The sequence below is a fragment of the Schistocerca piceifrons genome, chromosome 5 (assembly GCF_021461385.2).
Source record: "Schistocerca piceifrons isolate TAMUIC-IGC-003096 chromosome 5, iqSchPice1.1, whole genome shotgun sequence".
NCBI lineage: Eukaryota > Metazoa > Arthropoda > Insecta > Orthoptera > Acrididae > Schistocerca > Schistocerca piceifrons.
The window spans coordinates 446,399,126-446,543,304 of NC_060142.1; the positions used below are offsets into that span (position 1 = coordinate 446,399,126).

Sequence of the window (144,179 nt, forward strand, 5' to 3'; positions counted from 1 at the left end):
CTGCGCCGAGTGTGGGAGAAACCTGATTATCGGCTTGATGTCTGCCGAATCACTAAAGGGGCACATATCGAACATTTGTGAATGCCTAAAAAAACTTTTTGAGTTTTTGTATGTGTGTGCAAAGCATTGTGAAAATATCTCAAATAATAAATTTATTGTAGATCTATGAAATCGCTTCAATCATTTTTAATAACCCTGTATATATGAAGATGGTATCTGTTCTTTCGGACATGTCCGAAAGAACAGATACCATCTTCATATATATAGTTAAGGTTCACCAGCCATTTGACCATCTTCTTCTGTTTGGATGCACAAACAGTGCCCGAACTCTTACAGGAATCGACAAAAAGCCGCGAGTAATGAGTATGATGGGCAGGGGCACTACGAATATAGTGCGGGACAATAAGTTGGGAATGTGGGTCTCACTGGAGGCGTGCCATAGATAAGTCCCTGCAGTCACACTATCCTCTGTGTCCTCGGTGGCTCAAATGGATAGAGCGTCTGCCATGCAAGCAGGAGATCCCAGGTTCGGGTCCCGGTCGGTGTACACATTTTCAACTGTGCCCGTTGACTTACATCAACGCCTGTATGCAGCTAGGGGTATTCATTTCATTGTAACAACTGACATTGTTCTAGCAAACGAAAATCGATAGATACGATGATCATCATGGAGCCTCTCCTTAACGGGTGCACGTTTGCTAAGTAGTCCGTCCTGCCAAAGCCGGCGCCAAACCGTATCCACCGACCTGGGAAACACAGTAGGATGTTTCAACTGCACTGCGCTTAAGAAAGCAGTTTGCCGCAACTTGTTTGACAAGTTCATTATTCTGAACAGGTGTTCTTACGCGTCAAAGCCCTGTTCCCACACGCCTACTGGATTCTTCAGTATCTTGATAACGTTTTATCTAGTGTTGTGTAGCCATACCGTGCCCATGCTTCCGATGGCGTCGAATTCCCTTCCTCCATAAGAGCAATGGTAAGGTCACGATACTCTGTTGACGATGAGCCATAGCGCACGAATAATGTGACTCGACGGAAAGCGATGTGATACAGGTAGCTGACCTTGCTCATGTACGGATACTGCTATTGTAAGATGAATGGTGCGCTTGCAGACGTACTGTGCGATATCAATGAAACTGGGTGTCAGGTAGAGGTAATAAATTTAGGCTTAGGACTCCGTGAAGCTCTTTCTACACCAGGAGTGACTCTCGCTGATTTATAGCCAAAATTATGTCGCACCTTTTATGGAAGATTAGCTGCACACCATCGAATGTGTTTCATGTAATACAGTGGAGGACTTCATAGAGAACAAATTTTTCAACCCGAAGAATGTGGCCTGTAATGTTCGAATACAGTATGAGTAGTGTCCTACTTGACACAATCACGTCGTTTAAATTTGTGGACGTGACGTTGCAAAGCGATATGAGGAGGGACGAGGATGTGGGAATTATGGTAGGGGAAGCATATGGTCGACTTTGGTTTCCTAGGAGCATCTTAGGAAAGAATGGTTCACTTGTAAAGCAGACCGCATATAGGAAGCTGTTGCGACCTATTCTTGAATACTGCTCGAGTGTTTGGGGCACCCGTACCAGGTCGGATTAAAGGAAGACGTCGAAGCACTTCAGAGGCGGGCAGCCAGAGATGTTCGAACAACACGTAAGTGTTACGGATATGCTACGGGAACTCCAATGGGAATGCCTGGAGAGAAGGCGACGTTCTTTTCGAGAAACACTATTGAGAAAATTTAGAAAACCGGCATTTGAAGTTGACTGCCGAACGATTCTCCTGCCGCCATTGTATAATGCGCGTAATGACCACGAAAAAAGCATACGAGAAATAAGGGCTCGTACGAAAGCTAATTGAAGGTAACTTTTCCTTCACTCTATTTGCAAGTGGAACAGGAGAAAGATACTCGCGTGGATTCGAACATGAGACACGTTACATAAAAAGGCAGCATGTTGTTTCTTCAGTTACAGTGGATGTTTACATACTTAGAACTATACAGTTAACATGCACATTATCTATGGATAAGAACTGCATATTCAGTTTGCAAAAAAGGTATTGTGCCTTCTGGGAACAGGTCTGGAATACTGATAAGATCAGTTCGCTGTAATTTTTGAAGTAATATTTCCTCTTCAGCAAGTTCTCAAGGTAAATAGAAAATTACGCCATGTTGCAATGCATTCACGTCAGTGCTGCACCGGCCTTTAATCTGGCTGCTGTTTCCGCCGGCAAATTTGTTTTCTGCATAGTGATACACGGTAGTGTGGAATGCAGTGGAGGAGCTACCCTCGCAACGACAGCAGCCAAGTCAGAGCAGTTTTCTGTCTTCTTCATCAGTAGACCTATCCAAACTGCTGTGCATCACTATTAACGTACAACTAATACTGCTGTAGGCAACCCCGAGGCAGAATCGTGTATCGCAGAAAACATGCTTGAGGGCAAAGAGTAAAGCGGTCATAACTGTTGATAACAACAAATGCAGTGAGTCTATAGAACAATTTTGTTTATACACAATACACACAATGCATACCCACATTCGCATTCATCCACATCCACATATGAGGTGCGACAATAAAGTAATGAGACTGATTTTCTTTGCAAGATGTGGCAACCCTGCAGGCTTGCGTAGGCACGATGTCTTTGACCTTGGTGTATAAGCTGCTTCTAGTCCAAGCGGCACATCGATGCAACTGCTCAGTCCTGAGTTGTTCTGTAATACGTTAACACGTGTTTGTCCGTCTCTCGTCACGGAAATGGAACCGCATAATATTGCGCAAAGGTATGCCATTTCTTTTTGCGTTAAATTGGGTGAAAACGCTACGATAACTTAAGGTAAGCTTCAGAAGGCTTTTGGAGAGGAGGTCATGTCAAGAGCTCAAGTTTTTTGTTGGCAAAAAATGTTTAGTGAAGGCAGAACGAATATTGAAGATGAAGACCGCAGTGGACGACCATCAACCTCACGGGCAGATGTCAACTTGGCCAGGGTGCGTGAACTCGTACGATCTAATCGAAGATTATCGGTGAAAAGAATGAACATCAATCGAGAAACGGTTCGTCTAATAATAACTGAAGATCTTGGTATGAGAAAGATTTGTGCGAAAATGGTCCCCAAAAATCTCACACTACAACAGCGAGAAACACGGAAAAATGTGGCAGCCGATCTGTTAGAGAAAACGGAAATCAATCCAGAACTGTTGAGCCGTGTTATCACTGGTGATGAAAGTTGGTTTTTTCAGTACAATCCAGATACAATACGCCAAATTTCGCAATGGTGCTCAAAGGGATCATCCAGACCAAAAAAAGCTCGCATGTCAAAGTCAAAAGTGAAATGCATGCTTTTGTGCTTCTTTGATTCCAAAGCAATTGTTCATAAAGAGTGGGTGCCTCCTGGACAAACAGTTAACCTATATTACTGTAATGAAATTTGAGAAAGACTTCGGAAAAGAGTTCTTCGTGTCCGTGCCAACACTGCTGATAATAGGATTCTGCATCACGATAATGCGCCATCCTATACTGCTCTGTCAGTACAGCAATTTTTAACCTCAAAACAAATGTCAGTACTACCACATCCATCTTATTCACCAGATATCGCTCTGTGCGACGTTTTTCTATTTCCAAGGTCAAAACGGCGGTCAAGGAACACCATTTTCTAACAACGCAAGATGTCCAAAAAGCTGTGACGAGGGTCTTTGAGGCTATTACAGAAGATGAGTTCCAGAAATGTTACTATCAACGACAGAAGCGCTGGAAAAATTTTTGTGCAATCAGAAGGGAACTACTTTGAAGGAGACGACACTAATCTTGACTAAAACGGTAAGCAACATTTTTTTCACATCAGTCTCATTACTTTATTGTCGCACGTCGTATAGGCACAGGCCACTGTATGGGGCGTGCCGGAGGGTATTTTGTACCACTGCTTGTCACTTCCTTTCCTGTTCCACTCACAAACAGACCGAGGGTAAAACGACTGCCAATTCGCCACCGTACGAGACCTAACTTCCTTTATCTTTGTGGGCCTTACGCGAAATCCACGTTGGCGTCAGTAGTATCGTTGTGCACACTCAGCTTCAAATGCAGGTTCTCTAAACTCTCGCAGTAGATTTCCGCGAAAGGAACGTCGTCTTCCCTCCAGGGCTCCCCATTTGAGTTCGCGAAGCACCTGGGTAATGCTTGTACGTTGATCCAACCTAACAGTAACATACCTAGCGCTCCGCCTCTCAGTTGATTCGATGTATTCCTTTAATTCGATCTGGTGGAGAACCCAAACCTCGAGCAGTTCTCAAAAATGTGTCGCATCAGTGTTCTATACACTGTCGCCTTCACAGATAATCACACTTTCCTACAATTCCACCAGTAAACTGAAGTCAATCATTCGCTTTCCTTCTGTTTTCTTTACGCGCTCGTTTCATTTCATATCGCTTTGCAACGTAATGCCTAGATATTTAACCGACTGGACTGTATCAAACACTGCCATACTAACGTTGTATTCGAAAATTGCGGATTTTCCCTAGTCATCTACATTAAGATACATCTTTCCACATTTATAGGAAGCCACCATTCATCATACCAGCTAGAAATTTTGTCATCACTCAGCGACGACACCTTCCCGTGCACCACAGCATCATCGGCAAACAGTCGCATATTGCTATTCACCCTGTCGGCCAGATCATTTATGTGTACCAAAAATAACAGCGGTCCCATCATACTTCCCTTGGCCACTTCTGACGACACCCTTATCTCTAATGAACATGCGGCTTCGAGGACAACGTACTTGGCTCTATTACTTAAGAAGTCTTGAAGCCATTCATATATGTGGAAACCTACTCCATATTATAGTACCCTCGTTAACAATCTGCAGTGGGGCACCGTGTCAAAGGCTTTCCGTAAATATAGGAATATGGAATCTGACTGTGCCGTTCATCCATGGTTGGCAGGATATCATTAGAGAGAAGGGCAATCTGAGTTTCTCACGAGCGATGCTTTCTAAATCCATGGTGATTTGCGGACAGAAGCCCTTCCATCACAAGGAAATTTATTGTGTTCGATTTGAGAGTATTTTCAAGAAGTCTGCAACACACTGACGTTTATGATAGCCGTAATTATGCGGGTCCGTTCTTCTGCCATTCTTAAATACAGGAGTTATATGAGCGAAAAGTTGCTTGGAACTTTGCGCTGATCAGAGATTCGCGATAAATGCAGACAACGTAAGGGACCAATGCAGTAGGATATTCCCTGTAAAACCGAATTGGGATTCCATTAGGACATGGCGACTTATTTGTTTTCAACTCTTACAGTTGCTTCTCTACATCAGGGATGCCTATTATTGCGTCCTCCATGCGGGAGTGTGTATGACGCTCAACGACGGTGTGTTTGCACGATCCTTCTGCGTGAATGATTTCTAAAATGCAAGGTTTAAAACTTCAGCTTTCCTTTTACTGTCCCTTAACGCCACACCAGACTCGTCAATGAGTTAAAAATTTTTTGATAACATTTCCGGAGAACAGCGATCCTGAAAGGTACATAAAATTAGTGAAAATCTTTATTGATTTCTAATTTCTGTTACCAGCCACTTTATTGTTTTGGTTTTAATCTAACATAATACAACGCGTTTCGAACATGTTCTGTTCATCTTCAGACCTCTATACATACATACATATGTTACATTTTTCTGTATGTATCTATGTATAAACGCCTGAAGATGAACAGTCCATGTTCGAAATGCTTTGTATTATGTTAGATTAAACATAAAATGAAAAAGTGACTGTAGGAGAAATTAGAAATCAATCATTATCCCACACAGTCACGGTTCACAAACATAGCCATTAAGGCCGAAAATAATAATAATAATAGTGAAAATCATTCTAGATTGCAACGGTTATTTCATTTAAAATGACCGGTTTCCGCCTAGTCTTAGGCCATCTTCAGAGTAGCACCATCAGCTGAATTTGACGCTGTCGAGAACAGACAGCAGACCTCAGTCGGTGAAACTTTTACAAGCAGTGTCAGCGAGCGACAGAGGTCTACAGACTGTTCTGGACATCGGTAACTTCAGTTGACGGTGCTATTCTGAAGATGTCCCAAGACTAGGCCGAAACGGGTTATTTTAAATAAAACAACCATTAAGATCTAGGCTGTTTTTCACTAATTTCGACGATGAGTGACTGGATAGAAACCTTCGACCCGATTTGGGATTTTTCGTAGGACCAGAAACATTCTCGGGTTCTCAGGAAGATCTTTTGCTAAAGTTCCGGGTGATCAAACAGTCAGTATAAATTTGAAAACTTAATTAACCACGGAATAATGTAGATTGAGAGGTAAAAATTGACACACATGCTTCGAATGACATGGGGTTTTATTAGAACAAAAAAAAAAAACAAAGTTCACAAAATGTCCGACAGATGGCGTTGGACAGCAAAACGTCAGTGACTGCGAGTGACAATCGTGTATAAAAGGAGCTGTAATGAGGGAGAGAATCAGATGCGCCAGCAGTCGCAGCATGTTGACGTTGCCTGAAAAGGCGCTTTAAGTGAAGCTATATTATCAGAATGGGGAATGTGCTAGTTCAGCGTTACGATACTATCGCCATAGGAAGGGGATTCGAACGGGTAAAGGTCCGTTGACAAATGCAGCTATGGCGAGAATGATTTCGAAGTTCGAAGCCACGGGCTGTTTAGACGATAGACCCCGTAGTGGGCGACCGAGCACAAGGCGTAATGCTGCTGAGACAGTTCAGGAAGAAATGGAGACTAGCGGGTTCGTCTATGCACGGGGAAGTCAGCGATCGTGCAGTTGCACGTCGCACCGGCGTTCCATACACTACTGTTTGGTGGCACTTAGGCATACCCTCCGATGCTACCCGTACAATATCCATCGGCATCATGAACTGTTACCTGGCGATTTAGTGAAGCGGAGGGCATTTGCCGTGTGGGCGTTTCAAAAGATGGCGGAAGATGAGGATTGGTTGAGTAACGTGCTGCGGACCGACGAAGCTCATTTCACGCTCCGAGGGTCTGTCAACGCCCACAACATAAGAATTTGAGCTATCGAAAATCCTAGAACTGTCGTGAAAACTCCATTGCACGACGAGAAAGTCACGGTATGGGTTGGATTTACCACATCTACCGTTATCGGGCCTTTTTTCTTCGAGGAAACGCGTGATTCTGGTTTTGTAACTGCTACCGTGACGGGTGAGAGGTACGCCGATATGTTACAGAATCTCATCATCCCCAGCCTTGCTGATAAAGAACTGCTGGAACGGACGATGTTTATGCAGGATGGCGCTTCACCCCATATTGCTAGACGCGTGAAAGATCTCTTGCGCGCGTCGTTTGGTGATGATCGTGTGCTCTGCCTCCACTTTAGTCATGCTTGGCCTCCCAGGTCCCCAGACCTCAGTCCGTGCGATTATTGGCTTTGTGGTTACCTGAAGTCGCTAGTGTATCGTGATCGACTGACATCTCTAGGAATGCTGAAAGACAACATCCGACGCCCATGCCTCACCATAACTCCGAACATGCTTTACAGTGCTGTTCACAACATTATTCTTCGACTACAGCAATTGTTAAGGAATGATGGTGGATATATTGAGCATTTCCTGTAAAGAACATCATCTTTGCTTTGTCTTACTTTGTTATGCTAATTATTGCTATTCTGATCAGATGAAGCGCCATCTGTCGGACATTTTTTGAACTTTTGTATTTTTTTGGTTCTAATAAAACCCCACGTCATTCCAAGCATGTGTGTCAATCTGTACCTCTCTATCTACATTATTCCGTAATTTATTCAGTTTTCAAATTTATACTGACTTTTTGATCACTCGGTATGACGTCGGTAGTAATTGCATGCTTCGTGCATCGAAATTTCACCGTTGACGTCTGCACTGTTGTGTAGACATTTTTCTGACAGAAAGATACACGATGCCAAGAAATTAAACGAAATGCAATTATTGTCCAAGGAACGATCCCTGATATCAAAAACTCAGAAAATGTCGCTGAAAAACCTCTGAAATTTTGCCGGTGTTTGATTCCACCATGTATAATCTTGTTGAACGGATGTAGGAGATGCTGAACTGGAACGTCCCCAGTATCGACTGTCGCCGAATTTGGCTCTGAGCCGTAATTCCTGCACTACAACGCAACTTCTAATAGTGTGGGAAAACTCTGGGCGGCAATGAATCTTATGAGTCGAGTAGTGCGGGCGTGTAGAAGGCAACATGTGAAGGCAGCCTCTCAGGCTGCTGAGAACGTGAGCGCTCCCGGTGCTGTCATTTGCTCAGCTGGTGATTCAGAGAGTTACGTCAGTACGCGAGCGAGAGGCATCGGTACTTATCTCCGTGCTACAGCCGGCCGATGTATTTGCGCGCTGCCGAGTACCCAATGGCACTGGGAGCGAAAGGTGCTCATGACGCGCTTCCGCGTATCGCTACGTATCATCTATGAAAATACCGCCTACTGCAATATTTGCAACACGGTTATACATACAAGGAAATGGAACGTGTCACTTCATGAACACCTGCAGCGAATGCCGCATATCTGATACTCCAGCGTTTCCATACCTGCGAAATCATTAAAATTTCATCCTCCTTAGTTTGCTTTCAGTACAGAAAATAGCCGTTCCTATAGATGAAGACAGAAATTAAAGTTTTAGGAAGAATAACTCCGAAATGTACGAAAAAGTTGTACTATGTTTCCTAATACGCCTTCATTAACGCCAAAAGTGAGACGCCTTACTGCTTCACAAGCAATAAGAAGCTAAAGCCATTCAGGACCGAGCCCAATACCGTATATGTTCAAATGGTTAAAATGGCTCTGAGCATTATGGGACTTAACTTCTGAGGTCATCAGTCTCCTAGAACTTAGAACTACTTAAACCTAACTAACCTAAGGGCATCACACACATCCATGGCCGAGGCAGGATTCGAACCTGCGACCGTAGCAGCAGCGCGGTTTTGGAATGAAGCGCCTAGAACCACTCGGCCACAAAGGACGACCCTTCTCCAAGACATCGCAACGCCTTACACAAGTATGCGCAGCTAAGAGGAGCTCATAAAACTTCACCGGAGTGTTCTTTCTCATCCATTCTACAGCCCGGTTTTCGCACCTTCCAACTTCCATGTGTCTGGCACTCCGCGAGAAGCAGTACTTGGATGATTCATTCTACATTCTTCATTTATACTCCACAAGCCACCCAGCGGTGTGTGGCGGAGGGCACTTTACATGCCACTGTCATTACCTCCCTTTCCTGTTTCAGTCGCGTATGGTTCGCGGGAAGAACGACTGCCGGAAAGCCTCCGTGCGCGCTCGAATCTCTCTAATTTTACATTCGTGATGTCCTCGGGAGGTATAAGTAGGGGGGAAGCAATATATTCGATATCTCATCCAGAAACGCATCCTCTCGAAACCTGAACAGCAAGCTACACCGCGATTCAGAGCGCCTCTCTAGAAGAGTCTGCCACTTGAGTTTGCTAAACATCTCCGTAACGCTATCACGCTTACCAAATAACCCTGTGACGGAACGCGCCACTCTTATTTGGATCTTTCTATCTCTTCTGTCAACCCGACCTGGTACGGATCCCACACTGATGAGCAATACTCAAGTATAGGTCGAACGAGTGTTTTGTAAGCCGCCTCCTTTGTTGATGGACTACATTTTCTACGGACTCTCCCAATGAATCTCAACCTGGCTCCCGCCTTTACCAACAATTAATTTTATATGATCATTCCACTTCAAATCGTTCCGCACGCATACTCCCAGATTTTTTTTTCAGAAGTAACTGCTACCAGTGTTTGTTCCGCTATCATATAATCATACAATAAAGGATCCTTCTTTCTATGTATGATGATGAGGAGGTTACTGATGCAGCTCCGGCGTCGACCAGTACAGTGCTACCATACGGGTCACAATGGCTAGCCCAGTAAGGTGCGGAAGGACGTCGCAGTGAACTTAGATTTTGTTGAAAAATAGGGTTTTGTAGCCAAAAGAGTGGAGAATAATATGGGTGCGGGGGAATGACAGCGGTTTATGACTTGCTCTCTTCCGTACACTGTAGCGGGCCTTGAGGAGTGCAAGTGTAGATAAAGTGTCCCTCCTCCCAGAAGATTTCATCAAGCAGTAATGCGCCGGAGCAGTGACCACTGTGGCGGAAGGCTCCAACGGGGCGGCTCTCAGCGCAAGGAGATACCCGTGGGCTGTAGCCGTTACAGCGGGCGCTCTTCCGCTTTACTGCAGACGGCTGCAACAGCGGCACCAGCAGCCGAAACCAGGCAGCCCGGCCCGCTCTGGCGCCTAATCTCCCTCACGGAGGACAATGGTCGCCGGCTCCGTGCTACAGTATTTCATTTACATTCGCCCCATTGTGTTCCCTGATTAAAGTATACATATTCACAGCGCTGCTAAGTCCGAGATAGCACTCGTAATTAAGTGTAATTTCTAGACGCTAGGCACTCACTGCTTGGGATTCCTGCTTGTTTTTCTTCTGCCACCACCCTCTTCGCGTTTGCCTCTCTGTGTTGATTTTGTTTGCCCGCTCCCTTTTTTTCTTATTTATCGTATTTTTCTCCGTCGCACACTCTCACTAGTCTTGTGACTTCTACGACTGAAACACCTGTCGAGCGCCTCTCCCGACCAGAGTGCGACTCACACACAGACAGTGGCCGACATCATGAACATAAACAGTACTGATAGAGAATATCAAGTGTATCTGGAACTGTTAAACCGCATCTGCTGACGGTATTCTTTTTGCAATGTTGATGGATTGTACACTGATGTCGGATGCTTCATACTGCCTTTTGTTTTTACTTAATCATACTTACCAGTGTTGGATTCACACTTCATCGATTCTGAATTCAGATATCTTCCTGCAGGGGCCATGGTAAGAAACAATACAGATCCGCAAACTGGTCTTGACTAAAAATTCCAGCTTATATAGTCTTGTAGACTTAGAGAGAAAAATTTTGACAATGTTGACTGGAATACTCTCTTTCAAATTCTGAAGGTGGCAGGGGTAAAATACAGGGAGCGAAAGGCTATTTACAATTTGTACAGAAACCAGATGGAAGTTATAAGAGTCGAGGGACATGAAAGGGAAGCAGTGGTTGGGAAGGGAGTGAGACAGGGTTGTAGCCTTTCCCCGATGCTATTCAATCTGTATATTGAGCAAGCAGTAAAGGACACAAAAGAAAGGTTTGGAGTAGGTATGAAAATCCATGGAGAAGAAATAAAAACTTTGAGGTTCGCCGATGACATTGTAATTCTGTCAGAAACAGCAAAGGACTTGGAAGAGCAGTTGAATGGAATGGACAGTGTCTTGAAAGGAGGTTATAAGATGAACATCAACAAAAGCAAAACGAGGATAATGGAATGTAGTTGAATTAAGCTGGGTGATGCTGAGGGAATTAGATTAGGAAATGAGATACTTAAAGTAGTAAAGGAGTTTTGCTATTTGGGGAGCAAAATAACTGATGATGGTCGAAGTAGAGAGGATATGAAATGTAGACTGGCAATGGCAAGGAAAGCGTTTCTGAAGAAGAGAAATTTGTTAACATCGAGTATTGATTTAAGTGTTAGGAAGTCGTTTCTGAAAGTATTTGTATGGAGTGTAGCCATGTATGGAAGTGAAACGTAGACGATAAATAGTTTAAACAAGAAGAGAATAGAAGCTTTCGAAATGTGGTGCTACAGAAGAGTGCTGAAGATTAGATGGGTAGATCACATAACTAATGACGAGGTATTGAATAGAATTGGGGAGAAGAGGAGTTTGTGGCACAACTTGACTAGAAGAAGGGATCGGTTGGTAGGACATGTTCTGAGGCATCAAGGGATCATCAATTTAGTACTGGAAGGCAGCGTGGAGGGTAAAAATCGTAGAGGGAGACCAAGAGATGAATACACTAAGCAGATTCAGAAGGATGTATGCTGCAGTAGGTACTGGGAGATGAAGAAGCTTGCACAGGTTAGAGTAGCATGGAGAGCTGCATCAAACCAGTCTCAGGACTGAAGACCACAACAACAACAACACACTCAGACTGACACATACAAATGTAAAAGAAATGTCTTGCCGTACAAGTAGTAAAAAATATCAACAGACTGAAGTCACTTAAACTCAGTGAAACTGACTTACTGGGCAGCTTTGATGTCATCTCACTTTTCACTAAGGTACCTCTTATGGGTTCTTTGTCGCTCATCAGCAATATGTTCATGGCCGACATAACAGCACTTTTCCATCATGTCCTTTCCTCAAGCTACTTTTTATTTAACAACGAATATTTTGAGCAGGCTGACGGTGTTGCCATGGGCAGTCCTCTCTCGCCTTTGGTAGCAAACTTTTTTTGTGGAAGACTTTGAGGAAAGGGCACTAGACTCGGTAGAACTTAAACCGAAATTTTTCTGCCGATATGTAGATGACACTTGAAAGTCGCGAGCTCTGTATCTTCTTATCTCGTGTTTTCTACTGAAAATCTCGTGCTTGTACTCTTGTTAACTTTACTATTACAGAGATCGCCTAAACTTTATTTTTTTTACTGGTCCCGTGCGCAACAAATAACTTACTTGGTCTTTCTGCTGCCACTGCTTGATCTGCTGCATTCCATTGTTTAACAAAAACATTAAAAACCTATTATTCATGCTGAGTGCAATGCATGTTCTGTATGGCGGCTCCTGCTGTTGCTGCTGCTGCTGCTTACTACAACTACATATAAATCAAGAGAAAGGGTTTGGTCAAATCTAAACTCCATAAATGATAAGCCAAACACGTAATTCTTTTTTTTTCAAAACTATATTCTGAAAGCGATTCTTTCTCATTCAATTAAAAAAAAGCTAGAAGCTCTTTGAACAATCGCTTCGTATGTAAATCTGCCTCCAGTGGCATTAAAGCAGTATTAGAAATTAATCAAACTCTTGAGACAGACTGAAATACTTCTCAATTAAATACATAGTGAAACAATTCCCTGACAATTACAAAAGAAATCAATGAAAAAAATAAATACTTAATCTAACAATGGTTTCCCTTAAGAATTCAACTCCTATCATTATCAAAATTACCGTCTGCTGTTACGCACATACACAAACCCTTTTCTTTAAATTAATAAGCGCGCTGCAAATTATAAAAAAATATCAACTAAATACCAAATCCTGTGTCGCTTCTGGCGAACACGGCAGTACGGCAGCTCGGCAACGACCCCTCGCCCAACACACGTGCGCACCATAGCAGGCGGGCTCCTACTCTGGCTTCCAAACTGCCACTAATTAATCCGTGCGCTGCGAGGCGCGACAACAATATCTTAGATTCCAAAGCTTGTGTATGCGCGCTGTAGCCAACCTTTACATCCTAAGAGAGTATTGCCAACTCTCACACTTTTGTAGTGTGGCCCCATGTGAAGAAGAATTGTCACGGTTCTTACAACATCTGAATGCAATCCACAAGAACATCCACTTTACGTTGGAAATAGGGAAGGATAGTTGCTTGCCGATTTGGATGTGTTGGTTAACAAGAGAGTGGATGGGTCATTAGGGCAATCTGTCTACCGTAAGCCAACACATACGGACCTTTACTTGCGAGCGTCGAGTTGTCATCATCCTGCACAAACTACCGGCATCCTTAGAACGTTGGTGCACCTGGCTCATGTTGTTTCTGATGGAGACAGCCTTACAAAGCAGCTGGAACATTTAGAGTCGGTGTTTTGAGGTAATGGTTACTCTCCACATGAGATTAGAACAGCGCTAAGAAGGAAGAAACGTGACCACCCACAAAATCAAGAAGATAAGGAGCTATTCAGGTCCAGGGCGTTCCTTCCATAGGTCGGCAACCTTTCATCTAAAATAGGCAGGATTCTAAGGAAACATCAAGTTAAAATAATCTTCTGGCCACCGGCCAAGAGTAGTGCCCTTCTCGGTTCAGTAAAGGACGATTTGGGTCTGCGGAAGGCCGGGATCTATAAAATTCCTTGCCAGTGTGGCAAAGCTGACATCGGTCAGACAACACGCACAGTACACGACAGGTGCGTTGAACACGAATCCTACACTCGCCTTTCGCAGCCCAGTAAGTCGGCCGTAGCTGAGCATTGTATTACCACAGGGCACGCCATGGATTTTTCTGCCACGAAAATCTTGGCCCCAGCGAAAACCTTCTGGGATTCAGCAATTAAAGAATCTGTGGAGATACGCCTGGCGCAAAATCTTATAAACCGTGATGACGGTTTTCAACTGGACAAAGCTTGGGACCCGGTGATCTCTCTAATTTCCTCTGAGAGAAGACCATTTATTCATAATGAGACGTCTAGCGACATCTGACGTCTGTTTTTAGCGACGCGGGCGCGCACTCCGACAGAGGGCGGACATGTAGTTTTCACCTTACGCATGGACCTGTGCGCTACAGATAGAACAGTAGCTCCAGAGGGCGCGGATTTCGATAGAGGACGCTCCTGTCACGGAGGCCAATGCGCATGCGTTTTCGCGCCAATTTTTTGCTTTAAAGTTAACTCCGGGAACTTGCAGTCTCCAGTGACGGACAGTCACCTGGAGATGGCTGGACGATTGCCAGCCGAAATATCGTGGCAAGAAGTCAACATGATCCGGGTGCAGTCCCGAAATCTCATCGAACAGTAAAAAATCAATTGAGAAAAAGCTTAGGGTACTGCTTGTATGGTGCTAAAAACGTAACCTCTGCAACAGCTAGTGGAGAATTGCTTGAAGCTTTTTTAAATATAGATTCAGAGAAAAACTGAACGTGTGGACAAATTAAATTCGAGGCTATGTTACAGAGGGCGAATCAGAAAAGACAAGTACTGGAAGCAATTAATAAGAGGAACAAGGATAGGACTCTGGGTCAGAAGAGGCAGCATAATAAAGGGTGCTCTAGAAGGGCTGGTGACTGGTAAGAGGACCAGAGGAAGAGGAAAATCCGAGCTAATTGACGACATCAAGAAAAATACGCCATGTGCAATTATGAAAATGTTGGCAGCAAACCAGGAATACTTACAACGATGGATCTTGCGAGAATACTGTAGTCACTTCCACATTTAGAATAGTACAGAGATTATTTCGGATCAGGGCTGAAATTATTCAAACCAACTGTTGGTATACCACGCCTTTCCTTAACAATGGCGGCGCGTGGTTGCTGAATATTGTCGGGTGTGCGCATGCAAAGAAACCATCCTGGCATTCATCTTAAGACGTTTTGGGAAATCATGGAAAACCTAAATCTTGATGGTCAGTAGGGGATTTCATCCACTGTCTTTCCGAATGCGAGTCCAGTGTCTTGGGCTGTGCCACTCGTATCGGTCTTATAGAACTACAGATTGGGCCATGTAAAAGAAACAAGCACTTACAATGGGGTTGAGCTACCTCTGCCACCAGCTTCATCAGATCGGTCTATGACATTATAGGTCCACTGTCGAGAAATATGCATAAGCCCTTGAATAAACGTGGTCGCTTAAAATGGTTCGTAGGTGTCACTACTTGATTCGTTTTCAGTTTGACCACAGAGCCCACTGAAAGGCATTATATAGCACAAGTCGTATCACAATCCCCGTTGTGTTCCACAGTTGGAAGACGATTACGCAAAAGTACTTCCCTTATGTCCTTCATAGATGACGATGTTTTAGCTGATGATCAGTTTGGCTTTAGGAAATGTAAATACACCAGAGCTGCAATTCTGACTTCGCGATTAATAATGGAAGCACGATTGAGTAAAAATCAAGATACGTTCATACGATTTGTCGACCTGGAAAAAGCATTTGAGAGTGCCAAATGGTGCTAGGTACTTGAAATTCCGAGAAAAACCGGGGTACACTACAAGGAAACACGGGTAATATACAATATGTACAGAACCAAGAGCGAACAATAAAACTGGAAGACCAATATTGAAGTGCTCGGATTAAAGTCTAATACAGAGATGTAGACTTTCGTCGCTTCTGTTCAGTCTATACGTCGAAGAAGCAACGACGGAAACAAAAGAAGAATAGGATTAAAATTCAGGATGAAAGCTTATCAATGATAAGATTAGCTGATGACATTGCTACTCTCAGTGAAAGTGAAGAAGAATTACAGAATGTGTTTAATGTAATGTACAACATAAGGAGTACAGGATATGAATTGAGAGTAAATCGAAGAAAGACGAAAGTAATGAGAAATAGCAGAAATGAGAACAGCAAGAAACCTGACATCAGAGTTGGGGATCACGGGGTAGACGAAATTAAGGAATTCTGCTGCCTGCCACATGATGGACGGAGCAAGGAGGACAAAAAGCAGACTAGCACTGAAAAAAGGACATTCCTGACATAGACACGTCTATTAGTGTGAAACACAAGCCTTAATTTGACGAAGAAATTTCTACCAAGATACGTTTGGAACACAGCATCTTACGATAGTGATAAATGGACTGTGGGAAAACCGGAACGAAGAGAATCGAAAGAACAGAAGAATGTTGAAAATTAGGTGGACTGATAAGATAAGGAATGAGGAGCTACCCCGCAGAACGGCGAGGAAAGGAATACATGGAAAACACTGACTAGAAGAAGGGAGAGGATGATAGACATCAGGGAGTAACTTCCATGGTATTAGAGGGCCCTGTAGAAGGTAAAAACTGTAGAGGAAGACGGAGATTGTAATACATCCAGCAAGTAATTGAGGACGTAGGTTGCAAGTGCTACTCTGAGATGAAGTGGATGGCACAGGAGAGCCCCCCAAGGAGAAGATTGTTCCCACTGCAATTATTTTGTTTCTGCAGTACTCGTCGCACCGTTTAGTAGACAGCGTTTTCTCTAGACGTATATGAAACCCAGCAAAGGGCAGTTAGGTTTTATCACGCATTCGCTTGTTACAGAGATACACTACTGGCCATTAAAATTTCTACACCAAGAAGAAATGCACATGATAAACGGGTATTCATTGGACAAATATATTATACTAGAACTGACATGTGATTACATTTTCACGCAATTTGGGAGCATAGATCCTGAGAAATCAGTACCCAGAACAACCACCTCGTGCCGTAATAACGGTCTTGATACGCCTGGGCATTGAGTCAAACAGATCTTGGATGGCATGTACAGGTACAGCAGCCCATGCAGCTTCAACACGATACCACAGTTCATCAGGAGCAGTGACTGGCGTATTGTGATGAGCCAGTTGCTCGGCCACCATTGACCAGAAGTTTTCAATTGCTGAGAGATCTGGAGAATGTGCTGACCAGGGCAGCAGTCGAACATTTTCTGTATCCAGAAAGGCCCGTAGAGGACCTGCAATATGCGGTCGTGCATTATCCTCCTGAAATGTAGGGTTTCGCAGGGATCGAATGAAGCGTAGAGCCACGGGGCGTAGCACATCTGAAATGTTACGTCCACTGTTAAGTGCCGTCAATGCGAACAAGAGGTGACCGAGACGTGAAACGAATGGCACCCCATACCATCACGCCGGGTGATACGCCTGTCTGGCGATGACGAATACACGCCTCCAATGTGTGTTCACCACGATGTCGACAAACACTGATGCGACCATCATGATGCTGTAAACAGAACCTGGATTCAGCCGAAAAAAATGACGTTTTGCCATTCGTGCACCCAGGTTCGTCGTTGAGTACACCATCGCAGGCGCTCCTGTCTGTGATGCAGCGTCAAGGGTAACCGCAGCCATGGTCTCCGAGCTGATAGTCCATGCTGCTGCAAACGTCGTCGAAATGTTCGTGCAGATGGTTGTTGTCTTGCAAACGTCCCCATCTGTTGACTCAGGGATCGAGACGTGGCTGCACGATCCGTTTCAGCCATGCGGATAAGATGCCTGTCATCTTGTCTGCTAGTGATACGAGGCCGTTGGGACCCATCACGGCGTTCCGTATTACCCTCCTGAACCCACCGATTCCATATTCTGCTAACAGTCATTGGATCTGGACCAACACGAGCAGTAATGTCGCGATACGATGAACCGCAATCGCGGTAGGCTACAATCCGACCTTTATCAAAGTCGGAAACGTGATGGTACGCATTTCTCCTCCTTACACGAGGCATCACAACAACGTTTCACCAGGCAACGCCGGTCAACTGCTGTTTGTTTATTAAAAATCGGTTGGAAACTTTCCTCATGTCAGCACGTTGTAGGTGTCGCCACCGGCACCAACCTTGTGTGAATTCTCTGAAAAGCTAACCATTTGCATATCACAGCATCTTCTTCCTGTTGGTTAAATTTCGCGTCTGTGGCACGTCATCTTCCTGGTCAGTAATGTAGCTCTCTTTAATGCCCTCACGTCTGTATCAGTATGTTTAGCTTTTTCATAACAGTATATCTTTCATTTCATGCTTCATCTTTACAGAGGTCTGTTACTGTTTTACACTACTGATGATACATCGCTAGAAATACTACCAACGTAAAATACCTAGGCATAACGTTCGGTGGGACTGAAGTGGAAAGACAACATGAAGCTAACTGTAGGAAAAGGAGATTCCAGGCTGAGATTCATTGGAAGGAGCTTAAGAAAATAAAATTTTTCCACGAAAGATGTGGCTTACAAAACAGTTTTAGCACAGATAACTAATCAGCCTGGGACCGTTACCACGTTGGATGAACAGAAGTGGCAGGAAGATCCAAAGATGAGCTGTGCAATTCGGCTCGTTTTCGTTTAGTAAGCACGAGAGCGTTACGACATGCTCAACAAATTCCAGTGGTAGTCGTTACACAAGAGGCGTTGTGCATCACGGAGAAATTTTCCGATGAACTTCCGAGATATTACGTTCCGGGAAGAGTCGGATAACATATAATTTACGCCCACATGTCTGCCGTGAGATGACCACGCCGCGTAAATACTAAGAGTTACCAACAGTGTTCTTCCCACACACCGTTTGCGAATGGAAAAGAGAAGAGTGCAAATGATAGTTGTATCGGAAGTACCCACTGCCACACACGGTAAAATATCTGCTGGGGTACAGATGCAGACGTAGACTTAATTTTTAAAAGTCTTCCACAACATAACATTTCAAATGCGCCAGTTTCATCAGTTCTTGATTTCCGATTATCTTTGTTTCTCTTTCATACAGTGCTATGCTCCAGACGTACAATTTCAGGAACTTCACTTTGTGCCAATCTAATCATCTGTAATCCTGTTTATTTTTACTTTCTATCCAGGAGAAATCACTCACTTTTTCTGCTACTGTTACTACTTATCTTGTTAAAATTTGCGCACGAAGGTTCTAAAAACTACTGACAGCGCTTATTGCTCAAATTGCGCTCAATACGCCGGAGGCCAAAAGTGCAATTTCCTTCCAGTGCCGCTCCAGACCGTCACAATCGGCATAATCCTGCATCCTCTATGCTGCTAAACAATGCAGGCTGCTACACCACGACCACAACGGTAGCATTAATACTCAAGTGGAGCAGGAAGTGAGGCTTCTCGAAAAGCCTATATTTTTCCACACAGCAAGCGAGCGAAGGCATATACTTGGCTGGAGCGCGTCTTAGGCGATTTTTATATTACGGCCAACAGAAGCTGATACAGTGACGTCACTGTACGTCGCCGCCAGTCCCGCTAGCCCGCAGCGAACAGAATCAAACCATCTACACGGGCAGGTGCGCACCCTGTGAACTTAGCAAAAGTACAGTCCATTACAGCCCGTGATGCATATACACAAGGGAAGTCCAGGGACTGGACTGAAAACAGGAAAAAAGTGCTTTATCAGACAACGAATTCCAGGGGAGTCTACAGGAGTGAACTGTGTTGGACTGACACCCATCGCTATTTTTGCCTGTAGGTGGGCAGCATGATAAAGAGGAACCACACAAATTTTACAACTAGAGGGACTCTGAATTTACGAATGTCTAAAAAATAGCCCAAATGCCTCTGAGCACTATGAGACTTAACATCTGAGGTCATCAGTCTCCTAGAACTTAGAACTACTTAAACCTAACTAACTTAAGGACATCACACACATCCATGCCCGAGGCAGGATTCGAACCTGCGACCGTAGCAGTCGCAAGGTTCCAGACTGTAGCGCCTAGAACCGCTCGGCCACTTCAGCCGGCGCAAATGTCTAGACTAAGCATTACTCAAAAATGAAGGGGTTTTGAAGGAACATATTTACCAAGTGTGTGCTCTTTTTGTAAGCGAATACGAGGACGTCATACAACAGAAATGAGAGTTGCTAATAAATAATTCTACCGTCCAGAAAAAGAATCTGGTCTAGCCAGTCAAATGTGTAGATATGCCTAGCGAAAAATTTGCGGAGCATTAGAGAAGAGTCATACTCCTATTATGAGCCAATCTGCTGCTATTCCTGGTGCAAAGGCATTTCTGCTATGGGATCGCTTTTGACTTTTGTCATAAACGTGACCAATACTGATCAGAGTCATTTAGACACAGCAGTCGACCCTCCCCACCCCTACACTCACAAAGACATAGCCACTACCAAAGAGCTGCTGCCCATAACTCAGTTCACGTGACACACCGCCTGATAATGAAACGCACGAATACACCCAAGTGAAGGTCTACATCTACATCTATATGTCTAGTCCCAAAGCCACCATAGGGTATATGGCGCAAGATACCTTGCACCAATATTAGTAGTTCCCTTTCCTGTTCCACTCGCAAATGGAGCGAGGGAAAAACGACTGCCTGTATGCATTGGCAAAAGCCCTAATTTCTCTTTTCTTCGCTGTCTTTACGTAACATGTACGTTGACAGTAGAATTGTGCTGTCTGCCATCACTCCTTTTGTTTCAAAGAACTAACCAACATCCAGGAACGAGAACCTGAGATAATTATTAATAACGTGTATGCATTATTGTTCACTTACTAATGTCGCTGTGTGATACAAAAATTTTAACTGATTCAGAGTAAGTTTTATAAATGGTAATTACAATCACTTGCCACAGGAGATGGTAACACGGCTTTATGACACTATTCCCAACCGAACCGCTGCATTCTTACAGGCTAGACGGGGAGGAGAGGGGGGGGGGGGGTGTTCAACGCTATACTGATATTTGGGTTCCTACTGCCAAGTTATTTGTAATTTTGAGACCTTAGTGTACTTGGTTAAACAGCATTACATGCCCCCTCAACCAGTGAAGTTTCATTTAGCTTCCCCCTCTCCTTTTGCATGGTCCGCTTTTTTGTCAGGCATTGATATACTGTGGAGAGGATGAATATTTGGAATGGATATTTTGAGGAACTTTTAAATGTTGAAGATGGGTAAGTACAGAAAGGGAGGAACAACATAAATATCAGAACGTAGAGCCCTTAGTTGCACCGCCGACATTGAAATGGACTGTAGATGCAATCGAAATATTAAAAAACAACAAAGCTCCTAGGAGAGATGGATGATGACTATGATGTTTGGTTTGTGGTGCGTTCAACTGCGCGGTTATTAGCGCCCGTACAAATTCCCAACCTTTGCTCAGCCCAGTCTCGCCACTTTCATGAATGATGATGAAATGATGAGGACAACACAAACACCCAGTCATCTCGAGACAGGTGAAAATCCCTGACCCCGAGGAGAGATGGAATAACAGCTGAAGTACTCAAGAATGGAGGAGGTACAATTGCGAAACAAGTACACAAACTCGTGAACACTAACTGGAATGAAGGAAGAATGCCATCTGAAAGGAAAACAGCGGTCACAGTACCAATTCATAAAAAGGGCGATAAACAAGAATGCAGAAATTATGGAGGCATCTCATTGATTAGCTCAGTCTACAAACTGTTCTCCAAGACTGGAACGATATTTAAAGGAAACTGAAAATGAGAATCAAGCGGGATTTATGAAGAATCGATCCACTACTGATCAGACATTTGTACCGAAAGAAGCCGTATCAATATACTGAGAATGCAACAAAACAAAGGCAATACCGTCTGTTGATTTTAAGAAAGGCTACGATAGCAAAAAACAGAGAAAAGTTGTGTCAGAAAATGAACAAGTTTGGAATACCAAAGAATATTACAAATGTTGTAAAAGGTACACTGCAAGGCTCAAATGGGATAGTGAAAATGGATGGAGAATATTTCAGAGCTGTTGACTTAAAAACAGGAGCCAGGCAAGGAGATGAAATATCACCACTCTTGATCATTGTAATAATACTGGAAGCACTGAATGTAGCACGCAAAGCAAAAGCAGAAGAGGCGATTAGCGCAGGAATAAAAATGACTAAATGGCGCGAAAACAAAATTCATGAGGACAGAAAGAAATTACAAGACCAAAAGGCTGGAAGCCATACAGATTGATGACCATGTGTTTGAAGAAGCAGAAGCGTTTAAATATCTGGGAATTAGAGTAAATAACAGAAATTATGAGAAACAAGAAATAGAAGCGAGTATAAAAGCGACATCCAGATTATCATATTCACTCATCAAACTATTGTCATCCAAAATTTTGTCAAGAGAACCAAGTAAGGATATGTAAAACTATAATAAGACCAGTACTACTACGTGGGTCAGAAATACGGGGAACAGATAAGAACACAGAGAGAAAAATAAAGGTTTTAAAGATAAAGCTTTTCTAAAATAAAATACTACGGTAGATACTTGGACCTATTTATGATGGAGGAGAATGGCGAAGAGGAAAAAAGGGGGAGTTCAGATAGGTTATAATGAACAAGATATTTCTGCTGAAGCCAAGACAAGAAGGCTGAGAGTGTCGGGGACGTCTATGACAGAGAGAGGAGGGATCAGGACTGAGAGAAGTGTTGGAGAAGAAACCTGAAGGGCGAAGACCTTTAGGCAGACCGAAAATAAGATGGAGAGACCAGGTGGCCAAGGACCTGTAGATAAAGAAGATGCCAAGGACAGAACGCTGTGGAGGAGGCTGCTTTCTGCTTCTTTTTTTTTTTTTTAGTGATCAGTCTTCTGAGCGGTTTGATGCGGCCCACCACGAATTCCTCTCGTGTACAGTTGCAACCTATTTCCTCAGCTCATCCTAGAACCATGGAAAGTATTCTATGATGGCTTAACAGATGTCCTACCAACCTGTACCTTCGTCTTGTCATTATTTTCCATACATTCCTTTACTCGCCGATTCTCCAGAGAAACTTCTCATTCCTTATCTCTTCAGGCCACCTATTATTTCAACATTCTTCTGTAGTACCATATCTCATATGCTTCGAATCTTTTTGTTCTGTCTTTTCCACAGTCCATGTTTCACTGTCACACAATGCTGTGCTCCAAACGTACATTCTCAGAAATTTCTATCTCGAAGTAAGACCTATGTTTGATGCTAGAATATTGCTCTTGGCCAGGAATGCACCTTTTTACCAGTGCTAGTCTGCTTTTTATGTCCTCCTTGCTCCGTCCATCATGGGGTATCTTGCTGCTGACGTAGCAAGATTCCTTAGTCTACCTCCGTGATCCCCAATCCTGATGTTAAGATTCTCGCCGTTATTGCTTCTGCTACTTCTCATTACTTTCGCCTTTCTTCGATTTACTCTGTGTCCATATTTTGTACTCATTAGACCGTTCATTCCATTCAGCAGATCCTGTAATTCTTCTTCACTTTCCTTGGGGATGGCAATGTCGTCAGCGACGCGTATCATTGATATTCTTTCACCCTGAGTTTTAATTCCACTATTGAACCATTCAAAGAGCAAGCGTAAGTGTATATACAATGAAGAGCAAAAGAAACTGGTACACCTGCCGAATATCGTCTTAGGGTCCCCGCAAGCACGCACAAGTCCGCAACGCGACGTGGATTCAGATAATGTCTGAAATAGTGCTGGAGGGAACTGACACTATGAATCTTGCAGGGTTGTCCATAAATCCGTAAGAGCACGAGGGGTGGAGATCTCTTCTGAACAGCATGTTGCAAGGCATCCCAATAATGTTCATGTCTGGGAGTTTGGTGGCCAGCGGTAGTGTTTAACCTCAGAAGAGTGTTCCTGGCGCAACTGTGTAGCAATTCTGGGCGTGTGGAGTGTCGCATTGTCCTGCCGGAAATGCCCAAGTCTGTCGGAATGCACAATGGACACGAATGAATGCAGGTGATCAGACAGGAAGCTTACGTAAGTGTCACTTGCCACCAGACTCGTATCTAGACGTATCAGGGGTCCAATATCATTCCAACTACAAACGCCTCACACAATTAGAGAGCCTCCACTAGCTGCTGACATGGATTCATGTGGTTGCCTCCGTACCCGTACACGTCCATCCGCTCGATACAATTTGAAACGAGACTCGTCCGACGAGGCAACATGTTTCCAGTCATCACCAGTCCATTGTCGGTGTTGACGGGCCTAGGCGAGGCGTAAAGCTTAGTGCCGTGCAGCCTTCAGCTCCGAAAGCCCGTATCGATGACGTTTCATTGAATGGTTCGTACGCTGTCACTTGTTGATGGCCCAGCATTGAGACCTGCAGCAATTTGCGGAAGGATTGCACTTCTGTCACGTAGAACGATACTCTTCAGTCGTCGTTGGCCCCGTTCTTGCAGGATCTTTTTCCGGCCGCAGCGATGTCGCAGATTTGATATTCTACAGGATTCATGATTTTCACGGTTCACTCGTGTAATGGTCGTACGGCAAAATCACCACAGCATCGCCACCTCGGAGATGCTGTGTCCCATCGCGTTTGCGCCGACTGTAATACCACGTTCAAACTCACTTAAATCTGGATAAATCGCCATTGTAGCAGCAGTAACCGATCTAACAACTGCACCAGACACTCGTTGTGTTATACAGGGTGGTCCATTGATCGTGACCGGGCAAAATATCTCACGAAATAAGCACCAAACGAAAAAACTACAAAGAACGGAACTTGTCTAGCTTGAAAGGGGAAATCAGATGGCTATATGGTTGGCCCGCTAGATGGCACTGCCATAGGTCAAACGGATATCAACTGCGTTTTTTTAAATAGGAACTCCCATTTTTTATTACATATTCTTGTAGTACGTAAAGAAATATGAATGTTTTAGTTGGACCACTTTTTGGCTTTGTGGTAGATGGCGCTGTAATAGTCACAAACATATGGCTCACAATTTTAGACGAACAGTTGGTAACAAGTAGCTTTTTAAATTAAAATACAGAACGTAGGTACGTTTGAACATTTTATTTCGGTTGTTCCAATATGATACATGTACCTTTGTTAACTTATCATTTCTTAGAACGCATGCTGTTACATCGTGATTACCTGTAAATACCACATTAAGCCGACCGGAGTGGCCAAGCGGTTCTAGGCGCTACAGTCTGGAACCGCGCGACCGCTGCGGGCGCAGCTTCGAATCCTGTCTCGGGCATGGATGTGTGTGATGTCCTTAGGTTAGTTAGGTATAAGTAGTTCTCAGTTCTCAGTTCTAGGGGACTGATGACCTCAGAAGTTAAGTTCCATAATGCTCAGAGCCATTTGCACCATTGGAACCACATTAACGCAATAAATGCTCAAAATGATGTCCGTCAACCTCAATGCATTTGGCAATACGTGTAACGACATTCCTCTCAACAGCAAGTAGTTCGCCTTCCGTAATGTTCGCACATTCATTGACAATGCGCTGACGCATGTTGTCGGGCGTTGTCGGTGGATCACGATAGCAAATATCCTTCAGCTTTCCCCACAGAAAGAAATCTGGGGATGTCATCCGGTGAACGTGCGGGCCATGGTATGGTGGTTCGACGACCAATCCACCCGTCATGGAATATCCTATTCAATACCGCTTCAACCGCACGCGAGCTATGTGCCGGACATCCATCATGTTGGAAGTACATTGCCGTTCTGTCATGCAGTGATACATCTTGTAGTAACATCGGTAGAACATTACGTTGGAAATCAGCATAGACTGCACCATTTAGATTGCCATCGATAAAATGGGGTCCAATTATCCTTCCTCCCGTAATGCCGCACTACACATTAACCCGCCAAGGTCTCTGATGTTCCACTTGTCGCAGCCATCGTGGATTTTCCGTTGCCCAATAGTGCCTATTATGCCGGTTTACGTTACCGCTGTTGATGAATGACGCTTGGTCGCTAAACAGCACGCGTGCAAAAGATGTGTCATCATTCCATAATTTCTCTTATGCCCAGTGGCAGAACTGTACACGACGTTCAAAGTCGTCGCCATGCAATTCCTGGTGCATAGGAATATGGTACGGGTGCAATCGATGTTGATGTAGCATTCTCAACTGCGACGTTTTTGAGGTTCCCGATTCTCGCGCAGTTTGTCTGCTACTGATGTGCGGATTAGCCGCGACAGCAGCTAAAACACCTACTTGGGCATCATCATTTGTTGTAGGTCATGGCTGACGTTTCACATGTGGCTGAACGCTTCCTGTTTCCTTAAATAACGTAACTATCCGGCGAACGGTCAGAACACTTGGATGATGTCGTCCAGGATACCGAGCAGCATACATAGCACACGCCCGTTGGGCATTTTGATCACAATAGCCATACAGCAACACGATATCGACATTTCCGCAATTGGTAAACGGTCCATTTTAACACGAGTAATGTACCACTCTCTTTCAAATTCTGAAGGTGGCAGGGTTAAATACAGGGAGCGAAAGGCTATTTACAATTTGTACAGAAAGCAGATGACAATTATAAAAGTCGAGGGGTATGAAAGGGAAGCAGTGGTTGGGAAGGGAGTGAGACAGGGTTGTAGCCTCTCCCCGATGTTATTCAATCTGTATATTGAGCAAGCGATAAAGGAAACAAAATAAAAGTTCGGAGTAGGTATTAAAATCCATGGAGAAGAAATAAAAACTTTGAGGTTCGCCGATGACATTGTAATTCTGTCAGAGACAGCAAAGGATTTGGAAGAGCAGTTGAACGGAATGGACAGTGTCTTGAAAGGAGGGTATAAGATGAACATCAACAAAAGCAAAACGAGGATAAAGGAATGTATTACATTAGGAAATGAGACACTTAAAGTAGTAAAGGAGTTTTGCTATTTGGGGAGCAAAATAACTGATGATGGTCGAAGTAAAGAGGATATAAAATGTAGACTGGCAATGGCGAGGAAATCGTTTCTGAAGAAGACAAATTTGTTACATCAAGTATAGATTTAAATGTCAGGAAGTCGTTTCTGAAAGTATTTGTATGGAGTGCAGCCATGTATGGAAGTGAAACGTGGACAATAAATAGTTTAGACAAGAAGAGAATAGAAGCTTTCGAAATGTGGTGCTACAGAAGAATGCTGAAGATTAGATGGGTAGATCACATAAATAATGACGAAGTATTGAATAGAATTGGGGAGAAGAGGAGCTCGTGGCACAGCTTGACTAGAAGAAGGGATCGGTTGGTAGGACAATTTTGAGGCCTCAAGGGATCACCAATTTAGTATTGGAGGGCAGCGTGGAGGGTAAAAATCGCAGAGGGAGACCAAGAGATGAATACACTAAGCAGATTCAGAAGGATGTAGGCTGCAGTAGGTACTGGGAGATGAAGAAGCTTGCACAGGATAGAGTAGCATGGAGAGCTGCATCAAACCAGTCTCAGGACTGAAGACCACAACAACAACAACATGTATCACGAAGCAAATACCGTCCACTCTGGCGGACTGTTACGGTATACCACGTACTTATAAGTTGGTGACTATTACAGCGCCATCTATCACAAAGCGATGAAAGTGGTCCAACTAAAACGTTCATATTTCTTTACGTACTACACGAATACGTAATATAAATGGGGATTCCTATTTTAAAAAAACGTAGTTGATATCCGTTTGACCTATGGGGTCGCCATCTAGTGGGCCAACTATAGCGCCATCTGGTTTCCCCCTTCAAGCTAGACGAGTTTCGTTGTTTGTAGTTTTTTCGTTTGATGCTTATTTCGTGAGATATTTATCCCGGTCACTATCAATGGACCACCCTGTATAGACTTGCCAAACGCAGTTCCGAATTCTGCCTGTTTACGTATCTCTGTATTTTAATACGCATCCCTGTAGTAGTTTCTTTGGCGCTTCAGTGTGTGTACTGTGCGGATGAAGGTCTGCCACGTGAGGGTTCTCGGCTGCTGGCGAGCACTCGGCCAGTTTCGCGGAATGGCCCCCCTTCTGGCTGACGCGCACACCGCGCTCCGGTGTGTGCGCAGTTGGGCGTGTAAACCTGGCGTCGTCAGTTGCGGCGCGAGCCGCCTTGTCACGTCAGGGGGAAACACGCCGTCTTAGGGGCCCAGTGCGTTCCCGGACCCGGTTCCCAGCACTCGGTCACAGTTCGTTCCCCGCGGTACGCCGGAAAAGAAACACTGTGCGCTAGAACAGCTGATGAGTCGTTGCTTTCGCCGAACGCGCACCTGTGCCCTGTGTTGGAACTGGTTAATTAATTACGAACATGTTTGCACGTCCTTCAGTGTTGTTTCAGTTGCTACACTCCTGGAAATTGAAATAAGAACACCGTGAATTCATTGTCCCAGGAAGGGGAAACTTTATTGACACATTCCTGGGGTCAGATACATCACATGATCGCACTGACAGAACCACAGGCACATAGACACAGGCAACAGAGCATGCACAATGTCGGCACTAGTACAGTGTATATCCACCTTTCGCAGCAATGCAGGCTGCTATTCTCCCATGGAGACGATCGTACAGATGCTGGATGTAGTCCTGTGGAACGGCTTGCCATGCCATTTCCACCTGGCGCCTCAGTTTGACCAGCGTTCGTGCTGGACGTGCAGACCGCGTGAGACGACGCTTCATCCAGTCCCAAACATGCTCAATGGGGGACAGATCCGGAGATCTTGCTGGCCAGGGTAGTTGACTTACACCTTCTAGAGCACGTTGTGTGGCACGGGATACATGCGGACGTGCATTGTCCTGTTGGAACAGCAAGTTCACTTGCCGGTCTAGGAATGGTAGAACGATGGGTTCGATGACGGTTTGGATGTACCGTGCACTATTCAGTGTCCCCTCGACGATCACCAGTGGTGTACGGCCAGTGTAGGAGATCGCTCCCCACACCATGATGCCGGGTGTTGGCCCTGTGTGCCTCGGTCGTATGCAGTCCTGATTGTGGCGCTCACCTGCACGGCGCCAAACACGCATACGACCATCATTGGCACCAAGGCAGAAGCGACTCTCATCGCTGAAGACGACACGTCTCCATTCGTCCCTCCATTCACGCCTGTCGCGACACCACTGGAGGCGGGCTGCACGATGTTGGGGCGTGAGCGGAAGACGGCCTAACGGTGTGCGGGACCGTAGCCCAGCTTAATGGAGACGGTTGCGAATGGTCCTCGCCGATACCCCAGGAGCAACAGTGTCCCTAATTTGCTGGGAAGTGGCGGTGCGGTCCCCTACGGCACTGTGTAAGATCCTACGGTCTTGGCGTGCATCCGTGCGTCGCTGCGGTCCGGTCCCAGGTCGACGGGCACGTGCACCTTCCGCCGACCACTGGCGACAACATCGATGTACTGTGGAGACCTCACGCCCCACGTGTTGAGCAATTCGGCGGTACGTCCACCCGGCCTCCCGCATGCCCACTATACGCCCTCGCTCAAAGTCCGTCAACTGCACATACGGTTCACGTCCACGCTGTCGCGGCATGCTACCAGTGTTAAAGACTGCGATGGAGCTCCGTATGCCACGGCAAACTGGCTGACACTGACGGCGGCGGTGCACAAATGCTGCGCAGCTAGCGCCATTCGACGGCCAACACCGCGGTTCCTGGTGTGTCCGCTGTGCCGTGCGTGTGATCATTGCTTGTACAGCCCTCTCGCAGTGTCCGGAGCAAGTATGGTGGGTCTGACACACCGGTGTCAATGTGTTCTTTTTTCCATTTCCAGGAGTGTACTTCAGCAGCCCAGAATGTTCCTCGACATCTGCATGAGGTGCGGGCTATTTTTATGCATTACGTTTCAGTTTTATTCCACATAATCTGTCTTCGTGGCTAAGCGGTTGGAGACTCTAGCAGATCACCGACGTTAAGCGCTGTCGGGCCTGTCTAGCACTTGGATGGGTGACCGCCCAGGTCTGCCGAGCACTTTTGGCAAGTGGGGTGCCAGCAGAGGATAGGTGAGGTGCTACTCGGTTGAGAAGCAGCATTTCCGGTCACGAAGACCGACGATGACCGGAAGAGCGGTGTGCTGACAACATGCCACTCCGTAGCCACATTCGATGACGCCAGTGGCCTGAGGATGACACGGCGGTCGGTTGGTACTGTTGGCGCTTCAAACCCTGTTCGGACGTAATCTTGGTCCAGACCACTCTGTAAAACACCAACTCGTGATTTAAGTTAGGAGGACAACTCTCAGGGAGTTTTCCGGTCAATACAGGGGTGAGGCAAGGAGATGGTCGTGTGTGCTGTAAAAATGTTGTAATGAGACACATGAACTGACTGACGTAATACGAAGTAAAGGAAATCACCAGTTTGTAAAGGAGCCTTATGGCAAGTTTTAAGTACATACGTTAATTGAAATAAGATGAAAAAAAAATCCAAATGCGTGCGAGTAGGACTCACGCACCGAGGGTGCATTACAAACTTATGTTTATAGATAGTTCATTCATCCTCGGAATTGAGAATTTCGACGAGTTTTGCCTGTTATCGATATCGATAGTGGCAAGATACATTACATTGACATAAAGCTTGAATTTTTTACACCGCCAAGGGACCGTGGACTTCACTAAGTGACGTAAATTTCAACTTGGTACGTCTGCCCTTCCCTGAAAAAATGAGTCTTAAGAGAAGGACAGGCAGACAGTCGGACAGAATGATAAAAGAATATAAATAGTGTGGCTTTTTCCTTTACTTGTACTGTAAAACCTTGCTACTTGCCAAATTTCGTGATTCCACACCAACGGGAATTACCCTACAGGTTGTGACGTCAGCGAGTATAAAAAAATGGTTCAAATGGCTCTGAGCGCTATGGGACTCAACTGCTGTGGTCATCAGTCCCCTAGAACTTAGAACTACTTAAACCTAACTAACCTAAGGACATCACAAACATCCATGCCCGAGGCAGGATTCGAACCTGCGACCGTAGCAGTCGCACGGTTCCGGACTGCGCGCCTAGAACCGCGAGACCACCGCGGCCGGCTCAGCGAGTATAAAAATATACGACTTAAATGGCTGTATCTTTAGATTACATTGATGTAGAAATGTTTCACACCAGAAAGGGACCGTAGACTTTAGTATGTGTCATAAATATCAGCTTCATAGTGTACCCGTTCCTGAGAAAAAGGAAGTCTTAACAGACGGATAACCGAGTGAGGTGGCGCAGTGGTTGGCACAATGGACTCGCATTCGGGAGGACGACGGTTCAAACCCGTCTCCAGCCGTCCTGATTTAGGTTTCACGTGATTTTCCTAAGTTGTTCCAGGCAAATGCTGGGATGGTTCCTTTGAAAGGGCACGGCCGATTTCCTTCCCCATTCCTAGCTTGTGTTCCGTCTCTATTGATCTCTTTGTCGACGGGACGTTAAACACCACTCTCCTCCTTCTCCAGACAGTCGGATATCAAATGATAGAAAAAAATATTTTTTTCGTGTGATTTTATTACAGATGCAAAGTTTTCGTTGTTTTTCCTTTACTCGTACTTTGAAATCTTGCGTCTTGCCAAATTTGACGATTCTAGATGAAAGCGAAGTACTCTATAGGATTTGGTGAGAGATTTTTGGACAGCATGGTTGTGGAGAGAAGCAGCGATTAGAATGATTAATCAATAATTCAAGAACAGTCTTACTCACATTTATTATTATTATTATTCCGCCAACCGGTTTCAACCCAACGTAGGGGTCATCTTATGGGCGTTTACACCATTGGTCGACATAGTTCCCTGCCGTTATGTAGACAGGAGTAACACCACGAGTAGTCGACCAATGGTTTAAACGCCCAGAAGATGGCCCCTACGCCGGGTTGAAACCGGTTGGCGCTATAATAATAATAATAAATGCGATTAAGACTGTTCTTGAATTATTTATTATTTGGTGAGAGAGTCTGCGTGTATCAAAGTATGTGATATACCTGCAAATGGCCGTACCTTTTGACTGCATCGACTTGGAAGCTTTAAGTTTTTATACCGCCGAGGGGCCATAGATTTGCTATGTAACATACGTTTCAATTTGATACGTCCACCCGCTCCTGAGAAAAAGGGGTTGTCGTCGGATAGGCAGACAGACAGGCGGACAATAAAGTGATAATATTAGCCTTCCGTTTGTACCGACTGAGATACGGAACCGTAAAAAGTAGGATGCTGAAGCGCAGCTTTAACCAAAACTGTTATTTGCTTTTAAAAAAAACTGCGAGGGTGGCACAATAACATCAATAACCAATAGTTATGAATTTGCTTAATACTGTTCTTAAACAGTGTTAATGGACAGGTTACATACACTTTTGCAATGGTACAACCTGCAAAGATATCTTGGTAGTTTGTAAAAATTAAACGGATCTCTATATTAACATCATTGCTGCTCAAAGAGAGCAGATTGGCAGCTTATTGCAAAATAATACAGACTGTTTACTTCGTACAATGAAGAAAGCTAGAACGAGCTGTTGGCTGCAGAAGAGACGCTGCTTGTTGGCAGCCGGAGTATTCTTTGACGTGGACGACGAAGGCATCATCTGAGGCACACGTGTCACGCCGCACCTATTCAAAGCGCTTATCTGCGCTAACACACCGAGCCGACGCCGTAGTACGTCCTTCACGGCGAACAGCTGGTCGAAGCGGATCAAGCAGCGCAACTCCCTGCTGTCGCACAGCTGTTACGTTTAATGCAGCGATACGTGGTAACGTAACCTAACCTAACTATACGGTTACTGACTACGGTATTGCAGATCTGCAGTGGCATCTCCGCCTGTGCAATACAGGCCATATTCCCTCTACAGTCAATAGCGTACACACAATCTTGTGGCGTCTTATTTTATATAACAACTGAGAAATGAATCCTGAGCGCTGAAGTTCAATAAAGTTCAAATTTGTCTCAGGTGAACCACCGGTATGTTGTTGTTGTTGTTGTTGTTGTGATCTTCAGTCCAGAAACTGGTTTGATGCAACTCTCCATGCAACTCTATTCTGTGCAAGCTTCTTCATCTCCAAATAACTATTGCACCCTACATCCTTCTGAATCTGCTCAGTGTATTCATCTCTTGGTCTCCCTCACCGATTTTTACCCTCACGCTGCCCTACAATACTAAATTGGTGATCCCTTGCTGTCTCAGAATATGTCCTACCAACCGATCTCTTCTTCTGGTCGTGCCACAAATTCCTCTTTTCCCCAATTCTATTCAGTACTTCCTCATTAGTTACGTGATCCACCCACCTAATTTTGAGCATTCTTCCGTAGCACCATATTTCGAAACCGTCTATTCTCTTTTTGTCTAAACTATTTATCATCCATGTTTCATATCCATACATGGCTACTCACTATACAAATACTTTTAGAAAAGACTTCCTGACACTTAAATGTATACTCGATGTTAACAAATTTCTCTTCTTCAGAAACGCTTTTCTTGTCATTGCCAGTCTACATTTTATATCCTCTCTACTTCGACAATCTTCAGTTATTTTGCTCCCCAAATAGCAAAACTCATCTACTACTTGTCTCATTTCCTAATCTAATTCCCTCAGCATCACCTGACTTAATTAGACTACATTTCATTATCGTTTTGCTTTTGCTGATATTCATCTTATATCCTCCTTTCAAGGCACTGTCCATTCCATTCAGCTGCTCTTCCAAGTCCTTCGCTCTCTGTGACAGAATTACTATGTCATCAGCAAACCGCAAAGTTTTTATTTCTTCTCCATGGGTTTTAATTCCTACTCCAAATTTTTCTTTTATTTACTTTACTGCTTGCTCAGTATACAGATTGAATAACATCGGGGATAGGCTACAACCCTGTCTCACTCCCTTCCCAACCACTGCTTCCCTTTAATGCACCTCGACTCTTATAACTGCCTTCTGGTTTCAGTACAAATTGAAAAACGAAAATATAAAATTTCGGTTGATTTTTATTTTAGTAAAGGAACTTTTTTAATTCCGTAATCTATAAATTCTTTCACTTTCCACCGGAAAAAGTGGGCCAGTAATACAAAAAAAATCATCGTATTTTATATTGATGCACGTAACATAAAACACTATTTAACTTCGCGAGTGAATTAAAACCACTGGAAAACTGAAACAAAATACCAGACCCAAATAAAGTTGATAATAAATTTAACTTCCGTTTCAAAAAAATGGTTCAAATGGCTGTGAGCACTACGCGACTTGACTTCTGAGGTCATCAGTCGCCTAGAACTTAGAACTAATTAAACCTAACTAACCTAAGGACATCACACACATCCATGCCCGAGGCAAGATTCGAACCTGCGAACGTAGCGGTCGCTCGGTTCCAGAACCGCAAGGCCACTCCGGCCGGCTAACTTCCGTTTCACAGAGGTAGCAGAAACTGTTATAAGAACGTATCATCAACTACTAGGAAAGGATAACTTGCTAACATATTAAATTAAGAGCACCTTTTGTATCCAGCAGCTCAGAAAGAAATATCAAATGTGGTTGGAGGATTAACACAGATTTTTCTTCTGATATTGAGAACGTCCCTGGTTGTATTTTAAAGAAATGTGCAGCAGTAATAGCAAAGCCCTTTGCAGGCATGTGTCATTTCTCACTGGCCACTGGTGTCTTTCCTGAAAAATTAAAAGCAGCAAAAGTGAGGTTACTGTTTATGGACGAGGAACAGAGGTACAAAATGCAGAAATATCTTCTGCTGTGTGGCTTCTATGAAATACTAAAAACAAGGTTTTGTAAAGGACTGGTTCATTTTTATAGAAGAAAATAGCTTTTTCTCAAACTAGCAGCATGGTTTCCGGAAACGTATTTCTCCACAGAAACTGCCATCGGTGTTTTTATAAGTGAACTCCTGATCTCAACAGATCTTAAATAGCAAATAGCCACTATATTTTTACATCACACAAAGGCTTTGGACAGCTACTCTCAAAACAGGAACATTTGGGCTAAGGGGACTAGAGCATTATTGGATAACATCAACGTGCAAAACAGACAACAAAGTCTTCCATGTTCTACATCCTGCAGTGTCTCCCCACTATGGATCTTTCCTTTTTATGTTTTATGTAGTGTTGGCAGAAGAGCCAACACTGTTTTTCTAGAGGAGGCCGAAATGCACGCGTTTAATTACACACTGACTGGCGTTAGGTCTGGAACAGGTCAGAGAAATAAGACTAGCAAAACAGGAGGTAACTGGTAGAATACTTAACTTCAATCCACAATTGTAGAACATCTCTCGTTACGGTACATGCTTCATAATATTAATTATCAATTGAATACGGCGCCTTGCTAGGTCGTAGCAAATGTAGCTGAAGGCTATGCCAACCATCGTCTCGGCAAATGAGAGCTTATCTGTCAGTGAACCTTTCCTTGCGAAGTCGGCTGCACAACTGGGGTGAGTGTTAGGACGTTTCTCTAGAATTGCCGTGTGGTGGCGCTCGGTCTGCTATCACTGACAGTGGCGACACGCGGGTCCGGCGTATACTAACGGACCGCGGCCGATTTAAAGGCTACCACCTAGCAAGTGTGGTGTCTGGCGGTGACACCACATTTTATTTATTTAGTCATCGGCCTTCTGACTGATTTGATCAGGGCCGCCACGACTTCTTCTTCTGTGACAATTATTTGTTGGATGTATTCTAATCTCTACATTTTTTGACCCTATACAGGTCCCTCCGCACAGTAGAAGTTAATCCATGATGTCTTTAATACACGTCTTGTCATTCTGCTCCTTCTTCTTGTCAGTGTTTTCTATATATTCCTTTCCTCGCCGATTCTGTGGAGAAGCTCCTCACACCTTACCTTATCAGTCCACCTAATTTTCGACATTCTTCTGCAGCACCACATCGCAAGTGCTCCAATTTTCTTTTGTCCCCGTTTTTCCATATACTATCAAGAGTGCTCTGCACCAAATGTACATCTCAGAAATTTCTTCCTCAAATTAAGTCCTATGTTTAATATTAGCAATCTTCTCTTTCCCAGGGCTGCCCTTTTTGCCAGTGTTAATACGCTTTTTATGTCCTCCTTGCTCCGTTCATAATGGGTTATTCCGCTGCCTAAGTAGCAGAATTCCTTGAATTCGTCTACTTCGTGATCCCATTTCCGATGTTAATCTTCTCGCTGTTCTCATTTCTGCTGCTTCTCGTTACTCTTTTTGATTTACTCTCAGTCCATATTCCGTACTCATTAGACTGTTCATTCCATTCAACAGATCCTGTCATTCTACTTCACTTTCAGTCAGGATAACAATGTCATCAGCAAACCTTATCATTGATGTCCTTTCACCCTGAATGTAAGTCCCGCTCTTGAATCGTTCTTTTATTTTTGTCATTGCTTCTTCGATGTACAGGGTGAATAGCAGACGTGAAAGACTACATCCCTGTGTTACACCCTTTTTAATCCGAGCACTTCGTTCTTAGTCTTCCACTCTTATTGTTAACTCTTGGGTCTTGTACATGTTGTATATTACCTGACTTTCTCTATAAGTTAATCCTATTTCTCTCAGCATTTCGACATCTTGCTCTATTTGACATTATTGAAAGTTTTTTCCAGGTCGACAAATCCTATGAACGTATCTTCAGTCTTGCTTCCATTACCAGTGTCACGTCAAAATTGCCTCCCTGGTACCCTTATCTCTTCTAAAGTCAAGCTGATCTTCAATTTTCTTTTCCATTCTTCTGTGTAATATTCTTGTCAGCAACGTGGATGCATGAGCTGCTAAGCTGATTGTGCCATAGCTCTAGTCGGCTCTTGCTATCTTCGGAATTGTGTGGATGATGTTTTTCCCTATGTCTGATGGTCCATCACCAGTCTCATACATTCTACATATCAACATGAGTAGTCTATAGATCTACTGCAAGGAAAAGTACATCTAATCCAATCTTAGATGTGAAGAGCACTCACCAGTGCCTTGTAAAATGAAATGTGCTGAAGTAGTAACGTATTTCCTGCTTAGGTATGCCTTATGTGAAATTTTTTCCCAATTATCTGGAATACCTTCTACATCCACATCTACATCCATACTCCGCAAGCCACCTGACGGTGTGTGGCGGAGAGTACTTTGAGTACCTCTGTCGGTTCTCCCTTCTATTCCAGTCTCGTATTGTTCGTGGAAAGAAAGATTGTCGGTATGCCTCTGTGTGGGCTCTAATCTCTATGATTTTATCCTCATGGTCTCTTCGCGAGATATACGTGGGAGGGAGTAATATACTGCTTGACTCCTCGGTGAAGGTATGTTCTCGAAACTTCAACAAAAGCCCATACAGAGCTACTGAGCGTCTCTCCTGCAGAGTCTTCCACTGGAGTTTATCTATCACCTCCGTAACGCTTTCGCGATTACTAAATGATCCTGTAACGAAGCGCTCTGCTCTCCGTTGGATCTTCTCTATCTCTTCTATCAACGCTATCTGGTACGAATACCACACTGGTGAGCAATATTCAAGCAGTGGGCGAAGCTTTATACAAATTAGAACAATTTTTGATACTGAAATCAGTGATGGCGTGTATTCACACGTTTGCAACTATTTCGCAAATGGCTCGTTTGTGGCCCAACATTGACTGAAATGTTTTACTTCTACCATCGCCTTCTTTCACCAGTGTGTTTTCGGTACCAATTACCATACACCGTGTACGCACATTTTGCCCTCTGAGCTTGGCGCCCCAAGCGACCGCTTGTCTCGGTGGGGCATTAAACCGGCTCTGGTAATGTGTGAGGTGAGCAGCTCCTGAGAACAAATGCGAGCCCAGACTGAGTCAGGGGAAGGAAAGAGCTTAATCAGCCGCGATAAGCTGGCCTCGCTCTGCGAGAAGCAGGACACTGCGGCACGTGATGCAGACCGCGGAAGGAGGATGTGTGAGCTGTCACCGGGGCACACGCAGACAAGGAGAACAACCTGGCGTTGTGGACGGGGGGAAGGCGGCAATATTGAGTTAGGCCGGTATTACACAATCAAATTTCTTTGTCCAGTACCTTTGTCAAAGAAATTTTATGGTGTAATAGGGAACTTTGTCAAATTTCGTCAAATATTTGATCAAATCTAGGGCCTCACTGTAGATTTGATCAAAGAAGTCGCTTGTCTTCTGTTCACAGCAATGTGACATGTTACCACGTGGAGCGCTAGCATCGCTGCAGTGTTCTGTCATCTGTAGTGTTTTTATAAACATTGCCAGTAAATACAATTGCTGTGTACCGAAAACTACACAATTAACAGAGATGTATGAAGTTAATGAGGCGCTTTTCAACGTGAGGCACCCTGAATACAAAAATAGATTAAGAAGATTGGTGACCTGACCTGACCTAACCTAACTTAACCTAACTCTCTCCTGTAGCAAGGAATCACAGTTTTACAGTGAGCCTTTCTTCTGCAGATATAGCAGTTCTTAAGAGATTATTGTGCTTTTTGATACGGTGATACACTTCACTGAACGCATGCAGAAACGTATGCTCATCCATTCTTAAGTATCGATGTACGACTTGACGTCCTCCACTATAAGCTCACGTAACAAGTTTTGTTGAATGCTTTTATCGTATCGTCGTAAAACCCACGGCTTCAACCAGGTACGTTTCCTTTTTTTCCCACGCTTCTCTTCCGCATGTGCGCACAGTGCAATTGTGGTACATGCAACTGCTGCGGTTAACAACAAGTTGTTGTTGTCAGCCATCTTGATCTTTGACGAAAAATATGATGACGGTGTGTAATACTCTTTTTTAAAGTCACGTCAAAGATCTTGTCAAAGATATTTGACGAATATTTTATCACATCTTTGATCAAATGTTTGACAAAGAAATTTGATATTGTAATACCGGCCCTACCTCAGTTTTGCACCCTCTGGACAAAAACGAACTTTTTGTATATACCTTCCTTTGTATTTCTATATCTTGTGATGAACCTTTCATCCGTACTGTCTCCTACACTCAGTATCGGTGATAATCTGTTTGGTATATTCTTGAATTGAAGAGTTTCTAGCAAACGTAACACAGCGTGTATTTCTCATTGGAGAGATGTCTTCAGACGCAAAAGTAACTTCAGGCGTACTCCGACAGAGTTCTGTAATCCATTACTTCTCACAGTATACACTTCCTACCTACCACTTGTGCCTTGTCCCGCAGTTAAGCACGGTCGGCCATGGGTAATCGGATTTGGCATGCTAATTTTAAGGGGTGGCCACATGCCCTTCCTGCCGCCACCCCGAGCCCCCTGGGGCGGAATTAGTGTACCCCAAATGTCTGCATCTAGTGTAATCCAGGGAATAGGGCGAATGTGTTCAGATGTCTGCGAGCCGTTTAACTGTGGCGGAACGTGGGGACCGGCCCAGTATTCACATAGTGGGATGTGGAAAACCGCCTAAATACCACATCCAGGCTGGCTGGCACACCGGCCCCCGTCGGTAATACGCAGGGCGGATTCGAACCGCGGCCGGCACGCCTACCCGAGTCCGGGAAGAAGCGCATTAGCGCTCTCGGCTACCCTGGCGGGTTTCTCACAGTGTGCACTGAGGTGACGAAAGTCGTGGGATAGCGATATGCGCATATGCAGATTGCGTTAGCATCGCGTGCAGAAGGTATAAAGGGGCAGCGCACTGGCGAAGCTCTCATTTGTACTCAGGTGATTCATGTGAAAAGATTTCTGACGTTATTATGGCCGCACGATGGGAATTAATAGACTCTGAAGGCGAAATAGTAGTTGGCGGTAGACGCATGGGACATTCTATTTCGAAAATGGTTGGGGAATTCAGTATTCCAAGATCCACAGTGTCAAGAGTGTGCCATGAATGCCAGGTTTCGTGCGTTACCTCTCACCACGGACAACGCAGTGACCAAAGGCCATCACTTAACGACCGAGAGCAGCGGCGTTTGCGTCGAGTTGTCAGGGCTATGGGAGAAGTAACTGTAGTGTCGGTAGCTGGACCGACACCGTGGAGTAGATTGCTGAAAATGAACTATAGACTAACGCTGTGGCCGATAGTGCACGCACGGCATAAAGCATTCGGGCGTGAAGTCTGGAACATAAAAACTTATGAATGAATAAGAAGAAAAGTATGTAGATGCTTTTTACTTAACTTTTTAATAATTCCTTGGAATACATCTCTCTTGAATACTCGTAAGCTATAGGCACTGATACAAATGGCTCCTTGCTAGTTCGTTGCCATTAACTTAGCTGATGGCTATTCTGTCTCTCGGCTAATGAGAGAGAAAGGCTTCGTACAACTGGGCGATAGCTAGGTTCGCGTACAACTGGGCGGTAGCTTGGTTCTCGTACAACTGGGGTCGAGTCCACTCTCGTATCACCAGACCTGCCTTGGTGGTGGCGCTAGGTCTGCGATCACAGTGGCGACACGCGGGTCCGACATGTACTACATGGACCGCGGCCGATTTAAACTACCACCTAGCAAGTGTGGTGTCTGGCGGTGACACCACAGTAACAATGCGTGAAATAACCGCAGAAATCAATGTGGATTGTACGATGAACGTATCCGTTACACAGTGCAGCGAAATTTGGCGTTAAATGAGCTATGGCAACAGACGACAGTCGCGAGTTCTTTTGCTAACAGCACGACATCGACTCTCCCGGGTTCGTGACCATATTGGTTGGACCCTAGGCTACTGGAAAACCGTGGCCTGGTCAGATGAGCCCTGATTTCAGTTGGTAATAGCTGATGGTAGGGTTCAATTGTAGCGGAAACCCCAAGAAACCGTAGACCCAAGTTGTCAACAATTCACTGTGTAAGCTGCTGGCGGCTCCATAATGGTGCGGGTAGTATTTACATAGAATGGACTTGGTCCTCCGGTCCAACTGAACCGATTGTCGACAAGAAGTCGATATCTTCGGCTACATGGAGACCATTTGCAGCCATTCATGGACTTCATTTTTATGGATAACAATGCGCCATGTCAGTGGGTCACAATTGTTCGCGATTGGTTGGAAGAACATTTTGGGCAATTCGAGCGAATGAGATGGCCATCCACATGGTCCGATATGAATCCCATCGAACATTTATGAGACATAATACAGAGGTTAATTCGCGTACAAAATCCTGCACCTGCAACTCTTTCGCAATTATGAACTGCTGTAGAGGCAGCTTGGTTCAATATTTCTGCAGGGGACTTCCAACGACTTGAGTCCATGCCACGTCGAGGTGCTGCATTGCGACAGGCAAAAAGAGGTCCGACGCAATGTTAGGAGCTATCCCATGACTTTTGTCACCTCAGTGTTTGTTTACGACGTAGCAGGCCACATAGGAAGTTCAATGAGGCTTTTTGCACATGTTGCTGTTGTATACAGAGAAGCTGCAACGCTAGAAGATAGTAGCGAAATGCAGGAAGACGCGCAGTGTATTGATGCTTGGTGCAGTAAGCGCTAGTTGACCCCCAACACAAACAACTGTAACGTACTGCGCATACATAGATAGAAGGATACATTGTTTGATTACACGACTGCAGAGCGATCGCTGGAAACTGTTACTTTCTTAATATATCTGGGAGTATGCGTATGGAGTGATTTAAAGGGGAACGGCCAAAGAAAACTAACCGCAGGAAAGGCAGATGCCAGACTGTCATTCACTGGAAGAATCCTCAGGAAATGTAATGCACCTGCAAAGGAGACAGCTTACAAAAGAGTCGTTCGACCAGTCGTTCGTCAGTATGGGATCCGTACCAGATAGCATGGACGCAGGAACTAGAAAAGATCCAAAGAAGAGCATCGTGTTTCGTTACAGATTCCTCTCCAGGCGTATACTGTTGGTGAATAGCTCTCGTGTTTCCAGCGGGGTTGCAGCATAATACTGCAGGTACTTTAACACTGCCACCTGGCTGGAAACCGGGAGTTATTCACCAGAATATATTCTTTCTTCTACGTGTATATTGCGAATAGACGATGAAGTTAGACAGATTTGAATCCACATGTAGGCTTACCGGCATTCGTACTCCCCGCGAACCATTCGCAGCTAGAACGGGAAACGGGGTTTAAATGGTTCGAATGGCTCTGAGCACTATGGAACTTAACATCTAAGGTCATCAGTCCCCTAGACTTAGAACTACTTAAACCTAACTAACCTAAGGACATCACACACACCCATGCCCGAGACAGGATTCGAACGTGTGACCGTAGCAGCAGCGCGGTTCTGGACTGACGTGCCTAGAACCGCTCGGCCACAACGGCCGGCGGGAAAGGGGGAAAGTGGCGGTGGTACACAACGTAATCTACACCACACATCATAAGTATGCTTGCAGAGTGTAGATATAGATGTATTCTAGTGCTTCTATGATTTCACTTCCTGCGCCGCACTTGCCTGTACCAGGTATTTGCTGGATACCCAGCAAAAGCCTCCAAATTTTCGCTTCTCTACGTTTCGTTTGTAGTAGCTGTTGTACTCTACACAAATACTGTCAGGAGTTCTTTCTACAAATATCTACAATTATTACATGGCGATAAAGCTTTTTCACCGGGCAAAGTTCTCTCTGCCACAGAAATAAAAAGGGATGGTGAAGAAAGACACTGTTAAGAATGTTGTAAGTCAGGGTTGCGATTTATCACCACCGTCAAAGATGCAATGAAGGAAGTGAGACGAAATTTTTGAAGACGAATAAAAGAATAAGGAAACAGACTGCAATGTTAAAGTACGCGGACGATTTAGCTCTTCTGGAAGACTTGGAAGACCTGTCGAAAGGAATGGACAGCATACTTATCATAGGATATATGTAGATTTAGAAGAAAATGGCTTAAGCATTAACAAAGCAAAGACAAATGCGATGAAGAGTAGCAGGAAGGAGAGTAACGACTTGAGACCTTCACAGTAATGGAAATAGTGGGAGAATTCTCCTGTCTCGGAAGCAAGAGTATGAAATGGTTCAAATGGCTCTGAGCACTATGGTACTTAACATCTGAGGTCATCAGTCCCCTAGAACTTAGAACTACTTAAACCTGACTAACCTAAGGACATCACACACATCCATGCCCGAGGCAGGATATGAACCTGCGACCGTAGCTGTCCCGCGGTTCCAGACTGAAGCGCCTAGAACCGCTCGGCCACAACGGCCGGCGCAAGAGTACGCAGGATGACAGAAGCAAGATAGGCTGACACAGACGAAGAAGGCTTACCTCAGTGAAAGAGCTGGTATAACAGTGTGCACTACACTCTTTGACATTCTGATGATAGCGGGGATAAAACACAAAGACACTTGTACAGAAACCACACTGCTGTTATAAGAGTCGAAGCACATGAAAGGGAAGCCATACTCGTAGTTGAGAAGGTAGTGAGACAGGTTTATAGGCTACCACTGATGTTATTCAGTCTGTACATTGAGAAAGCTGTTGAGGAAACCAGGGAGAAATTTGGAAAGGGAATTGAAGTTTAGGAAGAAGAAATGAAAACTTCACGATTTACTGATGTAATTCTGTCAAAGATGGCTAAGAATTTGGAAGAGCAGTTGAACGGAATGGATAGGGTCTTGAAGGAGATTATAAGATGAACATCAATAAAAGTGAGACAAGGGCAATGGAACGTAGTCAAATTAAATCAGGAAATCCTGAGGGAATTGGTTTAGGAAATGAGACACTAATAGTAGTAGATGAGTTTTGTGATTTGGGCAGCAAAATAACTGATGATGACCCAAATAGGGAAGATATAAAATGCAGACTTCCGACAACAAAAAAAGAATTTCTGGAACACAGGTATTTGCAGAAGTGCATAACACTGTTCGACCAACAATCATCACCCCACTTCACTATAAATACCGTGCATAACACGCGCGTTTGCTATAGACAGCCAGACATCTCGACAGCTACATATCTAACGCTCACATGCAAAACGTAGGCTGACGCGACTCGCAACGTTAGATTGATGAAGACGCAGTCAACAACGCTGCCGTGAAACGAAACAGCTCATTTACGTACGTATTACTTAATGTTTAATACAATTAAGTTTCAGAAAATAATGTTGAGTATTATCCGTACGTGGTTCACTAACTGGAGGATACGGGGTGATTGACGATTATAGGCAGAAACGAAAGGGGCGAGTAGAGGACCATGAAACAACAATTACTTCTAACAAACATAGGTGTGGAAACTAGTGGTTTCCCGATACGACGTTCCTGCCCCGTGTTGCCACCTAACGTCATATGAGGATATACACTCCTGGAAATGGAAAAAAGAACACATTGACACCGGTGTGTCAGACCCACCATACTTGCTCCGGACACTGCGAGAGGGCTGTACAAGCAATGATCACACGCACGGCACAGCGACACACCAGGAACCGCGGTGTTGGCCGTCGAATGGCGCTAGCTGCGCAGCATTTGTGCACCGCCGCCGTCAGTGTCAGCCAGTTTGCCGTGGCATACGGAGCTCCATCGCAGTCTTTAACACTGGTAGCATGCCGCGACAGCGTGGACGTGAACCGTATGTGCAGTTGACGGACTTTGAGCGAGGGCGTATAGTGGGCATGCGGGAGGCCGGGTGGACGTACCGCCGAATTGCTCAACACGTGGGGCGTGAGGTCTCCACAGTACATCGATGTTGTCGCCAGTGGTCGGCGGAAGGTGCACGTGCTCGTCGACCTGGGACCGGACCGCAGCGACGCACGGATGCACGCCAAGACCGTAAGATCCTACGCAGTGCCGTAGGGGACCGCACCGCCACTTCCCAGCAAATTAGGGACACTGTTGCTCCTGGGGTATCGGCGAGGACCATTCGCAACCGTCTCCATGAAGCTGGGCTACGGTCCCGCACACCGTTAGGCCGTCTTCCGCTCACGCCCCAACATCGTGCAGCCCGCCTCCAGTGGTGTCGCGACAGGCGTGAATGGAGGGACGAATGGAGACGTGTCGTCTTCAGCGATGAGAGTCGCTTCTGCCTTGGTGCCAGTGATGGTCGTATGCGTGTTTGGCGCCGTGCAGGTGAGCGCCACAATCAGGACTGCATACGACCGAGGCACACAGGGCCAACACCCGGCATCATGGTGTGGGGAGCGATCTCCTACACTGGCCGTACACCACTGGTGATCGTCGAGGGGACACTGAATAGTGCACGGTACATCCAAACCGTCATCGAACCCATCGTCCTACCATTCCTAGACCGACAAGGGAACTTGCTGTTCCAACAGGACAATGCACGTCCGCATGTATCCCGTGCCACCCAACGTACTCTAGAAGGTGTAAGTCAACTACCCTGGCCAGCAAGATCTCCGGATCTGTCCACCATTGAGCATGTTTGGGACTGGATGAAGCGTCGTCTCACGCGGTCTGCACGTCCAGCACGAACGCTGGTCCAACTGAGGCGCCAGGTGGAAATGGCATGGCAAGCCGTTCCACAGGACTACATCCAGCATCTGTACGATCGTCTCCATGGGAGAATAGCAGCCTGCATTGCTGCGAAAGGTGGAGATACACTGTACTAGTGCCGACATTGTGCATGCTCTGTTGCCTGTGTCTATGTGCCTGTGGTTCTGTCAGTGTGATCATGTGATGTATCTGACCCCAGGAATGTGTCAATAAAGTTTCCCCTTCCTGGGACAATGAATTCACGGTGTTCTTATTTGAATTTCCAGGAGTGTATGTAGCGCTGTCCAACATGATCGTATTGGTGGTCCAGGTGTTACGTTTTGGGGAGGCATAATGTTGCCTGGGCGTACTACCCCGAAATCTCGGAACACGATACACACACCACTTAATGTTATTGTGACACTATACTTTTTCCCCATGATCGTCTTTTCAGAGGTGCACTCCGCTCTGACTTCATTTTTATGGGTGACAATACGCGATATCGTCCAACAGAGCAGGTGGGGTGTCTCAGTTCTCTCTGCTTAAACCCACGGAGCACGTGGGAGATGCGTGGGGAGGCAGGTTGCAGCAGAACCACATGCACCAACACGATTCAGTATTTGTCAGCCGCGTTGGTCGCTGAATGAACGCCCTGCAACGAAAACCGCTTACCTACCTTACGGCCAGCATGTGAGTACGCTGAAGAACCTGCGTTGCCATCCATAGTGATGGCCAGCATGTGAGTATGTTGCAGAACGTGCGTTGGCATCCGTAGTGATCACACAACCTATTAAGAACCATGTCTCGCCTTTTATAATATCCAGGAGATCATCATGAATCGCAGTGACTTCCGTGCAACTATTGTCTTTGAGTAAAAGTCTCATTTCTGTTCGTCTCACTGCGTATTTCTTTCACTTGCCTTCCGCACTACATTGAAGCAGTTTATTCCATGTATGGTCCAAGTTTCACCGAGCTATGTTATCTGGCAGTGATACATCATGCCAAAGTTACTTACGTCCATACGTTTTGAACAGAAGCCTATTGGATAACTTCAAACGCATCTAATCATTCCTCATACTTCACCACCCCATTTCCTTCCCTACTGGTTCTTCTGGACGATTTTATACTCTTCCTCACTAGTAAATTGTGATCCGAGTCCATGTCTGCCCCTTGTACTTCTTACAATCCAATATCTGATTTTGGAATCTATGTTTGAGTATGATGTAATCCAAGTGGAATCTTCCCGTCTCCGGGTCTATGCCAGGTATACATTCTTCGCTTGTGATTTTTGTACAGTGTATTCTCTTTACTTGCTTAAGGGGACCTGGAACGTCCTATACTTCCAATGTTAAATGTAAAGAACATTTTCTTATGAACTATTAACACCAGAAAGTTGAAACTTTTACAGTATAATATTACGTATATTTAATACCATGTACCATATGGATTTTAATTTATTGGTGTTTTTTGGGAAGATATTAATTATTTCGTTACTGAAAGAATTGACACATTTTTTGCCATAGTATCTTTGAAATAGAATCTGTTATCAATTATGTATCACAAAAAGGCTATGATACAAGGTGTATATTGGTACTATTTGCATTCCTTGAAAATTTTAAGTATTTATCTCTAATAGTTTAGCAGAAAATGTTCCTTGTATGGCAAAAAAGTGAACTTGTAGAAAACGAGTTTCAAAGTTTCACTAACACTTTAGTGGAGTCCAGCACCATAAGAGTGGTTTTCACTGTCACTAGACATCTCCCCATCTACCCTTCTTTTCACACCTTTCATTCTTTGTCTGGCTTGCCTCTCACACTCCTTTTCTTTCCTTTCAGCATCCCGTTTCCTCTCATTGTCTATCGACATCATTGCACTCACAATGTACTTTCCGGGCATCACATCGAACTTCTGCAGCACATTGCGCTTTACAATGTTACCTTTGTTGTACGTAGCAATAGCATCATATACTCCAAAATGAAGAATATGAATTTCCACAACCACATTTTTTTGGATTCTGGTCCAAATTACATTATTCACACTTTTATTTTGATTTGTTGTACGTCCATGGAGACATTTCTTGAAAAGTTCAGTTGCAGAAGGATCTCTGAAAATTGGTTTTATAGCCTGCATGACAGTTTCTGGTAGACTGTAATGATGCTTGTATACACGTTCAGATCCCTGATATTTGTTGTACTTGCACCAGGAATTGGGTCCCTGTGGGCATTGTCCATGTAGTGGTTCCTCGTCAGTCGATAAGGTGTGGTAGTAAAGTCCCATTACAGCCTTTTCCATTGCATCAACACTGTGAGTATTTTGTCTTATTGCCAGTCCATAGTCTCTCTACAATCTGTTGATTACCTCGTCTGTCAATCTTTTAGCTCCACCCAAAGGTTTTCCATCACTGAGTACTTGGCCTTTCATTGTGGTCTTCAGTCGATGTAGCCTTGTTCCCATACATTTCTGAACGTGGCTTATGCACTTCTGTTTAGTTATGGTAACCTCATTTCCATAAGGTATCAGCTCAGATACAGCAGCAAAAGACTTCGAATCACCATCACCCAGGAACTGTAGGTATCTGACCTTGTACCACAGAAGAGAGCGACTGAAAATGTCTTTTACACCGGAAACTTCCATGGCCCCACTAGACCCACTGTAATTCCTTCGACAGTTTTCTGCATGCTCATCCTTCACTCTTTTAGGACACCTGCAGTGCTTGGATTTAATTACAACATCTATAACTTTTGTAGTATCAGCACTTACCCCATTATGTGAAGTGTGCCCGCGCTTCTGCCACGTAGCATCTAGCGCTACAGTAAGGTCCCGAGGATTCTGAACATTTGCAATTTCTTCATTCACCGCCACAGCCTCCTCCACTGCTTCTTTCATGGATTCTTGGGCAATATCTTCAACACAGGATCCAACAACCGACTTATATTTTGAGAATTTCGTTGGTGGTGGTGGTAGATTCATTACACCACAAAACATTTGACCAGCAGAGTATCCCTTACCGATTGACCTTAGAGCATAAACACATCTAATATTTACACCATAGTACTTGCTTTTCTCACTATCAGTTTCACCTTGGCCTATTTCGACATATTCTGAGTTCCAAAATGAAACACTGTAATGACAACTAGTACAATGGAGACAGATTTCTGCTGCAAGTCCTGTGTGTCGCTTGACATTTACTGACATACTCAATTTGCAACATTCCTTACACAGTACTGAACTATCAATCACCTTTGAGAGCAATGAAATGTTAATTATTTCGTTCACATTATCCTCACTACACTTCTCCAATAAACTGTAGTATTTTTCAGTTGATCCATGCAACTTCTTGCTTGTGCTAGAGACAGGAGTAGATTTCATTCCATGAATAACCTCACTATTTTCAGAATCATTTCCCAAGGTCGGAGAAATTGTCACAGTTCCACTAGTGTACCTCGGAGGAGGCTTCTTCCTCTTGTAAACTCTGTTGCTAAATCGAGGCATATTTGATAAGTTCCAGTTACGCAATAGAAATACAACACAAATCGTGCAATAACCACCAAATGCTCTATGCAAACAACAGTATCCAAAGACTACAATACGGAGACAAAACAATTGCCTATCAAATCGTGTTGCCAACATAATATAAAGTCTCTGGAAGACCGGAAGTTTTGAAAAACGATGTTTTCAATGAACATGTATCCATGGAAATGCCCTCTACAGCACATTATTGAAAATAATATTTTCAATACTTGGAGTTGAGCTACAGGTAAGATTAATATGTCATTTTAAAGAGGAAGATCTGTAGTATTTTATTTCACAGTAAACTGAAAACCCAAAATTTCATAATTTTTAGGTTCCAGGTTCCCTTAAATGTACCTATGTCTACATAGATATTCCGCAAGCCACCCTGCGGTGCGTGGCGGAGAGCACCCTGTACCTCTACTTTCTTTCCTGTCCCACTCGCAATTAGAATGAGGCAAATAAGACTGTCTATCTACCTCCATACGAGCCTTATTTCTCGTGGCTTATCTTCGTGGTCCTTACGCGCAATTTACGTGAGCGGCAGCAGAATCATTCGGCAGTCAGCTTCAGATGCCGATTCTCTAAGTATTCTAATACTGCAGAAGTCAGTCTTTCACCTGTCTCATTCCTACTTACAAGAACATGTTCCACCATAACTCTGTCTTCAGTTCCCTCTCCTACTACAGCGTTCCAGTCGCCCATGATAATGAGATTATATTCAGACGTACTGAATCTTGGTTTGTATACCTGAACTAATGTGTTGGCGTTGATTTGCTGTCGTTTGTGATGGGAACGGTTGGCAGTAAGTCACTCTCTACCCTACCTTCCTATTCATAATAAATCTCACTCCGGTTATACCATTTTCTGCCACTGCTGATATTATTCTATGTTTATCTGACCAGAAATCCTTATGTTCTTTCCTTTTCAACTTACTGACTAGACTGAGCCTTTCCGTAATCCTTTTATGATTTTTCAGCTTCCCTTCCGCGATCAAATTTCTGCCATTCCATGCTCGGACTCGTGATATGTTACTGTTTCGTTCGTTATTGTGACGGGTGCCCCCTGCCCTTTTGGGAGTCGACTCCTGGAGATCAGAATAGGGAAACTGTACGAAATCTTTTGCCACTAGAGAGATAGGCCGTCATTCCTGACGTGTGTGTTTGAACCTGGGTGTCAGGACGTATTTGATTGCTACTCGAAGACGCTATCTCTGGATGACGGTTCTGGAATGCAGTCAGTAAATCACTGACGACGTTGGTTGTGTGAGCTGAGATGAAGAGGTTGGCATAGGAATTCGTGGTGCGCCGCTTCAAGTCAGTCAGAAGGCTGATCACCAAATGAAAAAAATAAATAAATAAATAAATAACGGGGCATACAGCGGCTCGCGGCAAGTAACTGGCAAATTCAGTAGCAAGTAGACGTGCACAGTACCTAGTCGGTACATTGTAACTTCGTCCTACATGCGGTAACCTTGCTGCTGAGACACAGTACCATGCGTCATTGGGATGTGGTGTAGCTAGAAGTGAGTGACGTCAAGCTGCAGTTGCTAAAGTCCGCACCTATTGGTTCTTCCTTCAGCGAGAGGACCAAACAGTGGGCATCTGTGCTTGCAACGAACGACTGTACATTACCAACTAGCGCCTTTCGTTTTTTATCAATTCTTCTTTCTTATTTTACTATACTTACCCGTTTATTCGAAGCGAATGCGTTCGTAACCCCAGTTTTCATCCCCCTCTGTTTTCTTTGTCCTGTGACATGACTTAACTCCCAAACTACTAGACATGTATCCTTCCTCAGTCGGTCTTTGCACCGAAGTTTGGGTCTTCTTAGAGATTTTCCTCTACAAACATTTGTTGTGGTCTGTAAGAAACGCTGATTCCATGCCCTCGAGCTAATGTTATCTGCAGTTATTAAACTGCAGCTAGATCTTTTGCATCTCATTGTTCTTCCTCCCGCTGTACTGTCGATATCCAAAACTGAACCTTGACCCTGCATTTTAAAAATAAATTAAAATCATTTCTAAACGACTTTGCCTTCTACTCCATAGATGAATTTCTGTGTAGATAGCATGTACGTGGTTGGGTTGCATTTAACAATTTTTCTTGTAAATTAAGATTTAAACAAAAAATTTGGTTATGTATAAGGCCAGCAAGTAGCCATATTTTCCCATAGAAAATGTGTGTTATTTGTGAACCTGATGAAATCTTATTGGGCTTCCATAGGGGCGGCTGCGTTGGAAGTCCGCGACGTTTTGATCAGTGTTGCTCTCATCCTCTTCGATGGAGGTACAAAATGGTTTCGTCAGCACTACACGCCGGAAAAGTTTACATTCACATATTTGTAAACACATTAATACCCTCCACGTCATGGCGAGTTGTCACGAATGCGAGCTATGGAACACGCAAGAAACTAAACTAAACCTGAAAGTTGCATGTTAACTTTTTTCAGTTATATTGTCACTCTATTTCGCGAAGTAGTTATCAGAACATGAATGCTAAGATGATCCGGTGCCTGTATTGACTATCGAGAGTCTCTGTCTTTGATGTTTTCTCCCTTCGAGATTTGACAGAAGCATGGTCACACGTTTCTGGGCGTGTTAGCCAGTGAGTGCTTGACCTAGCCGACCGCGCGGTATCTTTTCAGCCCAACCCTGATACTTAGCGGCGTGCGGATGATTTGACTGGTGTCAAATAAGCCGTTGGTGGTTTGCAGTTTTGGTGAAATAATTCTATTCATTGTGGTTGTCCGAAAGGAATGCTCATGTTCCAGGTTCTTCTGTTAAATCATTCGTAAGGAGCTCACATTCCACGATTAAATTTTTCTCTATTTCGTGTTGCTAAACTTTCTATGATCTGCGGAAGTGAATATATGTTTTTATGAAGTCAGTAAACATGAGGCTGTTTACAGTATCGGGCTTCAGTTACTTAATTCAAGGACCTACACAATCAGTTAAATACCCTTTCCCTTTGGTTTAACATGTCAAATATTCTTTGTAGTGTAATGAAACACTGTTCTCGTAATAAGTATGCATCTGTACTTTCTCTGACACCTACTGTACTGTCCCAAGAAAGCGTATACTATTTTGGTCATTTGATTTTTCAAGCACAACACATGAGGTATTCCTCAAACTTAACCTCTTATTTCGTTTCCTTAGTCATTTATTTGTTAATAAACTGCTTTGGTGTAACAGGTATTCTGCCACCCTTAATCGTTACCACAATGCAATATTATGGCCATTTCTGAGTAGCTTGTTCCATTAAGATATTTTCAGATGATTTCTAACGACAAGATTTGATCATTGGTAAATATTACGTACTACCGTTCTACTGCGTGCGCTTTACAGTGAATAAGGTAGATACTGACGCTTAATGCGAGTTGGAAAGATGCCGCACTTGATTCTACAGCAGTGTATATGTTCAATATTTCATGTTTTCTGTTATAATCACACTGTCGGGGATAACAACCCCACCGCACAGAAGCTAACTGTAAGTCGGCTAGCTAAAAATATTCTTTTTTACTGGAGTGTTAGAGATAATTCTTGTGGTCACTTGCGTTCAATTCATTTTTTCCGGTGCGCGACCAACTCAAGTGTATTCTGCTCTATCAGTGTATAACCAGATAGAGTTCATAAATTCGTTACGGAGGTCTTAACTTTACCTTTTTGGTCTAAAGTTTAACTTCTGCCTTCTTGTAATAGGTGGCAGTAGCGGAAAGTGGTGGCGCAGGTGGCAAGTCCTAAGTGTCATACAAAAGGCTTAGGAATTTGTAAACATAACGCCATGAACATGTTAGCCGATTTGTGGTTGCATCATAAATCTGTTCTCGACTGAATATGTCAACTTACGAGCCAAGCTCTCGTGATTTGCGGAAAGTTCTAATTTTCTGCATTAACATGAAGAAATCCGCGGCTGAGCTCATAAAATACTGGGTAAAAGCTATTGTGAAGCACTAATTACTGCTTAATTAATTGCAGATAATGGTTTCAGTGTTTGAAGAACTATGATTCTGACTGCGAAGACGGTCATAGCAGAGGAAGATAAAAGGTTTTGGAAGCTATTGAAACCGACGGAAACAATCACAGATGATCGTTATCGAATGTAATTGATGTGTTTGAACCAAGTACTGAAAAACAAACGGCTACGATACAGCGATAGAAATGAAAAGATGATTCTGCAACATGCCGATGCTCGACCCTATATCGCAAAACCCGTTAAAACATACTTGGAAAAGTTGAAATGGGAAGTCCTAACCCAATCGCTACATTCTGCAGACATTGCTCCCTTTGACTACCGCGGTTTTCGACCAGTGGCGCACGACCTGGCTTACCAGCACTTCCGGTCATATGAAAAAATGTACAATTGGATCGATTCATGGATCTACTCAAAAGACGACCAGTTCTTCCGCTGCCTCGAAAGATACAGGAAAGGGTTGCTTTAGTGGAAAGGGTCAACAGCGAGGTCATCGGTCCCATCGGATTAGTGAAGGATGGGGAAGGAAGTTGGCTGTGCCTTTCAAGGAACCATGCCGGCATTTGACTGAAACGATTTAGGGAAACCAGGAAAAAGCTAAATCAGGATGGCAGGACGCGGGTTTGAGCCGTCGCCCTCCCGAATGCGAGTCCAGTGTTCTAACCATTGCGCCACCTCGCTCGGAAAGTAGTGGCAGCTATGGCCAATACTTTGTATCGTAAGTTGAAACTTCCTGGCGGATTAAAACTGTGTGCCAGACAGAGATTCGAACTCGGAACCTTTGCTTTCGTGGGAAAGTGCTCTACCAACTTTTTTTTCATTTTGTTCGTTATAGTTCGTTGCAATTGTTAGTGACGGACGCCCCCTGACGCCCGTTGAAGTTCTTTATTGATCCATTCACACAGTTTTTTTTACTACAGAAGGCAGTTAACCCTCTGACCGAACACGCTGAACTACCATGCCGGCGAAAATGATCGTGAAGGACACACAACACCCAGTCCACTGCCGGGAATCGAACCCGCGCCCCCTGCATGGTAAGATTGGCGTAACCCAAGTACGAGTCTCTACCCGTCCTCACAGCTTTACTCCCGCCGGTACCTCGTTCCCTACCTTCTAAATTTCACGGAAGCTCTCCAGCGAAACTTGTAGAACCAGCACTCCTGGAAGAAAGGAAGTTTCTCCCAATAAAGCCTCTTAAGTTCGAGAAGAAAAACTGCGGGAGCAAAGTTGTAGACCTAAAATGAAAGGGCATAGTTTCTTCAGATCGGGGCAGGTTGGATTTTGCTTATAATAAGCATCATTTCAAAAAGAGCAGACCACTTACGAAGTAAACTGAAAGAAGAGTCAAGAGCACGCTACAGAAACGTTCATGCTCTGTGGTGCCGCAATGGAGCACTTTCCTTTTTTAATTTTGGTTAATTTCAAATGTATAGCTCTCTTGTGTGGAATATAATTCAGGATAATAGTATAAAAACTTACCTCGGACGCTAATGGCCGCGTTGCATTGCGCCCGTAACTATAACAAAAAAGACAATGTAAGAGCAACTACGACAACAAAAATCAAAACATCGTCGGTAAAGTGCAGGTGAGTTGCTGCTCTTTCTCAAATATACGCACGAACTTTCGAACTCCCTTAAGAAACGGTGGTTTTGCACTAACGGAAAAAAATTACAACTTCAAAAAATAATTAATGTGGAGAAATTAAATTTTGGGGAATACATTTGTCTAGCTAACACATATAAGTGATTAACATTGTAAGATCGCAGGTTAATGTAGGCGAGAGATAAGCCGCTGTGAAAGTGAAGCGCTGCTATAGTAATAACCGGTGTAATCGCCAGAATGTTGAGTGCAAGTACGCAAACGTACATGCATTGTGTTGTACAGACGTCGGATGTAAGTTTCTGGGATAGAGTTCCGTGTATGTTGCATTTGGTCGCTCAATACAGGGACGGTTAATGCTGTTTGTGGATGACACTTAAGTTGTCGTCCGATGATGACCCATATATACTGATTGGAGACAGATCTGGCGATCTAGCAGGTGAAGGCAACATGTCGACACTATGTATAGCATGTTGGGTTACAACAGCAGAATGTGGGTGAACGTTATCCTGTTGGAAAATAGACCCTGGAATACTGTTCATGAATGGCAGCACAACAGATCGCATCACCGGATTTACGTAAATATTTACAGTCTGGGTACGTGGGACAACTACGAGAGTGCTACTGCGGCCACACGATATCGCACCCCAGTTGTAGGTCCAGTGTGTCTAGCACGCAGACAGGGCTCTTTCTAAGCAACACACGATCATCACTGGCACCGACTAGAGCGAAAAAATGGTTCAAATGGCTATGAGCACTATGGGACTTAACTGCTGAGGTCATCAGTCCCCTAGAACTTTGAACTACTTAAACCTAACTAATCTAAGGACATCACACATATCCACGCCCGAGGCAGTATTCGAACCTGTGGAACGTCCCCTTTGAACAATTATACATGACTGTGCTTAAACTGACACACAATATTTTTTTTTAGCGCAACGCAATCTGACTTTCAATAATCCCTACAAAAGAATGGCCCTGACTAACATTAACCTATACCTTTCACAAATCACTTACCTCACAAAATCTTCGTTACTCGAACTACTGCAATACAGCGAGCGCCACTACTGCCAGCTAAATAAAAGATTCAAACTACGGAAGGCACTAACTACTGATAGGCATAGATAGCAAATGAAAGATTTTAATAGAGAACAAACAATGTATTTACCTTAATAGTCATAATATATATAGCAGTTCATGACATCCAGTCTTACAAATTTCAAAACTCTGCCATCTCTCTCCCCACATCCACCACTGCTGGCGGCTCACCTTCAACTGCGCAACGCTACGCGCTGTTCACATCCAGCTGCCCAACACTGCAATGGCAGACAACAATGCAAACTAGCCACAGACTGCACACAACACAGCCAGTGATTTTCATACAGAGCGCTACGTGGCGTTACCAATATAAAAACTTAAACAGCCTACTTACACCTGCAACCGTAGCGGTCGCGCGGTTCCAGACTGTAATGCCTAGAACCGCTCGGCCATCCCGGCCGTAGGGGTAGAGCCAGCTTTCGTCAGATAACACAACAGATCTCGACCTTGCCTCCAGTGAGCTCTCGCTAGGCACCACTGAAGTCGTAAATGACGTTACTGTTGTGCCAACTGCTGCTCAAAGTGCTGCTACAGACGAAGTATGCCGGCCGGAGTGGCCGAGCGGTTCTAGGCGCTTCAGTCTGGAACCGCGCGACCGCTACGGTCGCAGGTTCGAATCCTGCCTCGGGCATGGATGTGTGTGATGTCCTTAGGTTAGTTAGGTTTAAGTAGTTCTAAGTTCTAGGGGACTGATGACCTCAGATGTTAAGTCCCATAGTGCTCAGAGCCATTTGAACCTGCCTCGGACATGGATGTGTGTGATGTCCTTGGGTTAGTTAGATTTAAGTAGTTCTAAGTTCTAGGGGACTGTTGACTCAGATGTTAAGTCCCATAGTTCTCAGAGCCATTTGAGCCAGACGAAGTATGATGTGCCAGAGCCATAGTCCGAGCACGATAGCTTTCTCTCTCGATAGTGCCACGTGACCCCCCGGAGCCCGATCTTCTTGCAGCCCTACATTCTCGTAACGATCGCTGCCTAGCAGCTACGTACGGTGACTAGATTTCTACAAAGTCTTTCTGCAGTATCGCGGAAGGAACAACCAGCTTCTCCTAGCCCTAGCACACAACCTCGTTCAGATGATGGCTTTTCCGTTCTTGATTAACATCAACTCACCACGCCCAGTTTCAAAATTAACTAACGCTCACGACCGCAAGAGCTTGTATTTAACACACACCTGATTTGCCTGTTCATAGCGGCGATACTTTGCCACTCTTTTGCGATTGGTGCGAAATTTGAATAGAAATCATCTTTCAGATGTAGAAACACGCCTACCAACTTTTGTCTATGTCGCACAATTTCTTCTTGATGTGTTTTTTTTTTCTTTCAGTCAGTTTCTTTGACTCATTGCAGATGTCTCGGCACAGCCTCGAACAGTTAGCGTCGGGCGCACCATGCCCTGGCTCGGTGATCCGACTCGTTGCCTCAGGCAGCCAGACCAGTTTAATTACGAAGAGAGCGAGCCCTCGGGTTGGCAGTAAACGTTACCTCCTGCTGATGCACTAACTGGCCGGCTCTGTTCGTCTGCGCTACCTCCTGGTAGCTTACTGCGCGACAGTCGTCAACGGCCATCTCTCAGTATATTCCGTCCTGTATTCACAGGGTGTCTCACGCAACGTTGCGAGAGCCCTGTGCGACGGTACGCGGGAACCAGGCTATGTATCAGCCATTTCACCGAAGTATTCCTTTTTGCAGGTGAGCTAGTCCTGTAAGGTTGTAACCTCCCCACAAAAATCTTTCCCATTTTGTAACCTCCCTACAAAATTCATTCACATTTAGTGTAACCTCAACAGAAAAATTCCTAAACTTCTCAACAGTAAAAATTATAATTATGTCGTTCACATTCAGCGTAACGTTCCAACAAAATAATTTCTGTAACTTGGTAATAATACAATGTAACTAACCTCTCAATTAAATTGTCGCTCACTTATAACTACTCAATAATTGACTGTGAATTTAACCTGGTAAATTTTGGACGTCAGCTGTGCTGCGTCATGGCCCTGAAAGATCATTCTGAATAAAAAAGAGAAAAATTCTTACCTCAATGAAGTCGCCGGATAACGCATATATATCTGCTCTTAAAAAATAAATTTTTCTGGCACAGCCCTGTGCAATGCTGGCCGTTAGATTTGTCATTTATGAAAGGGAAACAACTGATTTTTCTTTTGCAATAATCGGGATGATCATGGATTGGAGAAATTAGTAAATTCTCTAAATTGAAATGAATTGTTGTTAAAAATTACTTTATATGAGAAAGATTATTATTAGGACATTTTTAAAACATTTACATGGGACTTGAGATAACATTACTACATATGCGCGAGGCTGCTTTTTACCTTATACAATAATGCTCAGGCTCTGGCATCGCTGCACCGCGACCGGCCCAGCCAACACGATACACCAGAGCAGACCGCAGACTAGCAACAACTTACTGCTACAGCTACACAGTTCCTACTGCAGTCAACACTGCTCTCTGGTCAGAGATTCTCTTATACCTTGCATATCGCAGGCAGCGCATGAGCAATACATCGAAATTACATCTGCTCGGACCTCTTACAAGGTTACGAGGAGAACTATGAAGCTTGGAAGATAGGAGAAGAGGTATTAGTGGAAACAAAGCTGTGAGGGCAGGATGTGAGTCGTGCTCGAATAGCTCAGTCAGCTCAGCACTTTCCTGCGAAAGGTTCGCATGTTCGAGTTCCAATGCAGCTTACAGTTTTAGTCTGCCGGGAAGTTTCGATTCAGACATTCTTGCTCAACGTGTGTACTGCGATTGGCTATTTCAGTCTGTGCTTCATGCAGATTCTGATCCTGAATGCCCTTTTTTTATGAAAGATGGCTGCATTTGACTAACGACTAACGAAAATACCTACGGGCATGTCACACAGGTCAGTGCAAGAACGCACACCACCCGTTTGTCTGTGACAGTAGATGTGATGCTTTCGGTCACACATTTATTCAGAAATCTAAGGTCAAGTGTTCTGGGAGTTCAGTGGCACGTATAAAAGCAGTCAAGTTTTACCAATCAGAATTTCGTGTATCTACATAGATTTCGTGCGCCTCTCTGATTTTGGGATGATCTTAACCGAAACTCAAATCGCTTTATTTCGGTACACCAATGCACGTCCACTTACCATTCTAACATCATCTTCCTGCTTTCTGTGACGGCAGTGTGTTAGAGAAGCTACTTCATCTCCTAACAAAGTTATGCTCCTTTATTTAACCCTCAATACGCAGGGGTACTGGTACATGATTTTCGTGTATCTCTCTAAATTCCTACGTGGCGGTGCTCCAAAACTGCGCGTCTCTGTGGTTTGATACCTGTAGTTATAGTTCACGACTACGTGTGAGAGACATGTGCGTGCACGACTTTATACTCGTATGTGAAGAACCACTTAAGGTTACCAGTACCTCAGTGTAGCAGTTGTGTACGCTAAGTTTCTTCCTGTTACCTCTATTTTTTGGCATTCTGATCAGTTGATTTTCGACAAGTATTGCTGTAATGCCAGTTATATGACGTCTACGGTGCGGATTACAATTACATTCTGTATACAGGATGGTCCATTGATCGTGACCGGGCAAAATATCTCACGAAATAAGCGTCAAACGAAAAAACTGCAAAGAACGAAACATGTCTAGCTTGAAGGGGGAAAGCAGATGGCGCCATGGTTGGCCCGCTAGATGGCGCTGCCATAGGTCAAACGGATATCAACTGCTTTTTTTAATTAGGAACCCCCATTTTTATCACATATTCGTGTAGTACGTAAAGAAATCTGAATGTTTTAGTTGGACCACTTTTTTCGTTTTGTGATAGATGGCGCTGTAATAGTCACAAACATATGGCTCACAATTTTAGACGAACAGTTGGTAACAGGTAGGTTTCTTAAATTAAAATACAGAACGTAGGTACGTTTGAACATTTTATTTCGGTTCTTCCAATGTGATACATGTACCTTTGTGAACATATCATTTCTGAGAATGCATGCTGTTACAGCGTGATTACCTGTAACTACCACATTAGTGCAATAAATGCTCAAAGTTATGTCCTTCAACCTCAATGCATTTGGCAATACGTGTTACGACATTCCTCTCAACAGCGAGTAGTTCCCCTTCCGTAATGTTCGCACGTGCATTGACAATGCAATGTTGTCAGGCGTTGTCGGTGGATCACGATAGCAAATATCCTTCAACTTTCCCCACAGAAAGAAATCCGGGGACGTTAGATCCGGTGAACGTGCGGGCCATGGTACGGTGCTTCGACTACCAATCCACCTGTCATGAAATATCCTATTCAATACCGCTTCAACCACACGCGAGCTAAGTGCCGGACATCCATCATGTTGGAAGTACATCGCCATTTTGTCATGCAGTGAAACATCTTGTAGGATTTTCCGTCGCCCAGTAGTGCATATTATTCCCGTTTACGTTACCGTTGTTGGTGAATGACGCTTCGTCGCTAAATAGAACGCGTGCAAAAAAACTGTCATCGTCCCGTAAGATCTCTTGTGCCCAGTGGCAGAACTGTACACGACGTTCAAAGTCGTCGCCATGCAATTCCTGGTTCATAAAAATATGTGCAATCGATGTAGATGTAGCATTCTCAACACCGACATTTTTGAGATTCCCGATTCTCGCGCGATTTGTCTGCTATTGATGTGCGGATTAGCCGCGACAGCAGCTAAAACACCTACTTGGGCATCATCATTTGTTGCAGATCGTGGTTGACGTTTCACATGTGGCTGAACACTTCCTGTTTCCTTAAATACCGTAACTATCCGGCGAACGGTCCGAACACTTGGATGATGTCCAGGATACCGAGCAGCATACATAGCACATGCCCGTTGGGCATTTTGATCACAATAGCTATACATCAACACGATATCGACCTTTTCCGCAACTGGTGAAAGGTCCATTTTAACACGGGTAATGTACCACGAAGCAAATACCGTCCACACTGGCGGAATGTTACATGATACCACGTACTTACGGGTTTGTGACTATTACAGCGCCATCTATCACAAAGCGAAAAAGTGGTCCGACTAAAGCATTCATATTTGATTATGTACTACACGAATATGTAATAAAAAATGGGGGTTCCTATTTAAAAAACGCAGTTGATATCCGTTTTACCTATGGCAGCGCCATCTAGCGGGCCAACCGTAGCGCCATCTAGTTTCCCCCTTCAAGCTAGACAAGTTTAGTTTTTGTAGTTTTTTCGTTTGATGCTTATTTCGTGAGATATTTTGCCCGGTCACTATCAATGGACCACCGTGTATACCGTACCTGTCAGTAACCATAAAATATATATGTAATTTATTGTTACACCGTTAATGAACATACAAACACTGTAAACGTTTGTGTAAATGTAAAGAAGTGTTCTGACGAGAAGAGAAACGAACCATCTCCCTCAAAGCCCCTTGCTATCAGCTGCGTCGTCCACTTCATTTCTTAGTGTTATTTGCGAAATCTCATGGAACATTTCTGTGATGTGATAAAATTTGGGTGATATGGATTGCCTACTTTTAAACGTTCACTCGTTGCAGCCGACTGCCACTGTTACTTCTGATATCTCAATAAGAAACTGCATTGAAATAGTTTTAAATTTTATACAAAAATTTGTATTTGCAGATTAACGTCATCATTGTACCTATTCTACATACATGAAGATATGTATGTATTATGTTCCTATGTTATCATGTACGAGACTGCTGCCATTTGGCGGTCTCCCGTAATGCGATACATTCCGTTTGCCTTTAGCATGGCAGTGTGTCGTCAGGTGTCAACGAGGACAGTGAGTAATATTTGTGTACCAAATGTATTTTATTAGTAACTGTTGTGAGTGAGTACCACAACAATTTTTTATTACTTGATTTATGACTCTAGTCTGGTGCGTCTGAACCAGCGACGAATGTGCACCTCTGACATGTTTTATTATAATCTTGACGTCAAATTTTCCGTAATTGCTTTTAATTTACATTATGGTCGTGCTCCTATGCGTTCATGACCAGATGTCAGCGCACCACGTGGAGTAACATAGTGTTTCATGTATGTAGATGGTATGTAACTCACATATTTCGGAAAAATAGTTCTTCATAATGAATTTCGAGTAGGCCTATAAGACTACAAAACTGTTGTAAAAAATTTTGTTTCAAAAATTTCTTCCAGATCTGAACAATGCAATTCAAATTTGCTGAAAATAAGAGTCCATACATGTAAGTAGTGCCACCTGGGCAAATAAAACTTCTCTAACAGGGTAATTATATTTTTCTTTAAACAAATTCATTTTTCTGAACGTTTTGAACATTGTTTCAATCAATGTCGCGAATATGTAACTTACGGAACGTAAGTTTTTCCTGTGATTGGAAACTTCGTTGCAGGGTCGAATGTACGGTGAAATACGTCCTTTTTGTTTGAATATTCCATAGTATTGTGTTCAGTCCTTGACAACTGCAATGTAACTCCAGTAATTGTATTTGCTGTTTTCTTTCGGATGAGAGGATACGGATAACAGGCAAAGATGCATGAAATTGTCTGTGAACAGACCATTACTAATTTCAAGTTATAACATCAAGTATTAATACGAGATCCTTTTACACAAAGGAAGGAGTGCAAAGCATAAATTACATTTTTTTACATAGTTAGTCATTTTGCAACATTTGGATCTATACAGGGTGATTGTTATCAACGTTGAAAAACTCCCGAAGCGACATAGATGAGGCTGGAACAAGTAATTTGATATAAGGTACTTGGGGCAGCAACTGTAGGGAAATACCCCAAAAGTGGATAACAGTGTTGGGCATGGAAAGTTGCCAGTTGTCGTGTCTTGCTACAAGTGCAGCGTTTGAGCCTGTCGATCTGTCGCACCTCATCTGTCGCACCTCATCATCCAAACCCAAATCGAGTATTCACTTCGGTGCGGCTCCGAGTCTACACGTAAGGGCGTGACATTAGTGCGTTGGGCTCCGGGTTCGAGTCTTACAAAGGCACCCGGTGTTTTTTACATTGCGGTAGAAAGTTATGTGTTTACAAAGTGGTAAGATTTATTATTTTGTTTATCGGTCTTGCGGCCTCCGCAAGTACGGCACAGTAAAAACCTGCCGTACTGCACCACAAGTAAATGAGTATATGCCTAACTGCGTCGTTACCGAAACTGACCTACGTTTTTTTACCACAAGGTGTACAACTTTGCTTCCGCCGTTTGCCGATAGGTGGCGACAACGGTATGTAGCGGTCGAAAGAAACAGATCGCAGACGTCAGGCAATTAGCCTGGACCTCGGTCAACATAAACTCATTCAAACATTAGTCGATTTGTGTCTGCATCATAAAGTTGTTCTTGATTGAAAACGTCAGTTTACGAGCTTCATTCTCGTTATTTGCGGAAGGTGTTGCTGTTTTGTTTCAGTATGAAGAAAACAGCTGCTGAGTCGGATCGAATGCTCTCAAGCACGTATGGTAAGGACGCTATTAGTGAAAGAACGTGTCGTGAGTGGTTTCAAAGCTTCAAGAACGATGATTTTAACGTCCTAGACCGGCACAGTGGTGGAAGAGAGAATGTTTACTAAGATGCAGAATTGGAGACATTGCTGAGTGAAGACTGCCGTCAAACTCAAGAAAAATTGGCACGATTAGTGGGAGTGACACAGCAAGTCATTTCAAAACGTCTCAAGGCTATGGGCCTGATTCAGAAAGAAGGAACTTGGGTCGCGTGTGAGCTGAAACCAAGAGACGTTGAACGGCGTTTGTGTGTTTGTGAACAGTTGCTTCAGAGGCAAAAACGGAAGGGATTTTTGCAACGCATTGAGACCGGGGACGAAAACTGGGTTCATTACGATAACCCTAAACGCAAAAAATCATGGGGATGTCCCGGCCATGCTTCCACGTCGACGGCCAAGCCGAATATTCACGGCTCCAAGATCATGTTCTGCATTCGTTGGGACCAGCTCGGCGTCGTGTACTATGGGGTGATAAAACCAAGTGAAACAATCGCAGGTACTCGTTATCGAACTCAATTAATGCGTTTGAGCAGAGCGTTAAAAGACAAACGGCCGCAATACAGCGAGAGGCACGATAAAGTGATTTTGCAGCGCGACAACTCTCGACCCCACGTTGCAAAAGAGTTCAAAACGTAGTTGGAAACGTCAAAATGCGAAGTCCTACCCCACCTACCGTATTCTCCAGATATTGCTCCCTCTGACTATCTATCACCTGTTTAGATCAATGGCGCATGGCCTGGCTGACTAACACTTCCGATGTCACGAAGAAGTCACAAATTGGATCGACTGGTGGATCGCTTCAAAAGAAGAACAATTTTTTCGACGCGGGATTCGTACACTGCCCGAAAGATGGGAGAAAGTAGTGGCCGGCGATGGAAAATACTTTGGATGATACATGTGCAACCAATTTGTTTCATTAAAGCCTCGAATATTGAGGAAAAACGGCGGAAGCAAAGCTGTACACCTTTTAAATAACATCTGTAAACAATAAATGAAGGAACAAAAGGAAAATAAGAACAGCTTTTGCTTGGTTACAGCGAGGAAAATAAATTTGCAGATTCTGTGTTTACCAACGATCACATTCACATAATACGTTAGAAATCTGCACACATTTTCTTGAACGTAAGAATTGTATCGCTCAGTCATAACATTCATGCGCATGCCGGAAAGTACCTTCAGTATTTTGGATGTGCTGTATCATGTTCAACATTTGTCAACTACGTTTGGGGTTTTTCCGGTCTTTGCGGCCCCACGTATCTTATATTAAATTACTTGTCTCAGCCTCATCTACGTCGCTTCGCGGGGTTTTAAACTTTAGTAACAATCAACCTATATAATGAGCAAATGATTAGCTGGTTCAGCAGAAAGACGGTTTAGTTTGGTAGTGATTTAAGTATAAATTTCATAAACTTATCAGCAAGCAACTTCGTTGCACATTCGACTGGCTGTGTAGCTCAGGTGGCATGAACCTGATCCGTGAGTCACGGTTTCCATATTTGACCAATGTAACACGATGTTTATTTTACAGACAAGTTAATCATATCGCATTTATGTGAAAGTGAATTTTTCTAGAATATTTGTGTCTGAGCTCTTTGTTTTTCTCCGAAATTTGTGAATTACACATATATATTACACATTTCGTTCGTTTTCTGTGCTGGATATATCCTTTATGTAGTGAAGGGTGCACAAAAACCACACAAAGACTGAGCCTAAAATGAATTTTCCGGACCGTGTTTCCTTCTTCAATATCACGTAACTGATCGCCTGGGACTATCCTATTCATATGTATATGTTACAGTCACCAACGAACGACAACGTGTAATAGTTGTTCGGCCACAACAGTCAGGGTAATTTCGTTTGGATGTTATTTCGTTGTTACGTAGTAGGTTATGTACCACATCCTAGGCCACATCAGCTTTTTTTTCTTTTTTTTTAAGTTCATAAATCGTAGTGGAGGGCTGTTCAGTTTGTTTCAGTGTAGTCGTGGTGTTGCCTCTCTGAAGTATTCTGCCTCTTCTACATCTACATCTACATCTGCATTATTACTCTGCAATTCACATTTAAGTGCCTGGTAGAGGGTTCATCGAACAACCTTTAAGCTACTTCTCTACCGTTCTACTTTGGAACTGGGCGCGGGAAAAACAAACATTTAACTCCTTCCATGAGAGCTCTGATTTCTCTTATTTTATTACAATGATCATTTCTCCGTATATAGGTAGGCGCCAACAAAATATTTTCACTCTCTGAGGAGAAAGCTGGTGACTCAAATTTCATGAGAAGGTCCTGCCGCAACGAAAAATGCCTTTGCTGTAGTGACTGCAGCGCCAATTCGTGTATCTTGTCCGTGGCACACTCTCTCGCCTCTTTCGCGATAGTACAAAAGGAGCTGCCATTCTTTGAACTTTTTCGATGTATTCCGTCAGTTCTATCTGATGCGGATCCCACATCGCGCAGCAATGCTCCATAAGAGGTTGGACAAACGTAGTGTAAGCAGTTCTTTAGTAGACCTGTTACACTTTCTAAGTGTTCTGCCAATAAAGCACAGTCTTTGATTTGCTTTCTCCGCAACATTACCTATATGATCGTTCCAGTTTAAATTATTCGTAATAGTAATACCTGAATATATAGTTAGTCTACGGCCTTAAGATTTGTGTTATTTATCGTGTAACCGAAATTTAGCGGATTTTTTTTAGCGCTCATGTGGATGACTTCACACTTCTGGTGGTTTAGACTCAATTGCCACTTTCTTTACTATCGAGATATGTGGTCTAAATTATTTTGGAATTCGTTTCGATAATCTGATGACAAAACATGATGGTAAATGGCAGCATCATCTGCATCCAATCTAAGAGGACTGCTCACATTGTCTCCTAAATAGTTTATGTAAATTAGAAAAAACAGAGCGCCTATAATAAAATGGTTCAAATGGCTCTGAGCACTACGGGACAACATCTGAGGTCATCAGTCCCCTAGACGTAGAACTACTTAATCTTAGCTAACCTAAGGACATCACACACATCCATGCGCGAGGCAGGTTTCTAACCCGAAGACTGAAGCGCCTAGAACCGTTCGGCCACAATGGCCGGTGCGTATAACAGTTCCTTGGGGAACGCCAGATATTATTCCTGTTTTACTCGATGACTTCCCACCAGTTATTACGAACTGTGACCTTTCTGGCAAGAAAGCCACACAACTGAGACGATAATCCATAGGCATGCAATTTGATTAGAAGCTGCTTATGGGGAACAATGTCAAAGGCCTTCTGGAAATCTAAAAATGTGCAATAAATTCGTCGTCCCCTGTTGATAGCACTCATTACTTCGTGAGAATAAAGAGCTAGTTGTGTTTCAAAAAACGATGTTGTCTGAATCGGTGTTGACTATTTGTCAATAAACAGTTTTCCTCGATGTGCTTCACGGTGTTCGAGCACAGTATACGTTTGGACGAGCCTGTTGGTTTGGTACAGCACTCAACCCAGCTGCAGGTAGCAGCTGTCATTTAGCAAGAGCCTGCTTACGTGGAGCGAGCGGTTGCCCACTTCCCGGAAAGGCGTGTATTTGAGGAGCTGGCGCCCAGCCGTTTGCGCGTGTTGCAACGCTGCCTGCCTCTAAAATAAAGATTCACTGCACGCCGGCTAGAGGGCACAGGCTGCAGAGGACAGACGGTTCCCATAAGCCTCTGGAGTCCACCTGGTACGCAGCCTCGAAATATATTTGATCGCCCTCTGCAATAGTATAAGGCAACAATATGCCAAAAATTTGTGGTACGTTCCTGCAACAATAATAATAACTGTAACAATAAAATATCACACAAAAAATTACAAGCAGAGGCACAGGGCTTGGAGAAAATTGAACTTTGAAACTTACACATAGGTGACAAAAATCATGGGATACCTCCTAATATCGTGTCGGACCTCCTTCTGCCCGGCGTAGTGTAAATACTAGATGTGGCATGGACCCAACAACTCGTTGAAAGTCTCCTGCAGAAATATTATGCCACGTTGTCTCTATAGTCGTCCATAAATGCGAAAGTGTTGCCGATACAGGATTTTGTACACAAACTGACCTCTCGATTATGTTCCACAAATGTTCGAGGGATTCATGTCGGCCCATCTGGGTGGCCAAATCATTCGCTCGATTTGCCCAGAATGTTCTTCAAACAAGTCGCGAACATTTGTGCCCCGGTGACATGGCACATAAAAAAAACTTAACTCTGTCCGAACAGGTCATGAAGACCCAACGGTACCGTTTGGCCGCCGTGTATCCTCAGTCCACAGGCGTCAGTGGATGCGGGTATGCAGCGGCATGTGGTCAGCACACCGCTGTGCCGGCCGTATGTCAGTTTACGAGACCGGAGCCGCTAGTTCTCAAATCAAGTAGCTCCTCAGTTTGCTTCACAAGGGCCGAGTGCACCCAGCTTGCCAACAGCGCTCGGCAGACGGATGGTCACCCATCCAAGTGCTAGCCCAGCCCGACAGCGCTTAACTTCGGTGATCCGACGGGAACCGATGTTACCACTGTGGCAAGGCCGTTGGCGATATGGCGCATTACCATGCATAAAAATTCTTTTTTGGGAACATCAAGTGTATGAATGGCTGCAAATGGTCTACAGGTACCCAAATGTAACCGTTTCTAGTCAATAATTGGCTCAGTTGGACCAGAGGACACAGTCCATTCCGTGTAAACACAGTCCACACCACTGTGGAGCCATCACCAGCTTGCACAGTGCCTTGTTGACAACTTGGGTTCACAGCTTCGTGGGGTCTGCGCCACACTCAAACCCTACCATCAGCTCGTGCCACCTAAAATTGAGACTCATCTGACCATGCCACGCTTTACCAGTCGTCTAGGATCCTACCGATATTTGTCACGAGCTCAGGAGATGCGATGCAGGCGTTGTCGTGGTGTTAGCAAGGGCACTTGCGTCTGTCGTCTGCTGCTATAACTAATGCCGCATTTCGCCCCAATGTCCTAACGGACGCGTAAGTCTCACATTGATTTCTGTAGTTATTTCACGCAGTGCTCCTTGCCTGTTAGCTCTGGCAACTCTACGAAAACACCGCTGCTCTCGTCGTTAAGTGAAGGCCGTCGGCCACAGCATTGTCCGTGATGAGAGGTAAAGAGGTTTAAAGGTCTATGTTGGATTCCTTTCATGTTTGATTTCTTAAATCTGTTGTCGTTTACGGCATAAATTCCTCTTCTAAATTTACTGTGGCGTTTCTGACTATCTGGGAGGAGACTGAGTAGTGGAACGTGTTACTTTTACACATAAACAAGAACGATCTGTCACACTACTACACTTTAAAACACAGTTTATATGTAATTCATGTCACACAGTCTCATAAGGAAACTACATCCGCTTTCTTTTATATACTGTATATGATAAGATACTGTCATCCCCCTTCCCTTCTGTGTGAGAGGATGAATGAGCAAATGTATTTCTAGTTGCATGCTGGATGATAGCAGACAAGCCTGTCTGCTAGAGAACAGTAGGACCAACGTCGGAACAGGTAGCTACGCTTTCTAAAAGCAAAGAGGTTTCTATTCTTAGTATGGTCCTGTCCGTCCCTTGTCATGTTGGTATAGGAAGCTGCCCCTCTGGCCACTTCCGTTTGTATTAGGGAGCCACCCTCAGGAAGGGACCAGGGCAGTCTGTCCGTGGCGAGCGTCTGAAGTGGTAAGATCTCCGGCTAAGCGCGTCTCTGCTAAGTCCGTAGGACAATGGATTTCTTAAGTTCAGCCTAACTGAAAATTTAATCACCTTTATTTCAGGTTTAGCTATAAAATATCTAATGTTATCTTAAATTGCAAATTTCGAGTGTGAAGTTCAGAATATCTTCCAGTAGTTACTTTGTCACTACTTTGTGAGTAAAGTGGAACCACGTGTTGATCAGTAACTCTAACTAAGATCATCAATCTTAAATGCGAATGCGCGTGAGATTATAACGTCTCGTCTTGACAATATTTTTCAATATAGCAACTTTTCTTTATGTTCAACCCACGTGGGGTGTACTTTGTGAGACCAGTACCACGTGCTTATACAATTGTTTGACCCATCAGGTTAATAGTAAGACGATAGTAACCAGTTTGAGGTTTTTCTTTTGTAAATTGCTTTTCGATCTAATTTATTTTAATTATCAAAATTATTGTGGAGTTACACTCTTTGTGTAAACCAAGTTGACCACGTGAAGCGTGTGGTGTAATCATCAAAGTAGCCCTCAGCTACTCTCTTCGGGAAGATTTCACAGGGAGTTAGTATAATTTAGTATACCAGTGTGTGGTAATTACATGACGGACAGGATTGTGCTACGAACGTAACTTCTTTGGGTGAAAATTGAATCGGTTGGTTGTGGTTAATTTCCTCTTGCATATGTTTCAACGTTCTTCGTGTGTTATTTTATGAATGCAGTGTTGTATGCAGTCTCCCAATCTTGGCTCCATATTTGATGTGTTCCGAAAGATTACAATCTCACATTTTCACAATCCTAAATAAGGCACCAGTTTAGTTGTGAATCAAGTTTAATATGCTGAAATTTCGATGATCAATGTTAAAATAAATTTCCAAATATAAACTGATTTATTTCTTTTTAGTTAAATTCTCTTTTATATATATATATATATATATATCACCGGTTGTCGTATGACTATTAAAAGATTATAATTAATGTTAGTCTGGTTGGGAATTTGGTAAGCTAGACTGGATACCTGGTGAAACAGTTGCGCTGTAATGCAAGGTTAACTTCCCCAGACAGCTCACAGCTTTTAACCCGCTTTTATTGTGTATCAGCACCGCTTTCAAAACGAATTAAACCAACAACGTTACAAGGTAACGCCTGAAATCTGGTATTCTTGGCACACTATTGACACTATGGATCTCGGAATACTGAATTCACTAATGATTTCCGCAATGGAATGTCCAATGCGTCTAGCTCCAATCACTATTTCCCGTTCAGTCAACTCAGTACAAATGACAGTTCCGCCAATGCTCTGTCCTTTTATATTATGATGCCACCGCCATCGGTACGTGTGCATATCGCTATCCCCTGGCTTCTGTCGCCTGAATGTACGGCAGAAATATCATCTGACAGTGGCATGGTACCGGTGGGATCATAAGGTAGAAAAAATACAATAAAATATTATCTCTCTTGAAGAAATACGGCAACCTGCCACTTTTTGTTCAACTTCGTCTATCGTTTGGGGCTTTCATCTGTCCTCATTTGGCTAAATACCATTATAACTTACCCAAGGTAACATTTTTATCGCCTTAATTTCAAACGCTGCATAGGCACTGTGTGAGGTAACAACTCGTTCTGTATCACGCTTCCCGAGTTGCAGATTTACGCTTAATTAATAGTTAAGTGCACTTCTCTCATTTGTAGCTCCTTTTTCCGCCTTTATGTTCATCGTCTCGGCTTTGTTGCCGCGCCAATTCGCAGTTGAGTCTTTGACATTTCGGAAGACATTCACTTTCCCTCCCTCTTCTATTGAAGAGGGAAGGAAAATGAACAAATTGTAATGTGGGAATTATATCTTCTGATTTATCGGTCGCCGGATAACAATTCTGGATATAGCTACTCCAGGTGGCAACAGAGACTACAAAGAAAAATTTGGAAGAAATTGCGATCCTAGATCCGAAAGTCGAATTTGAGAAGCTGTGGCAAAACCACAAAAAATGATCCCAGCTCCGAAACATGTAGCCTGGGAATTTGGAAGAAATCTCGAAGAAATCTGCTAAGGAGATCTCCTACGACATCGGGGAATAACTTCCGTAGTTCGAAAGGGAACTTAGAAGGTAAAAACTGTAGAGGGAGACAGAGATCTGATTACATCCGGCAAATTAGTGAGGACGTGGGCTGCAAGTCCTACTCCGAGATGAAACGTTTGTCAGAAGAGAGGAATTCGTGGCGTGTCGCCTTTGTTGCAATATGTGTTCTTTGTCCGCTGATGCATGATGCAGTCCTAGCCATTTGGGAAGTGTGCCACTAGTGATAAATATACGAAATACAGCGTACTGATCTACGTTTACGTTAATAACATTCTTCATCAGCTATTTTGCGTCCGCTTCTGGATATATGGCTACTCTAGGCTTCTCCTTGCATCTCTTCAGCAATAATTACCCGTGTTGCTCCCGCAAATTTCCTGTCATTTACTCAGCTTCCAATAAGTCGTCGTCTCAGTCTTTTCTCATCTTTTAGAACCTAGCTAACAACTTTATTGATTCATCTACCATCTGTTCGCCTCGCTACATGTTCCGACCATCTCCATTTTATTTTAATTGCTGTCATATTTATGATTTAGACTGTAGTCTGTTCCCTTGTCGATCTTTATGTTCTCCTAACATGCATCTCGCCACTGCTTGCTGATTTTCGCAATAAAAGCCGATCTCTGCAGCTTCCTGGCAGATTAAAACCGGATGTTTAACCGGAACTCAAACCTGACACCTTTGCCTTTCGTGGTCAGTAGCTCCACCGACTGCGGTGTCCAAACACTACCCATAACCCCCCACTCAAGCTATACAGTGAAGTGATAAAAGTAACGGGATAGCGATATGCACATATACAGATGGTGGTAGCATCGCGTGCACAAGGTATAAAAGGGCAGTGCATTGACGGAGCTGCCTTTTGTTCTCAGGTGATTCACGTGATAAGGTTTCCATGTGATAATGGCTGCATGACGGGCATCGGGAATTAACAAACTTTTAACGCGGAATGGTAGTAGGAGCTAGACGCATGGGACATCATTTCGGAAATCGTTCGGGAATTCCGTATTCCGAGATCCACAATGTCAAGAGTGTGCTGAGAACACTAAGACTTTAGACATTACCTCTCACCACGGACAACACAGTGGCCGACGGCCTTCACATAACGAACGAGAGCAGCGGCGTTTCCGCAGGGTTGTCAGTGCCAACAGACAATCAACCTGAAATAACCGAGCAAATCAGTGTTGGACGTACGACGAAGTGTCCGTTAGGGAAATTCGGCGAAATGGGACAGCCGACGTAAGTGCCTTTGTTAACAGCACGACATGCCTGCAGCACCTCTCCAGGGCTCCTGACCAAATTGGTTGGACGCTAGACGACTGGAAAACTGTGGTCATATGAATCCCGATTGTAAGAGCTGATGGTAGGGTTCGACTGTGGCGCAGACCCCAGGAAACCATGGACGCAAAGTTGTCAACAAGGCACTGAGCAAGCTACTGGTGGCTCCATAACCGTGCGGGCTGTGTTTACATGGAATGGACTGGGTGCCCTTGTCCACGTAAACCGATCATTGACGGGAAACGGTTACGTTCGGCTACTTAAGACTATTTGCAGCCATTCATGGACTTCCTGTTTCCAGACAGCGGTGGCATGTCGCCGGGTCGCGATTGTTCGCGATTGGTTTGAAGAAAATTGTGGACAGTTCGAACGAATGATCTGGCCACTGAACCCCACTGAACATTTATGAGACATAATCGAGAAGTCAATTCGTGCAAAAAATCATGCACCGATTACACTTTTGCAGTTGTGGACGGCTGTAGAGGCTGCATGACTCAGTATTTCCGCAGAGGACTTCCAAAGACTTTCTGAGGCCATGCCACATCGTGTTTGTGTTTGCTGTTGTTACCAGTCCTGGTAATGTATATGACGGATGTGAAACGCATTAGATGTCATGTGACCACTGGGAAAATAAAGGGAATAGCCGCGTACACGTTTGAGACAGCGTTATCAGTACCTAATAGAGTCTAAAAATGACCTAATTGCGTTTCTCTATTTGGCCAGAATCCGGATATGATAATGACCCGATGTTGGACAGCGTGGGGCCGTGTGGGCAGGCATAAAAATCGTCAAGGTCCTGGTCGACCATTTGTGACCAAATGGGAGGATCACCTTACTGTGCCCCTAACCTCTTCACATGTGCGCATGCCATCTGAGAACAAGTAATCGACTCCCTGCAGGTTTCTGTGTCATCCTGCGCCATTTGTCGGAGACTGTCAACAGCTCGATAGGTGAGTTTCTGTTTCATTTAGGCTGCCGTTAACACAACCCAAATGGCGGCATGTGGAGTGATGTGAGTGGGAAACACGGACTTCCAATGAATGGCATCGCACTGTGTTCATTAATGACTCGCTGTTCTGGTTGTTAGTGTTTAACGTCCCATCGACAACGAGGTCATTAGGGAAGGATTGGGAAGGAAATCGGCCGTGCCCTTTCAAAGGAACCATCCCGGCGACTCGCTGTTCTGTAAGATACCGGATGACCATCAGCAGTGAGTGTGGCGGCAGGCTGGGAAGAAGCCCCATTCATCTAATGTTTCGGAGACGCACAGCGGTGTTGCTTCTGGCGTCATAGGGCATGACTTCAAGTTACGATAGACTGAGGAAACAATAGAACGCCACTGACATCCTGTGTGGTCAGGTATTTGTTACTCTCACGCGAAAGAAATGTAGTTCATTTTTCAACAGGACAAGGCCCGCCTACACAGGTGTCTCTCTGAACTGTCTGGGCGTCGTCGAGATACTTCCAGGCCAGCAAGATCCCCAGATCTGGCTAATAGAATATGGGAACGGACAGGTAGGGTAGCGATGATCAAGTGGGGAATGTTGGCCGTACGTCAATTATAGTTACTTTTGAAAAGTTTGGCATAGTTTTTGTACTTAATCAGAAATTTGTTCGAAGAATAGCAGGACAGACTGGTATGAAGCGTTCTCCTACGCACACAATTCTGAGAAACAGTTTGCACACGTTTCCATTCAAAATCAAAGGCACAGCACCAGCAACTAATATTTCAAACTTCTGTATAAAATTATTACATGTTTCAGAATAAGCGTAACGTTTATCACATTCTTCTGTCGAGCTTTGTTTTCATGTTATTTAATTTCATAATCACGAGTTCATTTGTTGAGCACTCTGTATCTATATTAGCAGTTAGGTTCTAATTCCTTTAGGAAATATATTAATAGTATTGAATGTATAATATAGTGCAGATAATCGCTTATGTCGATGACATAGATGTAGTAAAGAACCCGAAAGGGAGTTGAAGAAACACATATCGCCTTTAAACTGGCTAGCAGGAACAAGGAGAACACTCAATACGTATCTGCTGAAAAGGCACGCACGGAGCTCATGCCGGCCTCAATAACAGTGGGAAACTATACCTATGAGACAGCTGAGCAGTTCAAGTATCTGTATTCGACAATAAACTACTCAAACGATACTCTCTATGAAATCAGAGACTATTAGTAGCCAATAGGCTCTGTTTTGCTCTAACTAGTCTCTTATCATCAAGGCTCTTGACCAGCATCACCAAGTTGCTCGTCTACAAAACACTTACGAATATAAGACCATTTCTCACATATGGCTCCGAAACTTGTACCCCAGCAACAAAAGACATCGAAACGCTGGACAGGTTTGAAAGAAAGGTCCTTCGAAGAATCAGGGGACCAAATTGTGAAAGATAAATTTGGAGGAAATGATACAAAAATGAGTTGTACATCGTTTACAAAGACCCATCTATCAGAAAAATATTTAAACCATCCAGATCGAAGTAGGCTGGGTATGTAGCACGGATGAGAGATGCGGAAGTACCCAAAAAGTTCACTTTGAAGTCCAGGAGGACAGGGCGTGGTCGGGCGAGAATAAGGTGGCAGGATGAGTTACTGGAAAAAGAGTGTAGGAACTGGAAGCTATGCAACGGACTGAGATAAATCGCGGAAAAATGTTTAATAGGCCAAGGCTCACGTATAATACACTCACGGAAAAAACTGCAACAATAAGGAGTTTTGCGACATAAACGAAAGTTGTTAGGCGTGTTTCTACATCTGAGAAATGATATCTATTCAAATTCCGTGCCAGTCGCATAAGTGGCGCCAGTATGAGGATGCAAATCAGGTTTCCTTTAAATACATGTTGGAAACGTCAAGAGCGTCATTTAGATTTGAGACTGGACGTGGTGAGTATGCACTTAAAGTGACAAAGGGGCCATTATCACCACCTTAGTGAGTTTGAATGACGTCGTGTAATAGGACTATGGGAAGCTGCATGTTCCTTCTGCGACACTGCACAAAGACTTGAAAGGCATGTAGCCACAATAAAATATTGCTGGCAGCGGTGGTCATGAGAATGTACAATCGTAAGAAGACCCGGGTCCGGCACTACTGGGGAGGGTAGATCATCGTGTTCGGCGTATGGCTCTCGGGCTTCGTACTGCATCTGCAGCAGCAATTTGATTAGCACTTGGCACTATTTCGAGGACAGCTCCGAGCAGACGCCCTGTAACATGCAGAGTTACTAAACACAGCCTTCCGAAATGCCTTCGCAAAAGAAGACGAAGTAAATATTCCAGAATTCGAATCGAGAACAGCTGCCAACATGAGTAACGTAGAAGTAAATATCCTCGGAGTAGTGAAGCAACTCAAATCACTTAATAAAAGCAAGTCTTCTGGTACAGACTGTATACTAATTAGGTTCCTTTCGGAGTATGCTGATGCATTAGCTCCCTACTTAACAATCATATACAACCGTTCGCTTGACGAAAGATCCGTACCCAAAGACTGGAAAGTTGCACAGGTCACACCAATATTCAAGAAAGGTAGTAGGAGTAATCCACTAAATTACAGGCCCATATCGCTAACGTCGATATGCAGCAGGATTTCAGGACATATATTGTGTTCGAACATTATGAATTACCTCGAAGAAAACGGTCTATTGACACACAGTCAACATGGGTTTAGAAAACGTCGTTCCTGAGAAACCCAACTAGCTCTTTATTCACATGTAGTGTTGAGTACTATTGACAAGGGATTTCAGATCGATTCCGTATTTCTGGATTTCCGGAAGGCTTTTGACACGGTACAGCTGCTCGTCGTGAAATTGCGTTCTTATGGAATATCGTCTCAGTTACGTGACTGGATTTGTGATTTCCTATCAGAGAGGTCACAGTTCGTAGTAACTAACGGGAAGTCATCGAGTAAAACAGAAGTGGTTTCTGGCGTTCCCCAAGTGTTATAGGCCCTTTGCTGTTCCTTATCTATATAAACCATTTGGGAGACAATCTGTGCAGCCGTCTTCGGTTGTTTGCAGATGACGCTGTCGTTTATCGACTAATAAAGTCATCAGACGATCAAAACTAACTGTAAAACGATTTAGAAAAAATATCTGAATGGTGCGAAAAATGGCAGTTGACCCTAAATGAAAAGTGTGGGGTCGTCCAGATGAGTGCTAAAAGGAACTCGTTAAACTTCGGTTACACGATACATCAGTCTAATCTAAAAGTCGTAAATTCAACTAAATACCTAGGTATTACAATTACGAACAACTTAAATTGGAAGGAACACACAGAAAATGTTGTGGAGAAGGCTAACCAAAGACTGCGTTTTACTGGCAGGACTCTCAGAATATGTAACAGACCTACTAAAGAGACTGCCTACACTACGCTTGTCCGTCCTCTTTTAGAATTCTGATGCGCGGTGGGGGATCCTTACCAAATAGGACTGGCGGAGTACATCGAAAAAGCTCAAAGAAAGGCAGCAGGTTTTGTATTATCGTGGAATATGGGAGAGAGTGTCACAGAAATGATACAGGATTTGGGCTGGACATCATTAAAAGAAAGGTGTTTTTCGTTGCGACGGAATCTTCTCACGAAATCCCAATCACCAACTTTCCCCACCGATTGCGAAAATATTTTGTTGACATCGACCTACATAGAGAGGAACGATCGCTACGATGAAATAAGGAAAATCAGAGCTCGTACGGAAAGATATAGGTGTTTATTCTTTCCGCGCGCTATACGAGATTGGAATAATAGAGAATTGTGAAGATCGTTCGATGAACCCTCAGCCAGGCACTTAAATGTGATTTGCAGAGTGTCCATGTAGATGTAAATGAATCCACTGGCCCCAAATCACCGCCATTGGCAACTACAGTGGTGTCAAGCGAGAGCTAATTAGAGGACGGTGTAGGGCCGGTCGCGTTTTCTGGTGAAAGCTGTTCCTGCCTCGGTCCAGTGATGGCTGTGTGTTGGTTAGAAGGACAACAGTTGAGGGCCTGCGACTAACCTGTCTGAACGCTAAACACACTGGCTCTACGCGGGAGTGAGATTTCGTATGACAGCAGAGTGCTCTCGTTGTAATCGCACGCACCTTGACTGCAGATTTATGCGTCAATGCGTGATTCGGCTTGTTGTGCTGCCATTGACGGACAGCACTCCAAGGGGTGTTTCGTAACAGATAAACGCACGCCCATATACCACTGCTGCAACCCAACATGCTCTACCGAGTGTCGATATGCTGCTTCGGCTTGCTCGAAGCACCAGATCTGTCTCCAGTCGAGCACATGCTATATCATCGGACGACAACTCCAGCATCATCCACAAACGGCATTAACCGTCCTTGCATTGACGAAACAAATGCAACAGGCATGGAACTCCATCCGACAAACTGACATCCGGCACCTGTACAACGCAATGCATGCACGTTCGCACGCTTGCATTCTACATTTTGGTACACCGGGGATCAATGTGAAAGTCCCCTTTGAAAAATTAAGCAATATGAAACTTCCACTTAGAAAGTGCTGGCAAACTTCTACGTTATTTGATTTTCAAACAGCTGAGCAAAACTCAACAAAAAAAAAAAAAAAAAAATGTTCAAATGTGTGTGAAATCTTATGGGACTTAACTGATAAGGTCATCAATCCCTAAGCGTACACACTACTTAACCTAAATTATTCTAAGGACAAACACACACACCCATGCCCGAGGGAGGACTCGAACCTCCGCCGGGATCAGCCACACAGTCCATGACTGCAGCGCCCGAGACCGCTCGGCTAATCCTGCGCGGCAAAACTCAACATACTCTAACAGTTTTCTCTTTACTTATTCTGATCATCACTAAACTGACACACAATATTTTAGCGCAACGCAAGCTGACTTTCAATAATTCCTACAAAAGAATGGCCCTGACTAACAATAACCTGTACCTTTCATGAATCACTTACCCCACAAAAATCTTCATTATTTGAACTACTGCAACACAGCGAGCGCCAATACTGCCAGCTAAAGAAAAGATTCTAACTACTGATAGGCATAGCGAAAGATTTTGATAGACAACAGACAATGTATTTACCTTAATAATATTCAAAAGTCATAATATATAATTATATATCTATTAATTCATGACAACCATGTTTACTAATTTTCTTTTTCTGGCGGACACACGTCCAGATCGTCCGCTTATAGTAACCTCTCAAATCCCTGGCGTCTCTCTCTCCACATCCACCACTGCTGGCGGTTCACCTCCAACTGCCCAACGCTACGCGCTGTTCACATCCAACTGCCCAACACTACACTAGTGAATATTCCAACAATGAGTCCAACCAGCCACAGACTGCACACAGCACAGTCAGTGATTTTCATACAGAGCGCCACGTGCCGTTACCTACTTACAAATGTACCAGCAGTCCACAGTTGCGGTGGATTATCTCGCGCTTCAATTAAGCTGTGATCTCGCAAAGTTTATCACTTGAGTATGTTACCTGGACAAATATATTCCCGAAATTTCATTGCTCTATATTAATTATGTTTCGCTGTTGAAATTTTTTCCGTCAGTGTATATGGAATGACAGTAGGTAGACCGACAATATGCAGCAAAATGTATCAGGAAGTTATTGTCGAAAATATTTGTCTGAAGTGAAGTGAAGCCTTCTACGAAAGTGAAAGATGGATGATAAACAGTGCGAACAAGAAGAGCATAGTAAGGTTTGAAATTTGGTGCTATAGAATAATGCCAAGATTAGGTACATAGATAGAATAACTAAGAAGGAGGTACTGAATCGAAATGAAAAAAAAATTGCGGTTCAACTTGACTAAAAGCAGGTATAGGTTGATAGACCTCATCTTGAGGCATCAAGGAACTTTCAGTTCCATAACGGAGGGAACTGTGTGTGTGGGTGGTGGGGGGGGGGGGGGGGGGGGAAGAATTGTTGAGGGAGATCAAGGCTTGACTACAGTAAGCAGAGCCAAATGGATGTAGGCGGCAGTAGTTATGCAGAGACGATCAAACCAGTCTTCGGCTTAAAGGACATAACAGAAACAGGTGTTATTTCATTTTGAAGCGTATGAAAGGTGGTTTTTATCAAATTTAAGGATAATTTGACACTAGACGACGGGCGAATGCCGAAATGACAGTTTCACAGTCCCTGTGAGTAATAAAAACACGACACGCGAGTTAATAATGTAAGTAGGCTGTTTAGGTTTTTATATTGGTAACGTCACGTAGCGCTCTGTACGAAAATCACTGACTGTGCTGTGTGCAGTCTGTGGCTGGTTGGCATTGTTGGAATATTCGCTATTGTAGTGTTGGGCAGTTGGATGTGAACAGCGCGTAGCGTTGCACAGTTGGAGGTGAGCCGCCAGCAGTGGTGGCTGTGGGAAGAGAGATGGCAGAGTTTTGAGAGCGGACAATCTGGACGTGTGTCCGTCAGAAAATGGAAATTTTGTAAGACTGGATGTCATGAACTGATATGTATATTATGACTTTTGAACACTATTATGGTAAATACATTGTTTGTTCTCTATCAAAATCTTTAATTTGCTAACTACGCCTATCAGTAGTTAGGGCCTTCAGTAGTTAGAATCATTTATTTAGCTGGCAGTATTGGCGCTCGCTGTATTGCAGTAGTTCGAGTAACGAAGATTTTTGTGAGGTAAGTGATTCATGAAAGGTATAGGTCATTGTTATCCAGGGCCATTCTTTTGTATGGATTATTGAAAGTCAGATTGCGTCGCACTAAAAATATTGTGTGTCAGTTTATTGATGATCAGAATAAGTAAAGAGAGAAATGTCTGAGTACGTTCAGTTCTGCTCCGCTGTTTGAAAATCAAATAACGTAAGAGGTTTATCAGCACAGTAATTTATAATTTTCCAAAGGGGACGTTTCAATAACAACATGTGACACGTTGTGGTATATATGTAAGAGAACATTTTCGACACAATCAAGAGCTGATATTGCTCACAGTAATAAGCTGCATTTGCGTGCAAGACGCATCTGAGTTCATAAAACGATTTCCCATTAGAAAAATCCATCAGTACAGGCAACTCTGTGGGAAGTTTACAAGTGCGTCGACGTGCAAGGAAGGGGTCTACAGCAGGCGGTAGGAAGTCACCGCCGGTCAGGTCAACTTCGTTTCTGAGTCATCAAGACAGGAGTGACGCGCCAGTGATCATGCATGCGGCGCCTGATCCATATTCATGCGTGCATTAGTTAACAGCTGTCAGAGCGCGTCAGGAGCGCGCCGGCGCCGGCCCTGCATTGGTAGCCTCTCGATATACATAATGTCAGCGGAAGGGATTACGCCAGCGCCACTAACTACGCCGCACTTTCCGAGCGGCTCTGCTCCACCGTGAGGCCTCGCGTGGTCGCTGCACGCCACCGCGGGCGATGACTCTGCATTCTATGTGTTTCCTGCGTCAAATCAAAGACGCCCTTTCTCTGCTTTCTCGACTCAACAAAACAACACAGAAAATAACACTGCATCAACGACGTGTCACGCCTTACCAATGAAGGCATACAATTTACTGTTGCTATATTCATATTCGAAAATTGTGGAGGCAGTGAGTGAAGTAGGTAGATTATCCCAATGTGGGAGTTGTTTGTCACCGATAAAAAATCAGCACCGTAAGTGAGGAAGAGGAAGATAACATTCCATCGATAAAAAATCAGCACTGTAATTGCAAAAGGGATAGATAACATCGGATCTTCCAAGATCGTTGGGTCGGGGGGAGGGGGAGTGGCAACAAAACGGCTGTTCACGTTAATGAGTAGAAAGCAGGAGACTGGAGATATACAATGAGATATTTGCGAAAACATCATCCACACAACCACGAAGAGATCAGGAGCCGAGAAGTGCGGGAATTATCGCACAATCAGCACAACAGCTCATGCATCCAAATTGCTGACAAGAACAGTTTACAGAATAACGGAAAAGAAAACTGAAGATGTATTACATGATCAATGATCAGTTTGGCTTTAGTAAAGGTAAAGGCACCAGAAAGGCAGTTCTGACATTGCAGTTGATAATGGAAGCAAGACTAAAGGAAAACGTTCGACAATGTCAAATGGAGCAAGGTGTTCGAAGTTCTGAGAAAAATTTGGGTAACCTATAGTGAAAGACAGGTGATACACAATATGTACAAGACCCAAGGAGGTACGATAAGGGTGGAAAATCAAGAACGAAGTGCTCGTATTAAAAGGGATGTAACACAGAGATATAGTCTTTCGCCCTACTATTTACCCAGTACTTCGAAGAAGCAACGACGGAAATAAAACAACGGTTCAAGAGTGAGATTTTAATTCAGGGTGAAAGGTTCGCCGATGACATTGCCATCCTGACTGAAAGTGAAGTATAATTACAGGATCTGATGAATGAAATGAACAGTCTATTGACCGCAGAACTTCGACTGAGAGTAAATCGGAGAAAGACAAAAGTAATGAAAAGTAGCAGAAATGAGAACAGCGAGAAACTTAGCAGTAGGGTTGGTGATAACTAAGTACAGTAGATGAAGTTAAGGAATTCTGCGACCCATGATGTACAGAGCAAGGGGGAAATAAAGAGCGAAATGGCACGGGAAAAAATGGTATTCCTGTCCAGGAGACGTCTACTTGTATCAAACGTTGGCCTCAATTTGCGGAAGCAGCTTCTGACAATGTACGTTTGGGGTACAGTATTATGTGGTAGTGAAACATGGATTGTGGAAAAACAGAAAAAGAAGGGAATCGAACCATTTGAGATGTGGTGCTACAGAAGAATGTTGAAAATTATATGGACTGATTAGGTAAAGAATGAGGAGGTTCTCCGCAGAATCAGTGAGGAAAGGAGTATATAGAAATCACTGACAAGAAGAACGGATAGGATGGTAGGACATCTGTTAAAACATCACAGAATGACTTCCATGGTTCTAGAGAGAGCTGTAGAGGGTAAAAACTGTAGTGGAAGATAGAGACTGGAGCATATCCAGCAAATAATTGAGAACGTAGGTTACAAGTGCTACTCTGAGATGAAAAGGTTGGCACATGAGAGGAATTCGTGGCGGATCGCCTCAAAGTAGTCAGAAGACTGGTGACTCAAATAAAAAAAAAGGTGGTTTCATGACAAAGAAGTGGTCGCACAAGGTGAACAAAACTGGGGTGAGTAACGAAATGATTTTACATTTCCCTGGGGCATAAGAGATAATTCTTCGACGTCTGGGTATTGTACCAATGAATCTAAATCTGGAGCCTGCTTTACCTATAACAGACACCACAAAAAGAGGCATTATGTGTTGCAAGCTGCCACCTATCTTTTGCTTTGAAGTCGAATTACGTGCGAGTAAGTCTCTTGAAATGTGTCCTGAACTGAAAGGCCCTCTCATATATGGGCATGAAATAAGACACTTGACTGAATTCGATGAATGTACTAAGTTCTGGCAAACACGTGACCTGATATTAACAACGAGTAAACAACTCAGCTTCAGTCACGTTATGTGTAAAATGAAGAACTGTGAGTGCGTTTTGCAACTCCTACTGCGGACTTACCTTCTGTTCCGTAAAATTATGCAAACAAAATAAACGAAGCTTATTGCTCACTGCAGTTTGTGTAAGGTGTATGTTCAGGACAATAGCTACCTCTGATGAAGAATGAACACTACATGACGCCGATTGCGAAGTGCTACTCTGCTTCAAACGTATCAATATTTTAAATTAGTGACAAGGGATCACGAATGAACTTGAGCATCTTCTAATAAGACAATGTGTAATTGCATTTAAAGCATAGTTATGCCACCGTGATTTATACGCAAGGTAAGTGTGTGGAACACGTGAACAAAGAGTCACTTCAGGTGAAATGTTTCAACTCAGAGAAATCTACATTCCTGAAAGAAGCTCACTAAGCGAGAATCTGATGACTGTCCGGATCGATTAATATAAACTTGATTTTGTACCAAGAGCGTACTGTCTGAATACAGAAAGTGGTCGCTAAAGATCTGAAAACAACGGAAATACCTGCAATACGAACCAGAAAATAAACACACATTCAGGGTGTACCAAGAAGAATAGTTAATATGCACGGACGATCACTGAAAGTAAAAACTTCATAAGGAAATGTGACCTGTTCCAAATGGTTTCAGAAATAGAACACATTTAATGTACATTATTACATAAGTTAATACTTACACAATAAGATGTTCTACAGTGTGCTGTTTTTCTGTGATGTAGTAAGCACCTGTGGGGGAGATGTATTTGGACATGGCCTTTTGCACAAGGTGCTTTATGTTTTTAAATATTTTAACTATGTCAAACCTTTTATAATGTGCTGATTTTTATCCACTCGACAAATTGGCTTGAGATTTAACGTAAAATGAACACTTTTACAATGTCTTCAATCATGTCATGAGACTTATTCCATGTATACGTATTTTGTTACAGACACGAAGATGACAGCAATGTCTGTCGAAACCGATTGTCTTCAATAAAGGAATATTTTTTTCAGTCTAGGCTGTTCAATGTCTTTTAGCAAGTAAAACACATCGCACCTGAATTACTCTCAAAATGAGAAAATTCAGTGTGCTGTGGGTACTTTCAACGAGCTGTCAGAATATCTGTGGAGGAATGGCAGTCATTCACGCTCAAGAGCCGAAACCATAGAAGGTAGCTATGTTGGACGCTGTGGTCAAGAGTGAAGCAGACCTAACTCGTCCCAGAGGTGTTCCATTAGCTAAAGGTCGGGGCTTTGGGCAGACCAGTCCATATAAGGAATGTTATTCTCCACAAACATTGTTCCACAGATACTGCTTTATGAGGGTGGGTTGTCATGCTGATACAACCAGCATTTCTGAACTTCCTCTACCTTATATAGTAGCCATTGCCAAATCACGAAAAACACCCTCTGGCCATCTCCTGCGTACTTCACTGTTGGCGCTATACATGATGGCACGTAACTTTCTCAAGGCGTTCCTCAAACCCAAACTCTTCCGCCGGGTTGCCTCAGAATATAGCGTGATTCATCATTCCAAATAATTCGTTTACAGTCATCCAGTGTCAAATCGCGTCACTCTACACTACTAGCCATTAAAATTGCTACACCACGAAGATGACGTGCTGCTGACGCGAAATTTAACCGACAGAAAGAAGATGCTGTGATATGCAAATGATTAACTTTTCAGAGGATTCACACAAGGTTGGCGCCGGTGGCGGCACCTACAACGTTCTGACATGAGGAAAGTTTCCAACCGATTTCTCATGCAGAAACAGCAGTTGACCGGCGTTGCCTGGTGAAACGTTGTAGTGATACCTCGTGTAAGGAGGAGAAATGCGTACCATCACGTTTCCGACTTTGATAAAGGTCGGATTGTAGCCTATCGCGATAGCGGTTCATCGTATCGCGACATTACTGCTCGCGTTGGTCGAGATCCAATGACTGTTAGCAGAATATGGAAGCAGGTAATACGGAACGCCGTGCCAGATCCCAACCGCCTCGTATCACTAGCAGTCGAGATGACAGGCATCTTATCGGCCTGGCTGTAACGGATCGTGCAACCGCGTCTCGATCCCTGAGCCAACAGATGGGGACGTTTGCAAGACAACAACCATCTGCACGAACAGTTCGACGACGTTTGCAGCAGCATGGACTATCAGCTCGGAGACCATGGCTGCGGTTACCCTTGACGCTGCATCACAGACAGGAGCGCCTGCGATGGTGTACTCAACGAAGAACCTGGGTGCACGAATGGCAAAACGTCATTTTTTTCGGATGAATCCAGGTTCTGTTTACAGCATCATGATGGTCGCATCCGTGATTGGTGACATCGCGGTGAACGCACATTGGAAGCGTGTATTCGTCATCGCCATACTGGCATATCACCCTGCGTGATGGTATGGGGTACCATTGGTTACACGTCTCGGTCACCTCGTCTTGTTCGCATTGACGGCACTTTCAACAGTGGACGTTACATTTCAGATGTGTTACGACCCGTGGCTCTACCCTTCATCCGATCCCTGTGAAACCCTACATTTCAGCAGGATAATGCACGACCGCATGTTGCAGGTTCTGTACGGGCCTTTCTGGATACAGAATATGTTCGACTGCTGCCCTGACCAGAACATTCTACAAATCTCTCACCAACTGAAAACGTCTGGTCAATGGTGGCCGAGCAACTGGCTCGTCAGAATACGCCAGTCACAACTCTTGATGAACTGTGGTATCGTGTTGGAGCTGCAAGGGCAGCTGTACCTGTACACGCCATCCAAGCTCTGTTTGACTCAGTGCCCAGGCGTATCAAGGCCGTTATTACGGCCAGATGTGGTTGTTCTTGGTACTGATTTCTCAGGATCTATGCACCCAAATTGCGTGAAAATGTAATCACATGTCAGTTCTAGTATAATATGTTTGTCCAATGAATACTCGTTTATCATCTGCATTTCTTCTTGGTGTAGCAATTTTAATGGACAGTAGTGTATTAACCACCTCAAGTGTCACTTAGCACTGACTGCACAGGTGGGTGGATTATGACGAGATGCACGACCATTGCACTCCATTATTTTTCACTCCCTGCGCACAGTTATTATGTTAGTTGGACTGTTCGTAGTACTTTGGAACTTACAGGTAACTATGTAGGCATATTTCATACGATTTTTATAAAACCGGCCTACCCAATGCTTGACGATCCCTCTCCGTCAGTACATGAGGCCTGATTGCTGTCGGTTCAGCCGTGGTTGTTCCTTCGCGTGTCCACTTCATAATCAGTTCACCAACAGTCGAATTGGGCACCGAGCGAGGTGGCGCAGTGCTTAGCACACTGGACGCGTTCGGGCCATCCTGAGTCAGGTTTTCCGTGATTCCCCTAAACCGCTTCAGGCAAATGCCAAGATGGTTTCCTTGAATGGCCACGGCCGACTTCCTTCCTCATCCTTCCCTAATCAGATGGGGCCGATGATCTCACTGTTTGGTCCCCCCCCCCCCCCCCCCAAAATAAGCTAAAATGTCGATGGACTTGTTTGTCAGGTGACATCTATTGACTAGTTCACGTTCGACGTTCGAAACCATTCCGCTGTTACGATATAATACTCCCAGATCCGCCTCTCGTGACCGGCTCAGCCGGCCGATGTGGCCGAGCGGTTCTAGGCGCTGCAGTCTGGAACCGCGTGACCGCTACGGTCGCGGGTTCGAATCCTGCCTCGGGCATGGATGTGTGTGATGTCCTTAGGTTAGTTAGGTTTAAGTAGTTCTAAGTTCTAGGGGACTGATGACCATAGATGTTAAGTCCCATAGTGCTCAGAGCCATTTGAACCATTTGACCGGCTCACACAAACTCAGCACCTTTTACCCGCTCAGCAAAGAAACTCTGCAACATGGCGAAAACGGTCTTGACCGCCCGTGCATGAACTCTGCAACTCATCTGCAGACTCGTACTTTTTCTCTTGACCATCAGTAAGCCACTTGCAACAAAGGCAGCAGTTTTGCTGCAGTTTACTACGAAACATTCTCTTAAATTTCGAAACTGAAAGAAAGGTGACAGAATGAAGTGAATAATAACGAGTTTCAGCCGCAATACTTTTATTCGTAAAAATTTTGAATTAAAGGAAACATGTAAATTTTGTATGAAACACACTTCAGAAAGTGCAAAGTGTCAATTTCACCATTCTTCATTTTCATTATATTTTTTTGATGAATATTTGGCTATCTTTGGTTTTCTTGTCCGTTTTTAATATTTAAGCACACCCGACACTATTTACTGGAGTGTAAAGTCTGTTTAGCCGGCCGCTGAGGGCGAACGGTTCTAGGCGAATCAGTCCGGAACCACGCGACTGCTACGGTCGCAGGTTCGAATCCTGCCTCGGGCATGAATGTGTGTGATGTCCTTGGGTTAGTTCGGTTTAAGTAGTTCTAAGTTCTCGGGGTCTGATGACCTCAGATGTTAAGTCCCATAGTGCTCAGAGCCATTTTTGAAAGTCTGTTTGTACTCTTCTCAAAGTGCACACATGATTGTAAATGTTAGGGTGATCGGCTTCACAGAAAGAGTTAAAACGAGGATGAAAGCTCTCGCATGCGTTTGTCGTTCTCGGAAGTGCAGAGGATTCGTCTGCCCAAAGAGAAGGCGAGAAAGATGCATTTCCCCCACCAATATAATTTTCCAACAGCATACATTAACTTTACACTGTTCTCTATCTTCAGTATCAGTGTTATACATCCCCTTAGAGAAATTCAAACAGCTGAGCAAAACTGAACATACTCAGACATTTCTCTCTTTTCTTATTCTGACCAACACTAAACCCACACACTATATTTTTTTTTAGCGCAACGCAGTCTGACTTTGAATAATCCCTGCAAATGAATGGCCCTGACTAACAATAACCTATACCTTACATGAATCACTTACCTCACAAAAAAAAAAAATGGTTCAAATGGCTCTGAGCACTATGGGACTCAACTGCTGAGGTCATTAGTCCCCTAGAACTTAGAACTAGTTAAACCTAACTAACCTAAGGACATCACAAACATCCATGCCCGAGGCAGGATTCGAACCTGCGACCGTAGCGGTTCCAGACTGCAGCGCCTTTAACCGCACGGCCACTTCGGCCGGCTTACCTCACAAAAATCTTCGTTACTCAAACTACTGCAATACAGCGAGCACCAATACTGCCAGCTAAATAAAAGATTCTAACTACTGATAGGCATAGTTAGCAAGCGAAAGATTTTGAACAAACAATGTATTTACCTTAATAGTGTTCAAAAGCCATTATATCCAGTCTACAAAATTTCCATTTTCTGACGGACACACGTCCAGATTGTGCGCTCTCAAAACTATGCCATCTCTCTCCCCACATCCACCACTGCTGGCGGCTCACCTCCAACTGCGCAACGCTACGCGTTGTTCACATCCAACTGCCCAACGCTACAATAGCAAATATTCCAACAATGCAAACCAGCCACAGACTGCACACAGCACAGCCAGTGATTTTCATACAGAGCGCTACGTGACGGTACCAACATAAAAACCTAAACAGCTTACTTACAAGTGTACTAGAGGTTTAACAAAACTTTTCAGTAAAAGTACCTTGGCACTAGATCTACCACTGTTATGCCCCTCAGCTGCAGCAGATGTAAGCTTACTGTGTCTAAGGAGACGCTACCGATCGCACTTGTCGGTTGGGAAGACCCAGGTATCTGCTCTTCTACCTGAAGGGGAAGATGTGGAATTCGTGCACGGTGATTAGTGAGGCGTACCCGACCTCATCTGAGTTGCAGAGTTAGTGTCCGCCCCCTCGTGACATCTAGTGCGCAGTTCTGCATTACATAGGTGTGTCCGGATACTTTTCATCCAATGATGTACGTCAATTTTATTTATAGTTTTATCATTATCACAGTATTCGAGTGACAGGCCAGGTCAGTTACACCCGTAACTAAGGAAGCTGGTGCCCGATTCACATTCAGAGACATTAGCTAGAGACCAGGAGCTCTGTTACACAAGTAGTACCGTGCAACAAAGAAGCCAGCAGGCCGTGCGCGAGTCAGTTTCTGAAGGAACGCCGTACGCACAGGTTTCGCAGAGGAGAATATTGGAAACTCTGCTAGCTGCGCAGGGTGGAATCGAAGACGAGGCCGCGAGAGCCCAGTATACGGCGGTATAGGGCAGGCGGTGGCGGCCGGCCAGGGCAGAGCTTTTGTGCGCCGGCCGGCTACCAATTTCCGCGGGGCGGATGGCCGCCGTTTGTATTATGTTGTTGGCCGCCTGGCCTCATATTTTATGTATTGCTAAATGACCCATGGTCCGAAATATTGCCGGCTGTACGTCTGCGACTTTATCTGGCGAGTAGCCGCCTCTTATGAACAGAGCTGGGGGGACCGGGGCCACAGCCGTGAGTCAGGGAGGTCGGCGCAATGAGTCGCCGCTTCATTTGGCGCGACGCGAGCGGGCTCTTCCGGCACACGGCGGAGCTGCTCTGCCACCCTGTCCTCTTCTCCCCATCTCCGATGAAGGCTCAGGTCTGCGGGCTGTTCCTTCAGATGCTCAAATGTCCGTTGTCAGATTCTGTTCTTCTTTGGACGTCCCTTCTGTGTCGATCTGAGGCACACGAAAGAAAAGTTACATTTGTGTTTTACAAGAACATTTTATTTCTCTAGCAGGTGTGACAATCTTGTGGCGTTATAACTCTGCAGCCTGGTGTCGGTTCTGTGGCGTCCTACACTTGTCGCAGAAGTCACGGACCGATTGCCCAAACTTCTGTCGGAAGTAAAGTATTCCGGATACCTGATGCCGTTCTGTCGTCGGGGAAATGCCGTATTTAGTGCAAAGCAACTCTGACACCTGAGTTTTGCGCCACACATAGGCGTTCGATATCTGTATCTGAGCGTTTCCTCAGACTACAACTCTATACTCCAAAATTGGGCGCAGTACCAGCTTGCACTAAGCACTCCGTCTTCAGGCCACAAGTGGCCCATCGGGACCATCCGACCGCCGTGTCATCCTCATTGAGGATGCGAATAGGAGGGGTGTGTGATCAGCACACCGCTCTCCCGGTCGTTATGATGGTTTTGTTTTACCGGAGCAGCTACTATTCGGTCGAGTAGCTCCTCAGTCAGCATCACGAGGCTGAGTGCACCGCGAAAAATGATGGCCTGGATGGTCACCCATCCAAGTGCCGCCCACGCCCGACAGCGCTTAACATCTTGCACTAAGCTCCGTACAAATACTTTCAGAAGAGACTTCCCAACTGTTTCATTTCTATGTTAACAAATTTCTGCTTTATAAGAGCCAAGCCATTAAGATCGCTGCCCACCGTGAGACTGAATACCGTCTGATCACGTTGCCGGCACCTCACGTCGTGAGAAAAGAATGGAAGCGAAGCAGAGACGAATGGGGATCAACTCTATTGACGACTTTGGCACAGGTCAGATTGTTACGGTCCGACGCCTGGGAACGAGGATCTCGGGAGCGGCGAATCTGGTCAGCAACTGGCGTGCTACTGCCGTACCTACAGAAAAGGCCGGTGAATCCGCGACAACGTGTTAAAACGTCAACGCCTCATCACAGAACGTGGAGGTTCTTTTCTCACGACGTCAGATGCCGTCAATGTGATCAGACGGTATTCAGTCTCACGGTGGGCAGCGATCTTAATGGCTTGGCTCTTATAAATGAGAAATTTGTTAACATAGAAATGAAACAGTTGGGAAGTCTTTTCTGAAAGCTCTGCAAAGCAAGCTAGGCGGCGATCTGTGACAGATGTGAGAGTACGGTGCTGGTGAAGGCACCAGTGTTTCGGAGCATACCCTTCAGCGCACGTTGTTGAACATGGAGCTCGGCAGCAGACGATACCTATATGTCCCCATGCCCGCGTAGTTGGCCGTGCGGCCTAATGCACGGCTTTCCGGGCGGGAAGGAGCACCTGGTCCCCGGCACGAATCCGCCCGCCGGATTTGTGTCGGGGTCCGGTGAACCGGCGAGTCTGTGGATGGTTTTTAGGTGGTTTTCCGTCTGCCTCGGCGAATGTGGGCTGGTTTTCCTTATTCTGCCTCAGTTACACTATGTCGGCGATTGCTGTGCAAACAAGTTCTGCATGTACGCGTACACCACCATTACTCTCCACACGCAAACATAGGGGTTACACTCGTCTGGTGTGAGACGTTCCCAGGGAGGGTCCACCGGGGGCGAACCGCACAATAACCCTGCGTTCGGTGTGGGTGAAGTGGACTGCGATAGTCGTCGTGGGGTTGTGGACCATTGCGGCTGCGGCCGGGACGGAGCCTCTCCGTCGTTTCTAGGTCCCCGGTTACCATACAATACAATACAATATAATGTGTCCCCATTGCTGCCCTGAATGCATCGTCGATTATAGCTGTAGTGGGCAATTGGTAAATGAGATTAGAGCTTGGATCATGGGAACGTGTCACCTAATCTATATTATCCGATGAAACGCATCTGGTACGCCATCAAGCGCCAGCTTCACGCCCCTAATCAACGACCCACTTACGGGCACTGCGTGAGTTGTGCTTTGGCATCTGCCGCAACTCATACCTCCAGAAAACTACTAAGGACTTGTGGAATCCGTGTTACGCAGAGTCGCGGCTATATTGCGTTCGAATGGTGGACCAACATGCTACTGAGTGCGTGGTTCCATTTTATACTGTATATGCCTTTTGGCAGTGTTACTCGTAGAACACTTTTTACGTTAAGGGCGTTAGCCACTAGTAAAAATACTTTTCAGAAAAATTTGAAATCTGTAAATACTTTAAATTTTTTTGGAAACCTGAAAATTATGAGTTTAAAAATTAAAAGCTAGTAAGTTTAGCAATAAAAACACCTTAAGAAATAGGTGAAAACTACCTACAACTACTATTATTATGTTAATTTTCAGTATCACGCTTGAAATGGTTATCAGCCGAGAGACAGCATGTCAGCCGAAGATGATGAGTAAGAAACTCATTGAAATCCCTTCCAGATGAATGAGCTGTTCGCCTGATATTCTTAGAATATTTCATCAGTGTCGTTTCACGTTTCCACTAAATATGTATTCACTTTTTTTTTTACTATTTTCAGTGCTACTCAACAGTTTTCATTTACAACATTTCTGTATTTTCTCATGAGCTATTCAACATACTAGGCCTTATCTTTCTATTTAATTTTCTGCTGGCTTCACTACATCATATTTCAAACTATCCATTCGTCATTTATTGTGTCCGTTTTCTCTGTTTCAGCCCAACGTTGCCTAATACTTCCTATGACACCCGCAACAACCTTCGGATCTTTTAATTGCTTTATGAATATATATATATATATATATATATATATATATATATATATATATATATATATATATATACAGGGTGAGTCACCTAACGTTACCGCTGGATATATTTCGTAAACCACATCAAATACTGACGAACCGATTCCACAGACCGAACGTGAGGAGAGGGGCTGGTGTAATTGTTTAATACAAACCATACAAAAATGCACGGAACTATGTTTTTTAACACAAACCTACGTTTTTTTAAATGGAACCACGTCAGTTTTGTTAGCACATCTGAACATATAAACAAATACGTAATCAGTGCCGTTTGTTGCATTGTAAAATGTTAATTACATCCGGAGATATTGTAACCAAAGTTGACGCTTGAGTACCACTCCTCCGCTGTTCGATCGTTTGTATCGGAGAGCACTGCAACATACATTGCGTTTCTACAGAATGATCTGCTAACGTTGCTCGAAAATGTCCCACTGGAAACGCGTCGACGTATGTGGTATCAGCACGATGGTGCACCTGCACATTCCGCAATTAACACTAGGCTGACCCTTGACAGGATGTTCGACGGGCGTTTCATAGGACGTGGAGGACGCATAAATTGGCCAGCCCGTTCTCCTAATCTTACACATCTGGACTTCTTTCTGTGGGGTACGTTAAAGGAGAATGTGTACCTTGATGTGCCTACAACCCCAGAGGATATGAAACAACGTATTGTGGCAGCCTGCGGCGACATTACACCAGATGTACTGCGGCGTGTACGACATTCATTACGCCAGAGATTGCAATTGTGTGCAGCAAATGGTGGCCACCACATTGAACATCTATTGGCCTGACATGTCGGGACACACTCTATTCCACTCCGTAACTGAAAACGGAAACCACGTGTGTACGTGTACCTCACCCCTCATGGTAATGTACATGTGCGTCAGTGAAAAAGACCAATAAAAAGGTGTTAGCATGTGGACGCAATGTGCTGTTCCAGTCTCTTCTGTACCTAAGGTCCATCACCGTTCCCTTTGGATCCCTACGTAATTCGGTGCTCTCCGATACACACGATCGAACAGCGGAGGAGTGGTACTCAAGCGTCAACTTTAGGTTACAATGTCTCCGGATGTAAATAACATTTTACAATGCAACAAACGGCACTGATTACGTATTTGTTTATATGTTCAGATGTGCTAACAAAACTAACGTGGATCCATTTAAAAAACGTAGATTTGTGTTAAAAAACATAGTTCCGTGCATTTTTGTATGGTTTGTATTAAACAATTACACTAGCCCCTCACGTTCGGTCTGTGGAATCGGTTCGTCAGTATTTGATGTGGTTTACGAAATACATCCAGCGGTAACGTTAGGTGGCTTACCCTGTATATATATATATATATACACCTGCACAATTTTAGTTTCAAATATTTGGTTTGTATGACTCAACTGATTCTAGTCTTGCTCCTAAAGGATACCGAACTTTTCCGTTTCGTCATTCTGTGTCATTTCAGAACCGCACCTGCTTGCTCGTTTCTGTGGCTGTTGTGTACGCCACGGAAAAAAGTTTCCACCAGCCTGACGGTAATTGGCGGAATATTTTCCTAATCCCCGTAAATGGGTGGAGGTCTGAGCATACGACACCGGCACCAGGTCAGCTGATTTCTTCATGGCGGCCTGTACTTCCAAACTTTGCAGAGAAACTACTCAAAATCCTGCCAGGAGGCAGTACTTTACAGAAGCCCAATAACCAGGAGCAGAAAATGGTCAACGAGAGAGCCTACAATCTGCTCCCGGTTCTCGTTGGGTAGAAGGGCTAGGGGTTAAATAACGAGTTTGAATTTTAAAATGTGATCTTTTGGAGTCCTGAATTAAGTGAATCTCGGTGACCAAAGAGATTATTTTTCCAGCACAGAAAGCTGACAAAGCGTACAAAAGTATGTTTGTATGTTTTTTATTAGCGAGATTTGTGGACTGGTGAGCGTGAAATTGTTCAGTCAAAAGTGGTGCCAGAGCAGTTGGAGGAGCTATTAAGTAGCTAGAGGTGGACTCTAAAGCGTCAACCTTGGCTACCGTTAATTCATACCTACAAATTTCGTTTGTTTCCGAGCAGATGCGAATGTGTTTTTTTTTTGTGACACCATTTCCTTTATTGACATTGAAGTGGACTGCTATATTGTTGTTACGTTAGTTATTATCGCCAATTGTTAATAGACAGTTGAAGATAGCGTGTTAAACTGTTTGAGGTGAACACATTCCAGTCCCGTTGTCGGTCCTAGGAATCTTTGCTGGAAGTGTTTAAACAGCTACAGGCCTTTTAGTTGATGAACTAGACACTATTAAAGCAATTGCTTGTGATAATGGCTAAAGTTCAAAATTAAAAGTTGGGCTAAGTATTAAAATAAGTTCCCACATAACCAACTACAGACACATATTATAGTTTTCACATCCAATGTGAGCTCATCCAATATACAATGAAGAGCCAAAGAAACTGGTACACCTGCCTAATGTCGTGCAGGGCCCCCGCGAGCACACAGAGGTGCTGCAACACGACGTGGCCTGGACTCGATTAATGTCTAAAGTAGTGCTGGAGCAAACTGACACCATGAATCCTGCAGGACTGTCCATAAATCCGTAAGGATATTAAGGCGTGGAGATCGCTTCTGAAGAGCACGTTGCAAGGCATCCCCGGTAAGCTCAATAATGTTCATGTCTGGGAAGTTTGGTGGCCAGCGGAAGTGCTTAAACTTAGAAGAGTGTTTCTGGAGCCTCTCTGTAACAGTTCTGGACGTGTGGGGCGTCGCATTGTCTTGCTGGAACTGCTCAAGTCCGTCGGAATGCACAATGGACATGAATGGATGCAGGTGATCAGACAGGATGCTTACGTACGTGTCCCCTGTTAAGAGTCGAGTTGGGACGCATCAGCGGTCCCTTATCACTCCAACTGCATACGCCTCACAGCTTTACAGGGCCTCCACAGCTTGAACAGTCCCCTGCTAACATGCAGGGCCCTTGGATTCATGAGGTTGTCTCCACAGCCGTACACGGCCATCCGCTCGCTGCAATCTGAAACAAGACTCGTCCGACCAGGTAACATGTTTCCAATCATCAACAGTCCAATGTCGGTGTTGACAGGCCCGGGTGAGGCGTAAAGCTTTGTGTCGTGCAGTCATGAAGGGTACACGAGTGGGTCTTCGGCTTCGAAAGCCCATATCGATAATGCTTCATTGAGTGGTTCGCACGTTGATACTTGTTGGCCCTGCACTGAAATCTGCAATAATTTGCGGAAGGGTTGCAGTTCTATCACGTTGAACGATTCTCTTCAGTCGTCGTTGGTCCCATTCTTGCAGGATCTTTTTCCGGCAGCAGCGATGTCGGAGATGTGATGTTTTACCAGATTCCTGATATTCACGGTACGCTCGTAAAATGGTGGTACGGGAAAATTCCCACTTCATCACTACCTCGCAGATACTGTGTCCCATCGCTCATGCGCCACATATAACACCACGATCAAATTCACTTAAATCTTGATAATCTGCCACTGTAGCTGCAGTAACTGATCTAACAACTGCGCCAGAGACTTGTCTTATATAGGCGTTGCCGACTGCAGCGCCGTATTCTGCCTGTTTACATATCTCTGTATTTGAATACGGATCCCTATAGCTGTTTCTTTGGCACTTTAGTGTGTATATTTGCTCTGTATCATGTAAGTGAGCTGTTCCATCATTATTCATTATAAATGACATTCCAACAAGTCAGATTTATTAACTGTGTAAATGAAATATGTAATATTAATTCATTTACATAAAATGTACTATATTTTTTGTAATATCCAATATACAGCTTAAGAACAAAAGGAAACGAGGCACCACGAAGTAAATATCCGATTGGGACGGAAATCAGTAGATGTGAAGTACAGGTACAGACAAACAAATGAGTACCATTTCCGAAAAATTGGATGATTTATTCAACAGAAAGAGCTTCACAAATTTACCAAGTCAGTAATACGTTGGTCCACCTCTGGGCCTAATGCAAACAGTTATTCGACATGGCACTGATTCACAGATTTATTGGATGTCCTAGTGAGGGATATCGTACCAAATTCTGTCCAATTGGCACGTTAGATCGTAAAAATCCCCAGCTTTTTGGAGGGCTCTGCTTGTAATGGTTCAAACGTTCTCAAAGTGCGGAGAGGTATGGTTTCAGAATGTGATTTTCACTCTGCAGAGGAATGTGCACTGATATGAAACTTCCTGGCAGATTAAAACTGTGTGCCGGACCGAGTCTCGAACTCGGGACCTTTGCCTTTCGCCAGCAAGTGCTCTACCATCTGAGCTACCGTAGCACGACTCACGTGGAAGGTAGGAGACGAGATACTGGCAGAAGTGGGGCTGTAAGGACGGGGCTTGAGTCGTGCTTGGGTAGCTCAGATGGTTGAGCACTTGGCCGCGAAAGGCAAAGGTCCCGAGTTCGAGTCTCGGTCCAGCACACAGTTTTAATATGCCAGAAAGTTTCAAGGTATGGCTTAGCAAGCATGAAGACAATCAGTAGAAATTCCCAGCGTGCGCGGGCAAGCATTATTTTGTTAAAATGTAAGCCGAGAATGGTTTGCAATGAAGGGCAACAAAACGCTTCAAAGAATATCGTCAACGCACCGCTGTGCTGTAAGAGTGCCGCAGCTAACGGCTAGTCTAGTCCTGCTATGAAAAGAAATGGCATTCCAGGACATTACGTCTGGCTGTCGGCCTGTACAGCGGGCGACAGTCAGGTTGGTTCAAACGGCTCTAAGCACTATGGGACTTAACAACGTCTGAGCTCATCAGTCCCCTAGACTTGGAACTACTTAAATCTAACTAACCTAAGGACATCACACACATCCATGCCCGAATCAGGATTCGAACCTGCGACCGCAGCAGCAGCTCGGTTCCGGACTGAAGTGCCTAGAACCGCTCGGGCACAGCGGCCGGCGACAGTCAGCTTGGTATCCCACCGCTCTCCGAGGCGGAATCATGTCTGCAGAGTATTCTACTCCAGTAATGAGATTCCAGGCCCAAGATCTGCCTGGAGACTTCCCGGACTGGGGTGCGATATCAACCTGACACTCGCCAACCATACGGCCTGACAACCAGGCGTGATGGCCGGAGCGCCACTTCATTTCATAGGAGGCATCCGCGGCACCCTTGTATCACAGCTGTACGTCGATATACTCTACGCCCCATTTTGTTGCCCTTCATTGCAAGCCATCTTAGGATTATCTTTCAGGAAGATAATACCCACCGGTACACAGTGCTTGTCTTTTCTAGTGCTTGTCTTCGCGCTTGGCAAACTCTGCCTTGGCCAACAAGGTCGCAGGATATCTTCCCAACTGCAAATGTTTGGAGCATTATGGCAGATCTCTCGAATCAGCTGTAGATTTGGACGATTTGACGCGCCAGTATCCATCAGGAGGACATCTGGCAATTCTGTCAATCAGTGCCGAGGCGAATAACTGCTTGCATAAGGGCCAGAGGTGGACCAACGTGTTATTGACTTGCTCTATATGTGAAGCTCTTTCTTTTAATTTAATCGCCTTATTTTTCTGATATTGTACTTCTTTGTCTGTCCGTTCACGTAGTACATCACATCTACCGCTTTCCGTCCCATTCGGATAACTCCTTCGTGGTGCGGCGTCGTTTTTTGTCTAAGAGTGTATAACCAGTCAGTACTGTACTAAGTAAATAACCATAGATACCACACAGTATAACTGTACTAAAAAATTTCGGATGTTTAATCTTACGTAAGCTTAATTAAATTTTGTGTATACAACGAACTGACTTCGACAGTTTTTACCGAAACTAGAAGCAAAACGTAGATCTGAACATAGACATAATTTGCAAATGTAAACGAACACATTAGTCGGCAATATGGCGGACACTGCGCTATTTTCGTGCAACACACAGTTACAAATGCGAATATTTGGAGTATTAACAAACAGAATAGAAAGCAAGTACATCTAACAAGTAATATATCGTAAATATACAAATTGTGAAGTGCAGTAGTTAAATGAATTGTTAATTTGCACATGGCAGCCGCATCATGCAGGTTGCAGCCGATGTTTTTAACGACGTGTTATCTACAGACTAAATATTACGCCAAGTGAAGATGAAGACGGAAAGTTTATTGACACAAATAAATATACGTAAATGAGTGGTTTATTGCTGTATTTATTAAAATAATTTTAGCTATTGACCTTGTGAACTTCTACCCTGTGTACAAGCTTATCAAGAGCACTGATCTGACATCAGGCTCTATGAGAATTAATAATATAGCGGTGAAGGAAACTCTCTCCTGTCTGGTCCTTGTATTTTTGTTAGATATAAGATATATCTTAGCATATTTCATAAAGGTGTTTTGGACACGGTAATGGTTGGGTAACTGCTGTTTTGGTGAGGTGTATTTCTGCTGCAATGGCTGGCCTTGACAGATTTAACGAGAGAGATGTTATTGTGTATAAGACCTTTCATATTTATGAATTTGCTATGAAGACTGGTGAATCTACGTTTATGGGTGATGCTTTTCATCTACATCTACATCCATACTCCGCAAGCCACCTGACGGTGTGTGGCGGAGCGTACCTTGAGTACCTCTATCGGTTCTCCCTTCTATTCCAGTATCGTATTTTTCGTGGAAAGAAGGATTGTCGGTATGCCTCTGTGAGGGCTCTAATCTCTCTGATTTTATCCTCATGGTCTCTTCGCGAGATATACATAGGATGGAGCAATATACTGCTTGACTCCTCGGTGAAGGTATGTTCTCGAAACTTCAACAAAAACCACTACCGAGCTACTGAGCGTCTCTCCTGCAGAGTCTTCCACTGGAGTTTATCTATCATCTCCGTAACGCTTTCGCAATTACTAAATGATCCTGTAACGAAGCGCGCTGCTCTCCGTTGGATCTTCTCTATCTCTTCTATCAACCCTATCTGGTACGGATCCCACACTGCTGAGCAGTATTCAAGCAGTGGGCGAACAAGCGTACTGTAACCTATTTCCTTTGTTTTCGGATTGCATTTCCTTAGGATTCTTCCAATGAATCTCAGTCTGGCGTCTGCTTTACCGACGATCAACTTTATATGATCATTCCATTTTAAATCACTCCTAATGCGTACTCCCAGATAATTTATGGAATTAACAGCTTCCAGTTGCTGACCTACTATATTGTAGCTAAATGATAAGGGATCTTTGTTTCTATGTATTCGCAGCACATTACACTTGTCTACATTGAGATTCAATTGCCATTCCCTGCACCATGCGTCAATTCGCTGCAGACCTCCTGCGTTTCAGTACAATTTTCCATAGTTACAACCTCTCGATATACCACAGCATCATCCGTAAAAAGCCTTTGTGGTGTTGTTCTCTTGTAACAGGAGGAGATTTTGTCCAGCCGGGAGAGTTTCTTGTCGGGTGAAGGTACACGTAATGGAGACGAATTTAGATTAATTGTCGATTAACTCGGGGCCCTTATTAGACTGATTTTACATGTGTGGCAGTGCCAATAAACGTTTCCGATTAAGTCTTTGAAGCAATACGTCGCGTGATTTGTCTCGCAGACCGCCAAGAGGGCGTAGCTTACTGCCGCGACAACCAATGTGATTTCACGTGACGCCACGGTAGCTTCCAGTGTGTACGGAGGGAACGTTTCAAGCTTTGCATTTCTCTGGTTTAAACTTCTAGTTTGCGGTCTGATTTCTGCTTTCCGTTTCGCATTTTTCACGGTCCCAGAGGACGGCGCCTGCTGCAGACTTCCTCTGGGGGGCACCGCACGGTCATCCCGCAGCGGCGTTCCCGGAACGCTCCTAATAAAGACCACCCAGCTAGCGGCTCCCGATTTGTATTTCCCCGCCGTCGGAGTTACGTGCGCGCCGGCGTTATGGGCGCTTTATGGCCGGCGTAAAGCAGGCAACAACACGAGCCCCCGGCCCGGCCCAGCTCGCCGCCGAGGGGGCGGCGGCCGCACCACGCCACCTGTCCGTAAATTAATTTCCCCCGCAGCCGCGCGCGTCCGCCGCACCACCTCTGTCTCGTCCGTTGTGGATATCCTACACGACACGTTCTCCTGTTTTGATACTTCCGAGGAACACGTACGAATCCTTTATACTCGTTACTTGCAAGGTGTAAGACAGGAATAAAGCCGTTCGCTCTTACTGTTCAATTCATACAGGGCACAAAACGACGAAACGATGACGAAAATGAAAGATTAAAGAATAGGGTTAAAAGTGAAGGTGTTAAAAGTGAAGGTGAAATGATATCAATGATGCTATTCGCTGATGACTTTGATATCCTCTCTGAGAGTGAAGAAGAACTACAGGTTATGCTGAATGAAATGAACAAAGTACAGAATATCCATCTATTGATATGCAGCTCCTTGTACTGGCCGTGGTTGCAGTTAAAAATTTTTGGATGTGAGGTCCGCCAGTTATGCAAAACACCGTTTTTTCAGTACCCAAACATAATTCGCGATGTTTTCGCACCTATTTTCGTATTTACTTACGTTTTCGTGTGGCAAGTGCTTCCATTCTCTACATCATGCTGAGATGTTGTGATGCATACGTAACTATAACAATTTACGAAATATCCATGTTTTGATATGCAGCTCCTTGTATTGGCCCGTACAAGGAGCTGCATATCAAAAGATGGATATTTCGTGGCCCAGCCAGGCATTCCCCAGAAAGCTCTAAAAAGTATTTTACTACGTTATTTGTGGAAAATACTTGTTATAGTTACGTATGCATCACAACATCTCAGCATGGTGTGGAGAATGGAAGCGCTTGCCACACGAAAACGTAAGTAGATACGAATATAGGCGCGAAAACATCGCGAATTATGTTTGGGTACTCAGAAAAACGGTGTTTTGCATAACTGGCGGACCTCACATCCAAAAAGTACAGAATATCGATTGAGAGTACACCGAAGAAAAACGAAACTAAGGACAAGCAGCAGAAATGAAAAAAGTGACAAACTTAACATCAGAATGGCGGATCGCGAGGAGACGAAGTAAAGGAGTTCTTGAGAATAATGCTGTTCTGTCCGCATTTACTTGCAAACAGATTTGTTTTTAGAGAGGGCCGCCTTGAACAAAACACAGTTTCTATTTTCGTTTTTTTTTCAGAGAGGTTTCGCTGATGTTTCAGCATCATCAGTGCTTTTTTCTTATCTTTCTTATTACCATATGCTGGCCGGCCGGAGTGGCCGTGCGGTTCTGGGCGCTGCAGTCTGGAGCCGAACGACCGCTACGGTCGCAGGTTCGAATCCTGCCTCGGGCATGGTTCAAATGGCTCTGAGCACTGTGGGACTTAACAGCTGTGGTCATCAGTCCCCTAGAACTTAGAACTACTTAAACCTAACTAACCTAAGGACATCACACACATCCATGCCCGAGGCAGGATTCGAACCTGCGACCGCCTCGGGCATGGATGTGTGTGATGTCCTTAGGTTAGTTAGGTTTAATTAGTTCTAAGTTCTAGGCGACCGATGGCCTCAGAAATTAAGTTGCATAGTGCTAAGAGCCAGTTTGAACCATATGCTGTGGATTTTCTCGATTTTTATGTCATTTACTGGAGTTATTTTGTTTCATAGTTTCCCCATTACAATCACTCTGAAGGCCTGTACTAAGTACCTTTCACTGTCACTGTTTACAAACAACTACTACTTACGCAGCAAAGTAACCCATGACGTACTGACAAAGGGGGACATATGTCATTCGTGACTAAACTCTCTCTTGTGTTTATCTATTGTGTTTGTTAAACGAATGGATAAACGCTACTAACCTGTGCACCGACCCAATAGATTTTTTTTCGTTTTGATTCGTTACTTCGGTATGTAAGTTACTCGGCAGCTAGTGCTAGTACTGTGGCACTTGATATACCATCAGCTAGGTTACGCTACACGCAGAAAAGATTAGTAACTTGGTGTTGGTGCAGGAAAATTTTTTTTCTGAATCATATGTCTCGAATAAGTGCAATGTAACAAACATTTGTGTAAATCGATACTTCGTTGTAAGTAAACTGGCAATGGGCATTCGCGGCTAAGAGGATTCTATTAGGATGAAACACAGGCCTAAATTTCTGAGAATGTACGTTTGGAGCACAGCATTGTTTGGTTGTGAGACATGGACTGCGGGAAAACTGGAACAGAAGGGAATCACAGAATTGGAGATGTGGAGCTACAGAAGAACGTTGAAAATTAGGTGGACTATTAATGTAAGGAATGAGAAGGTTCTCTGTAGAATCGGCGAGGAAAGGAATATGTGGAACACACTTACATAAAGAAGGGACTCGATGATAGGACATCTGTTAAGGCATCAGAGAATGACTTCCGTATTACTAGAGGGAGTTGTAGAGGGTAAATAGTGTAGCGGAAGACTGAGATTGGAATACATCCAGAAAATAATTGAGGCTCTAGGTTGCAAATGCTACTCTGAAATGAAAATTGTGATGCAGGAGAGAAATTCGTGGCGCGCCGCATCAAAGCAGTCATAAGGCATGACAAAAAAAGTTGCAAGGCACTTTGGTACAGTGTTTGCATACAGTGGAAACCTCTTTTAAAAGAAATGGTTCAAATGGCTCTGAGCACTATGGGACTTAACATCTGAGGTCATCAGTCCCCTAGAACTTAGAACTACTTAAACTTAACTAACCTAAGGACATCACACACATCCATGCCCGAGGCAGGATTCGAACCTGCGACCGTAGCTGTCGCGCGGTTCCAGACTGAAGCGCCTAGAACCGCTCGGCCACACCGGCCGGCAAACTTCTTTTAAATTTGAAGCTTTAAAATCGGTTGCAGCTCCCATAAGAAGAATGAAGCACACCAATCAGCCAAAACATTATCACCACCTGCTTAAAAGTGCGTTGGTCCAACTTTGCAATGCAATACGGCAGCGATTCTACGCGTCAAAGTTTCCTCAAGCCCTTGGGAGGTTCCCGAAGCTATGAGGCACCAGATGTATACGTAGAGCTCATGAAATTTCCGTGTTTTACCGCCGGTGGTTTGTGGGAGCGAAACTAATACCTGACAGACTCCCAGATGTTTCTGTACGGGAAACGCCTTGGGAATGGGATATCATGGTTAGTTTTGAGGTGATTTCTCTGTTCACGTGTGTGCCCCACACTCTACAGACTCTACAGTACCGGCTCTTTGACGATAACATCGTAGATTTGTTTAAGCACAACCCTTCGTCATGGCATTTTTTACGTGTTGGAGAATATTTCAATCGGACGGACGGCGTCGCGGTGGGGAGCCCATTAGTTTCAGTTGTAGCGAACCTCGTTACGGAGCATTTTGAGGACATCGCCTTGGGCACGGATTCCGAAAAGCCTACTTATTTTTATCCCTACGTCGACGGTACCTTCGTCATATGGGCTCCTGGACATGAAAAGCTCAAAGAATTCCTGGAACACAACAACAACATCCATGACCATATAAAGTTCACGATGGAAGTAGGGAAGGATGTTTCCATGCCGTACCTGGACGTCCTTGTTTTCCGGAAACTCAATAGGTGTCTCGGTCACAGCGTTTACAAGTCCAGCCACAGGGATCGGCATCTACAGCTAGCGCAGAAACAGTCTTTGGTACATTGAGCTGAAATCGTCTCAGACTCCGGAAAACTACCGAGGGAACTGAGCCACTTACGTAAAGTTTTTAAGGAAAACGGTTAGAACAGACAAATATCGCAAACGGTTTCAGCAAGGCCTCGAAAGCAGAAGACCTCCAAAGAAGACACGAGGAAGATTGTGTTTTTACCGTATTGGGGCTCAATAACAGGGAAGATTAGCCAGCTACTGATGAAATATAATATCGATACAGTCTTCAGGTATCCAACAAAGATCCGGCAACTAACGAAGCCTGTGAAACACGATGTAGGCCTCAGAACACCGGGAATATACAAAATACCGATGGGTGTGGGCAGTTTTATGTTGGTCAGACTGTCCGTACTATGAATAGTGTCGCATAGAACACGAAAGGTGCTTCGTTCTACGATATCCCGAAAAATCGGCTGTAGCGGGGCACGTACAGGAAAACGGACACCGAACTGCATTCGACAATACTATTATTAAACGGACCAACGGCTTCTGCCATAGCGTAATACACGAAGCAACAGAGATCAAAATATCGGACAACACCTTCAATAAAAGCGGTGGATTGTGGTTGTGTACGGCCTAGGATCCCGTGATCGGAGAGTTGAAGCTGGCTCGGCAGTCGCGCCACTAAAACTTTGCCATATATGGCGCGAGACTAGGCACCAGTGCATTCACTGACGGCGGTGCGGTTATATAAGCGCGGCAGCGGCGTTCAGATGACAGTGAGCCACCTGACAATATCGGAGGTGATGTCTGACGGAAGCTTGTGGGCAGTTAACCGCCTCACGCACCTTGAAACTCGAGAATACTTTATTAAGCTGAGATGGTGTTCGTGTACAGCCAAGCAGATGAAAACTGTCGAGAGGCAACACGAGTACACCAAAACGAGTGCCTACACAGGCGCCAACCACACCAGACAACATTTCAAGCCCTTTTTGGATGCTTGTGTGATCGTGGGTCGTTTCAGACAGACGAACGTCCAGGGAGGCGGCGGACTTTGCATAAACCAGATCTGGAGGACCAGGTTCTACAGGCTATTAAGACGAACCCCAGTACGAGCTCTAGGCAAGTGGCCTGCCAACATGGTGTAAGGCAAACTAGTATTATGTGTATTCTGCATGACAGCCGTTGATATCCCTGTCAACTGCAAGATCATCAGCAGCGGATTTCCCTCTACAGGAAAGATTTTGTCGATGGTTTTTGCACCAGACAATCACAATTATAGAATTTCTGTCTTCAGTCCTCTTTACCGACGAATCGACATTTACAAGAACTGGGAATATCAATCGGTATAATCATCATTTGTGGGCTACAGACAGTCCTAGGGGAATTTTTGATGCGTCTCAGCAGCATCGATTCAGCATCAGTGTATGGGCTGGGATTCTTAGCAACCACAAACTTAAACCGGTTATTATTCCACAACGCTTCGACGGAAGAATGTACCTCGACTTCCTGCGGAATACCCTGCTGGGGCTGCTTAGGAATGTGCCTTTGGCACAGGTTATGTGGCTTCTGCATGGCGGAGCACCACCCCACTTCCGCAATAAAGTTCGCCGACACCTCAGTTGCGCTTTCCAGGACGTTAGATAGGAAGCGGAGGCCCTGCAGCATAGACTGTTAGATCGCCGGACTTAACCACCTGGATGGTTTCCTCTGGGAGCATCTGTAAAGCAATGTGTATGCTGATTCAGATCCTGATGCGCAAACACTTCGGCAGCATGGTCTCGATGCCTTTAACGCTATTCGGAGAGAGGCCGAGACGTGTGAAAGAGTGCGACAATCCATGATGCGACGCGTGAGCCGCGCGGGATTAGCCGAGCGGTCTAAAGGCGCTGCAGTCATGGACTGTGCGGCTGGCCCTGGCGGAGGTTCGAGCCCTCCCTCTGACATGGGTGTGTGTGTTCGTCCTTAGGATGATTTAGGTTAAGTAGTGTGTAAGCTTAGGGGCTGATGACCTTAGCAGTTAAGTCCCATAAGATTTCACACACATTTGAACATTTGCGACGCGTGAACGGGTGCATTGCATTCCATGGACGCCACTTCGAACATATGGTTTGACGTGGATGCGATGCAGCTCTGTACTGTGTTCCGGGACGATTTGTTGTCGTTACATTTCCGGACACATTTATTGCTCCATTTCCAGTCAGGAATCCTTCCCTGCAGTTTGTCGATTTTATTAATGCTCACCCCGTACGTTGCGCTGTGACAAGACTTACTAGGCCGCTTTCCTATATGTAAAGAACTCTGTAGCTATGGTTCGGTTCCCGTCAAGTTCTTGTTGGGCACCTAAGTTATTGGTAAATACAGCACAATGTAGTACAATAGTGTCCTGTTTTGTATTCTGCTGCTAGGCAGTGCCACAAATAATCCGAAAGTCGTACTCGTGAACATACCTCTCGTATTAATTCACAGAAATTCACCTGACGATGGAGATTTAAACCTCCTGTTGTGTAAATTAAAAAGAAATGTTATTGCTAGCAGTGAACTTGTGGTTTCAATCACAACTAAAATGTCCGGATTAGAAGTAGAAAGCTTTAGAGTAATAAAGCAAAGCACAAATCGAGCAGATGAAGTGGATGGGTTCAACCTTTTCAGACAGCTGCAGTAACAGCAATAGCTGTTATTGGTCAGCCCTTGCGGAGCCCCTCTGACAGGTTTTGATGTCAGCCCGAGTTTGAATGGCGTTCTGCGCTAATGCGTACCAAATCGTGTAACGGGATGCACCAGGGCTGGGGGCAGCCAGTGCCCAGTCCCACCTGTCGTGGCCTTCCGGCCACAGCAGCAGCCTAACGCAATTACGCTTTAATCACGGTGCGCGTTCCCCGTGATGAGTGAGCCCCGGACGCGGTCGCGCAGCTATTTCCCGGGTACTGAGTGTCCATCAGCAGCGCGCAGCTGCTGGCCGGTACACAGAGACGAGCGCAACGCTGGTCTGCGGAAAAGCGCCTGATTACTGCCAAGTGACAAACGGGTAGCATGCGAAGCGTAACCGCAGACAGCTTTCAAGCATACTGTGATGTTGTCCGCCGTGCCGCCTCTCTCGAGAGCGCGGACCGTGGCGTAATTGTTAGTCCTGCGTGAGCCTTAGCCGTTGACGCAACATACAGTGCCGAAAGTGTGGGCTGCAAAGATACAGGCAGACTGCTGCATTTTTGTGAAAAACGGTTGAAGCCTTTACCACAAAAGTTGTGTGTTTTTAAAAGTCAGTTTCAACATTACCAGTGAAGTAGAGTGGTGTGAAAAACTTGGGACGAAACTAAATTTCGCTTGATATGCCAGTGCCAAATAACATATTTCGATGTAACTTGGACCTTACATACACTGAAGAGCCAAAGAAACTGATACACCAACCTATTGTGTAGGGCTCCGGAGATCATGCAGAAGTGCCGCAACAAGAGTATATGGACTCGACTAATGGCTGAACTAGTGCTGGAGGGAATTGACACCATGAATCCTGCAGGGCTGTCCATAAATCCATACGAGTACGATGGGCTGGAAATCTCTTCTGAACAGCACGTTGCAAGGTATCCCAGATGCGATCAGTAATGTTCATATCTGGGGAGTCTGGTGGCCAGCGGAAGTGTTTAAACTCAGAAGAGTGTTCCTGGAACCCCTCTGTAGCAATTCTGGACGTGTAGGGTGTCGTATTGTACTGCTAGAATTGTCCAAGTCCGTCGGAATGCACAATGGACATGAACGGATGCAGGTGATCAGACAGGATGCTTACGCACGTGTCACCTGTCAGAGTCGTATCTAGATGTATCAGGAGTCCCATATCATTCAAAGTGCACACACCCTACACTGTTACAGAGCCTCCGCCAGTTTGAACAAACCCCCGCTGACATGCAGGGTCCATGGATTCATCTGGTTGTCTCCGTACCCGTACACGTTCATCCACTCGATTCAATTTGAAACGAGACTCGTCCGACGAGGCAACATGTTTCCAGTCATCAACAGTCCAATGTCGGTGTTGACGGGCCCAGGCGAGGCGTAAAGCTTTGTGTCGTGCAGTCATCAGGGGTACGCGAGTGAGCCTTCGGCTCCGAAAGCCCATATCGATGATGTTTCGTTGAATGGTTCGCACGCTGTCACTTACTGATGGTCCAGCATTGAAATCTGCAGCAATCTGCGGAAGGGTTGCGCTTCTGTCTGAACGGTTGTCTTCAGTCGTCGTTGGTCCTGTTCTTGCAGTATTTTTTTTTCTGGGTGCACCGATGTCGGAGATTTGATATTTGATGTTTTACCGGATTCCTGATATTCATGGTACAGTCGTAAATGGTCGCACGGAAAATCCCCACTATGACACCACATTCAAACTCACTTAAATCTTAATGACGTGCCATTGTAGCAGCAGTAACCGATCTAACAACTGCGCCAGACACTTATTGTCGTATATAGACGTTGTCGAGCGCAGCGCCGTACTCTGCTTACGTATCTCTGTATTTGCATACGCATGCCTATCCCGGTTTGTTTGGCGCTTTAGTGTAGAAAGAGCTTATACAGTATAGTGAAGAATGTAACTAAAAGAAATTCGCGATGAGACGAACAAGAATAACACTTTATTCAAAGACTGGACTGATGTCAGCGTGATTCATGATGGTCCCATGGATATTACAAACGACAGCACACGGTTCTCAATAGGCTGTGTCATCGCCGGGGGTGGCAGTGGCTGTTCTGTAACGCTCTCCCATCCTGGCCACAAGGTTGGTAAGGAGTTCTTGTCGTTTGGTGTTCCAGTGCTCCACCAGCGTGGCTGACCGGTGCTGGGCGGTTGTTGGTGCATGTGAACGTGCCGCAGTGTGTCTCCCTACTGTATCCCACACGTGCTCAATGGACAATGGACTTTTAAGTCGGGGCGGGGGGGGGGGGGGGGGGGGTGGCGGGGACGGCAGACCAATTCATTCGTTGAATAACTTCTCTTGTAATCCTCCACCTGCGCTGTTCGATGCGGTCGCGCGTTGTCATCCGTGAAAATTAAGTCAAGGCCGAATGTACCCCTGAAAAGACGCGCAAGGAGGAGTACAGTGTCAGAATAACATTGACTCATCGAGCACATGCACCAACGACCATCAAGCATTTGTTAACCTCACTAGTGAAGGAGTGGAACAACCTAAAACACCCTTACCGACCTTGTGGTCAGCGTGGGAGCAAGCTGCAGAGCATTGCATTGCCGTCTGTGGTCAACAGACATCCTAAGGACAACTATGAAAAAAAAATGGTTCAAGTGGCTCTGAGTACTATGGGACTTAACATCTGAGGTCATCAGTCCCCTAGAACTTAGAACTACTTAAACCTAACTAACCTGCCCCAGGCAAGATTCGAACTTGCGCCCGTAGCAGTCGCGCGGTTCCAGACTGAAGCGCCTAGAACCGCTCGGCCACAGCGGCGTTTGTTGTAATGTCCAGGGGGTCATCGTGAATAGCGCTTACTTGAGTGAGACTATTATCTTTGTATAAAAGTGTCGTTTCTGGTCGTCACATTGCATATTTCTTTCGCTTACCTTCTGTAGCAGTTCTTTCTGTGTGTGGTCCAAGTATCGTCGAGCTATGTTGCTTAGCAGTGACGTATGGTGCTAAAGTTATTTTCTTCTAAGGCGTTCATGACGACTTAAAGTAGAATGGTCAAATAAAAGTAATCGTAGGAAATGTAGACGCCAGACTGAAATTTATTGGAAGAGTTCTCAGGGAGCATAGTCCACAAAAGGTGGTGACAACTTACAAAACCGCGGTTCGATCGATACTCGAATATTGTCACGTAGAAGAAGGTGTAGTTTATTCAGCACTTGCACATACAAGAGCGTGGTGCGAATTGCCTCCGGCTAGAACACATACAGAATATATACAGCTACAGAACATTCCTGTACAATGATTCTTGACATTTGTGGATGCTTCTAGAATGTACTCTAATCTAATATAGAAATTAAAATTGCACAGTCTACGTGCGTTTTGAACTCACGACCCTCCATACAGCAGTTTAGTATCATAACCACTTCACCACGGTGCTTCTCGTCTTTTTCTGCGACAGTATTAGTCTTTACGGTGGGATTCTTACCAACTAGCATTTATAGAGGAAATAGAGAAGATACGAAGAAAAGTTACCGTTTCGTCAGGAAAGTGTCACGGAAGAGTTCATATAGTTCTAGTGTAAGACAAGGCGTTGTGCATCACGTACGTTCGTTGATGAGTCAACTAACATTCTGCTACCCCTACATTTATTGCGAGTAAAACCCATGAACGTGATGTATGTGAGTTTCGAGATCACAGACGATCGTTTCTCCTGCGCTCCTTTTGAGACTGGAAGAGTTGAGTGTGTAAAGCATTTAAATACACATCTAGTCTGACGAGGATGGGACAGGCCGTTGCTTAGTAGTGGGAATCATTCTGGCACTTGCCTGAAGTAATTCAGGGAAAACACGGGCAACCTAAATCACGTTGGCCGTACTGAAGAATAGAGCATCCATCTTTCCGAATACAGAGCAAGTTTGTTTAAAACAGCGCTACTGCACTCATTTTATCCGTGGTGTACAATACTATAATGGAAAGAAGTTGTTTGATAACATAAAAGGCTTGAGCTACACTGTTCATTCACTGCACACACTACACACACTAGTGATTTCCCTAAATTACTCCAGGCAAATGCCTGTTTCCTTTGAAAAGTGCACGGCCCGATTTCCTTCCTCATCACTTCTCAGTCCGAGCTTGTATTCCGTCTCTAATGACCGCGCTGTCGACGGGACGTTAAACTCGAATCTTCCTTTCTTCTACACACGATACACATATTATATACAACAGTAACGTGTAAGACCATACACACTATCTCCTGATAGCGTTTTCTGTAATTTGACCACTGTTTTCAGATTTTGCGCCTTTTTACCCAGAAAAAAATTCTGTATCCAAGAACTGATTGTACATATGAGCAGTACTCATATATGAGTAAAAGGCACTGGGTGTTACACATTGATGAGGACTATAAGGACATGACATGCTGATGACATTGTTTCTGTAAGAATCTTAGTGTCTTCACACCACTCGCTGTGGACGAGCGGTTCAAGGCGCTTCAGTCCGGAACCCGGCTGCTGCTGCGGTCGCAGGTTCGACTCCTGCTTCGGGAATGGATGTGTGTGATGTCCTTAGGTTAGTTAGGTTTAAGTAGTTCTAAGTCTAGGGGACCGATGACCTCAGACGTTAAGTCCCATAGTGCTTAGAGCCATTTGAACCATTTGAACCTTCACACCAATTCAACTGAGTACCATTACACATTCCGAGAGATTTTGTGTCTGTTACGTGGTCTATAGAGATGCCATCTAAATTTAATTAGTCGTTTCCTTCGTCTTACTGAAATTTATGGCATTTGTTATTTTTATGGTCAGTGTCACTTTATTGCATGTTGACCAGTTGTAAACATTCCTGAGGGTTTCATTTGCTTTCTCTACAAAGAGATTACTATACTGCTACTATCAGTTGGCAAAGTCACTTACGTATGTCAATAACAATACTGGCCCTAATATCCTGGGGTGACAAAGTCATGGGATACTTTCCAGTTTCATGTCGGACCTCTTTTTCGCCCTGCGTGGTGCAGCAGACAGACGTATCATGGGCTCAACAATTCGTTGGAAGTCCCCTGCACAAATACTGAGCCATACTGTCTCTACAGCCGCCAGTAATTGCGAAATTGTTGCTGGTGCAGGATTTTGTGCACAAACTGATCTCTCGATTATGTCCCATAAATTTTCGACGGGATTCATGTCGGGCGATCTGGATGGTCAAATTATTCGCTCGAATTGTCCAGAATGTTCTTCAAACCAATCGCAAACAACTGTCGCACGGAGACGTAGAGCATTATTATCCACAAAAATTCAGTCGTGCTCTGGGAACATGAAGTCCATGAATGCCTGCAAATGGACTCCACGTAGTTAAAAAAAACCATTTCCAGCCAATTATCGGTTCAGTTGGACCCAATGACCCCGTGCGTTTCATATAAACACAGTCCGCATCATTATGGAGCCACCACGAGCTTACACAGTATCTTGTAGACAACTTGGATCCATGGCTTCTTGGGGTGTGCACCAAACTTGAATCCTATCATCAGCTCTTACAGAACGGAGTCGGGACTCATCTCCCAAGCTCATGGTTTTACAGCAGTCTATGTTCCAACCGACATGGCCACAAGCCCAGGAGAAGCGCTACAGGCGATGCCGTGTTATCAAAAACATTCAAGTCGGTCATCTGTTGCCATAGCCCACTAACGCCAAATTTTGCCGCACTGTCCTGAGGGATACGTTCGCCAGAGGTCCCGCACTGATTTCTGAGGTTATTTCACACACACAAACATAAACACAACCACACACACACACACACACACACACACACACACACACACACACACACACACAAAAACAGTGTTGCTTGTCTGTCAGCACTGACAGCTCTTTGCAAACGCCGCTGCTCTCTGTCGTTGAGTGGTGAGAGTTAATGCTTGAAATTTAGTGTTCTCGGCATTCTCTCGACACTGTAGATCTCGGAATGTTGAATGCCCTAACTGTTTCCGAAATTGAATGTCCTATATGCTAACTCCAGCTACTATTCCGCGTTCATAGTCTGTTAATTCCCGTTGTACAGACATAATCATGTCGGAAACCTTTTCACATGAATAACGTGAGTACAAATGAGATCTACGCCATAGCACTGCCCTTTTATACCATGTGTACGCGATACTACCGCCATCTGTATATGTGCATATTGCTGCCCCATGAGTTTGTCACCTCAGTCTATGCCACCCTGTGGAACTCATATATTAACACTTTGCCGTCCGCACGTCTCCTACAAATTTATTCGCTTGGCGCCGGCAGTGCTAATTAGGATTACTTGGCTTGTCGCCGGTCGCTTGTCACCTTTCCGTTGATGACAAGCTTCAAACACATTGACTTTTGCGCGCTTTAATTTTTACGGAAATCGTTCCACAAACTCGAATTTTCTTTTCAAGTAACTTCTCTGCAAGTTCTACACTGTTATAATAATTATCCATGTAGAGGTGATGTCACTTTTCATAAGCATTAATTGAAGCCAAAAAGAGGCGTATTACTGTTAATAATATAATTGAAGTATAAAGTTCCAAGGCATCAGTAGTTCCAGCACTGTTTTTGCGAAAGGTTGTTCAGCGTCGGAATATATCTTGAATGAGGAAATGTATCCCGTACTCGAATTACACAGCATCCGATGAGTATGCGATATTTCGTAATTTTCGATGGATTGTAAACTTTAAAATTTAACTGTCCACGCCACGGTATCATTCCTTCATCAACTGAGATGTTTTAACTCAGATTAAACGTTTCTTTAAACTTTTTGGAAAAAAATAATCAGTTATGAATTGCACTTTGAAAAGCAGGTCGGCGTTATACGCTTTATTGTTGTTGTCGGACAAATGGAAAAATGATAGTATTTGTCTGAATCGGTTGCGGGATATCGTTTTGCGAAATATCGATGTGTCAATCAACGAATTCGTTGGCCAGTAATAATCGAACTTTGCTTTTTCTACAATTTGCATAAGGATAGCAAGCCCAAACCATTTTCTAAGTTTGGGTCACGTAACGTTGATAAATTTGGCGTTTTTTATCCAGTTTCCTTCTATTGAAATTTTGACTGTAATACTTGTTGGTTTCGTTGCTAATATATTTAAATAGATCGTTCCCAATATATAATTCTACGATATCCACGACGCTCTGTGTGTGTAAATATGTGTGGACCCGGAGATCCTTCAAATTTATTATTGGTCCTCAGTAAATCATAGTCTGTCTTTTTCGCCTGATTCATCCAAATCAGTTGGCAACCGTAACGTTCGCCGAATTTTTCTTGGACGCATTTCACTATGTTTCGACGATTCTGATTCACTTTCATTTTTTTGATATCCAATGTCTTCTTCCCAATCGGCCAAGTCGTCCGGAACGTCAGACAAGACGACCGCGCATTCATCGTAAATAATGGTATCGTCTCTTTCGTCTGCATGATGAAAGTGCACAAGTACTTATAAAAACAAAAAAGTTGTTGACGTGTGTAACTTATTGTTACCTAAACAAAACACCAACAGAATAAAAAAGATACTAAAGTGTTGTCACCGGCCACTGAGCGATACTATGCACACGACACCACTGTGGTGTCGCCGGCCGGCAAAGTGTTAACTTATTTTGTTTATGATAAGTGTTTCACTAAAAATTTAGCCTTACGAGATGTTTATGTTATCTCTACTCTTGCTAGTTGATAGGAACCATTTTGTAGCTGTCGATGTAGAAGGGTACAATGACTTACACACGTAACGCTTTATCTTTTTAATATTCAAATCAAAACCCGGACACGCTAAGCATAAATCGCGTTTACAATGCGTGGGACACGGAAATGAAAAGACTGTGGCAGTATAGCCATTTGCAAATATACACCTGCTGCAACTTGCTTGCGCTCAGAAAGCTGTGCGTGAGACGATCTGAACCCAGATTCCGGCAGGTTGGAGCATTCTGTTCTGTTCTTGGGAGGCCGCTTCCGCCTTCCTTATTTCGAATGCTGACACGCTGCACCACACACTTCCCGGATGAGCGAGGCAGCTGCCAGATCTCATAGGCAGATGTCTTGCCTGTCGAGCCGTTGGCCCCTTCCCAGAGAATTTCAAACACCCGCGCTCGCTTCAGATTCCAGATACTGCCCACCTTCCCATTATCATTCCCCTTGTTCGTCGAATTGAGTCATCGCGGCGTGTTGTACTCCTCAGTCCGAAGGCTGATTTGATGCAGTTCCCCACGATATTTTACCCCACACAAGCTTCTTCATCCCTGCATAACTACCACAACCTGTATCTGTTTGAGCCTGTAGTTAGTCCCTCTTCTCTCTCTATAGATTTACTCTTCGCACTGCATTACCAAATTCTGATTTTATCCGTAATGGACACGAGGTGGTGGTTGTTAATATCACCGTTAAGACGTAGGCTCAACCACCATTCACAATGCAAAAGTGCTAAAATTGGCACTTTTCTAAAGAGAAGCCCTTATCATCAGAACTGCTATACAAGAATATATAAAAGCGATGAAGATAAAAGCATAAAATACTGTTTTAAAATTTCGTGTTCACTGCCCTTGTAACCATCTCTTCGTTAAATTTGGGCAAATAAATTTTTGAAAACTTTGTTTATCCGTTATAATATGTCTTTGGTCAGCTACTTTAATTTTATGTTGACACTCTGTTCGTAACTGAACTTTCTACATCTACATCCATACTCCGCAAGCCACCTGACGGTGTGTGGCGGAGGGTACCTTGAGTACCTCTTTCGGTTCTCCCTTCTATTCCAGTCTCGTATTGTTCGTGGAAAGGAGGATTGTCGGCATGCCTCTCTGTGGGCTCTAATCTCTCTGATTTTATCCTCATGGTCTTTTCGCGAGATATACGTAGGAGGGAGCAATATACTGCTTGACTCCTCAGTGAAGGTATGTTCCCGAAACTTCAACAAAAGCCCGTACCGAGCTACTGAGCGTCTCTCCTGCAGAGTCTTCCACTGGAGTTTATCTATCATCTCCGTAACGCTTTCGCGATTACTAAGTGATCCTGTAACGAAGCGCGCTGCTCTCCGTAGGACTATTCATTATCTTTGATTACTGGTGTCTCTTTGATTTCTTTTTTACCAACTCGACGTGTTCAGTGGGCTACTTACGTGCTTGCATTTCGGTTGTGTCTTTCCTGTAGGTATACAGACTGTGCACGAGGTTAGCTTTTGTTGTGACGCTGACGGCACTCAGGACTGCATACGCCGAATCAGTTTCTAACATTCTGCGTGGTGTCTGTTTATTCTATATCATGTCTCCCTACCACTTTCGCACAACGACGCTCTGAGCTTGTTTTTTAGGGAATTGACTAGTTTCAACCTGGGACCTGTTGCTGGTAAGGAGACGTCAGACCACACATGACATGTAGAGTTCAGAAGAGTTCAGTGAGACTAGCGATGATATAACCAACCACTTAATGATTTCAGCGTCAGATCCACTGCACTCCCTGTAAAAGAATCTTTAATACTAACTAAATTTAGTGGAAGGGGTTCAAGGCTTTCCTATTTTTAGTTGGCTGGTAAAATAACGTCGAAAAAGCAGTTAAGTTTACCACTGGAAATTTTATTCTACTCACAAAACATTGTTTATAAATTGCACTATTGATAAAAGGAAATTTTTTAATACAGGATGGTAAAAACCAACTGCGTTCAACAAAAATGTGAACGAATATTCCCTGAATGGGTTTCCAAGTTCTACAATGGATCGAAGGATGACCTATGCCATATCACATCTATAATCTAGGTTTAAATTAAGTTTCACAAAAGAGAAAACTATCAAAATGGTCTATAGTGACCCTCAATTATCTTTAATTACTTATCTAACTTGTCGTAAATTACAGTGGTTGATGTGGCTTCTCAATAACTATATAACAGAAAAATCATCGCGTTTCAGATTTTTACTTCAAGTGGCAAATGTGAACACCATGAGCTTTAATTGACGACCGACACTAGTATTAGGCAAAAAGGCGGTGTAACAGACGAGACTTCTGCAGTTCTGAGTGAAGCTTTATGTGCTGTTATGCGGCATCGCGAGCGTTCATTACCTTGTTGGTGTTCGTCAGGGGGCGGCGGGCAGCACAGCTCCGCTCACCTCGCTGTCTCGTAAGCAACTCTACTCCTCACTTCTCCTTACTACAATTTTCCGAAGTTGGTTTAAAAAAACTCTCTGGCTGTGTTTTCATCTGACCAATCAGGGTCTCAATGTTAACCTTAAGCTCGGCCTACAAAAATTCTGTCTATCCAATGAGAAACGTTATACTTCTAACCGAGCGAGGTGGCGCAGTGGTTAGCACACTGGACTCGCATTCGGGAGGACGACGGTTCAATCCCGTCTCCGGCCATCCTGATTTAGGTTTTCCGTGATTTCCCTAAATCACTTCAGGCAAATGCCGGGATGGTTCCTTTGAAAGGGCACGGCCGATTTCCTTCCCTCACCCGAGCTTGCGCTCCGTCTCTAATGACCTCGTTGTCGACGGGACGTTAAACACTAATCTCCTCCTCCTCCGTTATACTTTTAGTGGTGGGGCAATGTTTGTGAAGTTTGCAACGTAACAGAGACGCGAAAAAGTCTCACGCTAAAACTTGCAGCTGGTGTGGTCCTTTTAGTGTTATCGTAAGATCTATACTGTTCTTCTGGAGGGCTCTATCTTTTAACATGGGCTGGGGGGTGGTCCTGACCTAACAGAGACGCGAAAAAGTCTCACGCTAAAACTTGCGGTTGGGATGGCCATTTTTGTGTTATCATAAGATCGATACTGTTCTTCTGGAGGACTCTAGCTTTCAACATGAGCTGGAGGGTGGTCCTAGCGGTTAGCTGGCAACGTGGGTGTCCGTCCCTTATCGAAGGGCCTTCCAGCTTAACACGGTTCTGCTCTCGGCTCCTGTTCTTGTTTCTCCCCTCGGAACTGCGTATGTCTCACGGTGGGAAGGTATGACATGCATTTAGGCATTCTTGTGTTAGTCTGTGGTATTCCATTTGCTCACTCGTTACTCGTATTACTTAGGTTAATTTAATGTCATGATTTATTCGGAGCTATGTGACATCCTACTGGATTTGCTTATCATGTCAGGGTTTTCATGGAAGGTGTTGGATTTGCCTGACACCTTACAAGTTTAGTGTATTTTATCGAGTGGACAAAAGATGCTGAAGCATATTTTAGGAAGACACGGTTACAAGGAAAATGACACGAAATTTTAGTATTTTTATTCATACTTTTATCTTTATGGCTTTTATACATTTATAGTAATTCTGAAAGAGGAGGCTTGCTCCTTCGAAGCACGCCAGTTTTAGTCATTTTGTATCGTGCATTTTAACATTGATTACCGCATCTTACCTTCTTTTTAGAAAAGCTTTTCTTGCTGTTGCCAGTCTGCTTTTTCTGTCCTCTTTTCTTCTGTCGTCTTTTATTTTGCTGTCCAAGTAGTAAAACTCATCTACTACTCTGAAGTCTCATTTCCTAATATAACTTAAGCTGACTTCATTCCCCTTGTTTTGCTTTTATTAATGTTCATCCTATAAACTCTTTTCAAGATCCTATCCATTCCGTTGAACCGATCTTTCAAGTTCCTAATCCTCTCTGACAGTATTATTGTATCATGCTGAAATATTAGCTTATAGATGTTCTCCCTGAAATTGGGTCGTTTTCAAAATTTGTACTCAGTGTTAAGTTTTATTCGCTTTATATATTGATTGAATAATGTGCCAGAAAGGCTATAGCCCTATGTCAATCATTTCGCAATTAGTGCCTCCCTCTCATGTCTTTAGACTTTTAGAACTGCTGTCTGAGATGTGTACAAGTCGTAGATAATCCTTCACTCCCTTTGTTTTATCCTTGATACCTGCAGTGTTTCAAAGTATGTATTGCAGACAGCATGCTTCACATGTTCCTGTATTTCTCCTGAATCCAATCTGATCTTCTGCCATGTCAGCTTCTACCGGTCGTTATATTCCGCTGCAGATAATTCCTGTTAGTAAACTGATACCACAATTTATTAAGCTTGGCACACGTATCTAGTAATTTCACTAAAGATAACCTACACTGTCCAAGGTCCAAATACCCACCGTATGTGATGATGGGATGTAAATTAGTACTTCCTATACAAGTCGCTGTGTTATCTATGGCTGCTGTTGTCTGAAGATAAACCCATAACTAAGAAAACGAAATTTTTGTTCAAAATATCATATAAGAAGTCGTGGAAAATAGTTTAAGTTAATGAGGAATAATATTAAGTAGATGAAGATTAAACAGAAACAGAGATTGTTTGTTAAGTGTATGTAAATTGTCAATCCAGCTACTGTCACAATATGTGGGGTGTCAGTGCAGATTATACTATCATTGGTACCTTAATATGTAGTCATTAAGTGTGTTACTTGTTTTTCCACTGTGCTTGTCTTCCCACACAAACGTGACATAATTTATTACACGATGTTTTCTACACGGCCGGAGCTGCACCACTACGTGGAATACACCTATCAGTACAGACTAGCCGTTTTGCATACACACGTCCACAATACAACATCTGGCCTACTGCCCAGGAGAAAAATAAACATTAATTGCTTACTCTGGCCACATATACTCGGAGATACTTGCCAACCTGAATACATATACTTCCAAGAGCTGTAATTATTAGTTTGCAAATGAAGTAAATACTCATGTAATGTCTTTCAGTACACTGTCCTCAATTACGAATAAAAATTTCTGCATTTATATTCCTATCAACCTACATAAATTGGTAACATTCTTAAAAATCTCAGACAAAAGAACAAGCTTGCTTTGCAAGTAAGACACAACCGACCGACTGCATGTTGTGAACGAAAATATGATTGAAATAGAATAGAAATGTGACTACAAAATTACCATTTTGCCTGAACTTCATTTTTTGAAAAAGCTTTTGAATCAAATTTAACATCTGGACTGCCAGTCCTTGAGAAACAAGGTATTCTTTCGACGTATGTTAGTATACGAGTGAACCTTGTGAGAAAGCTGGCACGCAGTACATGAGGAGCTACCACATCAGTTCTCCAAGGGGCATCCCTTACACTGATATACTCTGCAGCAGAATACTGTGCACCAGTTTGGCTCCGAAGCACCCACGTAGCGAAAGTAGACGTCAAACTGAACTCAGTTATGAGAGTGATTAGTGGTACAGTCCAGTCTACACCTACTTGCTGGCTACCAGAGCTTTCAAACATCTGTCCTCCAAACCGCCGTCGAAAGGCTGCTCTTTACAACCTCTGTCTGTAAGTTCCTGAAAACAACTTGATCCCTCTTCATGACGATTTGCTATCACTGCCCAGGAAATGGCTCAAATATAGAAGACCAGCATATGAAATGGGAGTCCAAATGCTGTTATCAGGATTCGACCAGGACGCAGAGTGGAAACGTGACCGGCAAGCTACAAGAACCCGAAACCACGAACTTGTAGACAATCCAACAGTTCCAGTTCCAGGCTTCCACCAACCAAGGGAGTTGTGTGTGCAGTTAAACAGATATCGGACGGAAGAGGGTAGATGCAAATACAAATTGCACAAGTGGGCCTTTTCAAGTGACAGTGTGTGTGACTGTGGTGACACCCAAACAATGAGCCACATTCTGAATGACTGTCCAGTCAGACGCTTCCCTGGTGGCATTGAGAAGCTCCATCAAGCATTCCACGAGGCACTCCGCTGGATCGAGTCCACAACAGCCGAATGTAGTCTGAGCCGTTTTAAAACTTGTGTACTATATATAATTTCACATGTTCATTTTTATACATATTTCTTTGTTTTGCTAAATGTGTATTACTGTAAGTGATGTATACGATAATAATAAGTGTACTGAAGAGTATGTAACAATGATGAACCAGAAAAGTATGACCGCTGCCCACTGTGAGACGGAATGAAGCCTGCTGGGATTAGGACATGTGACGCAGTAAGGAAAATGTGAAAGTGGAGTAGAGACGACGATACGATATGGACTGCAAATGGGGAAATCCACTGAAATAAACGGTTCTGACAAAGGGCACGTTGCTGTGATCTGATGCCTTAGAACTATCAATTCAGGAAGGGTGAAGCTGGTCTGCTGATCCTGTGCTACTGTCATAAGTATCTATCGAAAGTGGATGAAACGAAGAGAAGGCGACAAGATGTTGAGCGTGCACAACTCATCTCAGAACGTGGAAGTCACAAGCTTGGCCGGTCTGCAAAGTGGGATAGGCGACCACCAGTGGCAGATTTGACGACCGAGTACAATACCGGTGCAAGCACACGTATTTCAGGGCACACCTTCCAGAGAAATTATTGAAAGTAAAGATCTGCAAGAGACATCTATATGTTCCCTTGTTGCCCCAACCACATCATCAGAATTGAAATGGGCACTGGATCACTGAGATTGCACCGTGGATCCGTGGAAATGGATGATGTGATCGAATGAACCACGTTTCTTGTTACATCTGATCGAAGACAGTATCTGTATATGGCGACATCAGGTGAACAGCTGCTCGAAAACTGCACCGCACCACGGACGAACACTGGCGGCTGCAAATACAACTCCGAGCGAGGTGGTGCAATGGTTACAGCACTGGATTCACATTCGGGAGGACTACTGTTCAACCTCACGTCCGGCCATCCTGATTTAGGTTTTTCTTAACTTCTCTAAATCGATTGAGGCAAATGCCGGGATGGTTCCTTTGAAAGGGTACGGTCAACTTCCTTCCCCATCCTTCCCTAATCCGAAGAGACCGATGACCTCGCTGTTTGGTCTCCTCTCCCAAATCAACCCAACCCAATTACACTGTCGGGGATGTTCGCTTCAGCTTCCATGGGACCTGTGGTAGTAACTGAAGACACCATGACAGATGCAGATTACGTGAACATAACGTGCTTACTGCAAGCTTAATGCCTTCCTTGATGGCGATCGTGTGGGCAGGATAACTGTTCGTGTCATAAGACCGGAATCGTCCTAGAGCGCTTTGAGGAGCATGATAGTGCACTCGCGTTGATGTCTTGGACAGCAAATTCTCCTGATCTACACCTAACGGAACATATCAGCGACGCTGTCAGTTGCCAGCTCCAAACGCATAAACTACCAACACGTAATTTCTATCTGGTGCCAGATTTGTCCGACAACTTACCAAGAATTTGTCACGCACAATCCACGCCATCTCGCTATCTCGCTGCGTTCCAAAGACAGACAAACAGGTGTCCCTAATTTTGTGGCTTATCACTGTATAAGTCATGCTGTGTATAACATCTGAAGCGCCATGAAGCTGTTCGTGGTTGATGAACGCTGGCATGGGATGACCTCAACGGCCGGCGGTGAAACGGTTGCGCTGTCATCTCGCCTGGACTCCTTCGTCATCGCAGCCAACGCCCCCGTCGCGTCTCGTCGCATGCTAATTGCACGGACTCGGATTTCATAAGCCTCTTACATAACACGCTTCAGCAGCTGCTGAGAGACGAGCTTTCAGATTCTCTAACACTCGCCACTGTCACCCAGGGTCGCCGTTCCAAGTTCCACTCGCAACCGGTTATTCTCCAGGGGAGTTGAGAGGCAGGGGCAGACCGTCCGGGGCTAGTAACACGCCTTTAAAATAATGAATAACTACTTGTGCGTATCCACTTCACGGATTTTCGTGATTTTTAAGTGTAATCTAAAGGCGAGCCCACCACTATAGATTAAAATTTTGATACGTAATTGACTCTGCTGCTGGCCTCGTTGTCTTCTTTTCAGCGGCGTGGCTTTAGTTCTGCATTTGGCTACAGAAAGAAATATGCTATTTCCATGTTTCTGGACATGACGATTTACTCACTACCATATAAAATTGTTTTTTCTTTGAATTTTCCGTGTTCATAAATTAGCAGATGATTGATTCACAAAATACGTCTCACGAAAGGTTCCACAAGACTCTTCTTTCAACAACTACACATGACTGCTCTTTACAACTGTCTTTCCAACACGCTATCATACAACAACTCTTCCTGCCAAGTGCGAGGAAAAACAAATATTCCATTACAATGCAACTCAAAGAATTCGTTCATTGTCACAAGTGCTCAGAAATATTTAAAAATGTTCTTACACAAGGACATTTTGAAGTTTTCCACCTCGGCTCTTTTTTTGCAGCATTCAGTTTGTTATATCTTGAAGGAGTGGTGAATTTCGGCCTTACATACCATCTTCAAGCGCAGTAGGTGTCTATGTGTTGTCCTGTTGTCCTGTTGTTAAACGGCGGATGTAACCTGCCCGAAAGCGAACACATTAAGTGCCAGCGTCAAATTTAGAACAAGACATATTACTGTGTGCAGTAATAGTAATCTTCTAACTAAGGCCACGTTGTAGGAAACTGTATGCGATCGCTTTCGTTGTTGGACAGCCAACCAACTCTGCCGTTTCATAGATACACTTCCCTGACGCAGGACTATAACAAGCTGCCCTTTGCCAAAGAAGCTTATCACAGTGAATATCCACATTTACGATCCGTAACGTCTCTAGGATAATTGCCCTTTCAACTCTGCTCCGCTTTCTGGCGTTTATTATATTTGGTGGGAATTAGCTCAAAACTTGCGTCGAAATCTCCCGGAGAGCTTGAATAATAAAAAGTTGTGACTCCGATGAAACATCCATCAACAAGGGCTTAGCACTCAAAATCCACAGAAACACTCAGCGAGTATTTTACTGAACTATTTGTGGCCCTAAAGATGCATCTGAATGCCTATAATAGAAACCTTATTCCACAGAGTAGAAATATCTCTGGAGTGAGCATTCAGATGCACAGAATTCATTTTGCTTTGTTAACATACAGTGGCAGTGTCGCCACATGATGTGGGGTGGCGTAGGTTTGTCCGTATCATGTTGTATAAATTTTGTATTTCATTGTATCGCTAGTACAGACAGATTTCCTTCGTAAGTGATGTGGATTTGCTATAGGGGTTTCGAAGACCCCATACTAATTTGTATGTGATACCTGGAATAAACAGTGTTCTTAGGTTTGAAGAGGAAAATAAACTGGTATCAGGACACAGCATCGTCACGTGAACACATATCTACTCTCTCCGTCATGTCACGTCAAGTCACGTCAGTTCGCTTAGCCCAGTACCGAACGGCGAAAGTGAGGTTATGAGTCCATCCGTGAAACAAAAACTCGGAGTATAGTATTGGGTTCGAGAAACTAACAACGACAAGTTTTTAAGTGGCCAAGGCAAACTTCATAACGTACGTTCTTGATCAGTTAGTAAATTGCTGAGAGATGAAACATTTCAAAACTTCGACTAGGAATAATAATACATACAGACATATCAAACAATAGATGGAAACAAATAATTGAGCTTGTTTATTGTACTCGTTATGTTTCTTTTTCCTTATGTATCAATAACGCCATAAAGAACTGTAATTTTCTCCTTCATTAAATCTGACCTTTTCACTTAAAATATTATGTAATGGATATTGTGGGTGCCAGATCTGTTCTCTTATACTAAAAACTGCTGGTTTTTTTGCTTTCAAATATCTGACCTCACTTGTGTAAGAACACTCAGTGAAACAAATATCCAAGTCGTTTTAGTATATTGGCACTTTCCCACGAAAACAATGCACAATAATAGAATGATGATTACGAAGATACAAAAGTACAAACTCCACTACTTACCACAAGAGAGCGCGTCGAAAATAGGCCAACTTAACGATGTTAGAAGACGGCGATAACGTCAAAACGATTCATCCCGAGAATCCTTGACGTGACGGTTCGTTGACGACCTGCATGAATGCTGCCATTTGAAATGCACTGTGGAATGTTTCGCCGTGACGTGACGGTTGAAGTGAATTGGCCTTAAACAAATAGCATCGTCCCGAGACCACGATGTTGAGAATATGCGCAGAACATAATGCTCACTTCAGAGATATTTCTACTCTATGGCTTTTCCCTACATAAAAGTTTAAATTTCAAAGAATCTATATCTACTCCAAGGAATAAATGTCCTCCTCTAGTTGCATGTAATATTTATTCATCACTTCAATAAAAATACTGCACCTCATTCAAGAAACTGAAAATCGACGCAGTCACTCATACTTCTTATAAATACCTAGAAAAGGGTAATTTCCAAGAATGATTGCCTATCGAAGTCGCGCTATCCAAACGATACATATCGAACGTGCGATCCTAAATCGATCATATGACTCTGGTGGCGGGCGTTATGAGTATTTTTACGGTTGTCGCTACAGCAACGACAAAAGAAGAGCGTTGAAAAGTAGATGACTTACCTCACTCACCGTCGGTGTTGTTATCATGTGAAATTTCATTACGGTGGTCTGGATGGATAATTTGGAAGCGTCGAACCATGTATTCTTCCTGATACTCGTTCCTTTCCCGCATTGTCCGCTATGAAATTGTAAACGGTATTTCAGCATCGAAACTGTTCTTACGAAGTTTTACACACTTCACACCACCACAGTCTACACAGTCCGTTCTTTCCTCGTCCGGTAGTGATCCATAAATGCGACAAAAAGTCGAACAATTTTCTACGCTGGATAAACATGGAGTTAGGTTTTCCATGTGAGAGAATCCGCTGAAGAAACATCTAGAACACCAGACTTCCCACTCACTAACGACATAAATCGTCTGGGATTCCCCAGCAACCCACAAATAATTCGCGGATATACGTATGTAATGTAGACCAACTAAGGGAACGACGGAAAACAGATAAAAATGATTGATCACAACACCCGCCAACAGAGTCGCATCATCGATTTAGGATCGCACGTTCGATACGTGTCGTTTGGACAGCGCGACTTCGATAGGCAATCATTCTTGGAAATTACCAAGAAAAGCGACATAAAGGTGAAATACCACACTTCAATATACTTTCTTGAGAATAAATGTTGCAAACAATGCACCTTTTTAAGCGTTAGCTATCCTTTAGATATTTCAGTCAATATTAAGATCTAGTTCATTCAGATTGACTGGCCTGGCGCAACTAAATTCTTTACATCAGTCCAGTCACATACAATTCAAAGATGCTTGACTCAGATCGGTTAAACGTACTCTGGACGCTCCATGTTAAGATGCTGCCACCGCGCACATTGCTACGGCCACCTACTTTTTTCCTCATCGATTCGAATTACGGCTTGGTGGCGTCTTACTTTACTATGACATTTGTGAAAAAGATTAATAACAAGTTTATCCACCCACTCCCTCTTGCAGTTTAATTCTGTGTTTCAGCAACATTTTTCCACACCTCCCTAGCCTTATCAGTTAGAGGAATAAAAAAGGCGCATGGACGGGGCCGTATACCCTGAGGTGACAAAAGTGGTGAGCCAGCGGTATGCACATATATAGATGGTGGTAGTATCGTGTACATAAGCTATCAAAGGGCAGCGCATTGACTGAGCTGTCATTTGTATTCAAGTGATTCATTTGAAGAGGTTTCCGATGTGATTATTCCCGCACGACGGGAATTAACAGACTCCGAAAGCGGAATATGGTTGAAGCTAGACGCATCGAAAATTCCATTTCGAAAATCGTTAGGAAATTCAATATTCCTAGAATCACAGAGTCAAGTGTGTGCTGAGAATTTCGGGTATTACTTCTCACCAAGGACAACCTATTGGATGACGGCCTCCACTTAACGACCGAGAACAGCGGTGTTTGCATAGAGTTGTCTGTATTGACAGATAAGCAACACTGCGGGAAACAACCGGGTGATTCAAAGTGGGAGGTAGGACGAACGTATCCGTTAGAGCTGTGCAGCAAAATTTGGCTTTAGTGGGTTATGACAGCAGACGAACGATGACAATGATGACAATGTAGCAAGACCATGAACCACTAATTGTGCACTCACCAATTTTTTTTTTGCAATATCCTTAGAACCAGCAATGCTGTTAACCAGTCCCTTGCTGAATTAACACACATGCAAGCACTAACACAGTTGTATAACCTCTGACAATTTATACATATAATATGACCAACAGACAAAATGTGTGCAGTTAAATGAATCCCTACTGTTTACTTAACTTGAAGAACTGGTGTCTATACACTTTCAGTTTTACATCATAAGAACACAATTACAAAGGTACAGAAAACATCATTACAGTCAAGAACATGATAATGCACATAACATTTTTAGTAATACAGGCTTTACAAAAAGAATAGAAATAAACATATACATGAGTATTACAGGAATTATGACATAAGTAAGTAAATGAAAAATGAGAATATCCTTAGAAATATTAACTTGACGTATGAGCATTAGAAGAAAACAGAACAGAATAAATAATGTCTGAACACCTTTCCAAAGCAAAAAAACAGGTTAGATTTGAGGATAACAGTATTCTTCATCATAGTGAATGCAGCTTACTATTAGAAGGAAAAAATCTACCGAATTTATGTTATCAAATAAACACTCAGAGACAGGAAGAACCCAGACACAAATGCATACACAAAATCATAGAAGTATAACACAAAAGGAAAGGACACGGTCTGTTATCAGTATAACATTTGGTACTGCAGTATTTGTGGTACTTGATTTCCAACCAATAATTCATTTTACTCTCGGAGGTCTCCCTTAGTTCAACATTATTCCCAATAACAGTCCTATCTGTCTGTATTTATACTTTCATATATTTCTTACTTCATAACTTGTTTCCAAGAAAATACTACATAACAAAATAATTGTTCCTCATTATACAATACTCTTCGGCCAAAACTTTTTCTTATAGCTTCTCAGGGCATTTCTTCCCAACTCATCACAACTCATTTTCTTATATAGCACACCCCTTCTTAAACTAACTTAAATCTACTAAGCTCAGATACATAAACTAGACAACGAGGCAATGCAGCAGCACAAAACATTTAACACAAACCACAATGACAAAAAATGCAAATTAGCAAAGCAAGCAGCAGTATATCTAAATTAGTAAGGAAAATGTAACATTACAACTAATATAAGGCAATATGCACCAAACAAGAAAGGTAAATCAGTGGTAAAACTGGCTTATCAGACAAATACAAAGTAAAATTCAGTAGGACAATGCCTGACAAATAGCATCAGAAAATGCAATATCTTGCACCTAAACATGAGGATGCACAAGCAGAAAAATATTACAGTAAAGACAGCAATGCAGATAAGGGAAATGTCAATTCACATCTTAATATCTGTATCACATCTTATCACTAAAATGGTGCACCACAACAATTTATTCTACTAAAAAATTACCAAGTCCTCAAAAAGGAAATTATGTATACAATTCCTGTTACTAGTCTCTTCGCCTTTTATTGTTCTTTCCTTTCCAAGTTTTCTTTTTTAAGAATTTAGATCGTAAAATTATCATTTAATGGATATGTATCCTCCAATAATCTCAAAACCTCTAAAAAAATTCTCTGCTCGTTCCAGTAGTGTCATCTACCTCAAATGTACCTCAAAAATCATGATCCCATACAAAATACATCTCTCAAAACTTTAACAGTATCACAATGGCTCCTAAGAAATATATGTGAACACTTCACAAAATACAAAGTACAATTTCCTAAATGCGAAGTAATCGAACTGTGTAATTAAGGAGGCACATGTCACTGGCGTAGTAAAAAAGTTTATTCCTCTCAGTTCAGTGACCAGATAGCTGTGTAATTCTATGTTAGAGAAATATGGTACCGATGTGTAATATTGTAAAAGCAAATACCATATTAGCTAGGGCTCCTTGCGCTTGCCAAATGCACGGTACACAAAGTAGGCGTACCCCCATGAGGGATAATGTAATTATACCGTCAGATGTTACAGATTAAAACTGTGAAATGAAATGTATCGCCGGAAACCTTCTCTGTATCATATTAGTTCAAAAATATTTCTTAAAAATGTTCCAAGTACAAAACGTAATCACTCAAATGCGTGTCATGTAGCGTTAAATCATAGTTCTCGCTGTGAAAAAAAAATTATGTTATTGCTTAACGGTAAAAATGTGCCAAGTGTTGTAATTTTCGTCGTCCATAAGCAAAGTTCTCCAAAAATCAGTGTACGTACCTTGTCATATAAAAAAGTAAAGAGCTATGCGTACAAATGTTGTAGTTATTACGTTCATTGCTGTGGCCTTGTAAATACTATAATGTACCGTATTGTTGTGTTACAAAAATAATTGTCTCACTGTAGCCATGCCACAACAGTCAATACCAAAGCATGTTTTACTTTCCAAAAGAATGCAGAAAACTGTGCAAACATAAAACAGATACAGCATAAAAGCAATTACAAAAATTGTGTCACTCATAAGTAGCGTCGTAGTATAATCATGTAGGTGTCAAACAAACCAAATACTGTGTCGTCTGTGACCTCTCAGAAAGTACTTTAAATAAAAATGTCTTTTCAAGTAAATCAAAATGTTGCAGTAAAAGCTCATTAACAGTATGTGTTCCAAGAATGTGGACTTTATAGTCATGACATAATCGTGCAACTAACAAGCAAGATGTACACTCCGTAACACTGTGTCGTCTGCTCCCAATAAAGCTGAACTCGTAAAATTACTGTCTTTGTTCTTGACAAGATAGTTAACTTCACAATATCGCTGCATGATAAATGTGACAAAAAGCTTAATAGTAACTTGAAGTGAAAAAATTATCGGCAAAGACTAAGTCAGAAGGCAAACTATTTCTCAATAAACGGTTTTACACCATACATGTGGTATAGTCTCTTTTTGTGCTCTAATAACCAGTTAGGAGGAAATCAACAAGAAAATTTATAAAGCGAAGCCAGTGAATGTATGTCATTACTAGAATTCTTGAATGTTCTGAATTTACGCGTTGTGATGAGGAGCTTACAGTGAAATTCATCATAATGCCGATTCGCAAATTGGTCATCCTTACGCCATGTCGGCGGTTTCATCTCAAGGTTCGGTGCACCTTGCCGACTCCTTTCAAGATCTCCGAAATACCATGTATTATTGCTTTGTAACCTTTCCGCATCTCCTCCCGTGTCGGAGCGTGAGTCTCCTCTTAAATATGTAATTATTGTATTACGTGTGCCAACTGATCTTGTATTTCCCGCATTTCACTTTTATGATGGCTATTAATTTGTTTCTGATTTTGTTTGAATTTCCTAATTTCCTCGTATTGTTCTGTGTCAGTAAAAGCTACCGGTCTTGTATCATTCAGTTCATCATCTACCTTCGTAGATAAACTAGTTAGCTGATCCGAAAGTTCGGTTACTTTTTCCGATGATGTGCTGATTTGCTCTGTGTGTTTTTCTGAATCAAATTTTAGAGTATCTACTGTGTCCTTGAAGTTTTCCTGATCTATTACAAGTTGCGCGACCGTATCGGTAGTTGCAACAGAGTCAGTTTTAGCATGCAAGGTATCGTGATTTTTATGTACAATAATCTGCAGTTCTTTTATGTCAGCTTCATGATTCTGTAATGTGTCTTCGTGTCGCGAAAAGATAGGCTGAAAATGTTCGCAAATTTGTGTTTTTACATCTTCAGAAACTTTTTGATATTTCTGGATTCGATTTCGCGTGTCTCAGCGGTTAAATCTTCATGTGTTTGTTCAAGTGGTTGTTCAATGGTGTTACATTTTTGGAGCCGTTGCAGTATTCGTTCCTCATTTTGTATCATTGTATCTAACTTTTGATCTATTAGTTTCTGATTTTGTTCCGTTTGTTGCATTAATTGCAATAACAATGCATTTGCACTGCCAATATTCGTATTTTGAAGAGCAAAGAATGAATCTTGACTTAATCGAGAAAAGGGTGATGACGCAAAACCTGAATCTACGGTATTTGCAAGATTTTGTTCTGTTATTCCTCATACCTGAGGCGAACAGTTACTGGCCAATCGGTCGACAATAGTTCCGAGTTCACTGATTGCTTCCATTTCTTTCCCGTTATATACTGCCTGGTCTATGTCCTTATGGACAATTATCAAATTACTGTCTTGAACATTTGTCAGCTCGTTACAAGGTGGTACTAACAAGCTACGCTCGTCGTCACTGTCATTTCTTAGTTTACTTTCAGCCTAGTGTTGCGCTTGTCACACGGAATGATTGTCACAGAATTTCACACGATAACACAGAGAAAATGCAATTTGAAAAGCAAAAAGTTAAGAAGACACTTTAAAATAGCACTGAAAATAATCAATATCTAATTAGTTGCAAACGCGACTGCGAAATACTTAATGCAAATCCACGTGCATGCCACAACTGCTTTGCTCATTACAATACCGTACAACAAAAAGAAACTACAAAGGAAATTCTCTATATACAATTACACGCTAGCAGTAGACAATAACTAATTTCTAATCATGCACTAATCATTTAAACTACAAGAAAATCAGAAGATTCCAGTGAGCTATCCTCGCTAAAGGTCGACAGGTGAAACTTCTTTATTACGTTTTTACTTAAACTGAAATAACTGAGAAGATGAAACTTTTACGTCATTTAATTCTGAAACTGCTGAGTGAAATTGCTTAATGCAACTGAACCATCTAAAACTGCTGAGTGAAACTGAACGAACTGTCTCTTTGCTTGTCTTTATCATTTCATTTCTGACCTACAGAATTTTCCTAACAAATCCAGCTCATACTTGTTCTATACATTAATGCCCCACAGTATCCTAGCGGAACGAAATCTGACTGCGAACAATTACCACAAAAGAATGGCCCTGAATTAGAAGGAATCCTAACAACAACCCATACAATTCATAAGTCACTTACCTCACAGAAAATCTTCATCACACGAACTACAGCAATACAGCAAGCACCAATACAGACAGCTAAATAAAGAGATTCTAACTACTGTAGGCTCTAACTACTAATAGGCATGTGGTTAGCAAAGGAAAGATTTTGTTGCAGAGCAAACAATGTATTTAGCAAATTTTACCTTAATAGTGTGACATCCAGTTCAAAAAAAGTATATAATCGTCCGTGACATCCAGTTCCAAAAATTATATAGTCGTCAACAATATTACATTAAATCTCCATGACAGACTCACGCCCAGACCGTTCGTCCGCGCTAACACTTCAGACCTCTAACCTCCATCACTGCTAACTATTAACTTCCAACCTCCACCGCTGCTGGCTATTCATCTCCATCTTCCATCACTGCTACCTATTAACTTCCAATCTCCATCACTGCTGGCTATTCACCTCCAACTGCGAGTCCGACCAGCCACACAGGGCCTCTTACAGAGGGCGCGCAGCGCTGTCAGAGTTATTAATGCAGTCTATCGCGCTGCCAACATATAAACATATAAACAGGCTACTTACAGTAGAGATACGGAAAGTTCAAAAATGGTTCACATGGCTCTGAGCACTATGCGACTTAACTTCTGAGGTCATCAGTCGCCTAGAACTTAGAACTACTTACACCTAACTAACCTAAGGACATCACACACATCCATGCCCGAGGCAGGATTCGAACCTGCGATCGTAGCGGTCACGCGGTTCCAGACTGTAGCGCCTAGAACCGCACGGCCACACCGGCCGGCGAGATACGGAAAACTTAGAGGAATTGTTGAATGGAACAGATAGCATATTTGACACAGAATTAAGCTCAAAACCAAAGAATGATTTCTCAAATGGTTCAAATGGCTCTAAGCACTATGGGACTTAACATCTGAGGTCATCAGTCCCCTAGACTTAGAACTAGTTAAACCTAACTAACCTAAGGACATCACACACATTCATGACCGAGGCAGGATTCGAACCTGCGACCGCAGCAGCTGCGCGGTTCCGGACTGAAGCGCCTAGAACCACTCGGTCACAGCGGCCGCAATGATTTCTCATTTAGTCTCGTTTGCTATAATATTTTGAGACTACACTAAGCCATAAAAGGATGCACCACGAAGGAATTATCCAAATCGGACGGATATCGGTTGATGTGATGTATATGTACAGACAAAAAAATTATTACAATTTCAGAAAAAATGGATGATTTATTCAAGAAAAAGAGTTTCACAAATTAGGGATGTCACTAACGCTTTGATCCATCTTTGGCCGTCATGGAAGCAGATGTTCCTCTTGGCATTGATTGAAAGAATTGTTGGATATCCACCTGAGGGATATAGTGCGTAATTCTGTCCAATTTGATCGTCAAAATCCCGAGCCGGTTGGAGGGCCCTGCCCTTAATGCTCCAAACGTGCCCAATTGGAGAGATATCTGGTGACCTTGCTGGCCGAGGAAGGGTCTGGAAAACACGAAGACAAGCAGTAGAAACTCTCGCCGTGCGGGGGCGGGCATTATCTTGCTGAAATGTAAGCCTAGTCCTGCTATAAAATTAAACGGCACTCCAGACCACCCCACGGTTCGTACGGAGGGCAACAGTCAAGTTGGTATCCTACCGGTCCGATGCGTCTTTGCCGGTCATCGGGGCTCAGTTCGAAGCAGGACATCACTGAAGACAATTCTAGTCCATTCAATGAAATTCCATGCAGAATGTTCGCGACACCGCTCCAGACGGGCTCTTTGGTGTCAAGAGGTCAACAGTAGTCGGCGGAAGTTGAGCCATGAGTTCAGCCCCTATCTGTGAGCCGATGAGTAATGGTTACTGTGGTCCCCGATGCAGCAGTGGCATGATGGATCGACGATACTGATAAATCTGGGTCCCTGAGTGACGATTGCTCGGTCCTCACGTTCTCTCGTCCCTGTAGGTCGCCCGCTTCCTTTTTGACGCTGTGTTCGGCCATTGTTCACCCTTTCCTGTCAACATCATCGAATAGTGGCACCGCTTCTATACAAATGTCGAGCGATTTGCAGATTACTCCAACTGGCTTCTTTGAGCCCAAATACAAATCGTCTCTCAAATGCTGACATCTTTCTAAAGTGTCCATGCGTGTGTCTGCGAAGCATAGTTTGGCCCTATAGTCCAACTCAGCACACGGAATGAAATTCACAAGACTTTATGCTCTGGTATCGACATCTCACCTGTTTACTAACCTTGCCAGATGCGCGGTGAAATTGCGCTGCAGCGACAGACATTCATCAATCGGCCACCAAAGTTTTCTTTTTCTGTCGACACCTCGAGCTGCCCAAGTAAATTTATACGAGGGCGGTTCAGAAAGTAACCTCCGATTGGTCACAGTGCGGGTTGTGGGGGGAGTAGCGACGCCATCTGTGTGTTCACGCACTCAACAGGTCAGTCGGCATCAAGCCGTGGTCGAGTGAACGTCGTACCTGCGCTAGTTTAGTTTTTGTGGCAGTTTGAAATGTGTGCTGCAATAGAAAACCCCGCCAAATGTGAAGTGCGTGCTGTCATAAGGTTTTTTACAGCCAAAGGATATTCTGCAGCAGTTATTCATCGTGAGCTTTGTGCCGTGTGCGGACCAAGAGTTATGAGTGAAGGAGTTGTCCGTGAATGGGTACGTTTATTTAAAAGTGGACGAGAAAACGTTCATGATGAAGAGAGGAGTGGTAGACCATCATTGGTGACTGACGAACTCGTTCAGACAGTTGATGCAAAAGTTCGTGAAAATCGACGTTTCTCAATGTCGGAGTTGTCTACTGGTTTTCCACAGATTCCTAAGACTCTCTTGTACGAGATAGTGACAGCAAGATTGGGTTACCGTAAGTTCTGTGCACGATGGGTGCCCAAAATTCTTACCGACCACCACAAAACTCAAAGAATGGCCTCTGCATTAGACTTTCTGTCACGTTATGAGGACGAAGGAGAACCATTGTTAAACAGTATCGTGACCGGTGACGAAACCTGGATTAAGTACGTGAACCCTGAGACAAAAGAACAATCAAAGATGTGGGCACATTCAAATTCGCCTACCAAACCAAGAAAAGCCTCGCAAGATTTTTCTGCCAGAAAACTGATGGCAACGGTGTTTTGGGATGCCAAAGGGGTGTTGTTGGTTGAATTCATGGAACGTGGTACGACCATTAATCAAGACGTGTACTGTGAAACAATAAAAAAGTTACGACGGGCTATACAGAACAAACGCCGTGGTATGCTGACTTCCGGTATCGTTTTTTTGCACGATAACGCCCGTCCTCACTCTGCTCGCAGAACAACGGCCCTTCTTGAGTCCTTCAAGTGGGACGTTATCAACCATCCACCTTACAGCCCAGACCTGGCGCCAAGTGATTATCACCTCTTCATGCATTTGAAGAAATGGCTCGGGTCACAGCGGTTTGATGATGACGAAGAGCTCAAAGATGCGGTCACAGGCTGGCTCCAGGCACAAGCGGGTGATTTTTATGCAGAAGGAATTTCAAAGCCTGTGAAGAGATACGATAAGTGCCTCAATCGCTATGGAGAATATGTAGAAAAATAGTGCAAAGATGTAGTTGTAAGATGTATATATTAAAATATTTTTATTTAACTTGGTGTATTTTTTTAAATCAACCGGAGGTTACTTTCTGAACGGCCCTCGTAGATGTCATGATGCCCAAAGTAGGTATTTGTTATACGTAATTCATTATGTGTGGCAAACTCTATCAGCTTCTTTGTTATTCGATGTATTTTCACCCTCTGTATCTACTGTATTCTTAATGGGTCTCTCACCCATTCAGACGCTTAAGTTTCCTAATGAGAAATGTATAACCATTTTTATTTTCCTAAACTATTCTGTAAGAGGTCATAAAATTCATTACTATTATGAGTTCTTCGTTCTTCTGTTACACAAAAAGAGACTAAATGCGAAATGTCAAATGAAACCAGTAAGTTACAACACAGATGGAGAATGATAAAATATTAAAGAAATTATAAAGCACACAGGTGCTGAAGCATTAGGAATGACAAAAAAGAAATATTGTAAAAGGGGTTAACGAATTGGAATAACCATATCAGCAAACTAATAAAAAACAAAAAGGAGGAGTATACGAAAAACCTGACATTACCTAGTAACAAGAATTAAAAAAAAAAAATGTTCAAATGTGTGTGAAATCTTATGGGACTTAACTGCTAAGGTCATCAGTCCCTAAACTTACACACTACTTAACCTAAATTATCCTAAGGACAAACACACACACCAATGCCCGAGAGAGGACTCGAACCTCCGACGGGACCAGCCGCACAGTCCATGACTATTACGCCTTAGACCGCTCGGTTAATCCCGCTCCATGAATTACAGAGAGTATTATAAAAGTAAATCTGCTTCACTAAAGACAGAAATCCGAAAAATGAAATGGGGAAGTTGAAACAGATATGTGCGTGAAACTGAACATATTTATGGCAGACAAAACGAAGCATACAAAGTTATGAAGCTCTTAAACAAACAAGAATGAGATACTTTACAGTTAAACGTAATATCCCAAAAGAGTGGTTAAAATACTTTAAATGTCTATGGACTGATAATGAAGAAGAACCAGAAATAAACACCAATACCAGTGACTCTATAGCCGGCCGAAGTGGCCGTGCGGTTCTAGGCGCTGCAGTCTGGAACCGCGAGACCGCTACGGTCGCAGGTTCGAATCCTGCCTCGGGCATGGATGTGTGTGATGTCCTTAGGTTAGTTAGGTTTAACTAGTTCTAAGTTCTAGGGGACTAATGACCTCAGACGTTGAGTCTCATAGTGCTCAGAGCCATTTGAGCCAGTGACTCTATAGATCTGATAACAATGAAAGAGCTATAAAACGTGATCAAAGAAACACAGAACAAAAAGCCGCCGGGAACTGGTAACATAAATACGAAGCTGATTAAATATGCATCTGATTAACTAAAGCGTAGAGTCTTAAATTTTATGAATGCCTGCTGGCTGAGTGAACATGAGTCAGACGAATGGAATGAGGCTCTGGTAAGCCCTATTTGTAAGAAAGGCGATAAATCACAATGTGCAAATTACCGAGGAATAAGTCTGCTAAATACGTATTACGGACTGTGTGCTAAAACTATAAACAACATTTTAGTACCAATAGTGAAAGCACGTATGTTAGATATACAACATGGTTTTAGAACAGGTATCTCATGTTCTGACTGTCTTTTCGCTTTGGCGCAAGTAACCGAGAAAAGAAGAGAATTTATATTGTTAACTTAACATGCTTTTATCGATTATGAAAAGGCGCTGGACAAGGTAAATCGGAAAATACAATGGGAATCGCTTAAGGAAATGGGAGTTCAGTCATTATACAAAAATAACCAACCAAGAATCCATACCATAAGGAATGGTACAGCATATGCCGATGTTAATCAGTCAGTTAGACAAGGCTGCCCACTGCTCCCACACTTTCAATGTTTACACTGACGATATCATTCGTAAATGGGTGACTTTATTAAATGACACATTAAGCTGCAATAATTTTTATTTTAAGACGATGCTGTTTGCCGATGATCACATTATAACAGGACAGTCTGAAGCTTCAAATTGCAGTATGTACATAACTGAACAAATAAAAGAGTTTAAACAATTAGGGTGCAATTTTAAATTTCCCAAGTCAGATGATGGGGAGCTAATACAGTTCAGATTCAGGTATTTCTCTGGATCTATACAACGTCATTAAAACGTAACGTACAGAAAGAAACACTAATTAAACTTACAATCCTATGTAAGGCAGAGAATGTTGGACCCTAACATCTGATCAGTTAAGGCGGATGGAATCATCAGAGATGGAGTTCCTTCGCTTTGTCCGACCATAAAAGAAATGTCGCACTCATTACAAACGTAACTGAAAAATACAGACTGAACTGGAAAGACAATGTCCAGCGCATGTCAATGACAGAATAACTAGAACTGCAGCCGGCAAGAGCAAAGCTTGACGTTCCTTAAAGACATGGCGTGAACAATGAGACTGTGTGACTGTACAAGCCAAAGGGCATAGCCCTTGATGACGACGACAACGACGACGACGACGATGATGATGATGATGACGATGACGAACAAGGAATAATAAAAACAGGGTACTGAAGCGCCCTATAAAGTAAAAAAGTAGAGTAAAAACCTAGCTGACAAACAAAAGCTAACGAAGCGAAAACGAGCGTAAGGAGGGCAATGAGAGAAGAGTTCAATGATTTTGAAAGTAAGACGTTGTTAACCGACCTGAGTAAAAACCCTAAGAGCTTTTGGTCGTATGTAAAATCAGTAAGTGGGTCAAAATCATCTATCCATTCTCTCAGCGACCACACCGGCACCGAAACGGAAGATAACAGAGAGAAGGCCGAAATACTGAATTCGGTCTTCCGAAGTTGTTTCACCGTGGAAGATCGTACCACTGCGCCTCCTTTCAATCGTCATGCGCTGGACGAGGTAAAGCGGAAAATACAATGGGAATCGCTTAAGGAAATTGGAGTTTTAGCATATCTGATTACGGCAGTTCAGTCATTATACAAAAATAACCAACCAAGAATCCATACTATAAGGAATGGGACAGTTATTGAGATAACCGATCGCGGAATTGAAAAGCAGCTACAATCGCTTAGTAGTGGAAAGGCTTCAGGACCAGATGAGATACCTATAAGATTCTATAAAGATTATGCGAAAGAACTTGCTCCCCATCTAGCAGTAATTTATCGTAGATCGCTTGAGCCACGAAAGGTACCTGACTGGAAAAAAGAGCAGGTAATTCCCGTTTTTAAGAAAGACCGTAAGACAGGTCCACACAGTTATAGACCTATCTGTTGTAGAATTATGGAACATGTTTTATGCTCAAGAATTATGCAACATGTTTTATGCTCAAGAGTTATGATGTTCATGGAAAATGAACATCTGTTCTATAAGAATCAACATGGATTCCGCAAACAGAGATCATGCAAAACTCAGCACGGTCTGTTCTTCCATGAGATACGCAGCGCAGTGGACAACAGCTCTCAGGTTGATGCCGCGATCCTTGAGTTCAATAAGGCATTGACACCGTCCCACACTGCCGTTTAGTGAAAAAAAAAAACTAGATTACGGAGTATCGGAGCAGACCTGCGATTAGATTCAACACATTCTTCCAGACAGAACTCAAAACGTCGCTCTTAACGGAACTAAATCGACAGATGTAAAGGTAATACCCGAAGTAACACAGGGAAGTGTGATAGGACAGTTGCTCTTACAATACATGTAAACGATCTAGTAGAAAGCGTCAGATGCTCTTTAAGGCTATTCGCAGATGATGCAGTTGATTTTACCAAAGTAGCAACGCCATAAGATACTAAGAATTTGCAGAACGATCTGCAGAGAATTGATGAATGGTGCAGACTCTGGCAGTTGACCCCGAACGTAAATAAACGTAAAACATTGCGCAAACATAGGAACACAAATCCACTACTGTACAGCTACACTATTGATGACTAACACCTGGAGACAATGTACGCCGTAAAATATCTGGGCGTAACTATCCAGAGCGACCTTAAGTGGAAACACCATATAAAACAGTGGAAAAGCAGGCATCAGACTCAGATTCATCGGAAGAATCTTCAGGAAATGTAACTAATCCACGAAAGAAGTGGCTTATAAGGCGCTTATTTGCACGATTCTTGAATGCTGTTCATCTGTCTGGGATCCCTATCAGGTACGACTGATAGAGGAGGTAGAGAAGATCCAACGAAGAGCGGCGTGTTTCGTCACGGGATCGTTGAGCTGGGAAGAGAGCGTTACGGAGATGCTAAACAAAGTCCACTGGCGACGTTATCAGAGAGGCGTTGTGGATCACGGAGAGATTTACTACTGAAATTGCGGGACAGCACTTTTCATGAGGGGTTAGACGACTTATTACTTCCCCCTACATACATCTCGCGAACTGACCACGAGGAGAAAATTCGAGAAATTAGATCCAATACCGAGGCTTACTGACAATCATTCTTCCCACTCACTATTCGTGAGTGGAACAGGGTTGGAGGGATCAGATAGTGGTACCGAAATTACCCTCCGCCACACACCATTAGGTGGCTTGCGGAGTATGATGTAGATGTTGATGTAAGTCGGGTGAAAAAGATGAAGTTGTGGAAGAAATGAGAGATTTTTACTTTTTTTGTATATTCGTTTTTAAAGACTTTTCCAGAGCAATATGACCGAAGAAAGCAAAATACCTGAAGTAGATTAACGCATTCAGCGTACGTTTACCGATATAAAATCTGAGGTAAAAGTCTTGCTCTTCAGCGTTACGTGGAGTTTTGCAATGTAGCACTATCCTTAAGTTTCTTTAGTTGTACTATTATTTATTCTCCTAAAAACCGTCAAACTTTGTTATTCGAAGAGGAGGTATTTACACGACAACTGAATTATTAGTCTGATATTTTTATTGCAGCCCACTGTCGCATTTGCCTCCATAATAATGACCGATTTCGTTCATATATTGAGCATCTTAAGGTTCACTGAAGTGCAAAGCATGCAGACCATTTTATGTGCAGACTCCATAATTCACTGTTTGTTTGTAGCAGAGCAACCTAGTTAAATGGATTACCGTTGCATCATTTAAAGTTCAGTGACCAATCTCTTAAACGAACAGTGGTCAAAAGAACCAACACAACGATTTTTCCATAGTCAATAAAACACCATAAAGCGACTGTTGTGAACCTGGCTACAATCTTGGTTTACATGATCTTCGCTGTACATGTGCAGTGACAGCAGAACGGCATAGATCGTTCATGTAGCTGACATAACAGTGGAAAACAAGTTTCAAAAGTCTACTTCACTGTTAAGGTTCGTCACATCACACACTGGTCCCTTGCTCTTTTTCTAGCTGGTTTGATGTGAACCGCCACGAATTCATCTCCTGTGCCAACCTCTTCATCTTAGAGTAGCAAACCTACGTCCTCAATTATTTGCTCGATGTATTCCAATCTGTCTTCCTCTAACGTTTTTGCCCTCTACAGCCTAGTACCATGGACGTCATTCTCTGATGTCTTAATAGATGTCGTATCATCCTGTCCCTTCCCCTTGCAATTGTTTTCCACATATTCCTTTCCTCTCCGATTCTGTGCAGAACCTCCTCGTTCCTTATCAGGCCACCTAGTTTTCAACACTCTTCTGCAGCACCGTATCTCAAATGCTTCGATTCACTTGTGTTCCGTTTTTCCCACAGTCCATGTTTCACTACCATACAATGCTGTACTCCAAACGTACATTTTCAGAAATTTCTTGCTCAAATTAAGGCATATGTTTGATAATAGTAGGCTTTTCTTGGCCAGGAACGCCCTTTTTGTCAGTGCTAGTCTGCGTTTGATGTCCTTGCTCCGTTCACCATGGGTTATTCCGCTGCCTAAGTAGCAGAATTCCTTGACTTCGTCTACTTCGTTACCTCAGTTCCGATGTTAGGTTTTTCGCTGTTCTCATTTCTGCTACTTCTTATTACTTTCGTCTTTCTTTGGTTTACTCTGAGTCCACATTCTGTACTCCTTAGACTCTTCATCCATTGAACAGATCCTGTAATTCTTCTCCGCTTTCACTCAGGATAGTAATGTCATCAGCGAATCGTATCATTGTTGCCCTTTCACGTTGAATTTTAATTTCACTCTTGAACCTTTCTTTTATTTCCATCATTGCTTCTTCGATGTGCAGAATTAACAGTAGGGGAGGAAGACTACATCTCTGTCTTACACCATTTTTAATACGAGCACTTCGTTCTTGCTCGTCCATTCTTATCATTCCCCCTTGGCTCTAGTACATATTGTGTGTTACCTGTCAGTCCCTATGCCGGCCAGGTTGGCCGAGCGGTTCTAACGCTACAGTCTGGAACCGCACGACAGCTACGGTCGTAGGTTTGAATCCTGCCTCGGGCATGGGTGTGTGTGTTGTCCTTAGGTTAGTTAGGTTTAAGTAAAGTTCTAGGGGACTGATGACCTCAGAAATTAAGTCCCATAGTGCTTAGAGCCATTTGAACCATTTTGTCAGCCCCTATAGTTTACCCCTATTTTTCACAGAATTTCGAACTTTTGCACGATTTTACCTTGTCGAACGCTTTTTCCAAGTCGACCAATCCTATGAACGTGTCTTGATTTTTCTTTAGTCTTGCTTCCATTATCAACCGCAACTTCAGAATTGCTTCTCTGGTGCCCCTTCGTTTCCTAAAGCCAAACTGATCGTCATCTAATACATCCTCAATTTTCTTTTCTATTCTTCTGTATGTTATTCTTGTCAGCAAATTGCATGCATGACCTGTTAAGCTGATTGTGCAGTGATTCTCGCACTTCTGAGCTCTCGCAGTTTTCGGAATTTTGTGGATGATATTTTTCCGAAAGTCAGATGTTAAATCGTCGGACTCCTTGCTCTAAATGTATTAAATTCCAGTCCGTTTTTGAATAGAAACCTGTTTTCTGGTACACTTGAAGGTTTGCTCTGTAATGATTTCGAAAAGACCCTGAGGTGTCTGAGTGTCATATAAGATTCCAGTTTTCGCTCTGCGCCTGGCCATCGAAGCAATGTACCAGTCGGCCTCGTGAGGACCAGAAACGCAGAAAGCTGCTGAACGGCACAGTGCTTTAAACTTCCTGCTGTCGGCGCCAGACATTTGATAGTTGGTGGAATACAGTTTCCACCACCCCACGGGTACCTCATGAGATACCTCATGAGGTGATATACATTTAACGGTCGTACGGCAATGAGATTTGTCTCACTAGGCGAACATCATCCTGTTGAAAAGGGGTAAATAATGTGTATTATCGAAAATAATGGATAGATTCCGCTAAATCCGAAAAGTACAATTCATAGAGATGGTAGATAATAGTGCTTACGGGGAAAGAAAAGGCGGTTTGAACGGGGAAAGATTTATCGGACGATTTTCTTGTGCAAAAATAAAACTTCCCGTGTACGAGGGCTGGGAGTGTTATCTTTTTTCCACGTCATCACACGACTTTCAATCAGGACATTACTGTCCACCAATTCAGAGTTTTCTGCACTACACAACGCAGTTCGACGCTGATTCAGAGAAACCAGAATGAAAATATGGAAATGAAACTTTCTTAATCGTCCAGAAATTGCCAGCCTTGAAGACAAGTTCACCTCTGTCAGTAAAGAAAAGTAGACTATATGATAGTGGCTCAACAGGCTTCGAACAGGAAGCGGGCGGCCTATAGACAGACAACCTGCAGAAATCGGGTACGGGCATGTGCTGTGCAGAATTACTGAGCTGCAGTCGACAGCTTACAGTACGAGATAAAATACCCGTCACATCTTGCTAGTTGCACGTACATTAACCTAGAGTTTGACGGTTTCAGTGGCTCGATGTGGGTAAGTTTTCGATTGGTCTGAGTCTTTGTAAATACTTAACTAGTAAATAATATCAAAAATCCTTTTGCCTCTGTAAATATCTGTATTGACTCTGTAGTTTTTCCGGTTGAATATTCATTTTTGTGATCAATTCTGTTGTGGTCTCTCTGACATGTGGTGACGTCGTCTTTGTCTTCAATGCGAAGACTGTGGTGATACAGCTTCCCACTCCATTGTATCCCCGAATCTACAGCAATCTATATTCCTGTGAATCTGCTTACTGTATGTTTAATTCTAGGATCACCACGCCCCCCCTCTCTCTCTGTCTCCCTCTCTCTCTCTCTCCCTCTCTCTCTCTCTCTCTCTCTCTCTCTCTCTCTCTCTCTCTCTCTCACACACACACACACACACACGCACGCACGCACTTCTCGCCATTAGCTTATTGACCTTAGTATTAAATACATGTCTTAGAAAGTGTTTTATCAACCAAGCCCTTCTTACGGTCCACCTGTGCAATAAAGCCCCTGAGTAGGTCTTCATTAGCTACCCGATCAGCTTATCAAATGTTCGCTAATCGTCTGTAACAAAAAATTTCAAAGGCCTCTGTTCTCTTCTTACCTATATTATTTATCGATTCTATACAGGATTTTCTAGGAGGAAAGGTCAGTATACGGGGATATGACAGGAACGATTATTCGAAGCAAAAATGTCTAATATACATGGGCTCTAAAATGCATACCTTAAGAGCTATGAGCACTTCTTCATCTGCATACTGTGAAACAAATGTCTTCTACTGCAGGCCCTTTTCTTTTCATACTCCCAGATGTTACTTCAGGCGGGTGTAAAATGAATGTGCGCAAATATGAAGATTTGGCCCTGTCTGTCTTCCCCCTGAAGCAGGTCTTAGGATCTCTTAATGATGATATCTGCTCCTTCTTGCTCTTTAACATATAAATTACAACATAAACATAAATGGCTGATTAAGGGAACTAGTAACTATAAAATGATAATTGCTGTTTCTGCTTACACCTTTATTGTAGATTAAAAGCCCTTATTACAACAGTTTATATACCAATGTCCAATGGACATAAAGAGATACAAATGAATTTCCTGAGTAATACGATTGATCAATTGCTCAAATCTGTCTCTTTTTATGGTTATGCGATCTAATATAAATAATGCGAAATGACTGACATCACCTACCTACCAAACACTAGAAGACACTACTTTCAAAGATGATCTACAGTGGCTTGCAACCTCGGTGGAAATAAAAGTAACGTGATCACAGCTGTTTTATAGCCCTAATAAACGGAGGCAATTAGCAATATCACCATATGTACGGCGTCCCGTGCGTTGGAGTGATGGTTCTCGTATACGTCTGCATAGATGGAAGAACTCCAGCCACAAAATAAAAACTCTTTCAAACACTAGGACGGCAGAAGGCAGTTCTCTGTCTAGTGTGATCTAATACTGTTTTCTCCTCTCTGTGTTCTGCAGGCAACAAACGCGAGTTCCCAGACACAGGGACGGAATTTAGATAACCTCTCTACGTGAGTATAGACAGAAGAAGTGCTCTCAATCACTGAACACTGCGTACTCAACGGCGACTCCCTACCTGGAGGTTAAGTCCAGAATCGTATATGTTCGCAACAGTACAGTGCCTAACCGCTCTAACCATAAAATCTCCTGCGAGCAAAGACACCAAGTCCGTCTGTACCAACAAAAGCTGATACTGAACGACCGTCCAACATGGGCGCTCAAAACGGAAGACCTCGTCTCCCCACCACTGGCTTCTCAGCAAAACTCGGCTCCCCTCCCTCGTAAGTACAGAAAGACAATCATATTCTCGAAACCACGGAATATTCTCCCTCTCTACAGATTCTTCCGACCACCGACCAACCATATTTTAGTCTTTTGTCGTCCAGCGCGGAAAGTTTCCAAGGAAATACCTATACTCATACAATGGCACAGTTCTCAGAGTAAAAATGCTCGGAAATAACCCAGCCTGCTATTTCCGAGGTAACGCTTCCTCGTTCCTCTCTGCTGCGTCCAAGATTTTCAGAGTTTCCGAAGTATTATCCAATTATCCTTCTGGCCCCACTACAACACCGGCCGGCCGCAGATATATTGTGCTTCCGCGCTCAGGTGCCCAGACCGTCCGTCTTGGCACTTCTTGTGTGAAGCCGGACCAACAAACCTGTGTGGGCTTTTCCACCAAGGGCTTGAGTTACACGTGCCGCTTCATTTCCACTGGCGTTCCTACCTCTACTAGTATAGGCAATCATTCATTACGCCATTCTAATAATAAAGACACTCCATCACTTTCATGCAATAAGCGTTAACAACTATTTACGTGACAACGTCAGCCTTCTTTGACTATTCATATATACGATATACAACCTATCAAATGATACCTAATTGTGGTTGT

The 144,179-nt window shown here is 43.6% G+C and overlaps 1 pseudogene; it reads right to left on the bottom strand.

The window, feature by feature from the left end:
- Window positions 1-67,233: 67,233 nt before the first annotated feature.
- Window positions 67,234-67,350, bottom strand: LOC124799545 (annotated as a pseudogene).
- Window positions 67,351-144,179: the final 76,829 nt, after the last annotated feature.